Genomic DNA, 144,179 nt, shown 5'->3' with positions numbered 1-144,179 from the left:
TAAAGCTGCATTTACAGTTCTATTTACCCGTTCGCTCGCATTGGCTTGAGGGTTGTGAACAGCTGTATATTGATGTTTTATTCCAAATTCCAAAAGTAGGTCCTCAAATTCTTTACTCCTAAATTGAGTACCATTATCAGAGACTATTACCTCTGGCACTCCATAGCAAGGAAAAATTTCATCTCGCAAGTATAAAACAATCGGCTTGGTCACTAATTTCCGCAATGGCTTAAGAAATGAAAATTTTGAAAAATGGTCTAAAACAATTAATATGCCAATATGGCCACTTTTAGTCCGGGGAAAAGGTCCAAGGATATCCACGTACAACCGTTGGAATGGCCTCTCAGTTTGCACAAACTGACCCATAGGTGGCCTTAAAACGGTTGTTGGCACTTTGCTTGTCCGGCAAATATCGCATCTCCCAATAAAGTTTCTCACATCTACGACTAGACCTGGCCAATAGAAATTCCTTCTTAATAGCTCGATAGTTTAGCAATACCGCAGTGAGATGAAAACGGTATATTATGTGCTGCATAAATGACCTGCTCACGAATTTCCGTAGGAATCAATAGCCTCCATGCTTCAGTGTCGTCGACATCACCTGACGCAAATCTGGTCCTCTTGAAAATATATTTTCCCTCCACCTTGAAATCAGGGAATGGAGATTTGAGAAGTGCATCTCGCCAGCGGCTATACTCCTCACCAAGAAAAGCGTCCGAATCCAGATCCACGGATGGCATCCTTTCAATGTTTATAGCACTAATCTCATTTTCAAATGCACGTGACAAAGCGTCCGGCACGACATTGTCCTTTCCACGTTTGTGCTCAATTGTAAAATTAAAGCCTTGCAGCCGCAAAGACCACCTCGCCAAACGTCCTGACAAATCAGTCTGTCGCATCAACCATTTAAGGCTGGCGTGGTCCGTCACCACCTTAAACTCGTGCCCCTCAATGTACGACCGGAATTTCTTCACAGCCAACACAACGGCTAAGCATTCCAACTCGGTAACTGTATAATTGCGTTGTGCCTTATTCAGTTTCTGCGACATGTAGGCTATTGGTCTCTCAACTCCATCCTTATCTTCCTGTGCCAACACAGCTCCTACACCAACACTACTGGCGTCGCATTGTAATACGAACGGCTTGGAAAAATCAGCATGAGTCAAAACTGGAGCGCTGCACAACCTTGATTTCATAAGATCAAACGATTTTTGAGCTTCTTCCGTCCACCTAAAATTCTTCTTCTTAGACAGAAGTTCTGTCAACGGAAAGGTACAAGTCGAAAAGTCGCCAATGAAACGTCGGTACCAGCCGATCATTCCCAAGAACTGGCGAAGGGTCCGAATGTTAGTTGGAGTAGGAAGTTCTGCTATTGCCTTTACCTTATCGGGATCAACCCTTAAAGCTCCATCTCCAACTATATACCCCAGGTATCGAACGTTTGCAATTGCGAAGCAGCTCTTCTTCACATTAATAGTGAGTCCTGCCTTCCTAAGCTGGGAAGCAACCTGTTGAAGATGCTGCAAATGTTCATCAAAGCTCTCTGACATAATCAAGAGATCGTCCAAATAGACGAAAACATGAGTTTTCATGTCGTAAGGTATGACAATGTCCATTAGGCGGCACATTGTTGGGGTGCATTGCACAACCCAAATGGCATTCTCTTGAATTGATAGAGTGGTCTGTTGGGAATTGTGAAAGCAGTCTTAGGTTTCGAAGCATCATCCAATCTTATCTGCCAAAAGGCATCTTTAAGATCCACTTTGGAGATAAAATGTACAGAAGGCAAACGCGATAGAATACCCTCAATGTTGGGGATTGGGTATGAATCCTTAACTGTGACAGAGTTAAGTTTCCGGCTATCAACGCAAAATCTAACCTTGTCGGGCTTGACGATCAAAACGCCTGGAGATGACCAAGGAGACTGCGGACATTCCTCTATAATTCCCAGGGAGAGCATCCGATCGATCTCAGTACACAAAATCTTCTCCCTTGCCGGTGATATCGGATAATACCTTTGCTTAATGGGTTTCGAGTCTCCCGTATCAATATGGTGCTCTACTAATTGTGTACAACCAAGACCGTCCTTCTCCGAATTCGGAAATAACCCAATGATTGCATCTAATTTCCGCCTCTGTTCCTGCGACAGATCAATATGAACTGACTCCTTCATCTCACAGCAAACCTCATTTACTTCATTACCCATAGATATGGTAATGTCAAACCTCCTCCAAAAATCTATGCCACATATTAAGTCCTGTTTTATCGTGCTGATGACTAAGAATTCAAATCTACAATCACGACCATCCATTGAAAATTCGAGATCCAAAACTCCCGACACTGGCTGTGACTGACCGTCAGCCATGCTAACCTGACCACGAGATTTTCTGAAATTCTTAGAATTTTGCACTCGTCTTGCTAAATCTCCTCCGATAACGCTCTTGTTTGCGCCGCTATCTAGTAAAGCCATGTATAATTGACCTTCAATATTTAGAGGTATAAAAGGTCTAGAGTCTGAAGTCTTGGTTACTATAGAGGCAATCTTGTATTTCCTAAATTTTCTTAGCTCTCTCCAATATTTCCGCATCCTAATTGCACTGCGTGTAACTTTGGCTGTAATAATATTTGTCTCTCCGAGTGAATTAGTTTGTCCTATTTTAGTAAAAGGAACAAATTTAGTATTATCCTGGTAAATTGTCTCATCTGGTAAGTTGTCTAAATTTCCCATTAATGATGCGGATGTCCTCTCTGCTGACGGGGGACATCCTTCCGCAAGTTTCCCGAACCATGGCACCTTGAACAAGTGGGTTTATAAGCATCCTTCAGTCCACACCCATAACAAAAGACTGTCTTATCTTTTAAACAGTCCTTGTAGATGTGCCCATTCATCCCACAATTCCAACAAACTACACTTTTATGTAGTTCCATGACATCACCATCAATGGTTCCTCTGTTCTCTTCAAATTCTCCGTCAATCTCAGCCAAATTGTCCTTCTGGCGTACCAATCTACCACTGTGTGAAACTTGAGTATCTCTAACAAATTTTTCATGCCTTCGAACTGCCTTCCGTAATTCTGATATGCGATAAATATCCAGATGTAATAGCTCGTGTCTAATCTCAGTCCGAAGATTACGTACAAGAGTCTCACAAAGCTCACTATCTGATAAAGGTGTCTGCAATTTGTCAGCCAAAGAAATTATTGTCTCATAATATTCGTCAAAGGACTCATTGGACTTTTGTTTTCTACGACGTATGTCATCCTTTATGTCGAAATCATTGTAAAAGTCTTTAAACTGTGTCTTTAGCGATTCAGATAAACCTGTCCAGGTAAAATTATTGTTTTGTCGATGGTATCTCCAATACCACTCCAAAGCTCTATTTTCAAACAATATGTGTACATTCCTACACAAAACTCCAAAATCTCCATCAAGTGTGTTGTAGGTTATCTGCACTCGATATATAAATTCGTCAATTGGCATATCCCGGTTACTGCCAGTGAACGACAGTTTCCAATTTCGAATAATATTCAAAGCCTTCTCTGGGTTATCCAAACGTACAGGAGGTCTTTCATTGCGCTCTGCCGTCTGCGCCACATAGGGTTGTGAACCTCTGCCACCGATCCCTGTTTCTAAAGTCATATTCCGAAGCATATCGCCTACTTCATTGACTATCGCAGAAGTAAGATCTCTTCGCACTTCCGAAATAGACTCGGATATCATCCGACGAACACTACTTTCATCTAACCCTATCGGGTGTCCTAACCCACCAACTGCTCCACCTTCCTGTGAGAGAGGTGCCCTATTACCATCTGCATCAGTGAAAGTACCATCGTCTTGGATGGCCACATTCTGTACATTACCAAATCTTAAATCTGGAGATGCGGAAGCCCCATTACGATCACCTTCATCTCTTCGAGTCCTAGAACTTGTTCTTTGTCCAACTGGGGAACTATGTCCGTCACCTCCCGCTCCAACAGTAGAGTTACGTCTCATCGTCCTGTCCAGACTTCGTGTAACAGGCATAACAAAAATTTACTATATAGACGTTGCAATTGAAATAACAACAAAAAAAAATCAAAAACCGAACAAAATATCTTAATATTTAATGTGAAGGAAAAATAAAAGTATATAAACAATATCTGAATTTTAACTACTCAGTGAAATAACCCAATAAGTAGAGGATGGGAAAAAAAACATCATTGTGCAATCCAAAAATACCAAAGAAACTAAACTTAACCCCTTTTATGGTATACAATCCAGACATATACGGTCCGAATAGTACAATTCCAATAAAAGCTGGAAACTTTACGAAACAAAACTTTACACTCCCACAAGTATCCGAGTAACCATTCGATATAACACCAAAAGTTAAGTCTCAATGATACCAGTCTCAATGAAATAAGGAAAGAAAAGTAGAGTAGATTTGATGTGAATTTTCAGAAAAGTATTCCAAAAAACAAAATTCATCAGAAAAGTATATGAAAATAGACAAGTTTATATAGGTCAAGATGGTATGAAAACTGCATCTGCAATAAACAAAACTCCGATGATAACCTATAGAACTTTTAGAAGAAAGAAGAAAGGAGTCTATAGATAAATAAGAGGGACCAGCGTATGATGACAATATATTGGATTTTCGAATTCTTTACAATAATCAGAAAACGTCCAGTTGCTGGGCCCCACGTTGGGCGCCATTTAATATATGTAACGTTCCACCTTCGCGGGCCCTGCTTCTTCCGAGTGTGGCTACCTCCTTGCCGCCGGCCGTGCTCAGTCATGGGGCAGTTCTTACTCATTAGAAGCAGGCACGGAATCGTTTTCATATAAGTAAAATAAGGTAGCTCTGTGATTAGGGGATAGATGAGAAAAGGGAGATATTCAAATAGGATAGAAACAGAAAATTTTGAATGATGTCTGCAGCATTAGATGTTAATTCGCCGCATCTTCTTAAATTTCTCGCCCAACCTTATCTAAATTACAATGTTGAGCCACGTAACCATCCTCTACTTGGTGTACTTCACTTTTCGTAAGGAAAACTAAAACTTAATAGTTCATATTGTAGGTTTGTATTTTACATTAAAACTAATAACAAAGTAACTGGATAAGTTTGGAAACAAAAAAAAAAGTCCTGACCGTAAGTAAAATTCAAATTCTTATTTAAATTACAAAAATTATCAAAAAAATTATAGAATTAAAAACTTAATAAATGTGATGTAAAAGTTAAAACAAAATGTGTGAAAGAGCGTATACAAAAATGAAATATATAACTTGACTCACCAAATTAATCCTTAGTTGTCTCCAGGCCTGATGACTTCGGATATGCAGCCACTTGCTGAGGGTTTGAAATTACGTTATAAAAGATATTTCAAAATTGCCTAGCTCAATGAGAATTCAAGTGTTTAAAAATGTATGTAACAAAAAGAGTAAATCTAATGAAAAATGTTTGATGTGTCTAAACTAAGTTCGTATTAAGTAAAAATAGCGCAAAAAGAAGACTTAAGACGATTAAATCAGACGGTTATATTAAATAATAAAGGTATGTCTCAGGATGTTTTAAATGACGAAAAATGACGTCATAAAAAGATTATTTAAGGATGTGTGATATTAAAATTAATGAGAGAAATCTCTACAATAATGTTTCGTGTCCTTGATTAGTTTTCCATGTTTTGAAATATCTTTATATTCAATTAAAGTTTCTATATGGGTCTTCCGAACCCAGGTGGTTCGGAGGAACTTCTGACCTCCAGTCAAATTCCAAATGTCTGCTTCCTGTCGAATATCCTTTTAAGCGTCTCGAAGATATCGTAATCAAGAGGAACAAAAATATTGATTCTGGCTTCAAGATATTCCCTTCTTGCCAATCGGTCCACAAAACAATTGGACAATCGAAAATGCAGGTTTTTCACAACCTCTTCCAGATGGGAAGTCTCTACACAATTGGGAAAAGCGGGGTCACTACATGGTCTATAGTTACATTTTCCAATTCACCCACCAAAAAGACTCCGAAAAGATGAATTGAAGATTCCTTGAGCGATATTCTTTAAAATTTTCCACTAATAAAAAGCTCGCGGAACACTAAACTAACGGGTTTTAAGTAATACTAATATTTCCGGGTTCACGGTCAACACACAAATTATCAGACCAAATGAAAATTCCTGCTGCGACCAAAGCGACTGTCTTTTAGAAGTTTGAAAATTTAAATAAAAATTTCTCTATTCTCATAAAGCAAAAGAAACAGAATATGAAGAAACAAAACCCAATGTTTGCTATGCTTACAAAACCAATTGAAGAAGCAAGTGAAAAATATAAAGAAATTAAGTTCGTTAAAGAAAGTCATAGCCTAGTTAGAAAAACATTTATTTTCCTTAATCAGAATCCAGAGGTTGGGAACCAACAAAAAAAACGTAGCAATGCCATAGTCTTGACTTCTTGAGCCTCTAGAGTGCGCAATTCTTATCCGATTGGGATGAAATTTTGCATGACGTGTTTTGTTATGATATCCAACAACTGTGCCAAGTATGGTTTAAATCGGTCCATAGCCTGATATAGCTGCCATATAAACCGATCTTGGGTCTTGACTTCTTCAGCCTCTAGAGGGCGCAATTCTAACCCGATTGGAATAAAATTTTTCACGACGTGTTTTGTAATTATATCCAACAACTGTGCTAAGTATGGTTCAAATCGGTTCATAACCTGATATAGCTGCCATATAAACCGATCTTGGGTCTTGACTTCTTGAGCCTGTAGAGTGCGCAATTTTTATCCGATTGCAATGAAATTTTGCATGACGTGTTTTGCTATGATATCCAACAACTGTGCCAAGTATGGTTCACATCGGTTTATAACCTGATATAGCTGCCATATAAACCGATCTTGGGTCTTGACTTCTTGAGCCTCTAGCGTGCGCAATTCTTATCCGATCAGAATGAAATTTTGCACGACGTGTTTCGTTATGATATCCAACAACTATGCCAAGTATGGTTCAAATCGGTTTATAACCTGATATAGCTGCCATATAAACCGATCTTGAGTCTTGACTTCTTGAGCCTCTAGAGTGCGCAATTCTTATCCGATTGAAATGAAATTTAGCACGACGTGTTTTGTTATGATATCCAACAACAGTGCCAAGTATGGTTCAAATCGGTCCATAACCTGATATAGCTACCATATAAACCGATCTTGGGTCTTGACTTCTTGACCCTCTAGAGGTCGCAATTCTTATCCGATTGGAATGGAATTTCGCACGACGTGTTTTGTTATGATATCCAACAACTGTGCCAAGTATGGTTCAAATCGGTTCATAACCTGACATAGCTGTCATAAAACAGATCTGGGGATTTGATTTCTTGAGCTTCTAGAGGGCGCAATTCCTATCCGATTTGGCTGAAATTTTGCATGACGTATTTTATTTTTACTTTCAACAACTGTGTCAAATAAGGTTCAAATCGGTTCATAACCTGATATAGCTGCCATATAAACCGCCGAACCGACTTCTTGACCCCCATGCCGAACCGACTTCTTGCCCCTAGAGGTCGCTACTATTATCCGATATGCCTGAAATTTTGTACGATGGATCCTCTCATGACCATCAACAAACGTTGTTTATTATGGTCTGAATCGGTCTATAGCCCGATACAGATCCCATATAAATCGTTCTCTCTATTTTACTTCGTGAGCCCCAATGGGCGCAATTCTTATACGAATTGGCTGAAATTTTACACAGGTCTCCAACATACAATTTAATTGTGGTCCGAACCGGACCATATCTTGATATCGTTTTAATAGCAGAGCAACTCTTTTCTTATATCCTTTTTTGCCTAAGAAGAGATGCCGGGAAAAGAACTCGACAAATGCGATCCATGGTGGAGGGTATATAAGATTCGGCCCGGCCGAACTTAGCACGCTTTTACTTGTTTTTTTTTTTTTTTGAAAAACTTTCTTAGAGATTCTAAAATCATTGCTTTAAACTTTAGTTTAAACTCAGTTATACTGGCAGGATAATATTACAATACATAACAAGTAAAAAGGCGTTAAGTTCGGCCGGGCCGAACTTTGGATACCCAACACCTCGGGTATATATATAAACCACCTTTCATCAAAATCCGGTGAATATTGCATACCTTATGTCCCACAGCAATGTATATCGAACAAGACGTAAAATAGAGATATCGATTTATATGGGAGCTGTATCGGGCTATAGACCGATTCAGATCATATAAAACACGTATGTTAATGGTCATGAGAGTATCCGTAGTACAAAATTTCAGGCAAATCGGATAATAATTGCGACCTCCAGAGGCTCAAGAAGTCAAGATCCCAGATCGGTTTATATGGCAGCTATATCAGGTTATGAACCGATTTGAACCTTTTTTGACACAGTTGTTGAAAGAAAGAATAAAATACTTCATGAACATTTTCAACCAAATCGGATAGGGATTGAGCCCTCTAGAAGCTCAAGAAGTCAAGTCCCCAGATCTGTTTATTTGACAGCTATATCAGGTTATAAACCGATTTGAACCACACTTGGCACAGTTATTGGATATCATAACAAAACACGTCATGCAAAATTTCATTCCAATCGGATAAGAATTGCGCACTCTAGAGGTTCAAGAAGACAAGACCCAAGATCTGTTTATATGGCAGCTATATCAGGTTATGGACCAATTTGAACCATACTTGGCACAGTTATTGGATATGGCCCATTTACAATACCAAATAACCTACACTAATAAGAATTATTTGTGAAAAATTTCAAGGGGCTAGCTTTACTCCTTGGGAAGTTAGCGTGCTTTTGACAGGCCGACGAACGGACGGATGGACGGACGGATGGACGGACAGACTGACGGACATGGCTAGATCGACATAAAATGTCGCGACGATCAAGAATATATATACTTTATGGAGTCTCAGACGAATATTTCAAGTAGTTACAAACAGAATGACGAAATTAGTATACCCCCCATTCTATGGTGGAGAGTATAAAAACAAGTAAAAAGGCATTAAGTTAGGCCGGGCCAAACTTTGGATACCACCACCAAATTGACGAATGATGTCGAAGAGCCTAACACAACTCACTGCCCCAAATTTCAGCAAAATCGGATAATATATGTGGCTTTTGTGGTCCTAAGACCCTAAATCGGAGGATCGGTCCATATGGCAGCTATATCCTAATCTGACCCGATCTGGGCCAAATTGACGAATGATGTCGAAGAGCTTAACACAACTCACTGTCCCAAATTTCAGCAAAATCGAATAATAAATGTGGCTTTTTTGGGCCTAAGACCCTAAATCGGCGGATCGGTCTATATGGGGGCTATATGAAGATATAGTCCGATATAGCCCAACTTCGAACTTAACCTGCTTATGGACAAAAAAAGATTCTGTGCACAGTTTCAACTCAACATCTCTATTTTTAAAGACTGTAGCGTGATTTCAACAGACAGACGGACGGACATGTCTATATCGTCTTAGATTTTTATGCTGATCAAGAATATATATATACTTTATAGGGTCGGAAATGGATATTTCGATGTGTTGCAAACGGAATGACAAAATGAATATACCCCCATCCTTCGGTGGTGGGTATAAAAAAGCAAGTAAAAAGGCGTTAAGTTCGGCGGTGCCGAACTTTGGATACCAAAATCAAAAAATTGAAAATTGCATGCCTTATGTCCCATAGCAGTTATGTCAAAATATGTTCCGATTTGGACCAAATACTAATAACTATAGTAGCTAAATCTAAATATAAACCGATCTGAACCATATACGACACGGATGTCGAAAAGAATAACATGAGTCATTCTGACAAATTTCAGTGAAATCGGATTAATAATACGCCTTTTATGGGGTCCAAGACTTTTAATCGAGATATCGGTCTACATGGCAGCTATATCCAATTCTGGACCGATTTGGGCCAAGGTGCAGAAAAATGGCGAAGAGCCTAATACAAAGCACTGTCCTAAATTCCGGCGAAATCCGACAATAAATGGCCCTTTTATGGGCCCAAAACCTTAAATCGAGAGATCGGTCTATATGGCAGCTATATTCAAATCTTGGCCGATCTGGGCCAAATTGAAGAAGAACATCGAAGAGTCTAACTAAACTCACTGTCTCAAATTTCAGCGACATCGGACAATAAATGACCTCGGATGTCGAAGAGCCTTAGACGATTCATTGTCCCAAACGTCAACAAAATCGGATAATAAATGTGGCTTTTATGGGCCTAAGACCCTTAATCGGAGGGTCGGTCTATATGGCAGCTATATCCAAAACTGCTCCGATCTGGGTCAAATTAACGAAGGATGTCGAAGGAACTAACACAACTAACTGTCCCAAATTTCAGCAAAATCGGATTGTAAATGTGGCTTTTATGGGCCTTAAACCCTTAATCGGAGGATCGGTCTTTATGGCAGCTATATCCAAATCAGGACCGATCTGAGCCTAATTGACGAAGAAGTCGAAATGCCTAGCACAACTCACTGTTCCAAAATTCAGCAAAATCGGATAAAAAATATGGCTTTTATGGGCCTAAGACCCTACATCGGCCGATCGGTCTATATGGGGGCTATATCAAGATATAGTCCATCTTTGAACTTAACCTGCTTATGGACAAAAAAAGAATCTGTGCAAAATTTCAGCTCAATATCTCTATTTTTAAAGACTGTAGCGGGATTTCAACAGACAGACGGACGGATATATCTAAATCGTCTTAGATGTTTACGCTGATCAAGAATATATATAGTTTATTGGGTTGGGAAATAAATATTTCAACATGTTGCAAACGGAATGAGAAAATGAATATACCCTCATCCTTCGGTGGTGGGTAAAAAACTATACATTTAAAGACGCCCCCATTTGTAATGTTATTTTGCGTTTTTAACTACGGTACACTTTTGTATTGTCCCGGATCACAAAAATAGTTTTATTTAAGTTAATACATGCCTGTCTTAATAAAAATACAAATATTTTGTCCAATTTCAGGTGCAAGATCGGCCAATTCGCCCATAGGGAAACCTAAATGGAATAAAATAGGATTCCGGAGATGACAAATGAAGTCGAGTGCGAGACACTGCTACCAGCGGCACAGTCTTGGAATATCATGCCGCCATTTGCGATATTATGCCACACAGATGAATCAAACCTTAATGATAGAGTCTTACCATAATAGGGTCCCGCAGGTGGAGACCCGGGCGATCACGGAATGAGTGAAATGATGCGGTGTTAACACGAAGACGTCGAGTGTGAACATCTTTACGGACAGTAAACTGGCCATCAGAGCTATAACAAACCAAGACGGTAAGGTCACGAACAGTCTTGGAGAGTAAGAAGGACATCTCTGGGGATGGCACGGTCGCATTGTTAGGGTGTTGGTCCACATCGGAGTAAGGGGGAATGAAAGAGCAGACGATTTGGCGGTGAAGGCCAGAGGGCTCTCGTCAATAAACTTGGTTAACCTGCAGCCTTTCGGGTCGACGCAGTTCGAGTTAAGGGCATGGTTAAAGAACTTTACACTGTGGACCAGCGAAACGGTCGGTAGGAGGACGAAATTCCTATGGGAAGATCCATATCATGAAAAGACGGGGCTATTACTGAAAGGAAGTAATAATGAGGTCAGTATAAATACGGTATCATAACGGAACACATAGGACTACGAGCTCACTGAGGTGCGGCAAGCGATAGCATGTGCAGGGCACGCGGGGAAGATAATGAGATGTTGGAGCATTTCCTGGCTTTCGCGGCTAACAGACACCGCCATTTAGGTGGGGACACAATACCAGACATTAACGAACTTAGGGCCGTGGTATGAAATACAATTTAGGATTTTGTTTGTATTACGGAATTCCTAATATAGATTTTCTTTTTCGAGGTTACTTTTTAATATTGAGAGCGCACAACAAGCCGTTTACTGAATTACGTGTAACCTATACACATTTTCAATAAAAACATTCTCTTAATGCCATTCATGGTATATGTGTTATTGTATGATTCAAACCAATCACTATAGATGATAGTTGCTTTCAGCCTGTGTGGTTACATTATTCAAACAAATCTTTCAATCATAAAAAACAATCGATTTACATTCTACTACCTCCTGTAGTTTGTTTTGATTGCTTTCGATTTATTTTAATCGTGATAATATTTATGCGATTGTTTGTGTGTGTGAAATGTAGGTATGTATGTGTTATGACAAAACATGATATTGTATGGACTGCATGTTATGGAAAAATTAATAAATTTATTATGTACGTGTTTAAATAATTACATGTACATTGGCCATTATTAAATTTAACACGCAAGAGTTCAGATTTATATTTTTCTGATTACTGTTCTTGTTTTTGTTTTCTTGTTCGCAATTATGTGAGTGTGTTTAACCACATTTCAGCGTTTGTACGTGTATACCATGTGTAAGCAGTCTGCTAAAAAATCAAATTAAATTTCTGACATAAGATATTATTTATTAAATTTAAGGTTTTGCATTTCCCGGATTTCCTAAGAATACCTGGGAATAGTTGTTTTTATATTTCGATACACATAAAAACTAAATGAGAGTAGTAAATAATACCGTCTACGTATGCGTCAAAGTATCACTAAATTTTGCAAATAACATTGTTTTAGATCGATTATTTTTCGTCTCTAATCGGGTATTAAACAATGTTAAAGTCTTTAAACAATGACTTCTTTTGCGTCATAAACATGTAACTTTAAACCTTGCATTGCTAAAAATGTTCTATTTGAACTGAAAGAGAACCTTTTTGGCGCTTTGGAAAGATTTCTAAGTTTGGAGGACCACATAATTCCACATAATATCGCAGCTATCTAGCTAGTTTTTAAGGGATGTGTATTTTCATAGGTACACTCATAGAAAAGGGGATGCACATTGTTAATAACCTCAAAACAGACAAGTGAAGGCGTGTTAAGTTCGGCCGGGCCGAATCTTATATACACCACACCATGGAACTCATTTTTCAAGTTCATTATGCGGTATATATTATTGTAGTAAGCAAACAAGTAAGAGCGTGCTAAGTTCGGACAAGCCGAATCTTATATACCCTCCACCATGCTTAGCATTTGTCGAGTTCTTTGCGCGGTATCTGTTTTTATTCAAACAAAGAATAATGAAAAAGAACTGTTATGGTATTGGAGCTATATTTCAGTTATGGTCTGATTCTGATAAATGAATTAAATGCTGAACATTGTAGAAGCCATTGTGTAATATTTCAGTCCATTCAGATAAGCTGTGCTGTATCAAACTATGGTTCGATTCAGACCATATTGGACACATATGTTGAGGTCATGGGACAAGTCGTTGTACAAAGTTTCTGCCAAATCGAATGAGGATTGTCCCCTCTAGAGACTCAAGAAGTTAAGATTCCAGATCGGTTTATATGGCAGCTATATCAGGTTATGAACCGATTTGAACCGTACTTAGAAAAATCATTGGAAGTAATGCCAAAACACCACGTGCAAAATTACAGCCAAATCGAATAAGAATTGCGCCCTCTAAAACTTTAAAAGATCAAGAAGCCAAGACCCATTATCGGTTTATATGGCAGCTATATCAGATTATATACCGATTAGCGCCAAATTAAGCACAGTTCTTGAAAGACATACCAAAACACAATTTAAAAAATTTCAGCCAAATCGGATGAGAATTGCGTCCTCTAGAGGCACAAGAAGTCAAGATCCCAGATCGGTTTATATGGCAGCTATATCAAGTTATGCACCGATTTTGACAATACTTAGTACAGCAGTTTGAAGTGACACCAAAACACCACGTGCAAAATTTCAATCAAATCGGATGATTGCGCGCTCTAGAGGCTCAAGAAGTCTAGACTTAAGATCGGTTCGTATAGCAGCTATATCAAAACATGGACCAATTTGGCCCTTTTAGAACCCCTACCGACTTACGCTAATAAAAAGTATTTGTGCAAAATTTCAAGTGCCCAGCTTTAGTCCATCAAAAGTTAGCGTGCTTTCGACAGACAGACGGACGAACGGACATGGCTAGATCGACTTTAAATGTCATGATGGCCAAGAATATATATACTTTATGGGGTCTTAGATGCATATTTCGAGGTGTTACAAACAGAATGACGAAATCCTATCCTATGGTCGAGGGTATAACAAAGGATAATAGATAAGAATTGTTATGCTATAGCAGCTATATAATGTAATGGACCAATTCGGGTAAAACTAAGTATGGATGTTGGAGACCATAGTAGAAAGTCATTGTGCAAAACTGCGGCCAAATCGGATAAGAATTGCGCCCTACAGGGTATCAAGAAAAATATCGGGAGATCGGTTTAAATGGGAGCTATATCAACCCTACGGGAAATGGGACATGTCCAAAACCTGTCACGGGATAGGTCCTATGATGAGGGTTTGTCGCTTGTGGTGACAATTTTTTTTATTTTTATAAGGGTTTGCCGCTTGTGGTGAAGAATCGCCACCATTCTAACACCGTAGGATAGGTCCTGGGGCAGTTCGGAAAGGATGCAAGTATTTTTAAGGGAGATAACATTAGTAAGCAAGTATATTTAACGGGTAAGCAACTTTTAACAATAATTAAGCGTCTTTGAAATAAAAATTAAGGATCATAAGTTATGACAATTGAAACTTTTCATTCCCTGTAGGATATGTGCGGTGACAGGTAACTAATTCTTCAGTTTAGTAAGGTATATTTGGTGCACATTTCCCGGAGGAAGGCTATGAGCTATATCATAACATGGGCCGATATGGCCGAAATATTTAAGCAAGATTTAAAGCACATAGCTTTACTCCATAGAAAGTAACTGTTCTTTCCACAGACAGACAGATGGATGGATAGGGCTGGATCGACTTACAATATCATAGCGATCAAAAATATTTATACTTGCTGGGACCTTAGACAAATATTTCGATAAATTACAAACGGCATTATATTAAGTTTGAACAATTGAGTGGAGCCGACGTTTTGTTATTTCGATCCGCAATTTCCTGTAACTCGTAATAGGTCTTTATTTTTGGAACAAAGCTGTAAGTCACTCAAGGATAGCTACGATAGTGGTATCCATTAGACGGTTGATGATCTACGTCTGTTTCCAGTGGAGCGCCAGATCTAGAGCCCGGGAGAAAGCTTAGAACGTACTCCAAAGACCCAACAGCTGAAACCTCGACTGGTGGAGCGGCAGCTCCAGGCTCCCCTAGCCGACTGGTCAGCAGCGACTTTTGACGTAGGCACTAGACTCTCACTAATAGGGAGAGAGACTCCATAAATTGGGCTCGAAGATTCGCTGCACAGGCTACCCCAAATACTACACGGCTAGATTCCGAAGCTCCACCGCCGTCAGCCAAAAGCTCGAAGATTCGCTACACCGGCTACCCAAACACGACACCGCTAGATTCGGAAGCTGCACTGCAGTCAGCCAAAAGGCTGCTGGCACCTGGAGGGCATTCCATGCCTAAAAGAATTTGGGCGAACAATAGTTAGATGCGTCCACGAATCTTTGCTAATGTCGGTAGGGAAAGTTTGGTAATGGCAGTTATCGACAAGGGAGAAAAACAGGCCTGCATACCTAGGAATCTTTAGAGTGGGATAGTCAATGGACTGCTATCAGTGTACTCCGATGTTCGTGCGGAATTTCCTGGGTCTCTTTCAGTTTGTGACGATGCAGGCTGGTATCGGGGTCGATACAGAATAATTGCCTTCGGGGATCAACTCTTAATTGAAATGTATCGTTGTGCGCTAAAAAAGATTGGTGATATCTGACCAGCTGCAGCACTAGATTGAGTCAAAAAGGAAGATATTCTTTATCGACGCTTGGATACCAAGGATTCCCTCAGATCCTGAATATATACTTGGAAGACTAAGGGGTTGTAATCCCACTCTTTCAACCACCGACTCGAAGATTGGTAGATTGGATGAGGTTGATGGTGACCAGAGACATGCAGTATTCGTACTAAACTACGGCTGTCCGAAGAAGTTGTATCCTACGGATTTAACAAGTTGGAACGGAAGGTCTAAAGAAGCGGTGCGGTTGGGGAATCAGAAGACTACTCAGCAGTTGTTGCTGAACACTTGCCCGAGGAATTATCGACCACATCGCATAAGTCTGCCGGATTACAGAAGACCGCACATCGCCCTGACACAATCGAGACAGGAGAGGAAGGAATCGAAACGGGCCCCGACAAGCCCTGTGTGGGTGGGTCATCCGGTTGGACTGGGCTGAAGGTGTGCGCAAGCGGGGAAGGACGGAACTTAAAAAAATACTTCGACAGCAGCAGTTAGTGAAGCCTCTAAGGAGGTATCGTCCACACTGTTCACACTCGACGTCTTCGTGTTAACACCATACAGTCCTTGTTTGCCCGGATCCCCGACTTTAAATGCAAATTTGCTTATGAATATTCCATTAAGGAACAGGAGCAAACTACTGTCCGATTCAAGTTGTATGCACAATGATAAGTGACTTCCTTTTTATAGCCGAGTCCGAACGGGGTGCCGAAGTGCGACAACTCTTTAGAAAAAACTTATTCCATGGTATAGTACCTAAAAAATGTCGCCAGCATTAGTAGGGTTTACCATGGTTGTAATTTTTATATGATGTTCTCGCCAGAATCCGAAACCCAGGCGTACAGCGTCATAGGCGGACATGCTAGCCTCTGAGCTACGGTGGTATCCGGGACCATATTATAGTCGGAAGCAGATCTCAGTTCCTGTGTTCTCTATATAGGCCCAGGCCTACACTGTCCTCTCTGATCCATTCGGATTGCTTAAAATTCCAAATGGCAATACCAGACTTCCGTCAAGCTAAGATTGTGCCGCTGGCAGAAGTGCCTTTCACTCGACTTCAAAAGTCGCCTCAGGTGTCCGATCGGAAACATATTTTATTCCTTCAAGGTTTCCAATCGTCGCCTGGACTATACCTCGATGGTGTGACCCGCACCTTTCCTCTAACATTCCCATCACTTTTAATATCAAAGCCACAGTGGCTGCCAAATATCTAGAATAGTCTCCAATGCCCTAGTGGGCGTGGTCCGCATCGCCCCGTCTAAGCCAAGACAATATGTTCTTTGAACCTACCGCAGTTTACCAAACTACTGAGGCGTACACAAGTATTGGTCTTCTGTAGAGCCTATCCTCAAATTCAGGCCCAAGATCTATGAGTCTTCTGGTTACGCTCCAGAATGTGGCACTTCCAATTCAGTTGCTCCGGTACAAGGGCTGCTTTTGGACGACCTTCACGTACTTCGCATTTGAGCGAGCGCCGGCCACGTTTCAATTCATTAACCAGTTTTTCACAATGCTATAGGATGATGCTTCATCTCCATACAAAGATTTAAGTTCATCAATGCACTCTAGTCGTGATAATCCACTTCAAAGTTGTCCGTTAGTAAATAGGAAATTAAATTTTAAGATAGCACCTTTATTTTAAAGTTTTGATTCGTTGGCTCTTATTCATTGCTAAATTTGAAAAAATCTTAAATTTCGGGATAACTGTTTTTCTGTGCAGGACAACAGATTAAGTATGATGCAGCCACTGCGTCTATGAGGCTTAAGGCGATGGGAGAGTGTTTATAAGGTCATACCATCGAATGATAATCGAAGTGACGATGAATTGGATACCTGAAACGTTGGTTGAAGACGAGTGGGAGACAATATTGACATCTTGAATTGAATCATGAATTGGCGGAACCAGGGTATTACTATCTGAAATTTATGCTGCACAGATGGATCAAAGCTGGTGGACAGAGTGGTTCAGGGGCCTACATTGTGGACTCATGGACTGAGATTTATTTCAGACGGTCCTGCAGGCGGAGATCCAGGCGATCACGGAATGCTTCAGGTGCTATGTTGTTAACTGCAAGACATCGACAGTTAACTGGCTATAAAGTGATAAGGTCACTGACAGTTGTAGAGTTTAAGCCTTTCATTACCGAATTAATAGCAGCAATGACTTTCTGCTCGCAAGCAGTTAATTGGAGTGCAATGAAATACAAAAATGCAGTTTACGAGGACATATGTTGGTGGAATTGTTTGTAGCAAAATGTCATTCTGAGAGGACATTGGTAGTGAATGGAGTCATTGCAACCAAAAATTAGTTATAAGATTAAATTGGCTTAAAATTTGAATGTATGTTATTGGGGTTTAATTGGCCATATTGGTTCATATTTGGAGATAGCTCACATATTAACAGATCAGTCCACATGACTTTTTGAGCCCCTAGAGGGGCCTCAATGTACGACCGTTAAGACCCTCAGATCTAAAAATTTCTGATCATACAAATAAAATTGAACACAAATAAATTTATATTGCTGATTTATTGTTATTTTATTTCACAGATGACTGAGTGTCCAGTTATTATATTTTGAATTTTTATACCCGCCAACGGAGAGTAGAGGTAAGCATGTCCGCATATGACGCCAAACGCCTGGGTTCGAATCCTGGCGAGACCATCAGAAAAAATTTTCAGCGGTGGTTTTTCCCTCCTAATGCTGGCGACATTTGTGAGGTACTATGCCATGTAAAACTTCTCTCCAAAGAGTTGTCGCACTGCGGCTCGCCGTTCGGACTCGGCTATAAAAAGGAGGCCCCTTATCATTGATCTTAAACTTGAATCGGACTGCACTCATTGATATGTGAGAAGTTTGCCCCTGTTCCTGAGTGGAATGTTCATGGGCAAAATTTGCATTTGCATACATGCCTCCAAAGGATGGGGTATATTAATTTTGTCATTCCGTTTGCAATACATTGAAATATTCATATCCGACTCTATAAAGTATATATATTCTTGAATATATTCTTCTATTCTTTTTACTTGTTTTTCTATCATCTTAACCTAATCAGGTAAAAAGGCGTTAAGTTCGGCCGGGCCGAACATTGGATACCCACCACCTCGTGTATATACGTTAAACACCTTTCGTCATAATCCGGTGAAAAATGCATAATTTATGACCCCATAGCAGCTATATCGAAATATTGTTCATTTTTGTGGAAACAAATACTGGTCTGGGCCCAAAACCTTAAATCGAGAGATTGTTTAATGTGGCAGCTATACCCAAATCAGGACCGATATGGGCCAAATTGAAAAAGGATGTCGAATGACCTAACACAATTCAATGTCCCAAATTTCAGCATAATCGGATAATAAATTTTGCTTGGGCCTAAGACCTTAAATCGGCGGATCGGTCTATATGGGGGCTATATCAAGATATAGTCCTAGTTAGCTCATCTTCACATGTGAACAGACAGACGGACGGACATGGCTAGATCGTCTTAGACTTTTACAACGTTCAAAAATTTATATACTTTACAAGGTCGGAAATGGATATTTCGATGTGTTGCAAACGGAGTGATAAAATAAATGTACCCCCATTCTTCGGTGGTGGGTATAACAAACTTAACATTTGAAGACGCTCCTACTTATGAGGCTATTTTACGCGTTTAAATCCGGTTTACTGTTGCATTACCCCTGGGTAGATTTTCTAACTTTCAACGATACTTCAACTTTCATTAAAGATTTATGACTCTAATAACAAGACGCAAAGTTAAGGATTTATTAAATTTAAATAAAAAAATAAAAATTCCTCTATGTGAAGTAAAATAATTTTTACGAAATGTCTCCTTAAACAGTTGGAAAATTTATCATCTTTGAATTAAGTATGCTAATCTTTGGCTCGAATTTTTAAATTTTGAAACTATTCTTTCTCGATATATGTCTCATATGTACCGACCAGCCGATAGGAGCAAGAGATATAGCCCCATTGATAAGCATACCGATCGACTCAGAATCACTTTCTGATTCGATTTAGCTATGTCCGTCCTTCTGTCTGTACATCTGTCTGTAGGTCTGTCTGTCCGTCTGTCTGTCTGTCCGTCCGTGTGTTAATTTTTAATTGTGTACAAAGTACAGGTCACAGTTTTCATACGGTCGTCTTGAAATTTGGTACAGGCATTTATCTCGCCTAAAGACAAAGCCAATTCAAATTGGAAAAAATCGGTTCAGATTTGGATATAGCTCCCATATATATGTGCATCCGATTTGCAGTAATACTACAATAAAATGGTCGTTTGTAAACTGATATTTGGCAGAAAGGATTTTCTCTTGACTCTCCACATTACTGATGAATTTCATGGAAATCGGTTCAGATTTAGAAATAGCTCTCATGTATATATATCGCCCGATTATAACTTCTAGAGTCACAGCAAGCGCATTTATTGACCAATCTTTTCAAAATTTCGCACTACGCTTTCCTCGCCAACTGCCACAATATCTAAGAAGTTTGCTCGAAACCGGTTTCGATTTAGATTTAACTTCCACATATATGCTCGTCCGATTTTGAGAAATAATTTAATAAAGTTCTCATTTGTTAACCGATTCTCTCGTAATTTGGAAGGAGGGATTTTCTTATAACTTTCAACGTTACTGATTAATTTCATAGAAATTGGCCCAGATTCAAATATAGCTGCCATATATGTATATCGTCCGATGTTCACTCCAAGAACCACTGCAAGGGCATTTATTGATCAATCTTGCCAAAATTTTGCACAACGCTTTCTTCGGCGACTTCGATAATACCTGAGAAGTTTGCTTGAAATCGATTCAGAATTAGATAAAGCTCCCATACATATGTTCGTCCAATTTTGGGTAATTTGCATTAATGTTGTCAATTGTCAACCGTAGTTATAACAGTTTGAGCATACTTGCTCGAAATTTGATACGAATTGTTTAATAACCCATCTGAAAACATTGTCTGAGGTCCATCAAAATTGTTTTTTTTATACCCTCCACCATAAGATGGGGGGTATACTAATTTCGTCATTCTGATTGTAACTACTCGAAATATTCGTCTGAGACCCCATAAAGTATATATATTTTTGATCGTCGTGAAATTTTATGTCGATCTAGCCATGTCCGTCCGTCTGTCTGTCCGTCCGTCCGTCCGTCCGTCTGTCTGTCGAAAGCACGCTAACTTCCGAAGGAGTAAAGCTAGCCGCTTGAAATTTTGCACAAATACTTCTTATTAGTGTAGGTCGGTTGGTATTGTAAATGGGCCATATCGGTCCATGTTTTGATATAGCTGCCATATAAACCGATCTTGGGTCTTGACTTCTTGAGCCTCTAGAGTGCGCAATTCTTATCCGATTGGAGTGAAATTTTGCACGACGTGTTTTGCTATGATATCCAACAACTGTGCTAAGTATGGTTCAAATCGGTCCATAACCTGATATAGCTGCCATATAAACCGATCTTGGGTCTTGACTTCTTGAGCCTCTAGAGTGCGCAATTCTTATCCGATTGGAATGAAATTTTGCACGACGTGTTTTGTTATGATATCCAACAACTGTGTCAAGTATGGTTCAAATCGGTCCATAACCTGATATAGCTGCCATATAAACCGATCTTGGGTCTTGACTTCTTGAGCCTCTAGGGTGCGCAATTCTTATCCGATTGGAATGAAATTTTGCACGATGTGTTTTGTTATTATATCCAACAATTGTGCCAAGTATGGTTCAAATCGGTCCATAACCTGATATAGCTGCCATATAAACCGATCTTGGGTCTTGACTTCTTGAGCCTCTAGAGTGCGCAATTCTTATCCGATTGGAATGAAATTTTGCATGACGTGTTTTGTTATGATATCCAACAACTGTGCCAAGTATGGTTCAAATCGGTCCATAACCTTATACAGCTGTCATATAAACAGATCTGGGGACTTGACTTCTTGAGTTTCTAGAGGGCTCAATTTCTATCCGATTTGGCTGAAATTTCGCAAGACGTTTTTTATACCCTCCACCATAAGATGGGGGGTATACTAATTTCGTCATTCTGATTGTAACTACTCGAAATATTCGTCTGAGACCCCATAAAGTATATATATTTTTGATCGTCGTGAAATTTTATGTCGATCTAGCCATGTCCGTCCGTCTGTCCGTCCGTCCGTCCGTCCGTCCGTCCGTCTGTCTGTCGAAAGCACGCTAACTTCCGAAGGAGTAAAGCTAGCCGCTTGAAATTTTGCACAAATACTTCTTATTAGTGTAGGTCGGTTGGTATTGTAAATGGGCCATATCGGTCCATGTTTTGATATAGCTGCCATATAAACCGATCTTGGGTCTTGACTTCTTGAGCCTCTAGAGTGCGCAATTCTTATCCGATTGGAGTGAAATTTTGCACGACGTGTTTTGCTATGATATCCAACAACTGTGCTAAGTATGGTTCAAATCGGTCCATAACCTGATATAGCTGCCATATAAACCGATCTTGGGTCTTGACTTCTTGAGCCTCTAGAGTGCGCAATTCTTATGCGATTGGAATGAAATTTTCCACGACGTGTTTTGTTATGATATCCAACAACTGTGTCAAGTATGGTTCAAATCCGTCAATAACCTGATATAGCTGCCATATAAACCGATCTTGGGTCTTGACTTCTTGAGCCTCTAGGGTGCGCAATTCTTATCCGATTGGAATGAAATTTTGCACGAAGTGTTTTGTTATTATATCCAACAATTGTGCCAAGTATGGTTCAAATCGGTCCATAACCTGATATAGCTGCCATATAAACCGATCTTGGGTCTTGACTTCTTGAGCCTCTAGAGTGCGCAATTCTTATCCGATTGGAATGAAATTTTGCATGACGTGTTTTGTTATGATATCCAACAACTGTGCCAAGTATGGTTCAAATCGGTCCATAACCTTATATAGCTGTCATATAAACAGATCTGGGGACTTGACTTCTTGAGTTTCTAGAGGGCTCAATTTCTGTCCGATTTGGCTGAAATTTCGCAAGACGTTTTTTATTGTTACTTTCAACAACTATGTCAAATATAGTACAAGTCGGTTCATAACCTGATATAGCTGCCATATAAACCGATCTGGGATCTTGACTTCTTGAGCCTCTAGAGGTCGCAATTATTATCCGATTTGCCTGAAATTTTGTACGACGGATTCTCTCATGACCATTAACATACGTGTTTATTATGGTCTGAATTGGTCTATAGGCCGATACAGCTCCCATATAAATCGATCTCTCTATTTTATTCTTGAGCCCACAAAGGGCGCAATTCTTATTCGAATTGGCTGACATTTTACACAGGTCTCCAACATATGATTTAATTGTGGTCCGAACCGGACCATATCTTTATATCGCTCTAATAGCAGAGCAACCCTTTTCTTATATCCTTTTTTGCCTAAGAAGAGATGCCGGGAAAATAACTCGACAAATGCGATCCATGGTGGAGGGTATATAAGATTCGGCCCGGCCGAACTTAGCACGCTTTTACTTGTTTAGAATGCATTTTACTTTACAATACTCTTTCAAGGAAAAAATCGCCTTTCATATATTCGCTATAGATCGCCATAATTACTCATGTTCAATTTAAGAAAAAAACGAAAAAGTGATTTGCATACGACAGCATCACACAAAATAAAAATTAAACTGCCAAGTATAAAGGCGTTAAGATTGGCCGGGCCGAACGTTGGATACGCACTACCTCGGAAATATATGTAAACTGCCTTTCGTCAAAATCCGGTGAAAATTGCATATCTTATGCACCATCGAAGCTATATCGAAGGGCCTAACCTAACTCGCTTTCCCAAATTTAGGCGACATCGGACAGTATATGCGATTTTTATGGCGCAAAACTTTAAATCGAGAGATCGGTCTTTATGGCAGCTATATTGAAATATGGACCGATCTAGACCGAATTGAAGAAAAATGTCGAAGGGCCTAACACAACTCACTGTCCCAAATTTCGACGACATCGGACAATAAATGGGCCTTTTATGGGCCTAAACTTTAAATCGAGAGATCGGTCTATACGACAGCTATATCCAAATCTGAACTGATTTGTGCCATATTGCAGAAGTATGTCGATGGGCATAATTTAACTCACTGACTCAAATTTCGGCGACATCGGACAATAAATGCGTCTTTTATGAGCGCAAGACTTTAAATCGAGAGATCGGTCTACATGACAGCTATATCCAAATCTGGACCTATCTTAGCCAAATTGAAGAAAGATGTCGAAGGGTCTAAGACAACTTACTATCTCAAAATCCGTTAATTAATGTGGTTTTTATGGGCCTAGGACCCTTAATCAGCGGATCAGTCTATATGACAGCTATATCCAAATCTGGACCGATCTGGGCCAAATTGGAGAGAGATATCGAAGGGTCTAACACAACTCACTGTCCCAAAATTCAGCAAAATTGGATAATAATTGTGGCTTTAATGGTCCTAGGATTCTTAATCGGCGGATCGGTCTATAAGGCAGCTATATCCAAATATGGACCGATCTGGGCCAAATTGAAGAAGGATGTCGAAGGGCTTAAGGCAACTCACTGTCCTAATTTTCAGCGAAATCGGATAAAAAATGTGGCTCTTATGGGCCTAAGACCCTAAATCGGCGGATCGGGCTATATCAAGATATAGTCGGAAATTGCCCATCTTCGAACTTAACCTGCTTATGGACAAAAAAGGGATCTGTGCAAAGTTTCATCTCAATATCTCTTTTTTTAAAGACTATAGCGTGATTTCAACACACAGATGGACGGACATGGCTAGATCGTTTTAGGTTTTTGAGCTGATCAAGAATATATACGAATACCAACTCTTTCGGCAAAGCAGCCTCAATTAAGGGCGTGGGCATAAAATTACCGTGTAGCATTGTAGAAGAGTTAAACTGTCGAAAGAACGATGAAAATCCTAAGGTGGACCGGATCGGGAGAGGAGGAGGCTATTATCCAGAGGATGTAATGAAGGAGGTCAGAATGGTTTTCGGTATCATGGCGGGTTATACAGGACCACGATGAGATGCCCGGTTTTCGTGGAATACAGTATCCGGCACTTAGTTATGGGTATGATGACAAGCCTGAACCAACTTAGGGTAAAACAAGTAAAAGCGTGCTAAGTTCGGCCGGGCCGAATCTTATATACCCTCCAGCATGGATCGCATTTGTCGAGCTCTTTTCCCGGCATCTCTTCTTAGGCAAAACAGAATATAAGAAAAGATTTGCTCTGCTATTAGAGCGATATCAAGATATGGTCCGGTTTGGACCACAATTAAATTATATGTTGGAGACTGTGTAAAATGTCAGCCAATTCGAATAAGAATTGCGGCCTTTGGGGGCTCAAGAAGTAAAATAGAGAGATCGATTTATATGGGAGCTGTATCGGGCTATAGACCGATTCGGACCATAACAAATACGTATGTTAATGGTCATGAGAGAATACGTCGTACAAAATTTCAGGCAAATCGGATAATAATTGCGACCTCTACAGGCACAAGAAGTCAAGATCCCAGATCGGTTTATATGGCAGCTATGTCAAAACATGGACTGATATGGCCCATTTACAATCCCAACCGACCTACACTTATAAGAAGTAATTGTGTAAAATATCAAGCGGCTAGCTTTACTCCTTCGAAAGTTAGCGTGCTTTCGACAGACAGACGGAGGGACGGACAGACGAACGGAGGGACGGACAGACGGACGGAGGGACGGACAGACGGACGAACATGGCTAGATCGACATAAAATGTCACGACGATCAAGAATATGTATACTTTTTAGGGTCTCAGACGCATATTTCGAGGTGTTACAAACAGAATGACGAAATTAGTATACTCCCTTCCTATGGTGGAAGGTATAACAAGTAAAATCGTGCTAAGTTCGGCCGGGCCGAATCTTATATACCCTCCACCATGGATCGCATTTGTCGAGTACTTTTTCCGGCATCTCGTCTTAGGCAAAAAAGGATATAAGAAAAGAGTTGCTCTGCTATTAAAACGATATCAAGATATGGTCCGGTTCGGACCACAATTAAAATATATTTTGGAGACCTGTGTAAAATTTCAGCCAATTCGTATAAGAATTGCGCCCATTGGGGCTCACGAAGTAAAATAGAGAGAACGATTTATATGTGACCTGTATCGGGCTATAGACCGATTCAGACCATAATAAACACGTTTGTTGATGGTCATAAAAGGATCCGTCGTACAAAATTTCAGGCATATCGGATAATAATTGCGACCTGTAGGGGTCAAGAAGTCAAGATCCTAGATCGGTTTATATGGCAGCTATATCAGGTTATGAACCGATTTGAACCTTATTTGACACAGTTGTTGAAAGTAAAAATAAAATACGTAATGCAAAATTTCAGCCAAATCGGATAGGAATTGGGCCCTCTAGAAGCTCAAGAAGTCAAATCTACAGATCTGCTTATATGACAGCTATATCAGGTTATGGACCGATTTGAACCATACTTGGCACAGTTGTTGGATATCATAACGAAATACTTCGTGCAAAAATTCATTCAAATCGGATAAGAATTGTGCCCTCTAGAGGCTCAAGAAGTCAAGACCCAACATCGGTTTATATGGCAGCTATATCAGGTTATGGACCGATTTGAACTATACTTGGCACAGTTATTGGATATTATAGCAAAACACGCTATATCAAAACATGGACCGATATAGCCCATTTACAATACCAATCGACCTACACTAATAAGAAGTATTTGTGCAAAATTTCAAGTGGCTAGCTTCACTCCTTCGGAAGTTAGCGTGCTTTCGACAGACAGACGGACGGACGGACAGACGGACGGACGGACATGGCTAGATCGACATAAAATGTCGCGACGATCAAGAATATATATACTTAATGGGGTCTCAGACGAATATTTCGAGTAGTTACAAACAGAATGACAAAATTAGTATACCCCCCATCTTATGGTGGAGGGTATAAAAATTGATTATCAATTATATATGTAACTTTTTCGATTAAAGCGAGCTCTTATTTCATCGAGTATACATGTAGAAACATGGCTAGAAAACAATACAAATCATGTGAGAATACCTATCGATTAGAGTGCGTTCTATTCGTATTTGACGTACATGAAGAAAGTCTTTTGGATGCAGGAAGTGACAACACATACGTAACGCACATATCGTGTGATAGGAGCTTAACACAATTTCTCCATATAATTGTATAAGTAGTTGAAACCTTGACGGATGAAAGCGAATTGCATCGAGTATTCAGGCTCCAACAATACAACATGTTTAATTGTCCCTAATGTGAAACGTAATGCGATGGCATATTTGCCATCCTTCTCATATTAAAGCACTCTGTTCTTTGTACGTACATCGTAATTTCTCATTTGTCCTTAGAATTATTTGAATTTTTTCGTTTCAACTAACAGCGAAATCCTTTACCGTTGTACACCGTGTCATCCTCTAACACATACGTATGTGATTTTAATTGCTTTTAACGACACTCGGAAAAAATGAAAAGGTGTTAAAAAATGCCAACAACAATTTGTGTAGCATTTTCCTGTTTGTGTCAAGTCCTTGCGTTCGTTAAGCACAGTTGTCCCCGCCAACGTCTCTATTCCCAACACTGGGAAATGGCTGGTTCCTTTGTGTGTTTGTGTTGGTATGACTGTCTATCTGTTCCGACGTTTGGAATCTCATGTGGTTGTCTGTTTGTATGACAAAGTACTTTTCGTGTCCGATTACAGCTGCTATGTATCTGCATGTGTCGGCGTGGACAGGACGAGCGTACAACTACAGCATTACCAACGGAGGCAGCGTCAACAAAAAAGGACAAACAAATAAACAATCTGTACTAACACCTTCAAATGAAAACAAAAGCTTTTAAAAATACATTCGCATACCAACATGTCCACGGTTGTTAGATATACATATGTAGATCGAAGGCAGTTTTAAAATTATGGACATTGGTAGAAAAATTAAAAATTAATTATTAAAAATTAAATACAAGAAATCCTTGAGTTCTGTAAATCGAATAATTCAGTGTATTAACAATTTCGTGACGTTTACAATTATTTCTGTAACTTTATTATGAAAAGTTCAATATATACAATGTTGAAAGCATGGTAGATCATATGTAGCTGATCCAACCACTGATAAGTCACAGCAACCTATAATAACACGATTAATCGATTCTTTATACCTGTTATTGTATGACGTCGATAAATTACCAGTGCAACTTGGCACTAATATTCTATTCTGACTTGCACCCGATGGGACTAAAATAAAACACAGAAAATATACCGCACCTAGATGTTTCCAACAAAACCGGAGCTTGATCTTCTAGCTAGCTAGTAGAATAGAACTAACTACAAATTTATATGCAAAAAAAAGAAAAACAAGTAAAAGCGTGCTAAGTTCGGCCGGGCCGAATATTATATACCCTCCACCGTGGATCGCATGTGTTGAGTTCTTTTCCGGCATCTCTTCTTAGGCAAAACAAGTAAAAGCGTGCTAAGTTCGGCCGGGCCGAATCTTATATACCCTCCACCATGGATCGCATTTGTCGAGTTCTTTTCCCGGCATCTCTTCTTAGCCAAAAAAGGATATAAGAAAAGGGTTGCTCTGCTATTAAAACGATATAAAGATATGGTCCGGTTCGGACCACAATTAAATCATATGTTGGAGACCTGTGTAAAATGTCAGCCAATTCGAATAAGAATTGCGCCCTTTGTGGGCTCAAGAATAAAATAGAGAGATCGATTTATATGGGAGCTGTATCGGCCTATAGACCAATTCAGACCATAATAAACACGTATGTTAATGGTCATGAGAGACTCCGTCGTAAAAAATTTAAGGCAAATCGGATAATAATTGCGACCTCTAGAGGCTCAAGAAGTCAAGATCCCAGATCGGTTTATATGGCAGCTATATCAGGTTATGAACCGACTTGTACTATATTTGACATAGTTGTTGAAAGTAACAATAACAAGTAAAAGCGTGCTAAGTTCGGCCGGGCCGAATCTTATATACCCTCCACCATGGATCGCATTTGTCGAGTTCTTTTCCCGGCATCTCTTCTTAGGCAAAAAAGGATATAAGAAAAGGGTTGCTCTGCTATTAAAACGATATAAAGATATGGTCCGGTTCGGACCACAATTAAATCATATGTTGGAGACCTGTGTAAAATGTCAGCCAATTCGAATAAGAATTGCGCCCTTTGTGGGCTCAAGAATAAAATAGAGAGATCGATTTATATGGGAGCTGTATCGGCCTATAGACCAATTCAGACCATAATAAACACGTATGTTAATGGTCATGAGAGAATCCGTCGTACAAAATTTCAGGCAAATCGGATAATAATTGCGACCTCTAGAGGCTCAAGAAGTCAAGATCCCAGATCGGTTTATATGGCAGCTATATCAGGTTATGAACCGACTTGTACTATATTTGACATAGTTGTTGAAAGTAACAATAACAAGTAAAAGCGTGCTAAGTTCGGCCGGGCCGAATCTTATATACCCTCCACCATGGATCGCATTTGTCGAGTTCTTTTCCCGGCATCTCTTCTTAGGCAAAAAAGGATATAAGAAAAGGGTTGCTCTGCTATTAAAACGATATAAAGATATGGTCCGGTTCGGACCACAATTAAATCATATGTTGGAGACCTGTGTAAAATGTCAGCCAATTCGAATAAGAATTGCGCCCTTTGTGGGCTCAAGAATAAAATAGAGAGATCGATTTATATGGGAGCTGTATCGGCCTATAGACCAATTCAGACCATAATAAACACGTATGTTAATGGTCATGAGAGAATCCGTCGTACAAAATTTCAGGCAAATCGGATAATAATTGCGACCTCTAGAGGCTCAAGAAGTCAAGATCCCAGATCGGTTTATATGGCAGCTATATCAGGTTATGAACCGACTTGTACTATATTTGACATAGTTGTTGAAAGTAACAATAAAAAACGTCTTGCGAAATTTCAGCCAAATCGGATAGAAATTGAGCCCTCTAGAAACTCAAGAAGTCAAGTCCCCAGATCTGTTTATATGACAGCTATATAAGGTTATGGACCGATTTCAACCATACTTGGCACAGTTGTTGGATATCATAACAAAACACGTCATGCAAAATTTCATTCCAATCGGATAAGAATTGCGCACTCTAGAGGCTTAAGAAGTCAAGACCCAAGACCGGTTTATATGGCAGCTATATCAGGTTATGGACCGATTTGAACCATACTTGGCACAATTGTTGGATATAATAACAAAACACATCGTGCAAAATTTCATTCCAATCGGATAAGAATTGCGCACCCTAGAGGCTCAAGAAGTCAAGACCCAAGATCGGTTTATATGGCAGCTATATCAGGTTATGGACCGATTTGAACCATACTTGACACAGTTGTTGGATATCATAACAAAACACGTCGTGCAAAATTTCATTCCAATCGGATAAGAATTGCGCACTCTAGAGGCTCAAGAAGTCAAGACCCAAGATCGGTTTATATGGCAGCTATATCAGGTTATGGACCGATTTGAACCATACTTAGCACAGTTGTTGGATATCATAGCAAAACACGTCGTGCAAAATTTCACTCCAATCGGATAAGAATTGCGCACTCTAGAGGCTCAAGAAGTCAAGACCCAAGATCGGTTTATATGGCAGCTATATCAAAACATGGACCGATATGGCCCATTTACAATACCAACCGACCTACACTAATAAGAAGTATTTGTGCAAAATTTCAAGCGGCTAGCTTTACTCCTTCGGAAGTTAGCGTGCTTTCGACAGACAGACGGACGGACGGACGGACATGGCTAGATCGACATAAAATTTCACGACGATCAAAAATATATATACTTTATGGGGTCTCAGACGAATATTTCGAGTAGTTACAATCAGAATGACGAAATTAGTATACCCCCCATCTTATGGTGGAGGGTATAAAAATGATAAAAGAAAAGATTTGCTCTGCTATTAGAGCGATATCAAGTTATGGTCCGGTTTGAACAACAATTAAATTATATATATGCGCCCTTTGGGGACCAAGAAGTAAAATAGAGCGATCGGTTTATATGGCAGCTTTATCAGGTTATGGACCGATTTGAACCATACTTGGCACAGTTGTTGGATGTCATAACAAAATACTACGTGCCAAAATTCATTCAAATCGGATAAGAATTGCGCCCTCTAGAGGCTCAAGAAGTCAAGACCCAAGATCGGTTTATATGACAGCTATATCAGGTTATGCACCGATTTGAACCATACTTGGCACAGTTGTTGGATATCATAACAAAACACGTCGTGCAAAATTTCATCCCAATCGGATAAGAATTGCGCACTCTAGAGGCTCAAGAAGTCAAGACCCAAGATCGGTTTATATGGCAGCTTTATTAAAACATGGACCGATTTGGCCCATTTACAATACCAAACGACCTACACTAATAGGATGTATTTGTGCAAAATTTCAAGCGGCTAGCATTACTCCTTCGAAAGTTAGCGTGCTTTCGACAGACAGACGGACATGGCTAGATCGACTTAAAATGGCATGACGATCAAGAATATATATACTTTATGGGCACAATTCTCATCCGATTTGGCAGAATTTTTGTATAACGGCTTCTCTCATGACCTTCAACATACTTGTCTAATATGGTCTGAATCGATAAAAAGCTTGATACAGCTCCCATATAAACCTATCTCCCGATTTTGTTTCTTGAGCCCCTAGGCGCAATTCTTATCCGAATTCTTATCATTTATGTTCCGAATTGGAATATAATTCGATATTGCTCCAATAGCATAACAGTTCTTATTCAATATTATTTGTTTGCCTAAAAAGAGATACCGCGCATAGAACACGACAAATGCGAGCCATGGTGGAGGGTATATAAGATTCGGCCCGGCCGAACTTAGCACGCTCTTACTTGTTACATATCGGTTGGAGGCGGACCCTCCCCTTCACCCCAAAAACGCCACTCATATCCGAGAGTGGTCCGATGGGCACAATAAGGGTATCAAATGAACACAAATATGGTAATAAAATTTGAGTTCAAGTACCCAACGGAAGAACGAATTTGATATCTATTTTCAGGGCAAAGTGCCGGTGGCCGCCCCAGCCCCAGCCCCAAAACACCCTGCAAACTGTTCATATACCGGTCATGGCAATATGGGGCTCAAATTAAAGGGATTTGAATGTGCAGCACGAACTTGATATCCATATTTGAGTCGAGATGTCTGAGGTGCCATTCCTGCCCTAATGAAAACATTACCCTATGGAAGAACAATACCACCAAGAACCGAAAAGGTTTAAATTAAAAAAATTTAAACTCAATGATAAGGGAATTTTTTTTATAGCCGACGTCATAGGATATATTAACACGAATTCGATATCTGCATTCAGGACGAAGTGTCCCCACCTTAAAAAGATATTAGAGAGTTAAAGAAGGCGCGGCGGAGCGGGCCCGGTTCGGCTAGTACTGAATAAAAAGCAACTGAAAATTCCTTATTGACCTAATAGGAACATTTAGACATATACGATGTGATGTGATGTTATGTGCAATATCTTTCTGCGACTACTCAATGTCGGATACTTAATCAAATTAAGCCTATCTTTATAAGAAGGTAATGTGCGATAATTCCAGCCATTACGTCGTAAACAGAAAAGAAGAAAAATAATTTAACAGAGTGTATAGGGTTCCATAATATATGTTTAGGGTTCCATAACATGGAACAGTATTCCAGTGTACTTCATACTAAAGAAATATATAAATCTTTTGTGACAGAGGTAACATCAATTTATTTACTTCATCTCTTCAAAAACCCAAGTGAGCCATAAGTTTTGTTAACTATACTAGATTCTGTTAAAACTCAATCTGTTATCCAAGAGAATGCCGAGGTCCAAGAACGTTTCCACTCGTTGAAGTCCTCGTCCAAAAAGGGAATAATTTGTATCCAAAGGTCTAGCTCGATAAAAAGACATTTGTTAACATTTCTTAATATTGAACTGGATATGATTCATATCACACCAATTGGTATAATTATCAAGGTCAGCCCGTAAAAAGCTTGGGTTAAAGGTATCGCCAATTGAACAAAAAATTTTGATATCATTTGCGTACATTAGGACATGAGAATGGTTTATAACTTGTGGTTAGTCATTTATAAATAAAATTAGTAGAATTGGTTTAAGATGACTACCTTGTGGAACACCAGACGTTACAGAAATTTTTTTAGAAAGCACTTCCCCGAATTTCACTTTCTGATTCCGATCTGACATATAAGAACCAAACCGTTTCAGTGACCTTGAACAAAATCGTACTTTCTTAAGTTTAAGCAACAGCAAATCGTGATCGACCTTATAATAGGCTTTGCTGAAATCGGTATATATCGATCGAGTCCGTCGGTTTCCCATTTTTAAAACCGTCATTAACCAGTTAAGTTAGTACTAAAATGTTAGTAATAGTCGATCTAGACTTCCGAAAACCGTGGTGACAATCATATAAGCTGGACGAAATCTGATGCGATATCACACATCAGTCAACTTTCAAGCAGTTTACTAATAGCACACAACTTAGCAATCCCTCTATAATTAACAAGTAAAAGCGTGCTAAGTTCGGCCGGGCCGAATCTTATATACCCTCCACCATGGATCGCATTTGTCGAGTTCTTTTCCCGGCATCTCTTCTTAGCCAAAAAAGGATATAAGAAAAGGGTTGCTCTGCTATTAAAACGATATAAAGATATGGTCCGGTTCGGACCACAATTAAATCATATGTTGGAGACCTGTGTAAAATGTCAGCCAATTCGAATAAGAATTGCGCCCTTTGTGGGCTCAAGAATAAAATAGAGAGATCGATTTATATGGGAGCTGTATCGGCCTATAGACCAATTCAGACCATAATAAACACGTATGTTAATGGTCATGAGAGAATCCGTCGTACAAAATTTCAGGCAAATCGGATAATAATTGCTACCTCTAGAGGCTCAAGAAGTCAAGATCCCAGATCGGTTTATATGGCAGCTATATCAGGTTATGAACCGACTTGTACTATATTTGACATAGTTGTTGAAAGTAACAATAAAAAACGTCTTGCGAAATTTCAGCCAAATCGGATAGAAATTGAGCCCTCTAGAAACTCAAGAAGTCAAGTCCCCAGATCTGTTTATATGACAGCTATATAAGGTTATGGACCGATTTGAACCATACTTGGCACAGTTGTTGGATATCATAACAAAACACGTCATGCAAAATTTCATTCCAATCGGATAAGAATTGCGCACTCTAGAGGCTCAAGAAGTCAAGACCCAAGATCGGTTTATATGGCAGCTATATCAGGTTATGGACCGATTTGAACCATACTTGGCACAATTGTTGGATATAATAACAAAACACATCGTGCAAAATTTCATTCCAATCGGATAAGAATTGCGCACCCTAGAGGCTCAAGAAGTCAAGACCCAAGATCGGTTTATATGGCAGCTATATCAGGTTATGGACCGATTTGAACCATACTTAGCACAGTTGTTGGATATCATAGCAAAACACGTCGTGCAAAATTTCACTCCAATCGGATAAGAATTGCGCACTCTAGAGGCTCAAGAAGTCAAGACCCAAGATCGGTTTATATGGCAGCTATATCAAAACATGGACCGATATGGCCCATTTACAATACCAACCGACCTACACTAATAAGAAGTATTTGTGCAAAATTTCAAGCGGCTAGCTTTACTCCTTCGGAAGTTAGCGTGCTTTCGACAGACAGACGGACGGACGGACAGACGGACGGACAGACGGACGGACATGGCTAGATCGACATAAAATTTCACGACGATCAAAAATATATATACTTTATGGGGTCTCAGACGAATATTTCGAGTACTTACAATCAGAATGACGAAATTAGTATACCCCCCATCTTATGGTGGAGGGTATAAAAACATCGTTCTTATTGCCAGTTTTAAATAACGGTATAATATAAGACGCATTCCACATTCTTGGCACGTATCCCTGTGATATTGATTTGTTAAACGTTTTCGTCAACCGGAATCTAAGAGAGGTGGCACAATGCTTTCGTATGCTGGAAGGTATTCCATCTAGCCCAGGATTAAAACAATATTTAAGTGACTTCAGACTTTCAGAAATACTCTCTGTCGATAAAGGTGTGACATTGACAATTGATGACTCTTTGATTTTAAATGGATACTTTTTATTAAGGTAGTAGTACTCATTCGAATAAGTTGAGTCAAACCTGACCTTAGGGAGTTAGATAATGTGTTAGTCCTCCGCTTAAAAATTACAAATTTTTAAAAGATTCTGGTATTGTTTGCCAGTTTATGTCCCATGCTAGATAAGTAATTGTTGTAATTATTCGCGATATTGTATTTAGATCTAGCAAAAGCATATAATGTGAAATCAGCTGATAAACACGATTTCTTGTATTTCGTGAGAAGTATATAATTCCTATTTTTGAGTTTGGAAAGCTTGGGGGTATTCTAAGGGGGACCAGTATGATCGGGATTCAAGGTTTTGGAAACAGATTTAGAAAATCACAAAAATAAAACACTGTAAAATTCAATCAAAACATCAAGATTATCAGAATTTTGAACATTATCCCACTGTTAGGACATCAAAAGATTGTTGCATTTTATGTAATCTGTTTTAGAAAAAAAATAAACTTTTCTAATCCCATCAGATACATTGTTAGTAGGTGTAGTCGAAGGAACAAGAACATTCATGTGGCATGATGGATAAAATTTGTCTTCAGAAGATACCAAAGGGTCGAAGGAACTAGTCCAAATATCAGAAAGGTAGGAAACAAATACTAGATCCAAAAGTTTATGGCGGTAATGAAAGAGATAATTAACTTGGGACAAACCTTGATTAAACAAAAGTCTGAAATTGGAGATAGTACGTTACTATCGCTTAAACGGTTCCATAAAATGATGGTAGATCACCGAAAACAGAAAGTAAATCGGTTGGTTTCGACGAGTTAAAGACATTGAATATTACCGAAATGTGATTACCATACACTGTTGATAAAGAGTTAGGCGGAATAGAAGAGCATAAAATTATGAAATGAAAGTTCCTTACACGGATTTTCATTGCAACGAATTCAATATTATTCAAGTTTTGTAATTTGACTTGTTCTGAAGCAAACTCGACAGAGACGGCAATCACAACGCCAACTCACTGTTTATGATTCATCAATGCGATCACATCTGAATATATGATATTTCGAATAAAGAATCTCGGAATTATAAATATTTTTTTTTAACCAAAGTTATAATATCAATGTCTATGTCTATGTTGGCCAATTAAATTTTTATACCCTCCACCATAAGATGGGGGGTATACTAATTTCGTCATTCTGTTTGTAACTACTCGAAATATTCGTCTGAGACCCCATAAAGTATATATATTCTTGACCGTCGTGACATTTTATGTCGATCTAGCCATGTCCGTCCGTCTGTCCGTCCGTCCGTCAGTCCGTCCGTCCGTCTGTCTGTCGAAAGCACGCTAACTTCCGAGGGAGTAAAGCTAGCCGCTTGAAATTTTGCACAAATACTTCTTATTGGTGTAGGTCGGTTGGTATTGTAAATGGGCCATATCGGTCCATGTTTTAATATAGCTGCCATATATACCGATCTTGGGTCTTGAATTCTTGAGCCTCTAGAGTGCGCAATTCTTATCCGATTGGAATGAAATTTTGCACGACGTATTCTGTTATGATATCCAACAACTGTGCCAAGTATAGTTCAAATCGGTCCATAACCTGATATAGCTGCCATATAAACCGATCTTGGGTCTTGACTTCTTGAGACTCTAGAGTGCGCAATTCTTATCCGATTGGATTGAAATTTTGCACGACGTGTTTTGTTATTATATCCAACAACTGTGCCAAGTATGGTTCCAATCGGTTCATAACCTGATATAGCTGCCATGTAAACCGATCTTGGGTCTTGACTTCTTGAGCCTCTAGAGTGCGCAATTCTTATCCGATTGAAATGAAATTTTGCACGACGTGTTTTGTTATTATATCCAACAACTGTGCCAAGTATGGTTCAAATCGGTCCATAACCGGATATAGCTGCCATATAAACCGATCTTGGGTCTTGACTTCTTGAGCCTCTAGAGGGCGCAATTCTTATCCGAATGGAATGGAATTTCGCACGACGTGTTTTGTTATGATATCCAACAACTGTGCCAAGTATGGTTCAAATCGGTCCATAACCTGATATAGCTGCCATATAAACCGATCTTGGGTCTTGACTTCTTGAGACTCTAGCGTGCGCAATTCTTATCCGATTGAAATAAAATTTTGCACGACGTGTTTTGTTATTATATCCAACAACTGTGCCAAGTATGGTTGAAATCGGTCCATAACCTGATATAGCTGTCATATAAACAGATCTGGGGATTTAACTTCTTGAGCATTTGGAGGGCGCAATTCCTATCCGATTTGGCTGAAATTTTGCATGACGTATTTTATTTTTACTTTCAACAACTGTGTCAAATTAGGTTCAAATCGGTTCATAACCTGATATAGCTGCCATATAAACCGATCTGGGATCTTGACTTCTTGACCCCTAGAGGTCGCAATTATTATCCGATATGCCTGAAATTTTGTACGACGGATCATCTCATGACCATCAACAAACGTGTTTATTATGGTCTGAATCGGTCTATAGCCCGATACAGATCCCATATAAATCGTTCTCTCTACTTTACTTCGTGAGCCCCAATGGGCCCAATTCTTATACGAATTGGCTGAAAATTTACACAGGTCTCCAACATATAATTTAATTGTGGTCCGAACCGGACCATATCTTGATATCGTTTTAATAGCAGAGCAACTCTTTTATTATATCCTTATTTGCCTAAGAAGAGATGCCGGGAAAAGAACTCGACAAATGCGATCCATGGTGGAGGGTATATAAGATTCGGCCCGGCCGAACTTAGCACGCTTTTACTTGTTAATCTTCTAACACTTTGGTATAAAATCGATAAGTCATTTTCGAAATTGTTAGATATGAGGATTTTGGCATTTCATTTAATGTTAAATGAAATATCCTCGGGCGAAGGATCATCAGAAAAACGTTAGGCAAAAATAGCTTTCTTAAAAACAACGACTTCTAGTTGTCGTGATTCATTTGTGGTATCAGGAGAGTTAGATGACGAAAAAATTCCAAATACCCCATTTGGGCAAAACTCATGGAATTTGTTGTATTTGTAGGTGAAAATTAAAAATGTCTAGTGGAAGCCGGACTGGTTGTTTATTTAATTCATCTACCTTAATAGAAGGCATTGAATTACGTGTTGTATCCTTAGAAATTGTTTGCATACTATCCGAGCTTGAATTCTGTACGCCTTGTCGTAGGAGTTTTATTTTTTAAATTTTTCTTCCGACACATCTGAACGATTCTGGACTGCCAACAGTTCTGAAAGAATTCTAAACGATGTCTAAATGCCCTGTCGTATGTTTTTTTTTTTTTTAATTTTTCTTCCGAAAGATCGGTAAGAATTCTGAACGGTGATCAGAAAAAATTTCAGTCGTGGTTGTTCCGTGCTGGTGACAATTGTGAAGTACTATGCTATATAAAAATTCTACAGTTCGGACTCGTCTATAAAAAGCAGACTTTTAAGGGAATGTTCTTAAGCACATTTGTAATTTAAACCGTCGGAAAGCACAAGAATACTGCAAGAATTCTTTCAGAATTCGATACGACAACTTGGAAAGTACATACATACATCCGAAATCTACCATCTTGTATTCCAGAATTCGGCCAGAAATTAGTAAGACGAGCTGGAAACAAGTAAGAGCGTGCTAAGTTCGGCCGTACCCTCCATCATGAATCGCCTTTGTCGAATTCTTTGCCCGGTAGCTCTTTTTAGGCAAACAAAGAATAATGGATAAGAATTGTTATGCTATTGGAAGTAAATGGGTAATATTACAGTCCATTCGCACAAAAATTGCGCCATGTTGGAACTCAAGAATCATAATCCGGAGATCGGTATATACGGTAGCTGTACCAACGTATAGATCGATTCGGACCATACTCGACACGTATGTTGAAGGTCATGGGAGAAACCGTTGTACAAAATTTCTGCCAAATCTGATGAGGCACAAGAAGTCAAGATCCCAGATCGGTTTATATGTCCGCTGTACCAGGTTATGAACCGATTTGAACCATACATAGCACAGTTATTGGAAGTCATAGCAAAACCCCACGTGCAAAATTACAGCCAAATCGAATAAAAACTGGGCCCTCTAAAATCTGAAGAAGTCAAGACCCATGATCGGTTTGCATGGCAGCTATATCAGGTTATGAACCGATTTAAACCATACTTAGTTCATTTGTTTGAAGTGATACCAAAACACCAGGTGCAAAATTCCAGTCAAATCAGAAAAGAATTTCGCCCTCTATAGGCTCAAAAATCAAGACGCATGATCGGTTTATATGGCAGCTACATCAAAACATGGACCGATTTGGCCCAACTGATCCCAGCTGACCTACACTAATAAAAAGAATTTATGCAAAATTTTAAATGGCTAGCTTTACTCCTTCGAATGTTAGTGACGATCAATATATCAATATATATATATATATTATAGGGTGTAGGACGCATATTTCGAGGTGTTACAAACAGAAGGACGAAATTAGTATACCCCCATCCTATGGTGGAGGGTAGAAAAAAAATTCGGATTCATAAGAAATTCTTATATACTTTCGGTCTGAAATCGATATGACAAATCGCACATTCGTATTCATAAGAATTCAACATCAGAATTCGGTCAGAAGTCTTAACGGCAACTCGAAATTTTCTTCCAAATTTCCCACAATTCTCCATATATTTTTCGTTAAGAATCCGGAAAGACTTCGGAGGCGAATTCGGAAGATTTTGCCGAATTTTCGTACAGACTTCTGAAGGAATTCTGAACGTTTGGTTCACTAGGTATATACTTTATGGGGTCTTAGACGAATATTTCGAGGTGTTACAAACGGAATGACAAAATTGGTATTCTCCCCATCCTTTGTGGTGGAGTTAATTTAAATAATTTATATTAAACATTCCATTTTTATACCCACCCAGGATGGAGTATATATATAAAAAAAGTAAAAGCGTGCGGGTCGAGCCGAATCTTGGGAACCCACCGCCATGGATTCTGCTAAAAATTTATACAAAATAAATTTGGTTGTAGGGCATAATTTTATTCTATATAACAATAATATTCGTCTAAGACCACATAAAGTATATATATTCCTGATCATCATGGCATTTTAAGTCGAGCTAGCCATATCCGTCCGTCTGATTGTCTGTCAAAAGCACTCTAACTTTCGAAGGCGTAAAGCTAGCCACTTGAAATTTTGCACAAATACTTCTTAATAGCGTAGATCGGTTAAGATTGTAAATGGTTAAGGATCGGTTAAGATTGTAATGGGTTAAGATTGTAAAGCTGTATCCATGTTTTGATACAGCTGCCATATAAACCGGTCTTGGATCAGTATTTCTTGATTTGTTATAATTTCCAACAACTGTGCTAAGTATGGCTGAAATCGGTCTATAAACTGATATAGCTGCCATACAAACCGATCTGGGTCTTGATTTGCTGAGCCTCTAGAGGGCGAAATTCCTATCCGATTTGCCTGAAATTTTGCACGAAGTGTTTCGTTATAACTTCCAACAACTATGCTAAGTACTCTTCAAATTGGTCCATAACCTGATATAACTGTCATATAAATTGATCTTGAATCTTGATTCTTGAGCAACTAGAGGGCTCAATTCCTATCCAATTTGGATGAAATTTTGCATGAGGTTTTTTGTTATGACATCCAACTGTGCTAAGTATGGTTGAAATAAATCTATAACTTGATATAACTGTCATTTAAAGCAATCTGGGATCTTGACTTCTTGAACCTCTAGATGGCGCAACTAACATCCGATTTGGCAGAAATTTTGTACATCAGCTTCTCCCATGACCGGGAAAGAACTCGACAAATGCGATCTATAGTGGAGAGTAAATAAGAATCGGCCAGCCGACCTTGGCACGCTGCTACTTGTCAATTTTAAAATAGATTGTGCATATTGAAGAGGCCACCTAGTTCAATTTATTGTTTTAATACAATTCTAACTTAAACTTTTACCTATTATAAGCAGATCTAAGTTGGTAATTCAAACTCTTCCTGAATATATTTGGATTTATTTTGATGTTATGATACAAAATTGTATTAGGAACTTTCAATGCTCTAATGATTTCTGCCATTGAATGTACCTAAGGCGAAACTTTACAAATTGTCCGAGTTTTTATACCCACCACCATAGGATAGGGGGCATATTTATTTAGTCATTCCGTTTGCAACACATCGAAATATCAATTTCCGACCCTACAAAGAATATATGTATTTCAGATCGTCGTTAAATTCTAAGACGATTTAACGATGCCCGTGTGTCTGCCTGTCAGTGTGCTATAATCACTCTGCAGCCTTCAAAAATTGAGATATTGAGCTGAAATTTGGCACAGATACGTCTTTTTGCTACACGCAGGTGAAATCCTTGAACGGGCCAGATCGGATCATATTTGTATATAGCAGCCATATAGACCGATCTGCCGATAAGAGGTCTGATGCCCATAAAAGTTTTTTTTATTTCTCGATTTCGCTGAAATATAAGGCAGTGATTTTTTAAGCCTACCGACATTCTACCCAAATATGGTTCAGATCTGACTATTTTTAGATATAGCTATCATATAGACCGATCTGGCGATGAAGGGTCTGAAGCCCAAAATAGCTTTATTTATTACCTGATTTTGGTGAAATGTGAAACAGTGATTTGTTTTAAGCCTCTCGATATCCGATTTGAATATGGTTCAGATCGGACTATGTTTAAATATAGCTGCCATATAGACCGATCTGCCGATAAAGGGTCTATAACCAAAAACAAGTAAAAAGGCGTTAAGTTCGGCCGGGCCGAACTTTGGATACCCACCACCTCGGGTACGTATGTAAACCACCTTTCATAAATATTCAGTGAAAATTTCATACCTTATACTCATATACCTCATACCGATCTGAACTATATACGACACGGATGTCGAAAAGCCGAACATAAGTCACTGTGTCAAATTTCAGTGAATTCGGATTACAAATGCGCCTTTTATGGGGCCAAGACTTTAAATCGAGATATCGGTCTACATGGCAGCTATATCCAATATCTGGACCGATTTCGGCCAAGTTGCATTAACATGTCGAAGAGCCTAACATTAAGCACTGTCCCAAATTTCGGCGAAATCGGACAATAAATGCCTCTTTTATGGGCCCTAAACCTTAAATCCAGAGATCGGTGTATATGGCAGCTATATTCAAATCTGGACTGATCTGGGCAAAATTGAAGAAGGACGTCGAAGAGCCTAACCAAACTCACTGTCTCAAATTTCAGCGACATCGGACAATAAATGCATCTTTTATGGCCACAAAACCTAAAACCTAGATATCGGTCTATATGGCAGCTATATCCAAATCTGGACCGATCTGTGCGATATTGCAGAAGTATGTCAAGGGGCTTAACTTAACTCACTGTTCCAAATTTCGGGGACATCGGGCAATAAATGAGCATTTTATGGGCCCAAAATCATAAATCAAGAAATCGGTCTATATGGCAGCTATATCCAAATTTGAACCGATCTGAACCAAATTGAAGAAATATGTCAAAGGGCCTAACACATCTCACTGTCCCAAATTTCAGCAAAATCGGATAATGAATGTGGCTATTATGGGCCTTACACCATAAATCGGAGGATCGATCAATATGGCAGCTATATCCAAATCTGGACTGATCTGAGCCAAATTAACGAAGGATGTCGATTGGCCTTACACAATTCACTGCCCCAAATTTCATCAAAATCGGATAATAAATGTGGCTTTTGTGGGTCTAAGACCCTAAACCGGAGGATCGGTCTATATGGCAGCTATATCCAAATCTGAACCGATCTGGACTAAATTAAAAAAACATGTCAAAGGGCCTAAGACAACTCACTGTCCCAAATTTCAGCGAAATCGGACCATAAATGTGGCTTTTATGGGCCTTAGACCCTAAATCGGAGGATCGGTCTATATGGCAGCTATATCCAAATCTGGACCGATCTGGACCAAATTGACAAAGGACGTCGAAGGGCCTAACACAACTCACTGTCCCAAATTTCAGCGAAATCGGACCATAAATGTGGCTTTTATGGGCCTTAGACCCTAAATCGGAGGATCGGTCTATATGGCAGCTATATCCAAATCTGCACCGATCTGAGCCAAATTGACAAAGGATGTCGAAGGGCCTAACAGAACTCACTGCCCAAATTTCAACAAAATCGGATAATAAATGTGGCTTTTATGGGCCTAAGACCCTAAATCGGTGGATCGGTATATATGGGGGCTATATCAAGATATAGTCCGATATAACCCATCTTCGAACTTAACCTGCTTATGGACAAAAAAAGAATCTGTGCAAAATTTCAGCTCAATATCTCTATTTTTAAAGACTGTAGCGTGATTTCAACAGACAGACGGACAGACGGACGGACATGGCTAGATCGTCTTAGATTTTTACGCTGATCAAGAATATATATACTTTATAGGGTCGGAAATGGATATTTCGATGTGTTGCAAACGGAATGACAAAATGAATATACCCCCATCCTTCGGTGGTGGGTATAAAAATGCATTTATTACCCGACTTCGCTGAAAATTTAAACAGTGAGTTGTTTTAGGCCTCCCGACATCCGACGCAAATATGTTCGGATCGGACTATATTTAGATATAACTGCCACATTTACCGATCTGTCGATTAAGGGTCTGAGCCAATAAAAGCTGCATTTATTACCCGATTTCGCTAACATTTGAAACAGTGAGTTATTTTAAACCTTCCGATCCGATTTGCTGACGTAGGGTCTGAAGCCCATTAAAGCTTCATTAATTACGCGGATTCGCTGAAATTTGAATTAGTTAGTTGTTTTAACCCTCCCGATATCAGACCCAAATATGGTTAAAGTCGGACTATATTTAGATATAGCCGCCATATGGACCAATCTACCAATAAATGGTGTGAAGCCCGAAAAAGCTTTATATATTACCCGATTTTGTCGAAATGTGAAACAATGAGTTGTTTTTAGCCTCCCGGCATCCGATCTTAATAGCTGCCATATAGACCGATCTGCCGATTTGTGGTCTGGAACTTATAAAAGCTGCTATTATTACCCAATTTCGTTGAAATATGAATCAGTGAGTTGATTTAAGCCTCCCGTCATCTGACCTAAATATGGTAAAGATCGAACGATATTTAGATATAGCTGTGACATAGACCAATATTCCTATCAAAGGTTTGAAGCTCACAAAAGCTTAATTTATTACCCAATTTCGTTGAAATTTTGAAAAGTGAGTTGTTTTAAACCTTCCGTCATCTAATCCAAATATGAATCAGATCAGACTATATAGAGATAGCTGTCATATAGATCGATCTTCGAATTTAGGTTTCTAATCAGATTAGGTTAGGTTAGGTTAGGTTGAAAAGAGGGTGCAAATATTAATCCGACCCATGGCATACATAGGCATACACCTAAGCCAGTAATCGGGTTGTTGTGTGCTCAAAAAACTATATAATAACCTCTAAAAAAAATTTAAGTTAGGAATTCCATGCTACTTACAAAAACCTTAATTGTTTTCAATACCACTCTCCTGAGTTGGTTCATGTCTGGTATTGTGTATCCACCGAAGTGCTGATATCTGTTAGAGGCGAAAGCCGCTTGACCTTCTTGACCCCTTAAAAGCCGCAATTTTTGTTCAATTTGGCTGCCATTTTGCTGTAGTCTTTTGCTATGACTTCCAACAACTGTGCCAAGTACTGCCAAAATCAGTCTATAACCTGATATAGCTCCCATGTTAACCGGTCTCTCTTTCATCCTTGTTCGGTTTCTAGAAGCTTTATTTTTTGCTGGTTTGACAGAAGTTTAATATGTAGAATAAAATTATGCCCTACAACTTTATTTATTTTGTATACATTTTTAGCAGAATCCATGGTGGTGGGTTTCCAAGATTCGGCCCGGACGAACTTAGCACGCTTTTACTTGTTTATCTTCTAATCTTGGAGTTAGAGGCAAGGATAATACAATAATTTATAGTGTAGAGCAGCGTTCATATGTTCTCTGTACGCGTTCTTAAAATATATCCTTTGTCTGTTTGTCCTTGTCTTCTGTCGCGTCATTGGCGCAGTTAAGGCTGATAGAAAGATGATGGTGGCTAGTCTCTCATCCACCAGGGTGTTTTAGGAAAATGTGTTTTAGTCTTCGACCAAAAACAAATACACAGCCAAACTCATTTGCTCATTTAATGGCAGCTGTATCATAATGCGTCACATTTCGGTATTATTACACCTCCTCCAATTCATTAAACTTCCTATATGGCGATGACATCGGCTTTGTACTTATCTCAATATAGTTTGTACAATTTAAGTATGTATAATAGTTTTGATTTACCTCTCTTTCATTTAAGTGACAATTTGTTATATCCAAAAATCAGAGAACAAGTGAATTTCTTTCCAATTTTCTATAAAATTTTTTTCCAGCCACAAAATATAAAAACCAAAAATTTTTCTTGCCACAGTTGTCAATCTTTTTGAGTGCAATGGAAGAAATTGGGTTTCGTACTCATTTTTAAATAAAAAGTGATAAAGTTGTTACCAAAATTTATGCGTAAGAGCTAATTCTGTCATTTTTAGGCCTACAAACACATTAAAGATAAGAGCGAAAATCGTTTTCAAGCCACAAAATTTGTGGAAAATTTTTAATGTAACTTAACTCTCTACTACCGTATTCGCAAATAATAGGCCTCAAGTAGTACAAACGCTCTTCTGCAAAGGGAACTATGAAATTTTGATAACCTTCCTCGTATGATAATGGAGACTGTTTTCTACACAAACGTGGGAAAATTGTATACTTTTTACAAATTAGAAGTCACACACTTTTGCGTGCAATAGAAACCTGTAGAAGTGTATGGGAAAAAGAACAAATATCTAAAGGCCATGAAAAAAGTCGAATAAAAAAGGATTACACAAACAAACAGAGCAAAGATTGTTCAAGGAGAAAAAAGTGGAATCACGCAGCAATGGTACAACAATTCATACATACTAACAAATGGACGTTGCTTTAGCTGTAAATGCATAAAGTTCTGTCTGTCCATGTATTAAGTTAAACGCAGCAAAACCAAACAAAACCGGATGCAAAATCGACCAAGGACGAGGAAATGGTAGGAAACAAGACATTTCATACATAAGCAAACAAACTAAACGGATTTTATTTTCTGTAATAGAGTGGTTCATTTTTGTGACGGTTTCGATATACTTTAGAATTGTGTACCCCGATAAATATTTATATGTTTAAAAAAAATTTCTGTTTTCCATCTTCTACCATTAATTGAACAACAATTGAAGGACAAAATGTTAACTACCTTGAACACTTTCCCATTACATAAGCAATTTTCTGTTTCAACTTCATCCAAAAGTACCGTTATTCTTAATTTCAGTGGAAGTTTAAAATTTCTATAGAAAAAATTAATATCTACGTAGAAAAATTTCAGTTTATGGGTGACCACCATAAATGACCTATTACGGATGCTGACTGAGGAGGGATTTGAGCCCGTCTGCTACGCAGAGGATGTTAAAATATTTTTAAGGGTCAAGGATCCGAACCAGCAATGCAGAAGGGCCAAAAGGATCTTGCATATGACTGTGCTAGACCAAGGGGTCTCAATGTTTGCCTAGAGAAGACTGAAATATGGACCAATTTAACGCACCACGTTTCTTCAATAAGACGATTTCGATATCTGACAAGGTCAACTACTTAGGTGTGATTTTGGACAGGAAACTGAATTGGAAGTGTCACATTCAAGAACGTACTGAGAAGGCTCACAGATGTTGGGCACTATGTAGACGGGCCGTAGGCTCGAAATGGGGCCTGAATCTGCACTACAGGAGCGCGATTAGACCAATACTTACTTACGCCTAAGTAGTTTGGAGGACTGCTATGGAGGAAAACCATACAACAGGTTCAGAGGACAAGATGTCTTGGCATAGGCGGAGCGTTAAGGACCACGCCCAATTGGGCGCTGGAGACTATTCTAGATATACGACCCATTGACATACACATTAAGTGTGAGGAAGCCACTGTGGCTATGAGACTTAAGGCGATGGGAGAATGGATTGAGGATGAGAGCAGCTCATACCATCGGAAGAAGGGAAGAGGTTTCCGATCGGATATCTGAGATGAACCTTGAAGTCGACTGCAGGACACAGCTGCCAGTCGCACAGTCTTGGATTGACGGATCCCTAGTTTTGCCATCTGGAAGATCATGTTAAGCTGCAAAAGTGCATGTTCGACAACTAGCAGCTAACGAAAATCTGTGGAAACATATATAATACAAATTCGATCTATTTGTTTCCAGACAACACACCCAACAAATTTTGAAGCAATATGTTGGCCTTTTGTAGCAATTGAAAATTCAAAATCTTCCATAACTCAGCTATAAAGACACGAATTTTGATTGCTGAAAAATACAAATTTTTAAGGGAAAAATTCGATTTGTATAATTTTGTGACGAAAAAAACTTTAATATTGATGGATCCGGTGGTCATTTGGAACACTTTAACAAAAACATAATTGAATTGCTGGCGAATTGTGTGGACCTTCCCCTGAAACAATGATGCCTCCATGTTGAACGATTGAAAAAGGCATTTTTTAGATCAAGAAACGTACCCTTACAATAGCTGGGCCAAATCTTATAAACCGTCCACCATGGATCGCATCTGTCGAGTTCTTTGCGCAGTATATCTTTTTAGGCAAACAAAGAATAATGAATAAGGAAGGAGGAGGAGAATGAGCTATATCAAGTTATTGTCCGATTCGGAGCTCAAAATGCAAAATCGGGAGATCGGTTTATATGGGAGCTGTATCAAACTATAGATCGATTCAGACCAAATAGCTCACGTATGTTGAAGTCTATGGGAGAAGCCGTTGTACAAAGTTTGTCAATATCCCAGATCGTTATGGGCCGATTTGGACCATACTTCATCACGTGCAAAATTACAGCCTAATCGGATAAGAATTGCGCGTTCTACAAGCTCAGGAAGTCCAGACCCAAGAACGGTTTATACGGCAGCTATATCAAGCTATGAACCGATTTGAACCATACTTAGCACAGTTATTGAAATTGATACCAAAACACTATGTGACAAATTTCAGTCAAATCGGACGAGAGGCTCAAGAAGTCAAGACCCAAGATCGGTTTATATGGCAGCTATATCAAACCATGGACCGATTTGGCCCATGTACGGCCCCAACCGTCCTAACCTCAAGCGGCTAGCTTTACTTCTTCAGAAGTTAGCGTGCTTTCGACAGACAGACGGACGGACGGACATGGCTAGTTCGACTTAAAATGTCGTGACGATCAAGAATATGTATTCTTTATGGGGTCCTAGACGCATATTTCGAGGTGTTACAAACAGAATGACGAAATTAGTATACTTTTGGTGGAGGGTATAAAGTTTTACACAATGCACATATAATTATTTGTCTGGGTATGTGTGTATGGATTAAACTACACAACTTTAGATATGTCTACCAGACATGTTCCATGATATTCTGAGTATTTTCGGATATATTTAAATTTAGAAAATAATCAGAAAATCTCAAAAATTTCCTGATTAAGTATTATAACTTAGTGAATTAATTTGTAACACCCAAAAGGATGAGAGATAGACCTTTTGATAAATATACCGATTGACTCAGAATCGCTTTCCGATTCGATTTAGCAGTTTTCATCCGATCGTCTTAAAATTTGGTTCAGATTTGGATATAGCTTCCATATATATGTTTGTCCGATTTTCAGTAATAATGCAATAAAATTGTCTTTTGTTAACCGACTTTCTCGAAATTTGACAGGCGGGATTTTTGCTTGACTCTCAGTATTGCTGGTGAATTTCATGGAAATCGGATCGGATTTAGATATAGCGCTCATATATATATCGCCCGATTTTAAATTCTAGAGTCACAGCAAGCGCATTTATTGGCCTATCTTGCCAAAATTTTGCAAAACGCTTTCCTCGACGACTGCGACAGTATCTGAGGAGTTTGCTCGAAATCGGTTCAGATTTAGGTATCGCTGTCATATATATATCCATCCGATTTTGAGTAATATTGTAAACAAGTGATCATTTGTTAACCAATTCTGTCGAAAATTTGCGAAATATATGACTCTCAATATAAATTTTGAATTTCATAGAAATCGACCCAGATTTAGATATAGCTGTCATATATGTATATGGCCAGATTTTCACCCCAAGAGCCACTGCAAGCGCATTTAGTAACCAATCTTGCCAAAATTTTTCACAACGCTTTCCTCGACGACTTTTAAATTATCTGAGAAGTTTGCTCGAAATGGGTTCAGAAGTAGATATATTTTGCATGGAGTGTTCTGTTATGACTTCCAACATCCGTGTATGGATGTAGGATGTTGCAGTCCATACCCTGATATACAATAGCTGCGGTATTAACCGATCTCCTGATTTAACTTCTTAAGTCCAAGTCGGCGTAATTCTTATGCAATTTGGTTGAAATTTTGCAAATGTCGTTTTGGAATGACTTCCAACAACTGTTTCAAGTATGATCTAAATCGGTCCATAATCTGATATATCTGCCATATGAACCGATCTCTCAATTTGACTTCTTGAGCCCTTAAAAGCAATTGTTTTTGTCCGATTTGGCTGAAACTTTGCATGCGGTTTTCTGTTATGACTCCCAACATCTGTGTCAAGTACTGTACAAATCAGTCCATAAACTGATATAGCTCCCATATAAACTGGTGTCAGTTCCTAAAAGTTATAATTTTTACTGGTTTGACAGAAGTTTGGTATGTAGAATAAAATTATGCCCTTTAACCAAATTTATGGCGATAGGTTCCCAAGATTCGGGAATTAGCAAACGACAACATTATCCTATATTTTTGGATAATTTCTATTTCAAACTTTCCCAAAAAATAAAATTTTTTAGATTGTTTTAAACACCAAATAAGTTGGTTACGTAGCAAGAATTAGGCCCCAGTATTTCAGGCAATTGATATGGAACTCATACGATTAAGAGTCAAAATCTATTGGTCAATAACAAGCAGCGTTGCTTGTCGTAGAAATTTATAAGTTCTATAGGCTTTGGTCCTAGATTTGGGCACAGTGAAATATTTTTTAAGAATGTTCCAAATTTTCTATAAGAATTTTTGATGTACTTGCAAAAAAATTCAATTGCAATGAATAGATTTTACGAATAATAATTTTTTCAAACGTTATGTACGCAAAACTTAAATGAAATTTGAAGTGTCTAATTCCATGCTTACAAAAACATCAAACTTTAGGCAAAGAAATGTTTTAAAATTGAAAAAATTTTTGTAAAATCCTAATAGTCAGCAGACTTTTTCTATGAGAACAATTTTAATATTGCACTTACGTTCACCGCTATGACATTTAACATCAATTAGTGGTCATCTTAGGCTAGTTGAATCAAAGAGAGAATTTCTAGAGAATTTGCTTTTCGAAAATATGTATTTGAAAATAATTTTCTTTTTCAAAATAACCATTTTTGAGGAGGCTATGAAAAATATATGCGTTGACGAAAACAAATCAAATAAAATTTAACATGTAAAAACGTGCTAAGGTCGGCCGGACCGAATCTTATATACCCTCCACAACGGATCGCATTTGTCGAGCTCTTGCCACGGTATCTCTTTTTAAGCAAACAAAGGATCAAAGAAAAGTACTGCTATGTTATTGTAACAATATCATGTTATGGTTCAGTTTTGACCATAATTGAACTGAATATTCGAGACCATAGTAGTCATTGTGTAAAATTTCAGCTAAATCTAGTAAGAATAGCGCACTTTAGGGGCTGAAGATGTAAAATAGGGAGATCGGTTTATAGGGTAGCTGAATTAGGCTATAAACCTATTCATGCCATATTCTACACGTATGTTAAAGGTCATGAGAGAAACCATTGTAAAAAATTTCAGCCAAATCGGATAATACTTGCGCCCCCTAAGAGGCCTAAGAAATCAAGATCCCAGATCGGCTTATATGGCAGCTATATCAGGTTATGGATCGATTTGAACTATTCTAAACACAGTTGTTGGAAGTTAAAACAAAACATGTAATGCAAAATTCCTGCTCAGTCGGATAATAATTGCGCCCTTTAGTGGATCAAGAAGTCATGACCTCAGATCGGTTTTTTATGCCAGCTATACCAGGTTATGAACCGATTTGAACCATTCTTGATACAGTTGTTGGAAGTCATAACAAAACAGTTATATCAAAATATGTTCCGATTTAGACCAAATACATATAAGTACAAGTCATTGTTTAATTGTGTATAACAAAATGTTGGTCTTTTAAGTTGCTTTATATAAAAATAAACCGATCTGAGCTACATACGACACGGATTTTGAATAGCCTAACATAAGTCACTGTGTCAAATTTCAGTGAAATCGGATTATAAATGTACCTTTTATGGACCCAAAACCTTATATCGAGAGATCGGTTCATATGGCAGCTATATTCAAATCTGGACTGATCTGGGCCGTATTGCAGAAGAAAGTCGAAGGGCTTAACCTTACTCACTGTCCTGAATTTCGGCGATATCGGACAATAAATTCACTTTTTATGGGCCCAAAACCTGTAATAGAGAGATCGGTCTATATGGCAGCTATATCCAAATCTTAACCGATCTGTAGCATATTGCAGGATAATGTCGAGGGGCTTAACTTAACTCACTGTCCCAAATTTCGGCGACATCGGACAATAAATGAGCATTTTATGGGCCTAAAACCTGAAATCGAGAGATCGGTCTATATGGCAGCTATATCGAAAACTGGACCGATCTGTACCAAATTGATGAGGGATATCAGAGGGCTTCACACAATTTACTGTCCCAAATTTTAGCAAATTCTGATAATAATTGTGGCTTTTATAGGCCTAAGACCCTAAATCGGAGGATCGGTCTATATGACAACTATATCCAAATCTGGATCGATCTGAGCCGAATTGACGAAGGATGTCGAAGAGCCTAACACAACTCACTGTCCCAAATTTCAGCAAAATCGGATAATAAATGTGGCTTTTATGGGCCTAAGACCCTAAATGGGAGGATCGGTCTATATGACAACTATATCCAAATCTGGATCGATCTGAGCCGAATTGACGAAGGATGTCGAAGAGCCTAACACAACTCATTGTCCCAAATTTCAGCAAAATCGGATAATAAATGTGGCTTTTATGGGCCTAAGACCCTAAATCGGAGGATCGGTCTATATGGCAGCTATATCCAAGTCTGGACCGATCTGAACCAAATTAACGAAGGATGTTGAGGGGCCGAACACAACTCACTGTCCCGAATTTCAGCAAAATCGGATAATAAATGTGGCTTTTATGGGCCTAAGACCCTAAATCGGAGGATCGGTCTATATGGCAGCTATATGCCAATCTGAACCGATCTGAGCCAAATTGACGAAGGATGTCGAAGGGCCTTACACAACTCACTGTCCCAAATTTCAGCAAAATCGGATAACAAATGTGGCTTTTATGGGCCCAAAACCCTAAATAGGAGGATCGGTCTATATGGCAGCTATATCCAAATCTGGACCGATCAAAATCGGATAATAAATGTGGCTTTTATGGGCCTAAGACCCTAAATCGGCGGATCGGTCTATATAGGGGCTATGTGAAGATATAGTCCGATATTACCCATCTTCGAACTTAACCTGCTTATGGACAAAAAAAGAACCTGTGCAAAATTTCAGCTCAGTATCTCTATTTTTAAAGACTGTAGCGTGATTTAAACAGACAGACGGACGGACATGTCTAGATCGTCTTAGATTTTTACGCTGATCAAGAATATATATACTTTATAGGGTCGGAAATGAATATTTCGATGTGTTGCAAACGGAATGACAAAATGAATATACCCCCATCCTTCGGTGATGGGTACAAACATAAGCCCAAATGGGAGATCCGAGCTTTGCGTTTTGAAAACAAAAGTTCATCCAATTCGGATAATAATTAGAGGCTCAAGAAGTTAAGATCACAGGTCGGTTTATATGGCAGCTGTATCAATTAATGAATCTATGGTCGGTTTATATGGCAGCTATATCCAAACATGGACCGATAAAGCCCAGCCCAATCCCAACCGACCTACACTTATAAGAAGTATTTGTACATAACTTTAAGCTCCCAGCTTGACTCCTTCAAAAGTTAGCGTGTTTTCGACATACAGAACGATAGGCGGACGGTCATGGCTAGACCGACTTAAGGTTGCCCAAAAAGTAATTGCGGATTTTTTAAAAGAAAGTAAATGCATTTTTAATAAAACTTAGAATGAACTTTAATCAAATATACTTTTTTACACTTTTTTCTAAAGCAAGCTAATAGTAACAGCTGATAACTGACAGAAGAAAGAATGCAATTACAGAGTCACAAGCTGTGAAAAAATTTGTCAACGCCGACTATATGAAAAATCTGAAATTACTTTTTGGGCTACCCAATATATACTTTATGGGGTCTCAGACTAATATTTCGGGTAGTTACAAAAACAATGACGAAATTAGTATAACCCCATCCTATGGTGGAGGGTATAATAATATGTTTAAAATTGGTATAACGTCAATGGAAAACGATATAAAATTTCATTCGATCCGAAATCGCACTCTATCATGTACGCGATATTTCCGCCCCTGATCTGACTTTATGAAATCTTATTAAAGTAAAGAAAGTTTCATTAATTAAGATATAATAGACAATCTATTGTTAGCCAACACATATAAGTCATTACATTTACACAATGTTAGGCAGGCAAAATGCTAGTAATATACATAGATCTAAAGCAAGCCATAAATGTTAAAGACAATCTTTCCAATCCATGTCAGCTAGGAATAAAGTAGAATAAACGAATGAGGCATAAACACAATGCATAGACTTCACTATAGAACATTGGTCATTTTGCTTACATGCAATAGCTTTTACTCCCACTCTCACATGTATTTGCCAACAAATGCCTTTCCAGGGATTTGGCTTTGATTTCGTATCCTTTGCCATGTAGAACTTCTGCTTGCAAGCGTAATACAAACATGTTAGCCGCAATCGATGAAATGCCAAAGGATGGTCATAATAGTTCCTTTCACAATTCAAATTTAAAAATTTGAAATGCTTTTCCGTTTCCTATTTGGCTTACCGCTGCCAGTGTTTCTTCTGTCCTCCTAGCAGACGGATGGTTATAGTTGCCCCTTATAAATCTTTTGTTTTATTTATTTGACGTTTTTATTATAGCCTGCCTTCTTTGCTTTTTTATACCCACCACTATACGATGAGGGTATACAAATCTAGTCATTGCGTTTGTAACACCTCAAAACATTTGTCTAAGACCCCATAATGTATATATATTCTTGATTGTCTCGACGTTCTGAGTCGATCTAGCCATGGCCGTCAGTCTGTCGAAATCACGATAGCGGTCGAACACGTAAAGCTAGCTACTTAAAATTTTGGAAAATGCAAATTTGCGCATGAATATTCCATTGAGGAACTGGGGCAAATTCTCACAAATAAATGAGTGCTGTCCGATTCAATTTTAAGCACAATTATCCTCCTCCTACCTACCTCCTTCTGTCCTTCCGTCCGTCTGTCTGTCGAAAGCACGCTAACTTCCGGAGAAGAACAGCTAGCCGCTTGAAATTTTGCAGAAATACTTCTTATAAGTGTAGGTCGGTTGGTATTTTAAATGGGCCATATTGGTCCATGTTTTGATATAGCTGACATAAAAACCGATCTTGGGTCTTGACTTCTAGAGCCTCTAGAGTGCGCACTTCTTATCCGATTGGAATGACATTTTGCACGATTTGTTTTGTTATTATATCCACCAATTGTGCCAAGTATGGCTCAAATCGGTCCATAAGCTGATATAGCTGCCATATAAACTCATCTTGGGTCTTGACTTCTTGAGCCTCTAGAGTGTGCAATTCTTCTCGGATTTGAATGAAATTTTGCACGACTTGTTTTGTTATGATATCCAACAACTGTGCCGAGTATGGTTCAAATCGGACCATAACCTGATATAGCTGCCATATAAACTCATCTTGGATGTTGACTTCTTGAGCCTCTAGAGTGCGCAATTCTTATCCGATTGGAATGAACTTTTCACGACGTGCTTTGTTATGATATCCCACAACTGTGCTAAGTATGGTTCAAATCGGTCTATAACGTGATATAGCTGTCATATAAACCGATCTTGGGTCTTGACTTCTTGAGCTTCTAGAGGGCGCAATTCCTATCCGATTTGGCTGAAATTTTGCATGACGTATTTTATTCTTTTTTCCAACAACTGTGTCAAATATGGTTCTAATCGGTTCAGAACCTGATATAGCTGCCATATAAACCGATCTGGGATCTTGACTTCTTGAGCCTCTAGAGGTCGCAATTATTATCCGATTTGCCAGAAATTTTGTATGACGGATCCTCTTATGACCATCAACATTCGTGTTTATTATGGTCTGCATCGGTCTATAGTCTGATACAGCTCCCATATAAATCGCTCTCTCTAGTTTACTTCTTGAGCCCCTAAAGGGCTCAATTGTTATTCGAATTGGCTGACATTTTACACATATAATTTAATTGTGGTCTAAACCGGACCATATCTTGATACCGCTCTAACATCAGAGCAAATCTTTTCTTATATCCTTTTTTGCCTAAGAAGAAATGCCGGGAAAAAAACTCGACAATTGCGACCCATGGTGGAGGGTATATAAGATTCGGCCTGGCCGAATTTAGCACGCTTTTACTTGTTGTTATATTAATTTTTAGCAGAATCCATGCTAGTGGGTTCTGAAGATTCGGCGCGGCCAAACTTAGCACGCTTTTATTTGTTTTATATTTTCTTTGCCATAAGCGACGAAGTTAGCAGAACAAGTTTTGTAGCTGTTAAGGAATGCTTTGAATCCATACTCGTTGCATCATTGCAATTGATTGTGGAGTGGATTCAACATGTGAGTGCGACTATTCTATCTCCGGGTTATTGCTGTGGAAATTGCGTCTGCGGTTTACCATAAATTCATTTCTGTTACTTACATATACTTGCATACATATATTTACTTTCTTGGAGATTTATGTCATACGTTCTGATAAATTATGAGAACCACTACAGCAGAACACGTGAATCATTCGTAAGCAGAACATTTATAGGGAATATTCTATGATTATGTTTCTGTGTGCTGAATGATGTTATGCGGTTTCTATATTAAAATTTTCTTAATGTAAAGACTTACATATGTGATTTAAAATATCTTGCGAATAAAATCAAAAGTAAAATTTCAATTCAAATGATTTCAAATAGAAATGGACATGGCTTATGATGATGAGTTTCGATTGGCAAGACGATCATGAATATATATTACCACAGATCTCTGATATGTAATGTTGTTGCTTTCAAATGCATAAATTTTACTGATGAGTTCTTTTTTAAGCTCTTCTTATTTTGCATTTACACCGCAATAGACAACATGAAAGCTGTCACACTAAAAATTAGAGATAGTACAGAGCGAATGGTCCACTCTGTATTCGTTGACATTTTGTTGTGGTGCGAAGCATGGAATTAGAAATTTTAGAAAAAATTTAAACCCCAACCTCACCGCCAAAAATCGTACGCTTGATCCTGAAAAAATATCATTTTATACTTTTAAATGTCTTTTATTTGATCGGTCTGTGTACCTGTTTTTAAATGATCGGTCTGTGTACCTGTTTTTAAAGGGTTTTTGGGGAATACTGGCCCCCACGTCTAAGACACAACTTTAAATACCATATTCGTATTCTACTCACCAATAACGTCCATTTGAGTCCCATATTGCCATTATAGGCCAAAACGGCTGTTTAAAGGGGAGTTTATGGTATATATAAAATACTTCATTTCAGTCCGATATTCTCATGATGTCTGATTTAGTGGTGTTTTCGGGGGAGAGGTGGTCCCCCAGATACTTGGCCCTGAAAAAATATCGGCATCGTGCTCTTCTCTCAAATACCAATTATATTACCATTGGCTTAAGAGGAGTTTACAGGTTGAGGCGATCCCCAAACACATGGCCCCAAAATAGGTTATCAAATTCGTTTTCTAATCTAAAATACCTTTCATTTGAGCCACATATTGGCATGGTCGAACAATTTTTTCCCTTTGGAGGTGTTTTGGGAAAGGGATAATGCCCTTATTACATGGTCCTACATTTGGATATCAAATTCATATTCTACTCCCAAATACCTTCATTTGAGCCCCATATTGCGGTGGTCACTAAAAAATTGCTGCTTGTGGGGTATTTTGGAAAAGGGGTAAATTGGTCCCGAAAATGAGTATCAATTCTTGTCCTTTCCCCCCAATACCCTTCATTTAAGTTCATTTTTCATGGTCGGTAAATATGCCCGATATAGGGGTGTTTTGGGGAGTGGGGTGGTCCCCCTAAGCCTTGAAAATATATCAGCACCGTGCTTTATTCTTATATATATATATACATATCATTTATTTGAACCCCATATTGCCATTGCCCTCAAAATTGGATATCAAATTCGTTTTCTAAACTCATTTAAACTCCTTATTGCAAAAGTCAGCATATATATCCGGTTTGGGGTATTGGCCCTAAAAACTATGAATATTTAGTTCCACTCTCTTTAAGACCCAAATTCTCTTGGTGAGCAAATACGTCCTATTTGGGGGTTGTTATGCTGGTGGGACATCCTCTAGACAGTTGGTTCCTAATGTTGATATCAGATACGTGGTCTACTCCCACTTACCTTTAATTTGAGCCCCATATTTTCGTAGTCGGCAAACATGACCTGCTTGGGGGGTGTTTTGGGGGATGGGCGGTCACTCAGTGAGTTGGCCTAAAAAATATATATCAGATTCGTGTTCCACTTTAAAAACCCTCTTATTTGAGCCCCATATTGCAATAGTCAGAAAATACTTACTATTTGGGTGGTGTTGTGAGGGTGGGGTGGCACATTTCCCGAATATTGATATCAAAGTAGTGCTTTACTCCCAAAGACCTTTCATTTGAGCCCCATATTGCTGTGGTCGTAAATTTGTATCCTTTGGGGGATGTTTTGGTTCCATATTTGGATATCAGATTCGTATTCTACATTCAAATACCTTTAATTTAAGCCCCATATTCCCATGGTCAGTAAATAAGTCCTGTTTGGGGAGTGTTTTGGGGGTGGATCCCCAGATATGTGGTCCCACATTTGGAAATCAGATTCGTATTCTACTCGCAAACACCTTTCATTTGAGTCCCATATTGCCATGGTCGGTAAATATGTCCGATTTAAGGGTGTTTTGGGGCTTGGGGTGGTCCCCCAAGCACTTGGTCCGACAATTGGATATCAGATACGTTTTCTTATACTAAATAACTTTTATTTGAGTCCCATATTGTCGTGATTGGTCTAAATATATGTTTGGTAGGTTTTAGGGAGGGGCAGCCCCCTAGGTATCGCATCCGAAATGTGGATACCAAATTTTTATTTGTAGGTTACTATATAAGAGCACACAAAATTTCGCTTAAATCGCACCACCCATCTCCGAGATCTGGCGTTTCTTAAAATTAGGGTAGGGGGAGGGTCCGCCCCCCTCCAGATATCATAAAATGTAGTACCCTATTTTAACCATTGGATCATTATGCGCCATCAGTAAAAATATCAAGAAAATCTGTTCAGCCGTTTGTGAGTCTATAAGGAGCACACAAACAAACAAATACAAATTGATTTTTATACCTTCCACCATAGGATGGGGGTACACTAATTTCGTCATTCTGTTTGTAACTATTCGAAAGAAAAGAAAATTTTGTTTTGAAGGAAAATTTTGCTTTGAAGGAAAATTTTGTTTTGTAAAAGAAGGCGCAGCGGAGCGGGCCCGGTCCAGCTAATTAATAATAATAATAATCAACTCAGAATGAAGATTACTTTATTTCGGCTCTCCAATAGGTGTGCGCACTCGTTGACAAACGAAAATTTTACTTGTCTCTGCCACTGAACCACTAGATTAGAAAAAATGTAACGAGTGGTGAGACAATAACAAAAGAAACGTTCGAGCAGGAAAGGGATGAGTTAGTGGACCTCTAGTACTATATATGTGCCAATAGTGATGAGCATATACCCAAATTAATAATAGGTCAAAGTTTTTTTTAAAAACAAAATTTCAATAAAATTTGGGATACTAACAAAATTTCAATGGCATTTTTTTTAAACAAAATTTCAATACCATATTTTTATGAAAATTTCTCGAAAGACAAGCATTTAACAAAATTTTCTCTTAAGTCTTAAATTAAAAAATTGATACCTAATATTGATATAGGTCATTGGGGATTGGAAAAGGGTCATATCTGTTCAGATTTAGATATAGCTCCCATACTAAGCGATATCCCGATTTGTCTTCCTAATGACTATGCCAGTACGGTTCAAATCTGTCAATAACCTGATATAGCACCCATCTCCCGATTTGATTTTTTGAGACGTGGTGTTCGGTTAAGACTTCTAACAACTGCGTCAAGTACGTTTAGAATCATGACCTGATATAGCTCCCATGTAAACCGATCTCCCAATTTGATTTCTTGAGCCTTACAAGCCGCAATTTTTATATAGCTCACATAAAAACCGATCTCCCTATTTGAAATCTTGATCCCTTACAAGCCGCATTTACTGTCCGATTTGGTTGAAATTGAGCATGCAGTGCTTTGTTATAACTTTCAACAACTGTGCCTAGTAGGGTCCAGATAAGTCTGTAACTTGATACAGCTCCTATATAAGCCGGTGTATCGATCATCCTTGTTCGGTTCCTAGAAGCTTTAATTTTTGTTGATTTGACAGAAGTTTGGTATGTAGAATGAAATTATGCCTTCAAATAAATTTATTTTCATTTTTCAGATTTTTATACAGCGAGAGCCGTTGCCGCTGTCTAGCGTCCGAAGCCATCAATACTACTTCCTACAGATGCACCGAATCATGTGATTCATGGCAGTAGTGTAATTGTCGCAGACAAAAAATATGTCATTACACGAAAACACATGCATTGGGAAAAATACAGCTAATAAATAGGGTTGTCGAGCGTGGTTAATGTGGTATTTGTATCAGAGAAGCGTTTTTGCAATAAATACGATACAAATGCAACGTAGAAACGTACGGCCCTTGAAGCTACCACACCTAATATGGTTGAAAAGTCTACCAACCAAAGAAGAAACGCGTCCCATATTATTGTAAAGGGTGATTTTTTTGAGGTTAGGATTTTCATGCATTAGTATTTGACAGATCACGTGGGATTTCAGACATGGTGTCAAAGAGAAAGATGCTCAGTATGCTTTGACATTTCATCATGAATAGACTTACTAACGAGCAACGCTTGCAAATCATTGAATTTTATTACCAAAATCAGTGTTCGGTTCGAAATGTGTTCATTCACCGTAATGTTGCGTCCAACAGCATCTTTGAAAAAATACGGTCCAATGATTCCACCAGCGTACAAACCACACCAAACAGTGCATTTTTCGGGATGCATGGGCAGTTCTTGAACGGCTTCTGGTTGCTCTTCACTCCAAATGCGGCAATTTTGCTTATTTACGTAGCCATTCAACCAGAAATGAGCCTCATCGCTGAACAAAATTTGTCGATAAAAAAGCGGATTTTCTGCCAACTTTTCTAGGGCCCATTCACTGAAAATGATTTGCAAGCGTTGCTCGTTAGTAAGTCTATTCATGATGAAATGTCAAAGCATACTGAGCATCTTTCTCTTTGACACCATGTCCCAAATCCCACGTGATCTGTCAAATACTAATGCATGAAAATCCTAACCTCAAAAAAATCACCCTTTAGTTAGTATGTTGCGATCTCTGAATTTACTTTTCCATTTGCATAGAAAATCTCCGATCATTGAGCTCGCATAGAAAGACAAATATACATAAATTTATTTTGTACAAATTTTTAGCACAATCCCAAGATTCGGCCGGCACAACTTACCACGCTTTTACTTGTTCATTTTTATGCATAAAATAAATACACATGATGGCTCCTTAAATTTGCTAAAATTTTCGCAGAGAAATGCTTTTGTAATATAACAATTTCACGAATAAAGATTTTCTTAGGGGTTGTAGTGGCGCATGTCGATGTACCCAATATGAATATATTTCTTGGAATTGGCCCGCCTGATAATAGATATGGACATTCCTGTTTTTTTTCCAACCCCAACGCGAGTTAACATACAATGTGGATGCTAGAGTATTTTTGTTGTTGTGATTGCTTGTCTCATGTTGTTCCCTTATTGGAACATGTTTGGAGCTTTGCCTATGCTGTTTTTCTTCTTCTTCTTCCTTGTAGCACTGTTACAGTTGGATTCACTTACATTGACCGCTGTTGATGATTCAAAGCTTAGTGTGATCATGTGTTATAATCACTTAGCTAACAGAGACGCATCATAGGCGGTAGCCTAGGGGAAGCGTTACAGCCTACGAACCGGTGAGCGTGAGTTCGAATACCGGCAGCAGTGTTTCTTTATACATTTATATTTTTTATTTATTTATTTTTTTTTTTTGTTTGTTTCATTTCATTTGTTTTCTTTTTTTTTGATCATTTGATCACATCAAAGTTCAAATGAGTTGTTTAATTTTTTTTCCTTTTGGTTTTCTTTTTTTTGACAACTATTGGATAAGGTGGAAAATGGTTTTGGTTGTTAACATCCACACATATAAGTCCGACCAAATCATAGGTTTAGAGCACTTTGTCTCCATATTGAAAAGTTGCTATAATTTCCCCTTAGCCATAGTGGTGAATGTTAACTTCTTTTCTATGTTCTTTGTAGCTTTTCTTTCGCATTGGAGTTCCCATACACTCACAAATGGATTATTATTGTATTTGTGGCATGTATGTAAAAGAAGACATTTTTGGTTTTGAGAATTTTAATTTGTGGTAGTAATTCAGCAATTTGCCCCATTGTTTAGGTCAAGGCTACAAAAGGTGGTAGCAGACTGATTTGAGATCCATTTTGCTCCAACCTTGCAACCGTGTGCACCCAAAAGTTTAAGTTTTTGTGTCGTAAAGGACTTGAGATTCTTTAAAAGTGTAAAAGCGTTGTCCTTGCTTTAGTAAAAAAGGGATTAAAAATTTTTTTTTGTTGGTGGCAGTTCTCCTCAATTTTTATTTTTTTTATTGTCCTGCAGAATCGATGTTTATTTATAAAATCGCGGGTAAATAATTGTTGCAAGTGTTGGTTTCCTGCATTTTCTTTTTGCTGAGGGTTTTATCCCCAAAGCTGGAGTGTTGGTCCCCTGTGATCAGTTAACTCCTGGATTAATACATTTGGTAAGGTTGCATTTTTTCTAAACAATTTCTCAATTTCTTTTGAGAACTCATTGTTCTGTGGGCCTTGTTTCTCTGATTCTAGGATTCCCCCTTTCCCTGTGCTCATATGGATTTCTCTGTTTCTGCTGTGCAGATTTGGCTGCCTGAGAGAGTCTAACAAAAGTCTTTTCATTTTTTTTGATCAGTGGATTCTGGTGTTTTAAATGGATTGTTCGTCTTGGTTTCAAGTACAAGGAAAAAAAAAGAGCCGTCGGGATTGGTGCAACTCATTTAGTTTTTGTTTTTCGGGAATCGAAACAAACGCGTTTTGGTTGAAAAATCACTCTCGAAAAGGAAAAAAAACTCTTGCGTGCTAATTCTTAGGTTTTGTAACTTGCTAAAAAAAAGACCTTAAAAAAATAATTATTTTTCCGTATTTTTTGCCCATGTAATTGGCCTCAAGTGTTATATAGTTTAATTTTTGCTCATTGGTAAGGCAGAGATGGAGAACCGAATCGGAAGTGAAACAAAAAGTTAATGCCTAATTGAGAGTTTTTTTTTGTAAAAGTAGTTTGGCAATCCAATGTTTTAGAAAAAGGCGAATATAAAAAAAAAAAACCGATAGAGTGAATCGTATCAAATGTTAAAGACTATATTGAAAAAAGTGATTTTTTGTGTATGCCGCGTATTTTGTTAAAAACTTGCAATTGGCTGGAGTTTGCTGGTTTGTTTTAATAACCCCTCACCCCTCGAAAGGCCTTTCAACGTGGGAGCTCCAACAAAAACCAAGTAAGTGCAATCTGTTATACTACCACTGAGCAAAGCCAAACAGATTTATTTTTTTTCGGAGAGTGAGAGAGATGCCGTTACCTCTCTCAGGTAATTTTTGTCAAATTAAATAATTTTTTTCTTTTAAATTAATTTAAAAATGTTTTAAATCTTCCCCCATAATTTTTAAATTGGAATTTTTGCAAGTTGGCAACTTTCAGATGATCTGTTTGTGTTTGTTCAGTTAAATATCCTGCATATACATATATATCTGATTCTGTGCTGGTGGATATGTCAATGCTAAAGTGTTAACATGCTATTGGAACCTCTGTTAACTATGTTGATTCGCTGTTAACAAGACTCTCAGAAAATGTTCTTGGGTCTGAAAAGCACTGCTTCGATTGAAATAGCTTTGATACATTTTTTTTTGGCAATATTTTTTATATGAATGTACGTTTTGTGCCTTTTGATCATTGACATATCTAGCCCAGTATGCTTATAAAATATTGTTTTTACATTTGATACCATTTTTATTGAAATTTGGCTGCATATTAGTCAAAACTTCGCGATTTAAAATTAGTTTTTCGTTTTATACAACCGAGTGGGTTGTGTTGATGTATGTGTGATTAGAGGAAAAAAATGAAGTAAGGGAAAAAAGGGGTCAATGCACTCACAGCTGTTTTACTTTAACAGAAGTACAAATGGAAATACACTCACACAGCTACATATCATTTTTTTCATAATGAGCCTTTTAAATGAAGTTTGTTTCACAGCCGATTTAGTTTTTTTTCTGCCGTGCTATGAATTCAAATAAACTCGCCTATTGATTCTTATTTGATATATTATATAAATATTTTTTTTCATGCCGTGTTTTTTTTTACCCTTCTTGTTAAGTTTTGAGATTTAATTTAAATGATTAGTTTTTTTAAGAGTTATGAAAATAATTTTAGTAAATTAAAGGATCAATTTAGATATACAAAAAAATTGGTTGCTAGCCTTGACTTTAATATTTCTTTTATTATATTTTTTTTTGTCTGTTTTTAAAGTATGATGTGATTCATCTCTATAGTGAGCGACCGGATTTGATAATGAACTTTTTCTTAATAAATTTAATGAATTTGTTAAATATGGAGTAAGCCCAAACCTTTGAGTTTGATTTGTAGGGTCGGTAAAGGAAGGTAGGGTAAATATTATGGGTTTACCAACCAAGAAGCGATTTCTTTGGATGCTTTTGGTAAACAGGAAGGGAGGGCATGCTGTGCAGCTTACACCTTAGCACAGCCGATCGAATGATGTCGGAAATAGATCCTCTGGTGTTGTGACCCCCTTATACTTTGTGTATTTGTCTATTCTATCTGACTTTCTTTTGTTTTGGTTTTGCTATCATTCGTGCACGCATTAACATTAAAGCTGGTAGTTGGTAAAATTAAACGATGAACATTGGCAAGATCCCCCCCATCCGACGAGCAATAAGGCCGGTGAAATATGCGTGCCATGCCGTTTTGTTTCATCTATAGACATTTATGTGGAGTTTTGCTCAGACTAGACCCTTGCACACTACAGGGTACGTATGAAAAAATGTCGTCAAAATTGACCAGTCAAATTCCCAAAATAATGACGAAAAATTCGAGAACTTCCTGAATTGTGTTACACCCAACTAGTCGGTATTAATCAAAAAACGATTTTCGGTCGATTTAAACGAAGTTCGAGGAAGAATTTTAAAAATATTATTTTTTGTGTGCGTAGTATTTTTTGGGAATTAATAAATGGTGATTTTTAAGAGCTAAAGAAAAGTTTTAAAAAAAACAAGTGCTAAGTTCAGCCGGGCATTTGTCGATTTCTATGCGCGGTATCTCTTTTAAGGCAAACAGAGAATATTGAATAAGAACTGTTATGCTATTGGAGTTATATCAAGTTATAGTCCAATTCGGATCATAAATGAATATTGAGCATTGTAGAAGACATTGTGTAATATTTCAGTTCATTCGGATAAGAATTGCGCCTTGTAGGGGCCCCAGAAGAAAAATTGGGAGATAGGAGAGGATAGGATAGGATATTTGAATGCTGAACATTATAGAAGTCATTGTGTAATATTTCAGTTCATTCGGATAAGAATTGCGCATTGTAGAGCTCAAGAAGCAAAATCGGGAAATAGGTTTATATGGGAGCTAAATCAAGCTATTTATCGATTCAGACCATATTACACACGTATGTTAAAAGATCATGAGAAAAGCCGTTGTACAAAATTTCTCAAGAAGTTAAGATACCAGAGCGGCTTATATGGCAGCTATATCAGATTACGATCCGATTTATATCATAATCAACACAGTTATTGAAAGTGGTACTAGAACAAGAAGAAGACACAAGAAGTCAAGACACAAGATCGGTTTATATGGCGGCTATATCAAAATATGGTCCGATTTAAACCATACTTAGCACAGTTGCTGGAAATCATACCAAAACACCACGTGCAAAATTTCAATCAAATCCGACGAGAATTGCGCCCTCTAGAGGCTCAAGAAATCAAGACCCAAGATCGGTTTATGTGGCAGCTATATCCAAACATGGACCGATTTGGCTAATAAAAAGTATTTGTGCGAAATTTTAAGTGGCTAGCTTTACTCCATTGCTGTTTGTGACCATTGGATCCGAAAATGGGTATCAATTCTTGCTCTACCCCCAATACCTTTCATTTAAGCTCCACATTGACATGGTCGGTAAATATGCCCGATTTAGGGGTGGTTCCCCAAACACTAAGCCCGGAAGATATATCAGCAACGTGCTCTATGCTCATATATCTATATATCATTTATTTGAACCCCATATTGCCATTGCCCTCAAAATTGGATATCAAATTCGTTTTCAAATCTCATTTAAACTCAGCAAATATGTCCGGTTTGGGGTATTGACCCTAAAAACTATGAATATTTAGTTCCACTCTCTTTAAGACCCAAATTGTCTTGGTGAGCAAATACGTCGTATTTGGGGGTTGTTATGGTAGTGGGACGTCCGCTAGGCAGTTGACCCCTAATGTTGATATCAGATACGTGGTCTACTCCCACATACCTTCCATAGTCGGCAAACATAACCGGCTTGGAGGGTGTTTTGTGGGATGGGCGGCCACTTAATGAGTTGGCCTTGAAAATATATATCGGATTCGTGTTCCACTTTAAAAACCCTCTTATTTAAGCCTCATATTGCAATAGTCAGCAAATACTTACTATTTGGGTGGTGTTGGGGGAGTGGGGTTGCCCCATAGACCCTTTTCCCGAATATTGATATCAAATACGTGCTTTACTCTCGAAGACCTTTCATTTGAGCCCCATATTGCTATGATCGTAAATTTGTCCACTTTGGGAGATGCTTTTTTGAGACGCGGCCCCCCAAACACTTGGTCCCATATTTGGATATCAGATTCGTATTCTACATTCAGATACCTTTTATTTGAGCCCCATATTCCCATGGTCACTAAATAAGTCTGGTTTGTGAGGTGTTTTGGGAAAGGGGTGAACCCCCAGAATCGTGATCCCACATTTGGATATCAGATTCGTATTCTACTCGCAAATACCTTTCATTTGAGTCCCATATTGCCATGATTGGTAGATATGTCCGATTTAGGGGTGTTTTGGGGGTTGGGTGGTGTTGTGGGGGTGGGGTGACCCCATAGACACTTTTCCCGAATATTGATATCAGATTTGTTATTTACTCCCAAAGACCTTTCATTTGAACCCCATGTGGCAATGGTCGTAAATGTGTCCCCTTTGGGCAGGTTTTTGGGGAGAGGCGGCCCCCAAACACTTGGTCTCATAGTTGGATGTCAGATTCTAATTCTACACTCAAATATCTTTTATTTAAGCCCCATATTGCCATGGTCAGTAAATAAGTCCTGTTTGAGGGGTGTTTTGGGGAAGGGGTCGACCCCCAGAAACGTGGTCCCACATTTGGATATAACATTCGTATTCTACTCGCAAAAACCTTTCATTTGAGTCCCATATTGCCATGGTCGGTAAATATGTCCGATTTAGTTGTGTTTTGGGGGTTGGCGTGGTCCCCCTTTGACTAGTTTTTATTTAAAATTATATAAAATCATACATTTAAGGTGATTCGATAAAAAACAAGTAAAAGCGTGCTAAGTTCGGCCGGGCCGAATCTTCCTCCACCATGGATCGCATTTAACGAGTTCTTCTCCCGAAGAGATTTAGGCAAAAAAGGATATAAGAAAAGATTTGCTCTGCTATTAGAGCGATATCAAGATATGGTCCGGTTTGGACCACAGTTAAATTACATGTTGGAGACCTGCGTAAAATGTCAGCCAATTCGAATAAGAATTGCGCCCTTTGGGGGCTCAAGAAGTATTGTAAAATACAGAGATCGATTTATATGGGAGTTGTATCGAGCTATAGACCGATTCAGATCATAATTAACACATATGTTGATGGCCATGAGAGGATGAGAGAGTACAAAATTTCAGGCAAATCGGATAATATTTGCGACCTCTAGCGGCTCAATAAGTCAAGATCCAAGATCGGTTTATATGGCAACTATATCAGGTTATGAACCGATTTGAACCTTATTTGACACAGTTGTTGAAAGTAAGAATTAAATACTTCAACCAAATCGGATAGGAATTGCGCCCTCTAGAAGCTAAAGAAGTCACGATCCCAGATCGGTTTATATGGCAGCTATATCAGGTTATGAACCGATTTGAAACTTATTTGACATAGTTGTTGGAAGTAAGAATAAAATACGTCATGCAAAATTTCAGCCAAATCGGATAGGACCAATATTTCGAGTAGTTACAAACAGAATGACGAATTTATTGTACCCCCGTCGTATGGTGGAGGGTATAAAAATATCGAATATCTATTGTATAACAAAAATACTTAAAGCAATAAACACCTTGTTTGAGAAGATTTTTATAAGTATACTCTGTTTAATCGGTCAAATATAGATCTACATTTTTTCTGTAATCCTTCATCCGAGCAGCTTCCTTGTATATAACGCTGTGGATTCTTGACCGACATGGGGTTGGGATTTCAATACCCTCAGCGGTAAGCAGGTGGTAGACCGTTGCTGCTCCGTGCAACGACAGCTTGCAACAAGTCGTTTTGCAATGCCAGGTGGTTTATACTTCCTTTTCTCGTCGATGTCGCACTGAATCCTCCCAAGGATTATCTATACTGTTGTCGAATGAATCCATGCTGTCAACTTGTTGTTTGTAGCAGTCTTCATCTTACTTGCATATCCATTCCCCTTTTACAATACCTTGGTCATTACTTCAATAAATCAAGGTTTTGTTTTTTTCCGCAGCGCCCGTTGTATTTAAGATGTTTTGTTAGCTTTGCATAAATGGCTTGATACGATATATGCGGAAAGTTAAATATTTAGCTTCGTAGGGACTTAAGCTCTATAGCAATTAGATCGGTCCTCCATCCGTTCTTTGGAAGTGAACTTAAGAAATGAAGTGTCCAATGACGAGGTTTTTCAGGGGCATGCTGCTCCGTTTACTTAATGGTCCATCAACAATTGGGCTAGGTTCGTTGTCCAGTTTTAATTGTTCTTCTCCGTGCTAAAAGAGCTCTATTTTTGAATGACATGATGCGTTTTTTATACCCTCCACCATAAGATGGGGGGTTTACTAATTTCGTCATTCTGATTGTAACTACTCGAAATATTCGTCTGAGACCCCATAAAGTATATATATTCTTGATCGTCGCGACCTTTTATTTCGATCTAGCCATGTCCGTCCGTCTGTCCGTCTGTCTGTCGAAAGCACGCTAACTTCCAAAGGAGTAAAGCTAGCCGCTTGAAATTTTGCACAAATACTTCTTATTAGTGTAGGTCGGTTGGTATTGTAAATGGGCCATATCGGTCCATGTTTTGATATAGCTGCTATATAAACCGATCTTGGGTCTTGACTTCTTGAGCGTCTAGGGTGCGCAATTCTTATCCGATTGGGATGAAATTTTGCACGACGTATTTTGTTATGATATCCAACAACTGTGCCAAGTATGGTTCAAATCGGTCCATAACCTGATATAGCTGCCATATAAACCGATCTTGGGTCTTGACTTCTTGAGCCTCTATAGAGCGCAATTCTTATCCGATTGTAATGAAATTTTGCACGACGTGTTTTGATACAATATCCAACAACTGTGGCAAGTATGGTTGAAATCGGTTTATAACCTTATATAGCTGTCAAATAAACCGATCTTGGGTCTTGACTTTTTGAGCCTCTAGAGGGCCCAATTCTTATCCAATTTGGATGAATTTTGGCACGTAGTATTTTGTTATGATATCCAACAACTGTGCCAAATATGGTTTAAATCGGTCCATAACCTGATATAGCTGTCATATAAACAGATCTGGGAACTTGACTTCTTGAGCTTCTAGAGGGCGCAATTCCTATCCGATTTGGCTGAAATTTCGCAAGACGTTTTTTATTGTTACTTTCAACAACTGTGTCAAATAAAGTACAAGTCGGTTCATAACCTGATATAGCTGCCATATAAACCTATCTTGGGTCTTGACTTCTTGAGCCTCTAGAGGTCACAATTATTATCCGATTTGCCAGAAATTTTGTACGACGGATTCTTTCATGACCATCAACATTCGTGTTTATTATGGTCTGAATCGGTCCATAGCCCGATACAGCTCCCATATAAATCGATCTCTCTATTTTACTTTTTGAGCTCACAAAGAGCGCAATTCTTATTCGAATTGGCTGACATTTTACACAGGTCTCCAGGTCTCGCTCTAATAGCAGAGCAAATCTTTTCGTATATCCTTTTTTTGCCTAAGAAGAGATGCCGGGAAAAGAACTCGACAAATGCGATCCCTGGTGGAGGGTATATAAGATTCGGCCCGGCCGAACTTAGCACGCTTTTACTTGTTTTTCAATAACTTGGATGGAAAATGCCTTGCCGTAATTCAGGTTTGTCTGACCTTGTTGAATGACACAAATTGATCAATGAACACCTTTTTATACTTCGTATTTTTCAATATTTTACTAATAAATATTAAAGAATGGATGCGTCTTATTTAACGGTAGTTATTTACCTGAGTTAGTACGAATGCGTTACAAATTGTTCAAAACTTCCAAATTAATGACAATGTGATATCTGTAACAAAAACATCCACAACTGGAAAACGCACATCAATATCAAATGCACTTTCCTTTTTCTTCTTACATTGAATGTTAACGGAGTGGCTACAATAAAAACCCCCCAAAGGGCAATTCAACATAAACTGATTGCAAATGAGGTACATTTACTTAATTGTTTACAAGAGCGAAGTATGTAAACCGAGTATTCATGACTCGATTTTCCTTTACAATTTATACAGGCAAAACGACTCGTTTGCCACAAAAATAAGTCATTCAAAGCATGTTGCCCAAATAAATGCCTAAATTGTGCTAAATAAAAACACACCGGAATAATATAAAAAAACAAAAATCCAATAAATAAAAAAAGTTGTAAAATAAACGAAATTTTACAAATAAAGCAAGAAAAAATAAATTTTAACATTAGTGCATTATAATATTTAAGTTAGAGTATGAACAAATGCATTTCAACTAGTGTGAATGGTTGAGATATTTTTCAATACGACATAAGCAAAACGAGTCAATATAGACATTGCATTACGATCAACTCATTTTGTTCATAGGTTACGTGGCTTTTCGCAAAATTTGTAAGACTTGAAACAAATTTCCGTTTTGGACTTGTATGATTTTTATACCCTCCACCATAGGATGAGGGTATACTAATTTCGTCATTCTGTTTGTAACTACCCAAAATATTCGTCTGAGATCCAATAAAGTATATATATTCTTGATCGTCACGACATTTTATATCGATCTAGCCATGTCCGTCAGTCCGTCAGTCCGTCCGTCCGTCAGTCTGTCGATAGCACGCTAACTTCCGAAGGAGTAAAGCTAGCCGCTTCACAATTCTTACACGATTGAAATTAAATTTTGCACGACGTGCTTTGTTATGATATCCAACATCTGTGCCAAGTATGGTTCAAATCGGTCCATGAACTGATATAACTGTCATATAAACTGGTCTTGGGTCTTAACTTTTTGATCCTCTAGAGGGCGCAATTCTTATCCGATTTGAATGAATTTTCGCACGACGTCTTCTGTTATGATATCCAACAACTGTGCCAAGATATAGCTGTCATATCAACAGATCTGGGGACTTGACTTCTTGAGCCTCTAGAGGGCACAATTCCTATCCGATTGGGCTGAAATTTTGCATCACGTATTTTATTCTTACTTTCAACAACTGGGTCAAATAAGGTTCAAAATCGGTTCATAACCTGATATAGCTGCCATATAAACCGATCTGGAATCTTGACTTCTTGAGCCTCTAAAGGTCGCAATTATTATCCGATTTGCCTGAAATTTTGTACGACGGATCCCCTCATCACCATCAACATACGTGATTATTATGGTCTGAATCGATCTATAGCCCGATACAACTCCCATATAAATCGTTATCTCTATTTTACTTCTTGAGCCCCCAGAGGGCGCATTTCTTATTCGAATTGACTGACAACATATAATTTAATTGTGGTCCAAACCGGACCATATCTTGATATCGCTCTAATAGGAGAGCAAACCTTTTCTTATTGCCTAAGAAGAGATGCCGGGAAAAGAACTCGACAAATGCGATCCATGGTAGAGGGTATATAAGATTCGGCCCGGCCGAGCTTAGCACGCTTTACTCGTTTAAATTTCAAAGTGGTTTTTGCGTGATCTTTTCAATGTTTTAATGGAATAAACGTTATTTTAGTTATTAATAGGCATGAATTCATTCATTCGTGCAACCGGAAATAATTTTAAAGAAAACTAGTAAAAGCGTGCCAAGTTCGGACGGGCCGAAACTTATATGCCCTTCACGATAGATCGCATTTGTCGATTTCTTTTCCCGGCGTCTCTTCTTATGCAAAAAAAGGATATAAGAAAAGATTTGCTCTGCTATTAGGGCGATATCAGGATATGGTCTGGTTTGGACCACATTTAAATTATATGTTAGAGACTTGTGTAAAATGTCACCCAATTCGAATAGGAATTGCGCCCTTTGGGGCTCAATAATTAAAATAGAGAGATCGTTTTATTTGGGAGCTGTATCAGGCTATACACCGATTCATACCATAATAAACTCGTATATTGATGGTCATAAGAGGATCCGTCGTTCAAAATTTCAGGCAAATCGGATAAGAATTGCGCACTCCTATGACATTCATGGTTTTGTTCTGCACTCTTAACGAATACATAAAAACGAATTCTGAGTTACATGTTGGAAAAACCCACCAAAAATTGCGATCAGCTTACCAAACTATCAAGAGAATAAAAACCTTCCAATTTTGTTAGGAAACTACGAAAAACGGCAACACTGGTCATGACGACAAATCTTGGACATAATTCTGGAACTTTTGAACGGGAAATGTGTACGCGAAAATTAATAGTCAATGTTTAGGTATTTTCCAATAAGGTTGGAAAATAGTTGATACAGAGGATGACCCAAGGGGCTTAAAAACTGGTTACCAAGAGCATTTCAAATTTTAAATTGCTTACCAAACAGTCATTAGTGGGCTTATCGGCTTGATTCTTCATTTAAAAGAGCTCGTAAATACCTAAAAAATATCTAGAATATCTCCAACAATTTATAAGTAATGGGGCTTATTTTATGTAAAATATCTTCGGTGTTTTTGAAATTATGGGATCATTTGTGAACCAATTGACTTTTTTCACACCGTTGGAAAGGTAACAACATTTTTCAAGCACTAGAAAAATGTTAAGCAGATTGTCCATTCATACCCAGATTTATTCGCTTCATAACGTAAACCTTCCGAAAAAATCGAAAATTTGAATATTTTGTACAAAATGGCAAATCATTATTTCCTGTTTGTGTGTTCCTTATAGACTCTGAAACGGCTAATCCGATTTTTTTGAAATTTTCACAGAGGGTGCATAATGACCCCGTGTTGAAAATAGGGTACTACGTTTTTGATATCTGAAGGGGGGCGGACCCTTCCCCTTACCATAATTATCAGAAACGCCAGATCTCGGAGATGGGTGGTGCGATTTAAGCGAAATTTTCTGTGCTCTCATATAGTACCCAAAAAACAAAAATTTGGTATTCAAATTTCGGAAGGGGTACCTAGGGGGGCAGCCCCACCTTAAAATATACCAAACATATATTTAGACCAATCACGACAATATGGGACTCAAAAGAAAGGTATTTAGGATAAAAAAACGTATATGATATCCAATGTCGGACCAAGTGCTAGGGTGGTCCCACCCTAAGCCCCAAAACACCCATAAATCGGACATATTTACCGACTATGGCAATATGGGACTCAAATGAAAGGTATTTGCGAGTAGAATACGAATCTAATATCCAAATGTGGGACCACATTTCTGGGGGTCCACCCCTTTCCCAAAACACATGCCAAACAGGACTTATTTACTGACCATAGGAATATGGGGCTTAAATAAAAGGTATTTAAATGCAGAATACGAATCTGATATCCAAGTGTTTGGGGGCCGCCTCTCACCAAAAACATCCCCCAAAGGGGACAAATTTACGACCATATCAATATGGGGCTCAAATGATAGGTCTTTGGGAGTAAAGCACGAATTTGATATCAATATTCGTATTATTGCAATATGAGGCTCAAATAAGAAGGTTTTTTAAGTGGAACACGAATCCGATATATATTTTCAAGGCCAACTCACTGAGTGGCCGCCCATCCCCCAAAACACCCCCCAAGCTGGTCATGTTTGCCGACTATGTAAATATGGGGATCAAATTAAAGGTATGTGGGAGTAGACCACGTATCTGATATCAACATTAGGGGCCAACTGTCTAGCGGACGTCCCACCACCATAACAACGTACTTGCTCACCAAGACAATGTGGATCTTAAAGAGAGGGGACCTAGATATTCATAGTTTTTAGGTCCAATACCCCAAACCGGACCTATTTGCTGACTGTTGCAATAAGGGGTTTAATTGAGATTAGAAATCGAATTTGATATCCAATTTTGAGGCCAATGGCAATATGGGGTTCAAATAAATTATATATAGATATATGAGAATAGAGCACGTTGCTGATATATTTTTCGGGCTTAGTGTTTGGGAAACCACCCCAATCCCCAAAACACCCCTAATTCGGCGTGGAGGTTAAATAAAAGGTATTGGGCGATGGAACAAGAATTGATACCCACTTTCGGGTCCGATTTTCTGGGAACTACCCCTTTCCCAAAATACTCCACAAACAGCAATTGTTTAGTGACCATCGCAATATGGGGCTCAAATAAAGGTATTTGGGAGTAGAATATGAATTTGATATCCAAATGTAGAACCATGTATTTAGGGCATCACCCCCTCCCCAAAACACCCCCAAAGGTTAAAAATTTTTCAACCATACCAATATGTGGCTCAAATGAAAGGTATTTGAGATTAGAAAACGAATTTGATAACCTATTTTGGGGCCATGTGTTTGGGGAACGCCTCAACCTGTTAACTTCTCTTAAGCCAATGGCAATATGGGGTTTAAATAAATGGTATTTGAGAGAAGAGCACGATGCTGATATTTTTTCAGGGCCAAGTATCTCGGGGACCACCTCTCCCCCGAAAATACCACTAAATCAGACATCTTGAGAATATTTGGGTGAAATAAAGTATTTTAAGATTGGAGTACACCTTACATCCAAACTTAAATTCGTAGACCAATAAAGATCATATGGGATTCAGGTAATGGCACTTTTAATGTTAAACTGTTAGTCAAGCGATATACTATTTTCTTATCATGGTATTTCACTAAAAGATCTTTAATTGTCGAAAATAAATATTCCAAGGAAACCTTTGTCCCACATAAGGTAAAAGAAGGCGCAGCGGAGCGGGCCCAAGTCAGCTAGTAAAGTACAGCGGTCAAAAAAAGTATTCATCATTAGCAAAATTGATAATAAATTCACTTATTTTGGGTAATTGAAGAAAATTTAAAGTAAACAAATAATGCAGTTTTATGCAATAGTTTATTTTTCGTAATATGTTTTAAAATAAATTCAAAAAATAAATTTAATTAGCGCAAAAAATGCAATTTTATATAATAACACCAAAAACAGAACAAAAAAAGTATTCATCATTGATGTGCTATCATCAAAGTCAAATTCAAATATTATTTGGGAATCCCCCTTTTCTGTTTTATTTAGTAAAGGAGGCTTTGCCCTTGACAGCAAATATTTAATTTCATTGAAAATATAGTTTTTGTCAAAATGGGTCGTAAGCAAAACGAGGTTTCTGATGAGGTAAAAGTTTTGATAATAAAACACCACAGGAATGGTTTAACTCAAAAAACTATCAGTGAAATATTAAATAGACCACGATCTACTATACAATCCATCATCAGAAAGTGGACAGAAACGAAAACTGTTGACAATAAACCAAGATCTGGTCGACCAAAAGCACTTTCAGTTGGAGATGTGCGTTGGCTAGTGCGGCAAGTTCAGAAAACTCCGAAGACAAATGCGACCATTCTTCGTAAAAACACTATGGAATATTTAGGGAAGGAAGTTACTACACAAACAATTCGAAATACACTCAAAAGGCATAGTTACAGAGGAAGAACTGCACGTAAGAAGCCCTTTATAAATAAAATAAACCGAGTGAAAAGGCTAAACTTCGCAAAAATGTATGTAAAACAGCCCGAATCATTTTGGAAAACAGTCATTTTTGCAGACGAGAGCAAGTTTAATCTTTTTGGGTGCGATGGAAAGGTCATAGTGTACAGAAAACCAAATACAGAGCTTGAAGAACGAAACACAGTTGCTACTGTAAAACATGGTGGAGGTGGTTTAATGGTTTGGGGGTGTATGGCGGCTTCAGGAGCGGGAAATCTTGAAATTATTAATGGAGTAATGGATCATAAGTATTACATTGACATTTTAAAGAGGAATTTAAAAGATAGTGCTGTAAAACTTGGGCTTGGTAATAACTTTCAATATTATCAAGATAATGACCCCAAACATTCTGCTTTAAATACCAAGATGTGGATGCTGTATAACTGCCCCAAAGTCATTAAAACTCCTCCTCAAAGTCCCGACTTGAACCCAATTGAACATCTTTGGGAACATCTCGAACGCAAATTGAGAACGCTTAATTTTTCGAGCAAGAGTAAAAAGCAACAGGTGATAATGGAGGAATGGACTAATATAGACCAAAATATAACCGCTAAATTAGTCCAATCGATGTCAAACCGTTTGAAAGAAGTTATAAGACGCGGTGGTCGAATAACAAAGTATTAATTTTTTTAAATTATGTTATTTATTTTTTTGTTTTTTTGCAATGATGAATACTTTTTTTGTTTAATTTTTTGTGTTCGGCTGTAAAATGGCCCTTTTTGTTCCAATAAATACTATTTTTTTCTTTAAAAACAATGAAATTGTGTACATATATATCACACAAGCACTACTGCATCATTAGTTTAATATGTTTTTATTCCAATTGTCTTTTGTAGACTTATTAAAAAAAAACATTGAATGATGAATACTTTTTTTGACCGCTGTATATATATTCTTGATCGTCGTTAAAATCGAAGACGATCTGGTCATATTCGTCCCCTCTGCGTTGAAATCACACTACAGTCTATAAAATAGAGATATTGAGTTAAAAATCCATATATATCCTATTATATATTGATATAGCCCCCTGCTGTATCAAGAGTTTTAGGTCCATTATTATTATCCGATTTTGCTGAAATTTGGGACAGTAAGTTGTGTTTCCTGTGCCCTTTTACATCTTTTTTCAATTTGGATCAGATTTGGATATAGCTGTCATTTAGACCGATCTTTCTGTTTTAGGTTTTGGGGGCATAACAAGCGCATTTATTGTCCGATGTCGCCGAAAATTGGGACAGTGAGTTGTGTTAGGCCCTTCGACATCCTTCTTCAATTTGACTCGGATCGGTCCAGATTTGGATATAGTTGCCATATAGAACAATCTCTCGATTTAATGTTTTGGGCCCATAAAAGGCGTACTTATTGTCCGATGTTGCCGCTTCTAAAAAGACTAATATTTTGTTATACGCAATTGAACAACGACTTGTACTTATAAGTATTTGGTCCAAATCGGAACAAATTTCGATATAGCTGCTATGGGGCGTAAGGTATACATTTTTCACCCGATTTTTAAGAAAGGTGGTTCACATATATACCCGAGGTGGTGGGTATCCAAAGTTCGGCCCGGCCGGTCCTTTTACGTGTTTTATATTATTTTATTTTCAGGCAGCACGCTGGTCTGAATTTACAAACATTGTGCTATGACAACAGCACTTTTGCTTTAATAGCAGCAAAATTTTTTCTATGAGTGTAGGACGTAAATCAAATTATGGACCGATATGGATAGTACTTATAGCAATAACACAAAAATACAATATTTATGATTTCAGCCAAATCGTATTGATTTCCACCCTCTAGAGGCTTTAGAAGTCAGAACGGACTATTGTTTTGCATGGGAGCCATATCAGGTCGTGGATAGATTTCATCGAGTCTTGGCACGACTGTAAGTAGTCATAGCAAAACTTTACGTACACAATTTTAGCCAAATCAAGTAATAATTACGCACTCTAGAGGATCAGGAATTCAAATCAAGTTATCGGTTTATATGGCAGCTATATCAGGTCATGGATCGATTTGGACTATACCGGTACAATTGTTGGAAGTCATAACAAAACGCTATTTGCAAAATTTCAAACATGTCGGATAGTAATCCTCTAGAGGCTCAAGAATTCAAACTTACTGATGTGTTTATATTGCAGATAATCTATCAAATTATGAACTGATTTAGACCACAGTTGTTAGAAGTCGAAACTGCGACCTCTAGGGGGACAAGAAGTCAGCATTCGAGATCGGTTTATATGGCAACTATATCAAAACATGAGCTGAAATGGCAATCCCAACTGTCCTACACGTTATTTATGCAAAATTGTACCTAAAAAGTACCTAGCTTTATTACTTCGAAAAACGTCTCTTAATCTACCTAAAATGTCAAGACGGTTAAGAATATTTATATTTTGTTGGGTCTCAAATCAATATTTCGAGGTGTTACAATCGGAAGGACTAGATTAGTATACCCCTAAACTATGGTGGTGAGTTAGAAAGATTAAAATTGTCCAAAAAGCAAAGTATCATTATTAGATATAAGCAAGAACAAAGACCAGATTACGTCATTTAATCTTTAAAGGTCAAAACAGAATGAGCGCGTTGAGCGTCGCCTTGCAAAAATGCAACTCTGCACACAAATTCCACAAATGCAACGCGGAAACGTTAAACAATTTTCAACATTGACGCTTGAAACTGAGCGTCATTCGGTGTTGCCCCACTTGAAGTAGTGTGTTTGGTCGTCAAACTTAAAAATTGTTAAACTTTTGCGAGTTGCTTTCTTACATTTGTTTTCAGAGTTGCATTTTTCAACGCGAAGCTCCATAACGCGCTTTACTGTTTAGGCCCCAACACCTTTTAATACAGTCGTTAAAAAATACCTTACAGGTAATTTAGGAAATAACACGACACAGACACTAATTAAATTTGCACCATCACCGGCAACATATACTAAACATTAATCTGAAATTTAAACATATGCATCCACCATTAACAGTGATGAACAAATAATACACGAATAACTAACAAAAGATTTCAGTGGATTTCCTTGAAAATGTATGTGCCTTCAAGGTGTGTGTTTGTGTACATTTGAATGGCTTTATATCCTTACGAACTTTGCGAATATTATACTTGCCTCAATGATGCTTGGGTATTTGTGTAAAAGTTCATATTGTTTTGTGTTTTGTCATGGTTCAGTGAACTTTTATTACAAATGAATAACATTTAACTCATTTGGTGTTGTTGATTTAGCCAAGGCTTCAATGTCTGCTAGCTCCACTGGCTGCAAAAGGCCAGTTACACCACAAGGCAAACAACAGACAAATGAACAACATGAGATTTATTGTAGCACTTGTTGGGCGTATGAATTCATTATAAAGCTAAAACTCGTAAAACTTTTGCTATGTTGAGCAACAGCAAAAATATAAATAAATTCAAAAGCTTGAAGACTTACATCACTTTAACAGGATAAAATGAATGAGGAGATGGAAACATTCGAATCGGCCTTATAAGTTAAAGTTTTTATTAAAGAAGGAAGTCGAATTGAATGAAGTAAAACATTTAATTTGTTAACATCTTAACAGTTCTATTAACAATATTCAATTGAAAATTTGTAAAAAAAAAGTTTTAACAATTTTAAAGTAACAATCAATATAGTTAAACAAGAGGTAGCAGTGAACATAATTTATGGAAACAACAACTCAGTTTGGTACGCCAAACTGAAAGCAAACAACCTATGCAATTTTTATTTAAATCTGTAAAAATGGAAGTGTGGATGGAATCAACCCTAAACTTTCACTTATTTACCGCAAAAGGGTTTAATATTAGCACGGCATCTTCGAAAAATGACCGAAATGAAAATTGCATTGTTTCAAATTCAGTGAATTGGGCTTAATTTTTATACCCTCCAGAATAGGATGGGGGGTATACTTATTTCGTCATTCTGTTTGTAACTACTCGAAATATTCGTCTAAGACCCCATAAAGTATATATATTCTTGATCGTCGCGACATTTTAAATATGTCGATCTAGCCATGTTCGTCCGTCTGTCCGTCCATCCGTCCGTCTGTCTGTCGAAAGCAGGCTAACTTCTGAAGGAGTAAAGCTAGCCGCTTGAACAAATACTTCTTATTAGTGTAGGTCGGTTGGTATTGTAAATGGGCCAAATCGGTCCATGTTTTGATATAGCTGCCATATAAACCGATCTTGGGTCTTGACTTCTTGAGCCTTTAGAGTGTGCAATTCTCATCCGATTGGGATGAAAATTTGCGCGACGTGTTTTGTTATGATATCCAATAACTGTGCCAAGTATGGTTCAAATCGATCGAATTCATTGCGTTTAAGGTGCATATCACAAGCGTTGATTCGGTTTGTTAAATGAATTTCTTTCAATACATGTACAATGTAAACAAAATTTCGCGCACTTTTTTTCTAAAGCAAGCTAAAAGTAACAGCTGATAACTGACAGAAGAAAGAATGCAATTACAGAGTCAAAAGCCGTTGAAAAAATTTGTCAACGCCGACTTTATTACTACTATATTACCGGCAATTACTTTTTGGGCAACCCAATACTTAATTATTATACCCTCCACCATAAGATGGGGGGTATACTAATTTCGTCATTCTGTTTGTAACTACTCGAAATATTCGTCTGAGACCCCATAAAGTATATATATTCTTGATCGTCGCGAAATTTTGCACAAATACTTCTTATTAGTGTAGGACGGTTGGTATAGTAAATGGACCATATCGGTCCATGTTTTGATATAGCTGCCATATAAACCGATCTTGGGTCTCGACTTCTTGTGCCTCTAGAGTGCGCAATTCTTATCCGATTGGAATGAAATTTTGCACGACGTATTTTGTTATAATATCCAATAACTGTGCCAAGTATGGTTGAAATCGGTCCATAACCTGATATAGCTGTCATATAAACAGATCTGGGGATTTGACTTCTTGAGCCTCTAGAGGGCGCAATTTTTATCCGATTGAAATAGAATTTTGCGCGACGCGTTTTGTTATGATAGCCAATAACTGTGCCAAGTATAGTTTAAATCGGTCCATAACCTGATATAGCTGCCATATAAACCGATCTTGGGTCTTGACTTCTTGAGCCTCTAGAGGGCACAATTCTTATCCGATTTGAATGAAATTTTGCACGAAGTATTTCGTTATGATATCCAACAACTGTGCCAAGTATGGTTGAAATCGGTCCATAACCTGATATAGCTGTCATATAAACAGATCTGGGGATTTGACGTCTTGAGCTTCCAGAGAGCGCAATTCCTATCCGATTTGGCTGAAATTTTGCATAACGTATTTTATTTTTACTTTCAACAACTGTTTCAAATAAGGTTCAAATCAGTTCATAATCTGATATAGCTGCCATATAAACCGATCTGGGATCTTGACTTCTTGACCCCTAGAGGTCGCAATTATTATCCGATATGCCTGAAATTTTGTACGACGGATCCTCTCATGACCCGATGCAGATTCCATATAAATCGTTCTCTCTATTTTACTTCGTGAGCCCCAATGGGCGCAATTCTTATACGAATTGGCTAAAATTTTACACAGGTCTCCAACATATAATTTAATTGTGGTCCGAACCGGACCATATCTTGATATCGTTTTAATAGCAGAGCAACTCTTTTCTTATATCCTTTTTTACCTAAGAAGAGATACCGGGAAAGAACTCGACAAATGCGAACCATGGTGGAGGGTATACAAGATTCGGACCGGCCGAACTTAGCACGCTTTTACTTGTTATACCCACCACCGAAGGATGGGGGTATATTCATTTTGTCATTCCGTTTGCAACACATCGAAATATCCATTTCCGACCCTATAAAGTATATATATTCTTGATCAGCGTGAAAATCTAAGACGATCTAGACATGTTCGTCCGTCTGTCTGTTGAAATCACGCTACAGCCTTTAAAAATTGAGATATTGAGCTAAAATTTTGCACAGATTCTTTTTTTGTCCATAAGCAAATTAAGTTCGAAGATGGGCTATATCGGACTATATCTTGATATAGCCCCCATATAGACCGATCCTCCGATTTAGGGTCTTAGGCCCATAAAAGCCACATTTATTATCCGATTTTGCTGAAATTTGGGACAGTGAGTTTTGTTAGGCCTTTCGACTTCCTCTGTTAATTTGGCCCAGATCGGTTCAGATTTGGATATAGCTGCCATATAGACCGATCCTCAGATTTAGGGTCTAAGGCCCATAAAAGCCTCATTTATTATTCGATTTTGCTGAAATTTGGGACAGTGAGTTGTGTTAGACCTTTCGACTTCCTCTGTTAATTTGGCCCAGATCGGTTCAGATTTGGATATAGCTGCCATATAGACCGATCCTCCGATTTAGGGTCTAAGACCCATAAAAGCCTCATTTATTACTCGATTTTGCTGAAATTTGGGACAGTGAGTTGTGTTAGGCCCCTCAATATTCTTTGTCAATTTGGTTCAGATCGGTTCAGATTTGGATATAGCTGCCATATAGACCGATCCTCGAATTTAAGGTCATAGTCCCATAAAAGCCACATTTATTATCCGATTTTGCTGAAATTTGGGACAGTGAGTTGCGTTAGACCCTTCGACACCCTTCGTCAATTTGGCTCTGATCAGTTCAGATTTGGATATAGCTGCCATATAGACCGATCCTACGATTTTGGGTCTTAGGCCCATAAAAGCCACATTTATTATCCGATTTTGCTGAAATTTGGGACAGGGAGTTGTGTTAGGCCCTTTGACATTATTCGCCAATTTGGCCCAGATCGGTCTAGATTTGGATATAGCTGCCATATAGACCGATCCTCGAATTTAAGGTCATAGTCCCATAAAAGCCACATTTATTATCCGATTTTGCTGAAATTTGGGACAGTGAGTTGTGTTAGTCCCTTCGACACCCTTCGTCAATTTGGCTCTGATCAGTTCAGATTTGGATATAGCTGCCATATAGACCGATCCTCAGATTTAGGGTCTTAGGCCCATGAAAGCCACGTTTACTATCCGATTTTGCTGAAATTTGGGACAGTAAATTGTGTTAGGCCCTTTGATATCCCTCATCAATTTGGTGCAGATCGGACCAATTTTGGATATAGCTGCCATATAGACCGATCTCTCGATTTCAGGTTTTGGGCCCATAAAATGCTCATTTATTGTCGGATGTCGCCGAAATTTGGAACAGTGAGTTGCCTTCGGCCCTTCGACATCTTTCTTCTATGTGGCACAGATCGGTTAAGATTTGGATATAGCTGTCATATAGACCGATCTCTCTTTTTAAGGTTTTAGGCCCATAAAAGGTGCATTTATTATCCGATGTCGCCGAAATTCAGGTATACAATTTTCACCGGATTTTGATGAAAGGTGGTTTACGTATATTCCCGAGGTGGTGGGTATCCAAAGTTCGGCCCGGCCGAACTTAACGCCTTTTTACTTGTTTTTCTTTCATTTTATTTAATTGTTTTTATACCCACCGAAAGATGGGAGTATATTTATTTTGTCACTTCGTTTGCAACACATTGAAATACCCATTTCAGACCCTATAAAGTATTTATATTCTTGATCGGCTTAAAAATCGACGACAATCTAGCCATCTCTGTTTGTCTGTTGAAATCACGCTTCAGTCTTTAAAAATAGAGATATTGAGCTTAAACTTTGCACAGATTCTGTTTTTTTCCATAAGCAGGTTCAGTTCAAAGATGGGCTATATTGGACTATATCTTGATATAGGCCCCATATAGACCGATCCGACGATTTAGGGTCATGGGCAAATATAAGCCACATTTATTATCCGATTTTGCTGAAATTTGGGTTATGCCCTTCGACATCCCACTTCAATTTGGCTCAGATTATTTCAGATTTAGATATAGCTGCCATATAGAACGATCTCCGATTTAAGGTCTTCTGCCCATAAAAGGCTCATTTATTATCCGATTATGCCAAAATTTAGAACAGTGGGTTGTGCTACACCCTTTGACATCCCTTCTTCAAATTGGCTCATATCGGTCTAGATTTGGATATAGCTGCCATATAGACTGATATCTCTATTTAAGGTTTTGTGCCCATACAGGGCGCATTTATTATCCGATGTCGCCGAAATTTGGGACAGTGAGTTAATATAAGCCCCTTTACATACTTCTGCAATATGGCACAGATTAGTCCTGATTTGAATATAGCTGCTATAGACCGATCTCTCGATTTAAGGTTTTGTGCCCATAAAAGGTGCATTTATTGTCCGATGTCGCCGAAATTTAGGACAGTGAGTTGTATTATACCCTTCCACATCCTTCTTCAATTCGGCCCAGATCGGTCCAGATTTGAATATAGCTGCCATATAGACCGATCTCTCGTTTTAAGGTTTTGTTATACACAATTGAACAATCACATGTACGTATTAGTATTTGGTCCAAATCGGAACATATTTCCATATAGCTGCTATGGGACATAAGGTATGCATTTGCACCGGAATTTGACGAAAAGTGGTTTACATATGTGCCCGAGATGGTGGGTGTCCAAAGTTCGGCCCGGCCGAACTTAACGCCTTTATACTTGTTATACCCACCACCGAAGGCAACACATCGAAATATCCATTTCCGACCCTATAAATTATATATATTCTTGATCAGCGTAAAAATCTAAGACGATCTAGAAATTTCCGTCCGTCTATCTGTCTGTCTGTTGAAATCACGCTACAGTCTTTAAAAAAAGAGATATGGAGCTGAAATTTTGCACAGATTTTTTTTTTGTCCATAAGCAGGTTAAGTTCGAAGATGGGCTATATCGGACTATATCTTGATATAGCCCCCATATAGACCGATCCGCCATTTATTATCCGATTTTGCTGAAATTTGAGGCAGTGAGTTGTGTTAGGCCCTTCGACATCCTTTGTCAATTTGGCTCAGATCGGTCTAGATTTGGTTATAGCTGCCATATAGACCGATCCTCCGATTTAGGGTCTAAGGCCCATAAAAGCCACATTTATCATCCGATTTCGCTGAAATTTCGACTTCCTTCCTTCGTTAATTTCGACCAGATCGGTTCAGATTTGGATATAGCTGCCTTATAGACCGATCCTCCGGTTTAGGGTCTTAGGCCCACAAAAGCCACATTTATTATCCGATTTGGACGAAATTCGGGACAGTGAGTTGTGTTAGGCCCTTCGACATCTTTCTTCAATTTGGTCCAGATCGGTTCAGATTTGGATATAGCTGCCATATAGACCGATTTCTTTATTTATGGTTTTGGGCCCATAAAATGCTTATTTATTATTGTCCGATGTCGCCGAAATTTGGGAGAGTGAGATATGTTAAGCCCCTTGACATACTTCTGCAATATCGCACAGATCGGTCCAGATTTCGATATAGCTGCCATATAGACCGATATCTAGGTTTTAGGTTTTGGGGCCATAAAAGACGCATTTATTGTCCGATGTCGCTGAAATCTGAGACAGTGAGTTTGGTTAGGCTCTTCGACGTCCTTCTTCAATTTTGCCCAGATCGGTCCAGATTTGAATATAGCTGCTATATAAACCGATCTCTCGATTTATGGTTTTGGGCCCATAAAAGAGTCATTTATTGTCCGATTTCGCCGAAATTTGGGACATTTCGTGCAACATTTCGACATTTTCATGCAACTTGGGCCAAATCGGTCCAGATTTGGATATAGCTGCCATGTAGACCGATATCTTGATTTTAAGTCTTGGCCCCATAAACTGACTGAAATTGTACACAGTGACTTATGTTAGGTTTTTCGACATCCGTGTCGTATATAGTTCAGATCGGTTTATTTTTAGATATAGCTAGTGTACTTTTTAGTATTTGGTCCAAATCGGAACATATTTTGATATAACTGCTATGGGACATAAAGTATGAAATTTTCACCGAATTTTGATGAAAGGTGTTTTACATATATACCCGAGGTGGTGGGCATCCTACACCTTTTTACTTGTTCTATTTTACTTTGTTGCATGAACTTTTTAAATCGAAATGCGAACTTCATTTTGTGCATCTAGAGAATATATATTAACGCAGATGATTTCACAAAGAATTTACACTAATAAATATAGCCTGACGCCCACCTGCTTTGGCAAGTATTAGACTAAAAATGAAACCATGTATCTATACTTAACACTTAAATTTCTTTTCAACAGTTTTTCTCTAAATCAATAAAATATTGTTGATAAGGCGTAACGAAACTTCTATGAAAATTTATATGGCGGTTTCCTCTTTGCTGATTTTTACAATTGGGGACTTCTCCAAAGCCACTGAGAACTTAACAACATTTTATTCCATTTATTATGTTGAGTTCGGTTAAAAATGTAATACACAATGGTTCATCATATGTACCGAATAAAGAATAGTTTATTTCCATTTAGTTAACGTTGAACCATCACAAATTTCATATGAAGTAATTATTTTTTTGAGAAAAAAAAATTAATTGAAATCAAATTTGTATTTTTAGCTTGACAAAAGCTTAACAATTAATGGTCATTATTCAAAGTTCATATTTATGATTAAATGAAAATTGTACAAGTAAAATGACTAGATATATGCAAATAAAATAATTAATTTTTAAAAAAAGAGAATATTTTTTAAGAAATACTTCATTATTTCCCAATTTAAATGTTATAAATTAAGTGTTATCATTCGAAAAATTTTTATGAAATTGGTATCAAAACGCAAAAGAATTTTCCTTATACACGTAATTTTGTACAAAACATACTAAAATTGAGTTCAACTATCCAAACTTTTTTACATATATACCAAATATTGTATAAAGAATTGTGTATGCCAAACGGGACAAAAAAAAATTTAAGCGCCAAATCATGGTCAGTTTCTACCATTTGTTTCAATGTTCATTCATTCGGGATTCACTTTTTTTTTTTGAATGTACGCCCTGCTCCATCCTATGGTGGAGGGTATAAAAACAAACCACATACCGAAACCACTTGAGGTAGCGATTTTTCACAATAGACTTTTCAAATGCCATGTTAATGCGGCGAGTTGAGTACTTTCCACAATCAATCCACAACTACAGATATGTACATCTATTCAGATACTTCACCATATTAGTGTCCCGTGGAGTCATCAACAATTATTGTTTTGTAAGTACACCCAGTACTGAGCACGTAAATGCTTTAAAGCCTTGGATGCGCTTAAATCGCAAATGCGAATGTGTTTGCTTTTTTGGAGGTTGAACCTATATTTGCAATTCGCTTTTAGACCAATTGCCTACATTGGAACACAATATGTTCTTAGCGCATTCAAATCCATTTGTGTTGAGAATTTCAATTACCCCCACCTCTTTAGTCTGGATGGCTTTGTTTCTCATTTGCCAAAAGGACTTCCAACAAAGCGACATTTATATGTCATAGCTGTAACATTAGCATTTTCATTTAACGTGTTAACACTTTGCTCAACAGATCTCATGCTGTTCTCATGAATGGGTTACTTTCGTGTCAAGTGACACCTAGGGCTGGCTGGTGACAAGAAGAAACAAATATGAATGACTGGAAATATGACAATGTTGCCAGCTTTCTTTTTTCAATATTAGAATACATCGATTGTATTATTCTTACTTTTGTCTTTGAATACACCAAACAGAATGAGGATAGCTATATCTCAAACAATTTGTTAGCTATATCTGAATCTCATCCTATTTTAAAGAAGTCAAGTCGACGAGTCTTCTAAATTTCAACTAAATAGGACGAAATAAGCAAAAGTGTTTGGCGGGATCTGAATTGCATTTACCAAGTTTTATTTTTGTTGAAAATTTCAATTTATACGGAGGCTCTATCAAGTTTAGGAGCGATTCGGGTCATACTTGGCATGCATATTGTAAGTAATGTCGGCAATAAAAATAAAGACGAAATAGAAAACGGGTTTCGATGTCCACTAACACAGTAGTTGGAAATCACTTTGAACAACAGCCAAAAATAACTTCAAGGTCAATGAATTAAAAACATTGACAATTGAAGAGATGTTTTAGTTGTTGGCTTGTGGTGGTAATCGTAGATTTCACAGGCTGTAAGCTCTAAGCATATGAACCAAAAATTTCAAGCTATGAACTGTGGGTTCCAACCCTGACGAGAACATTTGTGAGGTACTAGTCGTGTAAAATCTTCTCCCTAATGAGCTGTCGCACTGCAGTACGACTTTCGGACACGACTATAAGAAGTGGGTCACTTATTATTAAGATTAAGTTTGCCCCTATTTTATAATGTAATGTTCATGGGCAAATTTGCTAAATACTAAATAATTTAATTATACTTACAAATAAAAGTTTGTTTCTTTTTCAATAGTTTTGTATTTCATTATTTATAAATTTCGAAGGGGTGGATTTTGGTTGAAATTACAACAACATATATGAACTTGAGAACGCTGCACACACTCTCATTTGTGTGTACACATGCACGTTAGCAGCTGATAAATTGATTGGTGCCATATAAATTTTTATATGTAAATGGCAACATTTTGTACTGTTGTGCTATTGGAGCTATATCAAGTTATAGTCCAATTCGGACCATAAATTAATGCAGAGCATTGTAGAATTCATTGTGTAATATTTCAGTTCATTCGGCTAAGAATTGCGCCTTGTAGGGGCTCAAGAAGCAAAATCGGATGATAGGTTTATATGGGAGCTGTATCAAGCTATTGATCGATTCAGACCATATAAGACACGTATGTTGCAAGTCATGAGAGAAGTCATTGTACAAAATTTCTGCCAAATCGGATAAGAATTGCGCCCTCTAGATACTCAAGAAGTCAAGGTCCCAGATCTATTTATATGACAGCAATATCAGGTTATATACCGATTTGCGCCATACTTAGCACAGTTATTGAAAATCATAACAAAACACGTCGTGCAAAATTTCAGTCAAATCGGATGAGAATTGCGCCCTCTAGAGGCTCAAGAAGTCAAGACCCAAGATCGGTTTATATGGCAGCTATATCAAAACATGGACCGATTTGGCCCATTTACAATACCAACCGACCTATGCTAATAAGATGCATTTGTGCAAAATTTCAAGCGGCTAGCTTTACTCCTTCGAAATTTAGCGTGCTTTCGACAGACAGACGGACGGACATGGCTATATCGGCTCAAAATGACATGACGATCAAGGATATATATAATTTATGGGGTCTGAGAAGCATATTTCGAGTAGTTACAAACAAAATGACGAAATTAGTATACCCCTATCCTATGGTGGAGAGTATAAAAATCAAATGTGGTATCCTTGTCAAACCACTGAAATAACGATTTAAGGACATTTTCCCCCCCAAAAAATATGTACGTAATACGCCTTAAGAGAAAAAAACGGAAAGACAAATTCAAATGTTTTGTCTAAAAAAAAAAAAATTAAAAGCATTTTTGGGAGTTCATGCTTTTTCTATATTTGGGGTAATTCTGTTAATTGAAATGGAGTTTAAAGATTTTTTAAAACTAATTTTTTTTGTTCATTGCCCCAAGAGGTTGATCCATTTGAGGAAGAACTGTTCCATTTGCCATTTTTGGCCTTATGCATTTTTTTAGAGTTTAAAGTTTGTGAAATAGTATACCGATCTATACAAAATCACTTTCTGATTAAGTTTAGCCATGTCGGTCTTGCTGTCTGTCCGTCCGTCTATTTGTCTGTCTGTCCATGGAGATTTGTGTACCAAGTACAGATCGCATTTTTTATACCCTCCACCATAAGATGGGGGGTATACTAATTTCGTCATTCTGTTTGTAACTACTCGAAATATTCGTCTGAGACCCCATAAAGTATATATATTCTTGATCGTCGTGACATTTTATGTCGATCTAGCCATGTCCGTCCGTCTGTCCGTCCGTCCGTCTGTCCGTCCGTCCGTCCGTCCGTCCGTCTGTCTGTCGAAAGCACGCTAACTTCCGAAGGAGTAAAGCTAGCCGCTTGAAATTTTGCACAAATACTTCTTATTAGTGTAGGTCGGTTGGTATTGTAAATGGGCCATATCGGTCCATGTTTTGATATAGCTGCCATATAAACCGATCTTGGGTCTTGAATTCTTGAGCCTGAAGAGTGCGCAATTCTTATCCGATTGGAACGAAATTTTGCACGACGTGTTTTGCTATGATATCCAACAACTGTGCCAAGTATGGTTCAAATCGGACCATAACCTGATATAGCTGCCATATAAACCGATCTTGGGTCTTGACTTCTTGAGCCTCTAGCGTGCGCAGTTCTTATCCGATCAGAATGAAATTTTGCACAACGTGTTTTGTTATGATATCCAACAACTGTGCCAAGTATGGTTGAAATCGGTTCATAACCTGATATAGCTGCCATATAAACCGATCTTGGGTCTTGACTTCTTGAGCCTCTAAAGTGCGCAATTCCTAACCGATTTGGCTGAAATTTTGCAAGACGTATTTTATTCTTACTTTCAACAACTGTGTCATATAAGGTTCAAATCGGTTCATAACCTGATATAGCTACCATATAAACCGATCTTGGGTCTTTATTTCTTGAGCCTCTAGAGGGCACAATTCTTATCCGATCAGAATGAAATTTTGCACAACGTGTTTTGTTATGATATCCAACAACTGTGCCAAGTATGGTTGAAATCGGTTCATAACCTGATATAGCTGCCATATAAACCGATCTTGGGTCTTGACTTCTTGAGCCTCTAGAGTGCGCAATTCCTAACCGATTTGGCTGAAATTTTGCAAGACGTATTTTATTCTTACTTTCAACAACTGTGTCATATAAGGTTCAAATCGGTTCATAACCTGATATAGCTACCATATAAACCGAACTTGGGTCTTTATTTCTTGAGCCTCTAGAGTGCGCAATTCTTATCCGATTGGAATGGAATTTCGCACGACGTGTTTTGTTATGATACCCAACAACTGTGCCAAGTATGGTTCAAATCGGTCCATAACCTGATATAGCTGCCATATAAACCGATCTTGGGTCTTGACTTCTTGAGCCTCTAGAGGGCACAATTCTTATCCGATTTGAATGAATTTTTGCACGAAGTATTTCGTTATGATATCCAACAACTGTGCCAAGTATGGTTCAAATCGGTTCATAAACTGATATAGCTGTCATGTAAACAGATCTGGGGATTTGATTTCTTGAGCTTCTTGAGGGCGCAATTCCTATCCGATTTGGCTGAAATTTTGCATGACGTATTTTATTTTTACTTTCAACAACTGGGTCAAATAAGGTTCAAATCGGTTCATAACCTGATATAGCTGCCATATAAACCGATCTGGGATCTTGACTTCTTGACCCCTAGAGGTCGCAATTATTATCCGATATGCCTGAAATTTTGTACGATGGATCCTCTCATGACCATCAACAAACGTGTTTATTATGGTCTGAATCGGTCTATAGCCCGATACAGATCCCATATAAATCGTTCTCTCTATTTTACTTCGCCCCAATGGGCGCAATTCTTAAACGAATTGGCTGAAATTTTACACAGGCCTCCAATAATAATTTAATTGTGGTCCGAACCGGACCATATCTTGATATCGTTTTAATAGCAGAGTAACTCTTTTCTTATATACTTTTTTGCCTAAGAAGAGATGCCGGGAAAAGAACTTGACAAATGCGATCCATGGTGGAGGGTATATAAGATTCGGCCCGGCCGAACTTAGCACGCTTTTACTTGTTATCCAATTTTTTTTTTTTTTTTGATATTGGACACAGGTGACTTCTTCAGCTTGAAGACGAGCACTTAAGAAATTGGAAGAAATCTGTTCTAATTTAGACATAGCTCCTATATACAATATTTACTCGATTACTACCAATATTGTAAAAATCGGTTCAGATTTGATTATATCTCCTATATGTGTATATCCCACGCTATAAAACACTTTTTAATTCTTAAAAGCCGGTACTATATTCGGTTTTCGCGTTGAAACTTCATATAAAAAAAAAAAACACAAAAATTTGCGAAATGTGTTCGTTTCGTCATAACTTGTTTTTTCATCTAGGTAAAATTTATATTTCGGGACGCCCATTGAGAGCACAACCACAGCCGCTGTTCAACAAGTCATTTTCTTATGCAAAATAAACGCGATCGTCAAACTTCTCATTGTAACTGGGTGTTTGTTGGTGTTAGTGATGTTGCTCACATGTACTCTGGTTGGAAAAAAATAAAGTATTTGTGGATGCATAAATAAGAAAGTATTTTTTAAATATAAATAAATATATGAAAGAAAATAAATATTTCTTTCACAACAAGCAACTCGATCAACTAGTACGAACAAAATAAGGTTTGTTGAAGAATATGTTGTGCTTTTGGTCTTCCAATTACAACAACAATATTTCGATAGAAGTGGAAGATGCTGACAAAAGCTTCTGGAAAGATGGGCTTATTTTACTTATAACAGTGGAAATAGTAGAAAATCTTACAAACAAATGCTGCATTTGTTTGTAAGAAGGCGTGGGTTTTGATTATAAATGCAACATCATACATGAATTTTAATACGACCCACACACTCACATATGTGTGTTCACATGAACGTAAGCAGCTGATAAATAGTTTGATGCCATATTAAGTTTTACTTGTAAATGGCAACATTTTGGCCAATGAAACCCCAAAAAATCAACCTTGTCAAACCACCGAAAGAACGATTTTCGAAAATTGTTCGTTTTTGTTATTTTCCTTCGCATGCATTAATAAAATTTAAACCAAACCAACCAAACCCAAATGTTAAGCAAAAGGTTAAATGTCCATTCGTTCGTTTCTTGATTCAAATGCATTTAGTGGTCGCGAAATCGATTTTTGGAGTAAAATAAAATTTGTGGTCTAGGCCGTAAATTTAGAGATGCTCAGTTATATGCATATTTTATAGCGATATCAAGAAATCCACTACAAACTTACTGCAGTAGAATTGGCCGAAAAATTCTCCATTCACTAACTTGATTCAATAAGGTTTGAACCGTTGAGTGGAGCGGACGCTTTGTTATTTCACTCCGCAAGAATTTACCTCGTATTAGGTCATTATTTTTGAAAGAAAACTTAAAGTCACTCAGGGATAGCTGAGATAGAGGTATCCATTAGGCGGTTGATGATCTGCGTCTGTTTCGAGTGAAGCGGCAGATTTAGAGGAGTAGGCTTAGATGGACTCTAAAGACCCAACAGCTGCCGTGGAGGTATCAAACCGTAGCATGTTGTCTGCTGCTGAAACCTCGACTGGTGGAGCGGCTGATGGTAACGATGCAGGCTGGTATCGGGGCCGATACAGATTTATTGCCTTCGGGGATCAACGCCCCATTGAAATGTATCATTGTGCGCTAAAAAAGATTAGTGAGATCTTGCCAGCTGCAGCACTAGATTTAGGCAAGAAGGAAAATATTCCTTCTCGACCAATGGCGTATGCTTGGATATCAAGGATTCCCTCAGATCCTCAATCGATATTTGGAAGACTAAGGGAATGTAATTCCAATCTTTCAACCACCGACTGGAAGATTGGTAGATTGGATGAGGTTGATAGTGGCCGAAGACATGCAGTATTCGTATTAAACTCCGGTTGTTTCGCAGACCACAACGATACTGAAGGGGTTGTATCCTACGGATTCAACAAGTTGAAACTGAAGATCTATAGAAGCGGTGGGGTTGGGGAATCAGGAAACGACTCAGCAGTTGTTGCTGAACACATGCCGGAGGAACTATCGACCACATCGCCAAAGTCTGGTCGCCAACACTTTGACAGGAGGGGATGGCATCAAAACGGGACCCGAAAAGACCTGTGTGGGTGGGTCACACAGTTGGACTGGGCTCAGATGTGCGCCAGCGGGGAAGCAAGGAACAAAAAAAGAACTTCGGCAGCAGCAGCTAGTGAAACATCTAAGGAGAAATCGTCCGCACCGCAAGTGTCCAGTGTCCTAAAGAAGAGTGGTTCCACAGCTTTCTCACCCGCTCCTGGATGCGTACGGAAGCTCATGATGACAAGTTACAACGAATCTTGTTAGGATGAACTCCTGGTGGAATCAGAAGACGAGGCAAACACAACAGTGGTGGAAGTTATAAATCCTGACTATGGTCCTATTTGTACAGATAAATCTCTACCATTGTATGGCCGCTTCGGTGACACTACAGGTCCTCCTGATGGCAGGGGGATTTGACGTGGTTCTTATCCAGGAACCATGGGTGTGGGGAGGAATGGTTTGTGGACTAAGAATTCCGGTATTTAAACTTCTCAAGGGTATGGGGAGTGAGAGACCCAGTGCCTCTATTCTTCCAAAGAGTAGTCTAAATTTCGTTTTCTTCCATCGCTAAGCACTGAAGATTTAGTAGTAGCCAGCCTTGAAATAAACAAGTCTCATTACTGGCTGGCTTCCCTATACATGGCACACAATTCAGAGATGCCCCCTCAAACTTTAAGTTGCTGGTTAATGCAGGTCACCAGATATGGTGAAGTTCGGATGTCAATGAAAGGGGTTAGCTGCTTATTAAATATATAATGCAATCTGGCGATTTGTAATAAATGGGATAAACCGATCTTTATTACCATGAGCAGCCAGGAGGTACTAGATATTACATTTGTATCGGAAGATATAAGTGGAAGAATATGCGACTGGGAAGTGTTGGATGACTACAGCTTCTCTGATCAACGTTATATTAGTTTCAGCCTTGGAAAAAATACTGCAGTAAACAGAAGAAAGGCGGATTAAGATAAATTTCAGCACAAATTCTGCACGTCTATCCTCTATAGACCAGAAAAGGAAGTGGAAACTACGGAGGATATAGACATAGTGGTCAAGCGGATCACGAAGGCCCTGAATGACTCGCTTGTGTCAGCATGCCCTAGTCCCAAGCCAAGAGGCAAACAGTGACCGCCTTGGTGGACCCCAGAGCTGGTTGTTCTTTTTTAAGGAAGAACTGCAGAAAACTCTTCAATAGAGCAAAAGCCACAAGAGCACCACACGATTGCGACATCTATAAGGCTGAGCTAAGAAAATATAAGGGGAGCTGAGAAAGGCTCAGAACAAATCGTGGGTAGAATCCTGCAGCTCCGTAGAGGATACATCTGAGGCCTCTTGGCTAAGGAAGATTCTGTCCTCGAGACCTATTACAGTGGGGTATATTCAGAAGTCAGAGAATGTATTTACAATGTCTAGTGAAGAAACACTAGAACTACTCCTTGATACACATTTCCCGGGAAATTCTCCAACGGACAATGTGGCGGATGTTATTGGTCTGAGCCGAAGAACTTTGGGTGATAAGAAGTTTCGACTACTTTAAGTTGCCAGGCCCTGATAATATTTTGAACTAAAAGCTTTATCTGATAGACTGGTTCCCTGGCTAAGGGAGATAAACTCTGCTTGTCATATGTCATATATACCTGCGGGATGGAGGGACACGAAGGTCATTTTCATTCCGAAAGCAGGAAAACCCTACCACAGGAAGGAGAAAGATTTTCGTCCTATTAGTCTATAGGTCTAATAAAATCTATTGATATAAATTTGGTCGAAATCGGATTAAACCAGCAAGGAAAAGCCAAAGTCGGGAGGAGCCGACTATATAATACCCTACACCTACCCTACAATTATAAATTTGGACAATATATAAATATATATGTATATGGGAACTATATCTAAATCTGAACCCACTTTCAAACAAATCGTTTGAAAATTGCTGTTACTACGGCCATATAAGTGCAAATCAGGCGATACATATATATTGGAGTTATACCCAAATCTGAACCGATTTTGATGAAATCTCGCACATATGTTAAGATCAGTAACAAAAAAAAATCCCTACCAATTTTTGTGCAGATGTTTGTCCTTACTACGGCTATTTAAGTGCAAATCGGCCAATACATATATATGGGAGCTATATCTAAATCTGAACCGATCTATATCAAAATCAATAGCGTTCGTCCTTGGACCAAAAAAGTGATATGTGAAAAATTTCGTGATGATTGGACAACAAATAAAAAGACCTGCACTTTGATTACAAGGCGGGACATGGTTAAATAGAATCAGAAAATGATTCTGAGTCTATCGGTATACTTACCAATGGGTCTAGCTCCTCTCCTTCTTAGCGTTGGAAACAAATGCACAAATCTATAATACCCTGTACCACAGTGGTGGTGTAGGGTATAAAAAGCTAGTTTTATGAGCCACGAACTTAAATCGATTGATCGGCCTATAAACAAATATGGATTATTGAAATAGACTATTTCAATGCGTATTAGGGTTTCAATACAATTGTTCCAAATAGTAAAAAAGTTCGGCCGGGACGAATCTTATATACCCTCCACCATGGATCGCATTTGTCGAGTTCTATGCGCGGTAACTCTTTTTAGGCAAATAAAGAATATTGAATAAGAACTGTTATGCTATTGAAGCTATATCAAGTTATACTCCTATTCGGAACATAAATGATGGCTGAACATTGTAGAAGTCATTGTGTAATATTTCAGTTCGTTCGGATAAGAATTGCGCCTTGTAGAGACTCAAGAAGCAAAATTGGGAGATAGGTTTATATGGGAGCTGAATCAAGCTATTGATCGATTCAGACCATATTAGACACGTATGTTGAAGGTCATTAGAGAAGATGTTGTACAAAATTTCTGCCAAGATATGTTCATATGGCAGTTTTGTACCCATTTGCGTCATACTTAGCACAGTTATTGGAAGTCATAACAGAACACCTCATCCAAAATTTCACCCACATCGGATGAGAATTGCGCGCTCTATTGGCTCGAGAAGTCAAGACCCAAGATCGGTTTATATGGCAGTTATATCAAAACATGAACGATTTGATCCTTACTTAGTTGTAGTTGGAAATGATACCAAAACACCACGTGCAAAATTTCAGTCAAATCGGACAAGAATTGCGCCCTCTAGAATCTCAAAAAGACAAACCAGGAGATTGGATTATATGGCAGCTATATCAGGTTATATACCGCTTAAGATCATGTTTGAAACAGTTTTTGGAAGTCATAACAAAATATTGGCTCTTTAGAAGCCCAAGAAGTCTAATCGGGAGACCGGTTTATATAGCGGCTATATCAGGATATGGACTGATTTAGATCATACTTGACACAGTTAATAGGAGTCATACCAGAACATTTCATGCAAAATTTCAACCAAATCGAATAATAATTGCGACATCTAGGAGCTCAAGAAGTCAAGACCCAAGATCGGTATATATGGCAGCTATATCAAAACATGAACTTGAAGCATGAAGTCAAGACCCAAGATGGATTTATATGGCAGCTATATTAAAACTATTTTGGCCCATTTACAATCTCAACCGAACTACACTAATAAAAGGTATTTGAGAAAAGTTTTAAGCGGCTAGCTTTACTCCATCGAAAGTTAGCGTGCTTCTGACAGACAGACGAACGGCCGGACGGACGGTCATGGCTAGATCGACTTAAAATGATATGACGATCAAGAATATATATACTTTGTGGGGTCTCAGACGCATATTTCGAGGTGTTACAAACAAAATGACGAAATTAGTATACCCACATCCTACGGTGGAGGGTATAACAATTAACAGGCAACCATAAAATGTAGCATGCAATTTTTTTATACCCTCCACCATAAGATGGGGGGTATACTAATTTCGTCATTCTGTTTGTAACTACTCGAAATATTCGTCTGAGACCCCATAAAGTATATATATTCTTGATCGTCGCGAAATTTTATGTCGATCTAGCCATGTCCGTCCGTCTGTCCGTCCGTCTGTCTGTCGAAAGCACGCTAACTTCCGAAGGAGTAAAGCTAGCCGCTTGAAATTTTGCACAAATACTTCTTATTAGTGTAGGTCGGTTGGTATTGTAAATCGACCATATCGGTCTATGTTTTGATATAGCTGCCATATAAACCGATCTTGGGTCTTGACTTCTTGAGCCTCTAGAGGGCGCAATTCTTATCCGATTGAAATAGAATTTCGCACGACGCGTTTTGTTATGATATCCAACAACTGTGCCAAGTATAGTTTAAATCGGTCCATAACCTGATGTAGCTGCCATATAAACCGATCTTGGGTCTTGACTTCTTGAGCCTCTAGAGGGCACAATTCTTATCCAATTTGAATGAATTTTTGCACGAAGTATTTCGTTATGATATCCAACAACTGTGCCAAGTATGGTTGAAATCGGCCCATAACCTGATATAGCTGTCATATAAACAGATCTGGGGATTTGACTTCTTGAGCTTCCAGAGGGCGCAATTCCTATCCGATTTGGCTGAAATTTTGCATAACGTATTTTATTTTTACTTTCAACAACTGTGTCAAATAAGGTTCAAATCAGTTCATAACCTGATATAGCTGCCATATAAACCGATCTGGGATCTTGACTTCTTGACCCCTAGAGGTCGCAATTATTATCCGATATGCCTGAAATTTTGTACGACGGATCCTCTCATGACCCGATACAGATCCTATATAAATCGTTCTCTCTATTTTACTTCGTGAGCCCCAATGGGCGCAATTCTTTTACGAATTGGCTGAAATTTTACACAGGTCTCCACATATAATTTAATTGTGGTCCGAACCGGACCATATCTTGATATCGTTTTAATAGCAGAGCAACTCTTTTCTTATATCCTTTTTTACCTAAGAAGAGATGCCGGGAAAAGAACTCGACAAATGCGAACCATGGTGGAGGGTATATAAGATTCGGCCCGGCCGAACTTAGCACGCTTTTATTTGTTTTAAATTCAAAACAGCAGATTGGGTTTAAATAGCAGTAAGAAATGTTTGGTAATACAGCAGCCCTATGACTGCTGAAACAGCTGTAATGTCTGCTTTCCCATTTTCAGCAGAGAAAAACTGCTGTTTTAGCAATCATTTTTGTATAACAAATTTGGTTGAGTATATAATTTAATTTTGCTCTTATTTATTGCTGGATATCAGATGAGCTAACCTCTTCGGTCGCCCAAAATTCCTCGTCTTTAGCTCATATCGCCTAACATAAATTCTCTTCAATATTGCAATTCTGCGTGTACACTCCTTGGAGCTAGCAGCACGCCCCTCCACTCCACAATTAACACATTTAACTGGACGAATTTCCTCTCGTCCTACATCAGCCGCATCAACCACAGCCTCAGTACCTTCGGGAGGAATGGTGCATTACCCCGGGCCATTTCACACATCTATACGGCATGCCGCAGTTGGATGAAACATGCCCGAACCGTTGGCAATTGAAGCACTGCGCCATTCCCTGAACTAAATCCTTCCGCTTGTACTCTACAATCCATTTCCCTATTCAGCCTATGCAAACGCTCAATGTTCGTAGACCGAGCACACCTAATTATTCACTTAGCGCCTGGCGCTAATGACCCCTCCAAAGAGTGCATGCGAATAGCAGTCAGGACTTCATGGCATTCTCCCCTAGGTAACGACCAGCGTCTGGAAAATGGGCAGAGGGATCCCGCTACTCAAGCCTGGAGAGGACCCGAATTTAGGGGGAATCGTACAGACCGATCTCCCTTCAGCAACGACGCTTGAGGCACTACCTTCTCGAGCCTCGCAGAAGAATTTCACAACAACTGCTTTGCATGCCATCACCGCACACATTTGCCGTGGTTTTAATCAGCCCAGGCCATATGATAGGACGGTCCTTGTGGCACTGACCTATGAAAGGCAATAATTATTAAGTCGCAAATTACCTGTGTGCTCGCCAGTCATTTGTGGAATTTAGAGAAAGGAAGTCGAAGCAGCGTAGAGTGAAAGAGGGAGTTCCACAAGGCAGAAAGATGTCTTCGGCTCTGTTTAACCTTTTCCTATTCTCCATTCCACATCCTCCAGACTGCATAGAGATCGTATCATATGCTGACAATTGTACGATTGGCTCAAGCCCTCCACCCATTGTTGATATATGCGATAGGTTGAACGTCTACCTCAACGAACTTGACTCATATTTCGCTGCAAGAAATCTGAAGAATCTGCCAACAAATCTTCAGCCACATTGTTCACTACTAATAGTAATGCCGAGCTGACTGTGATAGTCGATGGAGAAATGATTCCGACTATCAAGTGTTCCAAAATACTTAGCGCCACATTTGACAGCTCTCACACATTCTCCCCACATGTCACAGCAATTTGCGATAAGGTCAAAAGTAGAAACAAGGTCCTCAAGTCACTTGCCGGCAGCACTTGGCAGCACAAAGAAACCTTGTTGACCACTTACAAAGCAATTGGCGGATCTGTAGTAAGTTATGCAGAGCCTATGTGGTCTCGTCAGCTCTGTGACACGCAGTGGTATAATATTCAGATCTGTCAAAATGCCGCCCTCCGAACTGCGATGAGTTGTCTCCTCAATTCTCATGTGGACCACCTCCATCAGGAGACAATTCTACCATGCTGTCTAAGCAATACCTTTTGGGCTGTTATCGCAGAGATCATCCAAATCATCATCTTGTTAATATATATCCACCGCCCAGAAGCCTTAAGACCAAAACCTCTAGATCCAGCGGGTATAGACAACATTCATGATGACACGGTAGCAGAAGCGGTAAATAGCTGCCTGGTAAATGTAGTCCTTGGAGAACGACCACCTACTATTGTACCTGAAAAAATTGACGTCCCCCGGCAAACCAGAGTAGTTCCAGCAGATGCAGCAGCCTCAGCTCCTACAGAGCAAGCATTGATGCCGGCGTGAAAGATATATGTCCCGACTGTGACTGTTAACTGACCAGCCATATTCACTCGACTCAGACCCAGATCAATCTGGACGCACCCCATTTTAGTCGCAAAGTTCCTGAATCTTGACACTCAAGAGAATCAAACAGACGAAAGATAGAACAAACAAACTGCTACAACAACAACTCACTCCTAGAAGTATGTGTATGGAATATGTACTTCCATTCTGACAAAAAGCCTTTTGCCCTGTCGAAATTGACCCGCCCCTTCATTTGAAGAGAGATCACTACCCTTCTTTCCAATCTCAACCCAAACAAGTAAAAGCGTGCTAAGTTCGGCCGGGCCAAATTTGGGATGATCGAGAGACAGGTTTAAATGGGAGCTATATCAGGTTATAGACTGATTTGGAATACGGTCAAAACCGGTCCAATCAGCTATATCGGGTTATGGACCGATTTGAACCATTCTTGATACAGTTGTTGGAAGTCATAACAAAACACGTCATGAAATATTTCTGCCAAATCGAATAGAAATTGCTCCCTGTAGAGGTTCAAGAATTCAATTCCCCAGATCGGTTTATATGACAGCTATTTCAGGTTATGGACCGATTTGAACTACTCTTAGCACAGTTGTTGAAAGTTAAAACAAAATATGTCATACAAAACTTCAGCCAAATCGGATAATAATTGCGTCCTCTAGTGGCTCAAGAAGTCAAGACCCCAGATCGGGTTGTATGGCAGCTATATCGAAACGTTGACCGATATATCCCATTTACAATCCAAATCGACCTACACAAATAACAAGTATTTGTGCAAAATTTCAAGCGGCTAGCTCTACTCCTTCGAAAGTTAGGGTGCTTTCGACAGACAGACGGACGAACGGACAGACGGATGGACAGACGGACGGACGGACGAGGAGTTACAAACAGAATGACGAAATTAGTATACCCCCAACCTATGGTGGAGCGAAAGAAATTTAGAAAATTAGAAGACGAAGAGATTTCTACGTTATTGCAGCTGTAAATTTCTTTCTTTCTTTGCCCTCTTATTGATGTCAAATGACCTAGCGGCAATCGAAGTTGTAATATGAAACTTACTCTCATAGATAAAAGTCTGCTGATTAATATTATTTTAACACATTTCCTCACTTATGGTGGGTACTAAGTTCCTGTTTCACAGTGAAATATAATAATTTTTCGATTACTTCTTGTAGATAATTGATTTTGTAGCAAAAAGAATTTAAATAAAAGTGTTATGTTATCAGCAATATTTTTGTAGTTTTTCAAAAAAGTTATGGTGTTATATGACTCGTCGAATTTCATTAAAGATTTTCGTACTTAATACTAAGAAATCTTTATACGCAAAATCTTTTCATTGTAAATATTTTCATTGTAATAATTGCTCTGCTATTATTATATTATTACATGTTGGAGACCTATGTAAAATATCAGCCAATTCGAATAAGAATTGCGCCCTTTGGGGGCTCAAGAAGTGACATAGAGAGATCGATTTATATGGGAGCTATATCGGGCTATAGACCGATTCAGATCATAATAAACACGTATGTTGATGGTCATGAGAGGATCCGTAGTACATAATTTCAGGCAAATCGGATAATAATTGTGACCTCTAGAGGCTCAAGAAGTCAAGATCCCAGATCGGTTTACATGACAGCTATATCAGATTATGGACCGATTTGAACCATACTTGGCACATTTATTGGATATCATAACAAAACACGTCGTGCAAAATTTCATTCCAATCGGATAAGAATTGCGTACTCTAGAGGCTTAAGAAATCAAGACCCAAGATCGGTTTATATGGCAGCTATATCAAAACATCAAAACCGATATGGTCCATTTACAATACCAACCGACCTACACTAATAAAAAGTATTTGTGCAAAATTTCAAGTGGCTAGCTTTACTCCTTCGGAAGTTAGCGTGCTTTCGACAGACAGACGGACGGACGGACGGACGGACGGACGGACGGACGGACGGACGGACGGACGGACGGTCGGACGGACGGACGGACAGACGGACGGCCGGACGGACGGACAGACGGACGGACATTGCTAGATCGACAAAAAATGTCGCGACGATCAAGAATATATATACTTTATAGGGTCTCAGACAAATATTTAGAGTAGTTACAAACAGAATGACGAAATTAGTATACCCCCCATCTTATGGTGGAGGGTATAAAAACAAGTAAAAGCGAGCTAAGATCGGCCGGGCCAAATCTTACATACACTCCACCATGGATCGCATTTGCCGAGTTCTTCTCCCGGCATCTCTTCTTAGGCAAAAAAGGATATAAGAAAAGATTTGCTCTGCTATTATTATGTTATTACATGTTGGAGACCTATGTAAAATGTCAGCCAATTCGAATAAGAATTGCGCCCTTTGGGGGCTCAAGAAGTGAAATAGAGAGATCGATTTATATGGGAGCTATATCGGGCTATAGACCGATTCAGATCATAATAAACACGTATGTTGATGGTCATGAGAGGATCCGTAGTACATAATTTCAGGCAAATCGGATAATAATTGCGACCTCTAGAGGCTCAAGAAGTCAAGATCCCAGATCGGTTTACATGACAGCTATATCAGGTTATGGATCGATTTGAACCATACTTGGCACATTTATTGGATATCATAACAAAACACGTCGTGCAAAATTTCATTCCAATCGGATAAGAATTGCGCACTCTAGAGGCTCAAGAAGTCAAGTCCCAAGATCGGTTTATATGGCAGCTATATCAGGTTATGAACCGATTTGAACTATACTTGGAACAGTTGTAGGATATCATAACAAAACACGTCGTGCAAAATTTCATTCCAATCGGATAAGAAGTGCGCACTCTAGAGGCTCAAGAAGTCAAGACCCAAGTTCAGTTTATATGGCAGCTATATCAGGTTATGAACCGATATGGCCCATTTACAATACCAACCGACCTACACTAATAAGAAGTATTTGTGCAAAATTTTAAGCGGCTTTCTTTACTCCTTCGGAAGTTAGCGTGCTTTCGACAGACAAACGGACGGACGGACATGGCTAGATCGACATAAAATGTCGCGACGATCAAGAATATATATACTTTATGGGGTCTCAGACGAATATTTCGAGTAGTTACAAACAGAATGACGAAATTAGTATACCCCCCATCTTATGGTGGAGGGTATAAAAAGTTTTTGGCAGTTTTCGGGCCCGGCTTGCCCGCCTGGCTCCCATAAGTATGTTTGTTCGATTTTTAGAAATATTGCAATAAAGTACTCATTTGTTAACCGATTCTCTCGAAATTTGGCAGGAAGGACTTTCTTTTAACCCTTAATACTACTGGTGAATTTTTTATAAATCGTTCCAGAGTTAGATATAGCTGCCATGTATGTATTTCGCCCGATTTTCACTCCACTGCAAGCAAGCGCATTTTTTGACCACTCTTGCTAAAATTTTCACAACGCTTTCCTCGACGACTACCACAATATCTAGAAGTTTTGTTGAAATCGGTTCAGATTCAGATATAGCTCCCATATATAGATTCGACAGATTTTCGGTAATTTGCAATTATGTTGACATTTGTTAGCCGTAGTTTGAACCTATTTGCTCGAAATTTGATAAGGATTTTTTAACAAGCTATCTGAAAACATCCTCCGAGGTCCGTCAAAATTGGTTCAAAGTTAGAAAATGCTCCCACTTTGTACTTATAGGGCAAGTGTAGGGTATTATACAACATGCAACGCCCATCTTTGCCTTTCCCCTACTGCTTTTCATTTAACCACGTAATTCCAGAAGAATTATATGAGTGGTATATGCGTACATATATTTGTCTTTTCATAATATAGTTTAAACGTTGTAAATCAATAAATCAATCCCTTAAATAGCATCAGCATAAGATTCCCAAGAAATTCTTGGTGTTTGGTACTAGGGCGACCTTGCCAGTTTAAATATAGTTTTTACTTCTTATAATATTATTTTCAATAACTGCATAAATTTACTTAGAACTCTATATATTGGGTTGCCCAAAAAGTAATTGCGGATTTTTCATATAGTCGGCGTTGACAAATTTTTTCACAGCTTGTGACTCTGTAATTGCATTCTTTCTTCTGTCAGTTATCAGCGGTTAACTTTAGCTTGCTTTAGAAAACAAGTGTAAAAAAGTATATTTGATTAAATTTCATTCTAAGTTTTATTAAAAATGCATTTACTTTCTTTTAAAAAATCCGCAATTACTTTTTGGGCAACCCAATACATACCAACAAATTTTTTTTAAGTGCGAAAATCTGTTCAAATCTTCTACATTTCTCAAATAACTAGGGGACGATTAATTACGCCTTAAGTTAAAACTTAAACAATTAAAATTGTACTGAAGACTAACCATTTATGTGTCTAATTAAAAATTAATTAATTGACACCTTTAAGTGTAGTCGACTTATAAAGAGACAATTAAATGTTGTGCAATTAATTGTAGGTGACATACATAATCACAGTCGCAGCGGCTTCCAGGTTTAGGAAATTCTAATGGAATGCAAGTTTATATCAGAATGCAGTTTCAGTTGAGTTTACATAAATGCCCCCAATCTATAATTTGTCATAACATAATACAACAGCAAATCTAGGGGATGTGAAATTTCAAGTAAATATGAAAGAACAAAAATTTTTTCCCTTCTGAGCTTACAAATTTTGTAGACAATAATCTGTATAACTTCCATCGTAAATTCAAAAGAGCGAAATATAAAATGGATATTTTAATACACTCTACAATAGAAAGGGGGTAAAATAATTTTGTCATTCCGTTGATAACACCTCAAAATATTTATCTAAGGCCCCATAAAATGAATATATTATTGATCGTCATGACATTTTAAGTCGATCTAGTCATGTTCATCCGTCTGTGGAAAGCACGTTAACTTTCGAAGGAGTTTAGTTATGTGACAGAAATTTTGCATAATTACTTCCTATAATTGTAATTCATTCGGTTGAGATTGTAAGTGGGTCAGATCATTCCAACATTGGATTTAGCTCTCATATAAGCCGGTCTCCAGATAATACTACTTTAGCTTCTAGAGGGCGCAATTCCCATCGAAAATGCAAATTTGCTGGTACACATTCCATTAAGGAACAGGGGAAATTTCTCAGATATTAATGAGTGCTGTGGGATTCAAGTTTAAGCTCAATGATAAGGGGCCTCCTGTTTATAGCCGACTATGAACAGAGTACTGCACCTTTTTGAGGAGAATATTTTTCATGTCATAGTACCTTAAAAATGCCGCCTACACAGAAAAAATATTGACTTGATTGAAATTTAACTAATTAATCGTGGTATTGACTTATTAAAATATTTTTAGCAAAGTAAGTAAATGCTTTTATAATTGTTGGCATTGAAATTCCATTTGTCACTGAATCATGACATATGATATATTAAAAGGATAGTGATTAAAAAATTTTTAATTGCACGATATAAAAATAAATTTACGAGAAAAAAAAGAAAACAAGTAAAAAGGCGTTAAGTTCGGCCGGGCTGAACTTTGGATACCCACCACCTCGGGTATAAATGTAAACCACCTTTCGTCAAAATCCAGTGAAAAATTCATACCCATAGCAGCTATATAGACATATAATCCGATTTAGACTAAATGCTTATAAGTACAAATCATTGTTCAACCGAGAGATCGGTCTATATGGCAGCTATATCCAAATCTGGACCGATCTGAGACCAACTGAAGACAAATATCGAAGGGCCCAACACAACTCACTGTCCCAAATGCGCTTTTTATGGGCCCAAAACCTTAAAGCGAGAGATCGCTCTATATGGCAGCTATATCCAAATCTAGACCGATCTAAACCAAACTGACGCAGGATGTCGAAGGGCTCAATGCAACTCACTGTCTAAAATTTCAGCAAAATCGGATAATAAATGTGGCTTTTATGGGTCTAAGACCATAAATCGGAGGATCGGTCTATAAGACAGCTATATCCAAATCGGGACCGATATGGGCCAAATTGACGAAGGATGTCGAAGGGCTCACCGCAACTCATTGTCCCAAATTTCAGCAAAATCGGATAATAAATGTGGCTTTTATGGGCCTAAGACCCTAAATCGGAGGATCGGTCTATATGGCAGCTATATCCAAATCTGGACCTATCGGGGCCAAATTGACGAAGGCTCTCTAAGGGCCGAACGCAACTCACTGTCCAAAATTTTATCAAAATCGGATAATAAATGTGGCTTTTATGGGCCTAAGACCCTAAATCGGCGGATCGGTCTATACGGGGGCTATATCAAGATATAGTCCCATATAGCTTATCTTCGAACTTAACCTGCAAAAAAACACTCTGTGCAAAATTTCAGCTCAATATCTCTATTTTGGAAGCCTGTAGCGTGATTTCAACAGACAGACGGACGGACATGTCTAGATCGTCTTAGATTTTTACGCTGATCAAGAATATATATATACTTTATAGGGTCGGAAATGGATATTTCGATGTGTTGCAAACGGAATGACAAAATGAATATACCCCCATCCTTCGGTGGTGGGTATAATAAAACTAGTAACTTACTTACTTTAGTTGGCTATGACAAAACATTCGTTCCAATAGCCGAACGTAGAACAGCGTTCCAAGCGCCTCGGCCTTCTGCTCTCATTCTAAAATCTCTGACACCGAGTTTCAAGGTAACTCCCACCACTTGATATTTCCATCGGGCTTTTGGTCTTCCTGGTTTGTGTGTACCACCGTGTTTGCTTTCAAAAGGCTTCTTTGTTGGAGCTTCTTCATTCATTCTGACAACATGACCTAGCCAACGCAGCCGTTGTATTTTGATACGTGTAACTATGCTAACGTCGTCATGCAGCTCGTGGTTCATACATCGCCTATATTCTCTATTAACGCAAACTGGTCCATATAGTTTACGAAGAATCTTTCACTCAAATGCTCCAAGCACTGCCTCATCTGCTTTCAAAAGTACAAGTAACAATACGGGTAGTATCAGAGGGTTGTATGGTGTAATCTTCGTCTGTCGAGAGGTGGTCTTGTTTCTAAGCCGCTTACTTAATCCAAGGTGTCATCGGTTTGCCAGTATTATTCTTTGCTTTAACTCAAAACTGGTATCATCCGATTCGGTTACGGCGGTGCCGAGGTAAATAAAGTTGCTGACTATCTCAAAGTGTGGATCCCAACTTTCGCCATATTCTTTATTTGCTCGGTTGTACAAGGCATTAGAAAACCAAGGAGTTGAAACCATCCATTTCGTCTTATCTCCATTTACTGCCATACCCATTTTCACTGACTCTCTTTCGATTGTTTCAAAGGCTGCAGTTACTACTGTGTGACCGCCATATGATGTCGATGTCGTCGGCGTTGTCGAGTAGCATGTGGTCTCTTGTGAATAGTGTGTAAATCTATTCACATCAGCATTTCGTGTAATCTCTCCAGCAGGTATTATAGAGATCACACGATAGGCTGTGTCCTTGTCTGAAACCTCGTTTGGTAATAAATGGTTCCGAGAGATTCTTCCCTATTCTTACTGAGGAATGCGTATCAGCAAGTGTCCTCCTGCAGTCTTATTAATTTTGCAGGGATACCAAACTAAGACATTGCTTGAAATTCCCTAGAATGTAAAGGGGTATCGAAAGCGGTGGTAGGTGTTGATTTGCCCTCCTCGGGTCTTTTCCAGGATTTGGCTCAGTTAAAATATCTGGTCTAGAGTGGATTTACCAGGTCTAAAGCCGCATTCATAGGGCCCAATTATCTCATTGACTTTTGGTTTTAATCTTTCACACAGTACGCTCGAAAGTATCTTGTATGTGATGGGGAGGAGACTTATTCCTCTGCAGATTGCGTAGATAAGCTATTATACACGCCTTATCAGCGTGTCGCCTCCGGTCTTAAATAGTTCAGCAGGTAACCCGTCGGCTCCTGCTGCCTGGTGGCTCTTCAGCCAGGTCACTGCTACTTGGACCTCATTCTGACTAGGAGGTAAACTTTCTGTACAATTATCATTGTTTTATTCTGCGGTATCGTCTTCGCCGCCAACATCGGACATTAGCAGTTGGGTAAAATGTTCTTTCCTATCTGTGTCAGTTACCAGATTTCCTTCTTTATCTCTGCAGGAGGATGTGCCTGCACCAAAGTCATAGAAAGTTTGGCGTTAAGTTCTTTGGTAGAATTTCCGGACTTCATTCTGAATTTTGTACATCTCAATTCGTTCACACTCACGTCTTTCCATTTCCTTTTTCTTTCTTTCTTTCCGCATTCTTGGCTTCAGAAGCATTTCGACACTCTTGTTTCCTGGTTTGCTGGGGGAGGCTTCCGGTACCCAAGTACGGATTTCGTGCCATTTTCCATGAAGTGGGCAATGGTCAGTGAAAATGGGTCTGGCAGTAAATGGAGATAAAACGAAATAGATGGCTTCAACAACCAAAACACCTTGTACAGCCGAGCAGATAAAGAAAATGGAGAATGTTGGGAACCACAACTTTGTAATAGTCTGTAACTTTATCTACCTCGGCACCTCCGTAAGCGAATCGAACGACTCCAGTTTTGAGATAAAGCGAATAATAATACTGGCAAACGGATGCTGCTTTGGACTAAGTAAGCAGTTTAGAAACAAGGCCCCCTCTCGACAGACGAAGACTACACTATACAAGTATTTGAGAGAAAGATTCTTCGTAAAATATATGGACCAGTTTGCGTTAATGGAGAATATAGGCGACGTATGAACCACGAGCTGTATGTCGACGATAGCATAGTTACACGCATCAAAATTCAACGGCTGCGTTGGCTAGCTAGGACATATTGTCAGAATTGATAAAGAAGCTCCTGCAAAGAAGTCTTTTGAAGGCAAACACGGTGGTACACGCAAACCGGAAAGGCCATAAGCCCATTGGAAAGATCAAGTCGTGGGAGACTCCTCGAAACGCTATTTTTCTTTCGGCTAATGGAACAAATATTCTGTCGTAGCCAATTAAAGTAATAAAGGCAATGGTTTGCCATTACGCCATTATATAATCGGAACAGGGGGGCTTTCGTCAAGTAAAGGGTGATTTTTTTGAGGTTAAGATTTTCATGCATTAGTATTTGACAGATCACGTGGGATTTCAGACATGGTGTCAAAGAGAAAGATGCTCAGTATGCTTTGACATTTCATCATGAATAGACTTACTAACGAGCAACGCTTGCAAATCATTGAATTTTATTACCAAAATCAGTGTTCAGTTCGAAATGTGTTCATTCACCGTAACGTTGCGTCCAACAGCATCTTTGAAAAAATACGGTCCAATGATTCCACCAGCGTACAAACCACACCAAACAGTGCATTTTTCGGGATGCATGGGCAGTTCTTGAACGGCTTCTGGTTGCTCTTCACTCCAAATGCGGCAATTTTGCTTATTTACGTAGCCATTCAACCAGAAATGAGCCTCATCGCTGAACAAAATTTGTCAAAATTTGAACACATTTCGAACCGAACACTGATTTTGGTAACAAAATTCAATGATTTGCAAGCGTTGCTCGTTTGTAAGTCTATTCATGATGAAATGTCAAAGCATACTGAGCATCTTTCTCTTTGACACCATGTCTGAAATCCCACGTGATCTGTCAAATACTAATACATGAAAATCCTAACCTCAAAAAAATCACCCTTTATATAAAAATCAAATTGTGTTTGTTTGTAGGTTTGTTTGTTTGTTCGCTTGTATGTTTGTTTATTTGTTTGTGTGTTCTTATCGACTCAGAAACGGATGAACCGATATTCTTGAAATTTTCACAGATCGTGCATAATGATCCCGTGGTGGAAATAGGGCAGTACATTTTTTCATAGCTGAAGGGGAAGCGGATCCTCCCCCTTACCCCAATTTTCAGAAACGCCAGATCTCCGAAATGGGGGTGCGATTTAAGCGAAATTTTTTGTGCTCTCTTATAGTACCCTAAAAATAAAAATTTGGTATCCAAATTTCGGATGGGGTTCTTAGGGGGCCACCCCACCCCCAAAACTTACTAAATATATATATATATATACAAATCACGACAATATTGGACTCAAATGAAAGGTACCTAAGATTAGAAAACGTATCTGTGTTTGGGGGACCACCCCAGCCCCCAAAACACCCCTAAATCGGACATATTAACCGACCACGGCAATATGGGACTCAAATGAAAGGTATTTGCGAGTAAAATACGAATCTGGTATCCAAATGTGGGACCAAGTTTCTGGGGGTACACACCTTCCCCAAAACACCCCCAAACACTCCCCATTTTGACCATGGCAAAATGGGGCTTAAATAAAAGGTATTTGAGTGTAGATACGAATCTGATGACCAGATGTGGGATCAAGCGTTTGGAGGCCGCCCATCGCAGACAACTTCCCCCAAAGTGGACAGATTTACGACCATAGCAATATGGGGCTCAAATGAATGACACGAATCTGTATCAATATTCCGGAAAAGTGTCTATGCCTCCCCACCCCCATAACACCACCCAAATAAGAAGTATTTGCTGATATTGCAACATGACGCTCAAATAAAACGTATTTTAGAGTAGAACACGAATCTGATATATATTTTCAAAGCCAAGTCACTGGAGGCCACCGTTGCGCAGAGGTTAGCATGTCCGCCTATGACGCTGAACGCCTGGGTTCGAATACTGGCGAGTCCATCAAAAAAAATTTTCAAAGGTGGTTTTCCCCTCCTAATGCTGGCAACATTTGTGAGGTACTATGCCATGTAAAACTTCTCTGCAAAGAGGTGTCGCACTGCGGCACGCCGTGCGGACTCGGCTATAAAAGGGAGGCCCCTCATCATCATGAGCTTAAACTTGAATCGGACTGCACTCATTGATATGTGACAAGTTTGCCCCTGTTCCTTAGTGGAATGTTCATGGGCAAAATTTGCATTTTTGCCAAGTCACTGAGTGGCCGCTCCGTTCCCCAAACCGGACATGTTTGCCGACTATGGAAAAATGGAGCTCAAATTAAGGGTATTAGGGAGTAGACCATGAATCTGACATCAACATTCGGGACCAACTGTCTAGGGGACGTCCCACCACCATAACAACCCCCAAGTAGGATGTATTTGCTCACCAAGACAATTTGGGTCTTCAAGACAGTGGAGCTCGATATACATAGTTTTTAGGGCCCATACCCAAACCGGACATATTTGCTGGCTTTTGCAATAAGGGATTTAAATGATTGGCATTTGAGATTAGAAAACGAATTTGATATCCAATTTTGACGCCAATGGGAATATGAGGTTCAAATAAATGATAAATGGATATATGAGAATAGAGCACGTTGCTGATATATTTTCAGGGCTTAGTATATGGGGGATCACCCCACTACCCACAACAACTAAAATGAAAAGTATTGGGGTAGAGAAAGAATTGACATCCACCCTAAACTACCTTTTCCCAAAATACCCCACAAGCAGCAATTTTTTACTGACCATCGCAATATGGGGCTCAAATAAGGTATTTGGGAGTAGAATACGAATTTGATATCCAATTTTTGGGGCGTGTGTTTAGGGGACGCCTCATCCTGTTTGTTTGTTTGTGTGTCGGTTTGTTTGTTTGTTCTGTATAGACTCAAAAATGGCTGAATCGATTACCTTGAAATTTTCACAGATTGTGTAGGTTGGTCTGGAAGGAAACATAGGTTATATAATTTTTTAATATCGGGAGGGGCAGACCCTCAAAGCAAGACTTCTGCCTTTTCTTACTGATTTTATGTTGAAATCTGGTGCTGCTAACTACCATGTTTTTGCCGCGGCGAAATTTATCAGCCTCAACCCATTACTGGACGTTATCTCGTGGGGGCTAAACTTTCCGACTTTTGGACCAAAGGTGTCTTCCTTCCCTATTATTCGCATTAAAATCTCCCAGAACGATTTTAATATCATGGGCGGGGCAGCGATCATATTCTCTCTATAGGCGCTCATAGAAAATATGCTTGTTTTGCTCGTCCTTGTCTTCCGTCGGGGCGTGGGCACAAATAAGGCTGATGTTGAGGAATGAGGATTTTATGCGGATTGTGGCTAGCCTCTCATCCACCGTAGTAAAGCTGGAATAAAGGTGTTTTAGTCTCCGACTAACCACAAATCTACAGGCAAATTCATACTACAGCTGTTATGGCAGCTATAGTATAGTTCATCACCGTTTGGTGTTGTAGTGACGCAATTCCCAGTGCATTGCACTTACTGTAAGGCGGTAATATCTGCCTTGTAATTATACCCTACAGAAGAAGAATTTTTTTATGGCTCCCGACATTACAGGTGAATTTCATAGAAAACGGTTCAGATTCGGATATAGCTCCCATTTGCAGTAATAATGCGATAAAATGGTCATTTGTCACCCAATTTTCTCGAAATTTGGCAAGAAGGATTTTCTAAGGACTCTCGACATTACTGGCGAATTTCATGGAAATCGGTTCAATATTAGTTATAGCTCCCATATATATGTTCATCAGATTTTGGGTAATTTGCAATAATGTTGTTATTTTTCTAGCGCAGTTATTAAAGTTTGAACATAGTTTTGCTCGCCGAGGTCCATCAAAAATGGTTCATAGCTCCCACATTTTACTTATAGGGTAGGTGTAGGGTATTATACAGTCGGCACCGCCCGACTTTTGCCCTTCCTTACTGGTTCTCCAATACATCCGTCAGCGCGTATACTGTGGTTTTGTGGAATTGCACATGTATCCTTCGTTGTTGCGAGCCGCTTGTTCCAAGATCCAAAGATGATAAAGATGGACACCACACAAGTTGGAGCTCAAAGTTCCAGCCTGTGTGGTGCTCATAGTTATCCAGTGTAGGCCGGGAAACCAGAAAGAAAAAGCAAAAGTCGGGCGGTGCCTACTTTAGAATTCCCTACAACTTCACTTTAGGTACAAGGTATATGTAATTCTGAACCAATTTTGATGGACCTCGTCAGCTATTTTCAGATGGGTTATTAAACAATTCGTATTAAATTTCGAACTGTAAAACATACAATTGACAAATGACAACACCATTGCAACTTATCCTAAATCTGAGGAACATATATATGTGAGCTATATCTAAATGTGAACCGATTTCGAGCAAACTTCTTAGATATTGTGGTAGTCGTCGAAAAAAGCGTTGCGCAAAATTCTGGCAAAATTGGTCGATAAATTCGCTTGCCGTAGCTCTGGAAGTGAAAATACGGCGATATGCATATATAGCAGCTATATCTAAATCTGAACCGATTTCTATGAAATTTACTAGTAATGTCGAAAGTCATAACAAGATCCTTTCTACCATATTTCGAGAGAATCGGTTGACAAATGAGTACTGACGAACATATTTATGGGAGCTATATCTAAATGTGAATCGATTTCTGGCAGAATTCTTAGATATTGTGACAGTCTTCGGGCGCTTGCACTGGCTCTAGGAGTGAAAATTGGACGATATGTATATGTGAGCTATGTCTTAATCTGAACCGATTTATATAAAATTCACCAGTAATGTCGAGAGTCAAAAGAAAATCATTCCTTCTAAATTTCGATAGAATCAGATAACAAATAACCTCATTATTGTAATATTAGTCCAAATCAGACGAACTTATATATGGGAGCTATATCCAAATCTGAACCGATTTTTTCTAATTTCGGATAGAATTTCGGTCACAATCCGTACATATTGTAAGAGCCATAGAGTAAATCGTTGGGCAAAATTTTGAAAAGATCAATTGATAAATGCGTTAGCAAAGGTCTCAAAAGAGAAAATCGGGAGATGCATATATGGAAGCTATTTTTACATCTGAGGAGGCCACCGTAGCTCAAAGGTTAGCATGTCCGCCTTTGACGCTAAACGCCTGGGTTCAAATCCTGGCAACATTTTTGAGGTACTATGCCATGTAAAACTTCTCTCCAAAGAGGTGTCGCACTGTGGCACACCGTTCAGATTCGGCTATAAAAAGGAAGCCTTGTCAATGAGCTTAAACTTGAATCAGACTGCACTCATTGATTTGTGAGAAATTTGCCCCTGTGCCTTAGTGGAATGTTTATGGGCAAAATGTGGAAATTTGCAATATCTACATCTGAATCGATTTCTACGAAATTCACCAATAATGTCGAGACTTATAAAAATTTCTCTCGTGCAATTTCAGTCCAAATCGGACTAACATATGTATGATAGATATATCTGAATTTGAACTGATTTCTACGAAATTCACCAATAATGGCGAGACTTATAAGAGAATCTCTCTTGCAAAATTCTCTCTTCCTTTTAGGTGTTACAAACAAATTCACTAAGTTATAATACCCTGTGCCACTGTAGTGGTGTAGGGTATAAGAAATTAATAGTGTGAATATATACATTAACAAATTATACATGCGAAACGCACTTGCAAATTGAGAACGTGGTTGAAATTACCAAGTAAAAGCGTGCTTAGTTCGGCTGGGCCGAATCTTATATACCCTCCACCATGGATCGCATTTGTCTAGTTCTTTTCCCGGCATCTCTTCTTAGGCAAAAAATTATATAAGAAAAGACTTGCTCTGCTATTAGTGCGATATCAAGATATGGTCCGGTTTGGACCACAATTAAATTATATGTTGGAGACCTGTGTAAAATGTCAGCCAATTCGAATAAGAATTGCGCTCTTTGGGAGATCAAGAAGTAAAATAGAGAGATAGATTTATATGGAAGCTGTATCGGGCTATAGACCGACTCAGACCACAATAACCACATATGTTGGTGGTCATGAGAGGATTCGTCGTACAAAATTTCAGGATCGGATAATAATTGCGACCTCTAGAGGCTCAAGAAGTCAAGATCTCAGATCTGTTTATATGACAGCTATATCAGGTTATGAACCGATTTGATACTTGGCACTGTTGTTGGGTATCATAACAAATTACTTCGTGCAAAATTTCATTCAAATCGGATAAGAATTGCGCCCTCTAGAGGCTCAAGAAGTCAAGACCCACCGGGAGTCTTGGAGGGGATAACCACCGCAGTAAATTTTTTCTTATGTTCTCGCCATTTTTTAGCCGTTTCTCACAAAATTTGTTACGAAAAATTTTGTTATGACTCTCGACATTGCAACTTCATTTCACAGAAATCAATTCAGATTTAGATAAATCTACTATTATACGATATTTATCTCCCGATTTTCACTTATAGAGCCTTTTGGAACCGCATTTTGCAAATTATCTTCTCAAAATATTACCACATTATTTCTGGATTTTGGTCCAAATAGGTTCGGATGTAAATATAGCTTCTATATATATTCGTCCGATTTGTACTACTATTTCATTAATTTGGTTATTTGTTAACCGATTGTTACAAAATTTGGCACAGATAATTCTCTTATGACTCCTGGTATAACTTTCGAATTTCATAAAATTAGGCTCGGATTTAGTTATAGCTCTGACTTATGTATCAGAGAACAGCATAAGACCCAATATTTGGCACTCATTAGACACTTGTGAAAAACACTCAATAGACACGTTTTGTTTCGCATGCCACCTAAAAAATTAGTTACAAATTAATTTTTTAGTTACAACTTAAAATAGTATGCCAACTAAAAACAAGTAAAAGCGAGCTAAGTTCGGACGGGCCGAATCTTATACACCCTCCACAATAGATCGCATTTGTGGAGTTCTTTTCCCGATATCACTTTTTAGGCAGTACTCAGCACAGTTGTTGGAAGTCATAATAAAACACATCATGTAAAATTTTGAGCGAAATCGTATAAGAATTGTGCCCTCAGAGGCTCAAGAAATAAAGATCGATTTATATGGCATCTATATTAAAACATGGATCATTTACAATCCCAACCGAGCTTCACTAATAAGAAGTATTTGTGCAAAATTTCAAGCGACTATCTTTACTCCTTCGAAAGGTAGCGTGCTCTCGAGAGACAGACAGACGGATAGTACTGTACTTTTCCCAAAGAAAAACAAACGAAAATTGAGAAATTATTTGTATACCCACCACCATAAGATGGAGGTATACTAATCTGGTCATTCCGTCCGTCTGTCGAAATAACGATAGCGGTCGAACGCGTAAAGCTAGCCTCTTGAAATTTTGCAGAGGTACTTAATATTGATGTAGGTTGTTGGGGATTGCGAATGGGCCACATTGGTTCAGATTTAGATATAGCTCCCATATAATCCGATCTCCCGATTTGATTTCTTAAGCCCCTGGAGGCCCCAATTTTTGTCAGATTCGTCTGAAATTTTGCATGTAGTGTTCTGTTATGATATTCAACAACTGTGCTGAGTACGGTCGCCCGATTTGACTTCTTGAGCCCCAGGAAGCCAAAAATTTTGTCCGATTCGCTTGAAATTTTCATGTCGTCTTGCCAACAACTGTGGCAAGAAAGGTTCAAATCGGCCTATAACCTGATATAGCTCCCATATAAACCGATCTCCCGATTTGACTTCTTGAGTCCTTACAAACCGCATTTTTTGTCCGATTTGGCTGAAATTTTGCATGCGACTTCCAATGACTGTGCCAAATACGGATATAGCTCCCATGTAAACTGATCTGGTGATCATAGTTGTTCGGTTCCTAGAAGCTTTAATTTTTGCTAGTCTGACTGAAGTTTGGTAGGTAGAATAAAATTATGCCAAATAACAAAATATAGGTCTCTTTGGCATATAAATCCAATTATCAACCGATCTGAACCATAATAAGGTCGGATATCGTGAGGCTCAGAAAAACTCACTGTTTTAAATTTTAGCGAAATCGGGTTATAAATAAAACTTTTATGGCCTTCAGACCCTCTATTGGGAGATCGGTCTATATGGCTGCTATATCTAAAAATAGTCCGATCTGAACCATATTTAGGTCGGGTGGCAGGAGGCTAAAAATAACTTACTGTTTCAAATTTTAGCGAAATCCTTTGAAAAATAAAGCTTTTATTGCCTTCAGACCCTTTATCAGCAGATCGGTCTGTGTCAAAATATAGTCACATATGGTACAGACAAGTATGTCTGTACCATATTTGGGTCAGATGTTGGGATTCTTAAAACTGCGCACTATTCCAAATTTCTGCGCAATCGGATGAAAACAAAAGCTTTTATGGCCTTCAGACCCTCTATCGGCAGATCGGTCTATATGGCAGCTATATCTAAATATAGTCCGATCTGAACCATATTTAGATCAGACGTCGAAAGGCTTAAACAAATTTACTGTTTCAAATTTCAGCGAAATCAGGTAATAAATAAAGCTTTTATGGCCTTCAGACCCTTTATCGGGAGATCGGTCTATGTAACAGTTATATCTAAATATAGTCCGATCTGAACCATATTTATGTCAGATGTAGGGAGGCTTAAAATAATCCACTGTTTTAAATTTCAGCGAAATCGGGTAATATATAAAGCTTTTATTGTCTACAAACTCCTTATCTGCAGATCGGTCTATATGGCAGCTATATCTAAATATGGACCGATCTAATCCATATTTAGGTCAGATGTCAGGAGGCTTAAAATAACCCACTGTTGCAAATTTCAGCGAAATCGGGTAATAAATAAAGCTTTTATGGTCTTCAGACCCTTTATCGGGAGATCGGTCTATATGGTAGCTATATCTAAATATAGTCCAATCTGAACCATATTTGGGTCAGTTGTCGGGAAACCTTAAACTACTCACTGTTTAAAATTTCAGGAAAATCGTACGAAAGTAAAGTTTTTATGGGCATTATACCCTTTATCGGAAAATCGGTCTATATAGCAGCTATATCCAAATATGATCCGATTTGGCCCGTTCAATAAAAAACGTATAAGCTAAAAACATGTGAAATAAATAAAAGAGTGAATGTAAGATTCAGTTGGCAAAAAACAAAAAATCATGTAATTATGTTTACAAAATTCCACAAGCCAAATCGAATAATCTGCTTAAGTCATGGATATCTCGTGAATGTCTCTTGAGTCGTGTTTGTTTTGTAAGTCGTTATTTTCTCGCGAGCCGTGATATTCTTGTGAGTCGGGCTTTTTCTCGTAAATCTTGAATTTCTCGTGAGTGGTGATAAGTGTCGTGAGAATTTTAATTCAATAACGGTCATGTACGTTCACGTGAATGGATTTGGATCTCGTGACTCCCACCCACGAGACACGATAACTCACGTGCACACCTATAGTATATGACCTTTGCCTATACGGATATTTCCAGAGACTTTAATAGGAAATTGTTGCTGGTTTCCGATGAGGGCTGTCGGCACCCAGAAAGAAGTGTATCCTAAGTTTGGTATAGCCTAAAAATATGTGGACGAATTCCCAGTCAGATTGGCTGACAAAATTGGTTCATGTCCACATTTGAGATGAAGGAAGACCGATATAAGCCAGGACTTTGCCAAGTCTTCGTTGCTTGGTTTCCAACATCCCCCAAAAAACACAGAGTTTTCTATTTTGGTTGGTGCAGTAAAAACCAACGATTCTCATACAATAACTTCATTATGCCGACCACCATAGGATGCGAGTTTACTAGTCATTCCGTTTGTAACACCTCGAAATATTCGTTTAAGACCGTATAAAGTATATATATTCTTGATCGTCTCGACGTTCTAATTCTATCAAGTCCATCCGCCCGTCTGTCGAAATCACGATTGCTGTGGTACTAATTACGTCTAATTACGTCTTGAGTTCTTCACAGTTTCGATTTAATTGGAAAAGAATGTATGTAAACTTGTTACTTTTGTGCAGGTTAGCATTACTGAACTGTTGTATCTCCGTTGTTGTAGTATACATCATACGATACACATACTACACTCAGAAATATGGTGAGCATAAAATGAAGTTAAACATATGGTTTATCAAAATTTAAACTTATTTGGTTAAATTTTGATTTAATGAACGAAAAATTGCAAATTTTTAATAAGTTTCATTCATCTGAACTTTGTGACAAATAGTACACAATCTTTGGGTTTGGGAAGAAAAGCATGTTGTTATGTTTAATTCGACGCTTGCTACAAACCTATATTCTTCAAATTGAATAAACATTCATTCGAAATAGTTTAAGAATTTCCCAGATTTGAGTATTATTGAATAAATTTGATTTGAATACTAGTTTTAACTTAAAATTTTGTAAAAAAAAACTTAGGTTGACAGATTTTGTAGCAGAGATGATTAAATCTATTACTTCTCACCAATACCAAGCGTAGCCTTAATTATATTATACAGGTGCTTTTTATACAAGTTGTTTATCAGTCATGCAATCATCACTCGATTAAAATCTTGGAGTAGAATACAATACATTTGATTTCCGACTGCACGTTGTATAGGACGATAGATCCATATTTGAAACGCAAAATAAAATGTCTTAGAAACCATTTAAGCTTTATTATAGATAGAAATTCTTATTTAAAAAACAAAATCAGTCTTTTACATTTTTCTCTGTCTATGGAAAATTCTACATGTTTACCTGTGACCCTTTTATGTTTGTAAAACATAACCCTTTTATGTTGTTATTGGTAACTGTCTGTGCTCATGCAATAGGCAGTTGAGAGTCATGCACAGGGCCATAAACCATTCAGAGCAATACGCAACATTTGCCGCCGACGAAACGGCGTCAGCAACACACACAGGTAACAGCTGAAAACCATGCAAACCATTCCCGAATCGCACAATCAGTATTACAACGCTCAGTCAGATGTTCGCATTCCCCAAGAAAGATCGTTTACGATATAAATAAATTGATATGAAATAAATTCACCAAAGTAAATTTGGCGTGTCACAATATGCATCTCTTCTCTTTGTTAAAATAATGTTTTCCTTTCTTGTCTCGAAATACAATTACAGGAAGAAATTTAATATGCTGCAGAGGTATAGCAGATATTTGATTTCATGGCTACTGTTCAGAATATACCGAACATACAGCGTGAAGCGGCCTGAAATTTTAGTATGGATTAGAAAATTTAAAACCATTAATTAAGATGTTGTTTTACTGGTCTTTATTTTATTGGGTTGCCAAAAAAGTAATTGCGGATTTTTTAAATAAATTTTTAATAAAACTTAGAATGAACTTTAATCAAATCTACTTTTTTACACTTTTTTTCTAAAGCAAGCTAAAAGAAACAGCTGATAACTGACAGAAGAAAGAATGCAATTACAGAGTCACAAACTGTTAAAAAATTTGTCAATTCCGACTATATGAAAAATCCGCAATTACTTTTTGGGCAACCCAGTACTTTGTTTGCAGGAAATAATTTCGCAAAGAATTTATACTACTAACTACAGACGGACGTTAACCTTGCATGGTAAGTATTACATTGAAAATGAAAAAATTTATCTATATTGAACACTTTTATTTCTTTTCCAACAGTCTATAAAATATTGTGGATAAGGCGTAACGGAACTTCTGGGAAAATACCCCTTTGTGCCTTATTTGCAGTTGGAAATTTTTCGAAAATCATTGAAAACTTAAATAGTTAATATATATGAAATATATTATAAGCAAAGTGTAAATTCGATACATTAATAAAATAAAGCAAATGACTAATATGAGAATAATTGATATATCTACAATTAAATGAATTAATGCATGCGCATTAGTTAAAACTGAATGGAATAGAAGCAAAGATTTTACAAAATGTTTGTACAAATGTACTAACACACAGTAAATATTTCGAAAATTGTTTTTCTTCAATTGTGTTGCGTTCAGTTCAAAATATCTGTCATGATTGCTCATCTATGCACTGAATAAAGGCTTATTTAGTTCCATCTAGTTAACGTTAAACCATAACGTAGTTCATTATATTAATGCAGATCTAATTATATTTTAGATCTGCATTAACTATAAACCAATTCAAATATCTTTAGCAATATATAGAGTTAAATTTCATTCAAAAGTAGTTTATATTAACTCAACCATTGGGTCACTTTTTTTTGAGTGTATGGAGACATAATTCAATTTCCTAAATTTTTTGTTTGATGTTCTGCATTTTCACTTTGGTTTGTTTCGTCCATATTTTATCATGACCTTACCATATCATGTTTGATAAGAATCTTTTAATCACTCATATTGCTCAACAAAAGCAAAACCAAAATAAAATTAAGCCAACACTGACACTAATTCAGTAGATTCATGGATGTGTATTATTGGGTATTATCAGTGATAAATAATTTAAATCTAATGAGAGTTATGCATAAATTATGCAAACGAATTTAGCACTTTGCGTTTTAATATAAATTCATATATGTGAATACTGGAGGCAATTTAGTATTTACATAAATTGATAATTAAAGGAGATATTTGAAAATTTTAATTTAGTCAATATAGACATCAAAAGTGTTATGTATTAAGGTATAATAGCGTGACGAAACTGCAAACTAAAATGATGCTTTGGTGAATAAATAAATGGTGACAGTGGTCACAAGAAATTAGAAAATTGAAAATCCCACTCTTGGAAGGTTTAAGCTTGAAATGTCCAATACTCATGGATTATTTGGTAATACTCATAATAAGGCGATGCACAGTGACCTAAACCGCGAAAAAATTGGAAATAAGTCCACAACATTTTACCTGTTGATCTGAGTAGTAAACAAGTAAGATCGTGCTAAGTTCGGCCGGGCCGAATCTTATATACCCTCCACCATGGATCGCATTTCTCTAGTTCTTTTCCCGGCATCTCTTCTTAGGTAAAAATGGTATAAGAAAAGATTTGCTCTGCTATTAGAACGATATCAAGATATGGTACGGTTTGGACCACAATTAAATTATTGGGCTCCCAAAAAGTAATTGCGGATTTTTTTAAAAGAAAGTAAATGCATTTTTAATAAAACTTAGAATGAACTTTAATCAAATATACTTTTTTACACTTTTTTTTCTAAAGCAAGCTAAAAGTAACAGCTGATAACTCACAGAAGAAAGAATGCAATTACAGAGTCACAAGCTGTGAAAAAATTCGTCAACGCAGACTATATGAAAAATCCGCAATTACTTTTTGGGCAACCCAAAATATGTTGGATGATATGGACCAATTTGAACCATACTTGGCACAGTTGTTGAATATTATAACACAACACGTGGTGCAAAATTTCATTCTAATCGGATAAGACTTGCGCACCCAAGATCGGTTTATATGGCAGCTATACCAGGTTATGGGCCGATTTGAACCATACTAAGCACAGTTGTTGGATATCATAACAAAACACGTCGTGCCCAATTTCATCCCAATCGGATAAGAATTGCGCAATCTAGAGGCTCAAGAAGTCAAGACCCAAGATCGGTTTATATGGCAGCTATATAAAAACATCTACCGATATAGCCCATTTACAATACCAACCGGCCTACGCTAATAAGAAGTATTTGTGCAAAATTTCAAGCGGCTAGCTTTAGTCCTTCGGAAGTTAGCGTGCTTTCGACAGATAGACGGACGGACAGACGGACGGACATGGCTAGATCGACATATAATGTCACGACGATCAAGAACATATATACTCTATGGGGACTCAGACGAATATTTCGAGTAGTTACAAACAGAATGACGTAATTAGTATACCCCCCATCCTATGGTGGAGGGTATAAAAATATGGAAAAATTCGTATCATCAGTTAAATTTACAAAAACATATTTTAACATCTCTCTAATAATTATATCTGACTTTTAAAGAGGTCTACTGATCATTGCTCTTTTTATACCCTCCACCATAAGATGGGGGTATACTTATATCGTCATTCTGTTTGTAACTACTCGAAATATTCGTCTGAGACCCCATAAAGTATATATATTCTTGATCGTCGCGACATTTTATGTCGATCTAGCCATGTCCGTCCGTCTGTCCGTCCGTCTTTCCGTCCGTCAGTCCGTCTGATCGTCCGTCCGTCTGTCTGTCGAAAGCACGCTTACTTCCGAAGGAGTAAAGCTAGCCGCTTGAAATTTTGCACAAATACTTCTTATTAGTGTAGGTCGGTTGGTATTGTAAATGGGCCATATCGGTCCAAGTTTTGATATAGCTGCCATATAAACCGATCTTGGGTCTTGACTTCTTGAGCCTCTAGAGTGCGCAATTCTTATCCGATTGGAATGAAATTTTGCACGACGTGTTTTGTTGTTATATCCAATAACTGTGCCAAGTATGGTTCAAATCGGTTCATAACCTGATATAGCTGCCATATCAACCGATCTTGGGTCTTGACTTCTTGAGCCTCTAGAGTGCGCAATTCTTATCCGATTTGCCTGAAATGATGTACTACGGATCCTCTTATGACCATCAACATACGTGTTTATTATGATCTGAATCGGTCTATAGCCCGATAAAGCTCCCATATAAATCGATCTCTCTATTTTACTTCTTAAGCCCCCAATGGGCGCAATTCTTATTCGAATTGACTGACATTTTACACAGGTCTCCAACATGTAAAAATATAATAATAGCAGAGCAAATCTTTTCTTATATCCTTTTTTGCCTAAGAAGAGATGCCGGGAGAAGAACTCGGCAAATGCGATCCGTGGTGGAGGGTATGTAAGATTCGGCCCGGCCGAACTTAGCACGCTTTTACTTGTTTTAACTCAAGTTATTTCACACATAAATAGGACTGTGGTTTGAGAATCCATTTCACTTATGCTTTTAAATATCGCTTAACTGGAAATGAATTTCACTTATCCGAACTACGCTAAACTGAAAACAAGTAAAAGCGTGCCAAGTTCGGCCGGGCCGAATCTTATATACCCTCCACCATGGATCGCATATGTCGAGTTCTTTTCCCGGCATCTCTTCTTAGGCAAAAAAAGGATATAAGAAAAGATTTGCTCTGCTATTAGAGCGATATTAAGATATGATCCGGTTTAGACCACAATTAAATTATATGTTGGAGACCTGTGTAAAATGTCAGCCAATTCGAATAAGAATTGCGCCCTTTGGGGTCTCAAGAAGTAAAATAGAGGGATCGATTTATATGGGAGCTGTATCGGGCTATAGACCGATTCAGAATATAATAAACACGTATGTTAATGGTCATGAGAGAATCCGTCGTTGGATATCATAACAAAATACTACGTGCCAAAATTCATACAAATTGGATAACAATTGCGCCCTCTAGAGGCTCAAGAAGTCAAGACCCAAGATCGGTTTATATGACAGCTATATAAGGTTATGGACCGATTTGAACCATACTTGGCACAATTGTTGGATGTCATAACAAAACACGTCGTGCAAAATTTCATCCCAATCGGATAAGAATTGCGCACTATAGAGGCTCAAGAAGTCAAAACCCCATATCGGTGTATATGGCAGCTATATCAGGTTATGGACCGATTTGTACCATACTTAGCACAGTTGTGGGATATAATAACAAAACACGTCGTGCAAAATTTCATTCCAATCGGATAAGAATTGCGCACTTTAGAGGCTCAAGAAGTCAAGACCCAAGATCGGTTTATATGGCAGCTATATCAGGTTATAAACCGATTTGAACCATACTTATCACAGTTGTTGAATGTCATAACAAAACACGTCGTGCAAAATTTCATCCCAATCGGATAAGAATTGCGCACTCTAGAAGCTCAAGAAGTCAAGACCCAAGATCGGTTTATATGGCAGCTATATCAAAACATGGACCGATATGGCCCATTTACAATACCAACCGACCTACACTAATAAGAAGTATTTGTGCAAAATTTCAAGCGGCAAGCTTTACTCCTTCGGAAGTTAGCGTGCTTTCGACAGACAAACGGACGGACGGACGGACTGACGGACGGACAGACGGACGGACATGGCTAGATCGACATAAAATTTCACGACGATCAAGAATATATATACTTTATGGGGTCTCAGACGAATATATCGAGGAGTTACAATCAGAATGACGAAATTAGTATACCCCCCATCTTATGGTGGAGGGTATAATTACAGATAAGTGATACCCCTTTGATGAATTTTTAGCTTTTACTATTCCAGTTGCAACTCTGCTCAATTTTTCTCTCACGCTCTTGTAGTTTAAACTGTAACGACATTCAACAACCGTGCAAGTAGGGTCAAAATTGGTCATTAACCTGATATAGCTCGCATATAAAGCTATCTTCTAATTTGAATTCTTGAACTCCTAAAAGCCGCAATTTTAGTCGTTGTTGGCTAACATTTTTTTCGTTGTTGTTGTTGTTGTAGCAGTGTGTTGCACACTGAGGCGGCAGCCCTTGCCGATGGAGAACTCCATGGGGTCGATCCGGTACGTACAACCGGCTGTCATGGGATTGCATTGACTTCTGTTTTTTACGTAGCCTTTTGTTATGACTTGTAGCATCCGCGGTAAGTACTGGCTAAATCAATCTTTAATCTTATAATTTACCGATCTGCCGATTAACCTTTTACGGCTTCTAGAAGCTTCAATTTGGTACTTACAATAAAAATATGCCCTTAGTTCATGTTGTGTAACTTTTTAGATTGAGCCCGACCGTGTTTTTGATTAAAGCAAGGCTAATTTTCAAGGACATACATGTATCAAATACGAGTATGTAAAAAGAAAGTGCAAGACATCCGATAAAATTCATGCTGATTAGAGCACGCTCTTTCCGTTTCTGGCATACATAAGAAAATTCACATAGAAACAGAAAGTGACACACCATTTAATAATAAGTAAAAGTGTTCTAAGTTCGGCCGGGTATCTCTTTCTAGATAAACAAAGGATAAAAGATAAGAATTGCTTTGATAGTTTAATTGAATGTTGGAGACCGCAGTAGAGTAAAATTTCAGCCAAATCGAATAAGAATTGTGACTTTTAGGTGTTCAAGAAATAAAACAAGTAAAAAGGCTTTAAGTTCGGCCGGGCCGAACTATGGTATATATGTAAACCACCTTTCATCAAAATTCGGTGAAAATTTCATACCTTATACTCATATACCTCATACCGATCTAAACTATATACGACACGGATGTCGAATGCAGCTATATCCAAATCTGAACCGATCTGGGCCAATTTAACGAAGGAAGTCGAAGGGCTTAAGACAACTCACTGTCCCAAATTTCAGAAAAATCGAATAATAAATGTGGCTTTTATGGGCCTTAGACCCTAAATCGGAGGATCGGTCTATATGGCAGCTATATCCAAATCTGGACCGATCTGAGCCAAATTGACGAAGAATGTCGAAGGGCCTAATACAACTCACTGTCCCAAATTTCAACAAAATCGGATAATAAATGTGGCTTTTATGGGCCTAAGACCCTAAATAGGCGGATCGGTGTATATGGGGGCTATATCAAGATATTGTCCGATATAGCCCATCTTCGAACTTAACCTGCTTATGGACAAAAAAGAATCTGTGCAAAATTTCAGCGCAATATCTCTATTTTTAAAAACTGTAGCGTGATTTCAACAGACAGACGGACGGACATGTCTAGATCGTCTTAGATTTTTACGATGATCAAGAATATATATACTTTATAGGGTCGGAAATGGATATTTCGATGTGTTGTTAACGGAATGAAAAAATGAATATACCCCCATCCTTCGGTGGTGGGTATATTCATTCATTATAGTATATTCATATATAAGGCGAAATCGGATAATAAATAGGCCTTCTTGAGGCTCAAGAAGTCTAGATCCCATATCGTTTTATATAGCAGCTAAATCAGGTTATAGACCGACTTGAACCATATTTGGCACAGTCTCTGGAAGTTATAACAAAACAACTCAGGCAAAATTGCATCCAAATCGGATAGAAATTGCGCCCTCTAGTGGGTAAAGAAGTCCAGATCACAGATCGGTTTATGTGGCAGTTTTATCAAAACATGGACCCATATGGCCCAATCCCAACCGACCTACACTAATAAGAAGAATTTGTGCAAAATTTCAAGCGGATAGCTTTACTCTTTCGAAAGTTAGCGTGCTTTCGACAGATAGACGGGCGGGCATGGCTAGATGACTTAAAATGTCATGACGATCAAGAATATATATACTCTATGGTGTCTTAGACGAATATATCGAGGAGTTACAAACAGAATGACGAAATTAGTATACCCCCATCCAATGGTGGAGGGTATAAAAATAGATTGTCTGATAGCACCTTAAGTTTGTATCCTTAATATTAAAGGCTATGAGGGATTTGTAGTATACATATCTGAGAGCAAGGATTCCAAAGGATCGGCAGTCTCGTTAAAGGCATTCCTTTAGATAGGACAAGTCTACTTAAAAAAACCTTTTATGGCGAAGTTGGCTACAAAGAAGTGTCTCTTGCTGCTAAAGAACTGAACTACTGCTAAAATCTTATTGGACCAAAAACAACGATTTTACCAAGAAAAGTAAATAAATCATTATCGCAACAGCACCTTAAATTTTTCATTCCATTAGAGTAGAACAAAAGTTTTACATTGATTTTTCAACATGTTATTATAACTCAATTTAATGTACTTTATTTATTTATTTATGTTTGTGGCTTAACCAGTTTTCATTATAAATTAAATGGGTTAAATTAATTAAATGTTTTTTATTTCCTATTGTCTCTTTACCATTTGCATACAAAATGTTATTAAATCTATTGCATTTAACACCATTGCATTCTTTGTTTTTAATATAACCAAAGTTAAAATGCTCTACTGAGTATTTAAACAACAGCAGTGTAGAATTCAGAAAATCTCATTTGGATTTTTATTAAGTTTAACATTTTATATTGTTGTGGTTTTTAATTGGTTTGCAAAGCGGCATCGGCAGCAACACTCAAATGAAAAAAAAAGAGGAAAAACCAAAAAAAAAAAACAGAAAATTACAAAACAATATTATTGCACAAAACCCAGCAATGATAACAATTACAGAAACAAAACAAAATAACACAAGTGGGAGCAGCAAAACCAAACAAAACCTGGTCAATAATGGCAATGGCCAAGCAAATAAAGGGTGATAACAACAACCTCAAATATGATTATGCGGCTAAAATGTACAAAATGCCAGTCAGTCTGTGGCACATAACATATACCGACAATTGAACTCGCTCCACAATAACAAAGCAAATACATTCATACACACACACACACACATGTATATACTGCAATACATGCAAAGCTCTAGAAGCGAATTTAATTTCATTATGGCCTTTAAGGGCGGACAACCAGTGCAGCAAATTGATTTTGTCTCACGAGCGTTTAAGAACAAACGATTTTAATTGAATGAACGCTTTTGTGATTTTGTTTGATTTATTTTAAGCACAACAAATTAAAGACGACATTTGTTTTGGGTAAAAACAAAAATAAGACAAAATTATTATAAAAGCACTCAGATCTAATATTACGCTTACATCTTTCAATGTGCATATTGTACTCTACACCCTTTTTGTGCACTCTAAATACAAAATAGCAACCTCGACAAAAATTTAAGTCAGAAATTCTGCGATACTCACAAAATCCTTAATCGATCTTCAATCCACGCCCTTAAGTCGACAAAAGTCTGGCATTGTGTCCCCACCTAAGTACCGATGTCTTTTAGCCATGGATGTAGGGCAATAACATAGGAAATGCTCTAACGTCTCTTCAACTTCTTCACATGCTATCACTTGCCGCACCTTTTTTGCGCAAGTGCACCCGTAGTCCTGTGTGTGCCGTTATGACACCGAAAGTTATTCGTCGTCTTTTTGACCAGTACACTATTTCACAGTTCTACAAGAACGTTCGCCGTTCTTGTAGAACCGTGCTACTCTCATTTACAAACCTTAACTAATGCAACTTTCTGGTCACTACAGTCATGTTATCTCCTCTCCCGTTATCCCTTTCTAAACAATGCGGGACATGTATAAGGGTCAGCCAGCCAGAAAAAGATCTCAATCTATGAGTTCCCAGACAGGTTGTGTCCTCTGTGCCAATGACCTTCAATCAATTTATGTAGCATAAAGTATCAGTTGGACTTTTTCAAAAGCTTCTGGTATTCGACATCAAATGAAGGGGACACAGTAGGGCAAACGGCGACGAAATTGGAAATAAATAATGCAAATCGGTGCAATAGATCAAAAGTTATAGCCCATAAAAGGTTGGAGAAAGGGAAAGTTTTAGACCTAGACACCCTGTATCTCACCCCGTATTAAAAATACAGATGTAGACCATATTGTAAACTTATTCTAATTTTTTTTGGTATTTGGCCCACTGTGCAGGAGGGCCACCGTAACAGGAGGCCACCGTAACGAATAGGTTACATTATCCGCCTATGTTGCTGAACGCCTGGGTATGAATCCTGGCGAGAACATCAAACAAAATATTCAGCAGTGGTTATCGCTTCCTAGTGCTGGCAACATTTGTCAGGTACTGTACCATTTCGTAAGACAGCCATTAAAAAATTTCACAGAGTGGCAAGCCGGTGAAATCATTGATCTTAAAAGTGAACCGGACAGAACTTATTAATATGTGAGAAGTTTGCACCTGTTCCTAAATAGAATGTCCATGGCTAAATTTGCAATTCCATATCCATCAATAGAAAAATAAAAACAAGTAAAAAGGTGTTAAGTTCGGCCGGGCCGAACTTTGGATACCCACCACCTCGGGTATATATGTAAACCACCTTTCATAAATATTCAGTGAAAATTTCATACCTTATACTCATATACCTCATACCGATCTGAACTATATACGACACGGATGTCGAAAAGCCGAACATAAGTCACTGTGTCAAATTTCAGTGAAATCGGATTACAAATGCGCCTTTTATGGGGCCAAGACTTTAAATTGAGATATCGGTCTACATGGCAGCTATATCCAATATCTGGACCGATTTCGGCCAAATTGCATTAACATGTCGAAGAGCCTAACATTAAGCACTGTCCCAAATTTCGGCGACATCGGACAATAAATGCCTCTTTTATGGGCCCTAAACCTTAAATCCAGAGATCGGTGTATATGGCAGCTATATTCAAATCTGGACTGATCTGGGCAAAATTGAAGAAGGACGTCGAAGAGCCTAACCAAACTCACTGTCTCAAATTTCAGCGATATCGGACAATAAATGCGTCTTTTATGGCCACAAAACCTAAAACCTAGATATCGGTCTATATGGCAGCTATATCCAAATCTGGATCGATCTGTGCGATATTGCAGAAGTATGTCAAGGGGCTTAACTTAACTCACTGTTCCAAATTTCGGGGACATCGGGCAATAAATGAGCATTTTATGGGCCGATCTGGACCAAATTGAAGAAATATGTCAAAGGGCCTAACACATCTCACTGTCCCAAATTTCAGCAAAATCGGATAATTTATGTGGCTATTATGGGCCTTACACATAAATCGGAGGATCGATCTATATGGCGGCTATATCCAAATCTGGACTGATCTGAGCCAAATTAACGAAGGATGTCGATTGGCCTTACACAATTCACTGCCCCGAATTTCATCAAAATCGGATAATAAATGTGGCTTTTGTGGGTCTAAGACCCTAAACCGGAGGATCGGTCTATATGGCAGCTATATCCAAATCTGGACCGATCTAAACCAAATTGACAAAGGATGTCGAAGGGCCTAACACAACTCACTGTCCCAAATTTCAGCGAAATCGGACCATAAATGTGGCTTTTATGGGCTTTAGACCCTAAATCGGAGGATCGGTCTATATGGCAGCTATATCCAAATCTGCACCGATCTGAGCCAAATTGACAAAGGATGTCGAAGGGCCTAACACAACTCACTGTCCCAAATTTCAACAAAATCGGATAATAAATGTGGCTTTTATGGGCCTAAGACCCTAAATCGGTGGATCGGTCTATATGGGGGCTATATCAAGATATACTCCGATATAACCCATCTTCGAACTTAACCTGCTTATGGACAAAAAAAGAATCTGTGCAAAATTTCAGCTCAATATCTCTATTTTTAAAGACTGTAGCGTGATTTCAACAGACAGACGGACAGACGGACGGACATGGCTAGATCGTCTTAGATTTTTACGCTGATCAAGAACATATATACTTTATAGGGTCGGAAATGGATATTTCGATGTGTTGCAAACGGAATGACAAAATGAATATACCCCCATCCTTCGGTGGTGGGTATAAAAAAAATAGCCAAATCTAGACCGCTCAGTGCTAAGTTCCGCCGGGCCGAACCTTATATACCCTCCACCATGGATCGCATTTGTCGAGTTCTTTGCGCGGTATCTCTTTTAAGGCAAACAAAGAATAGTAAATGAGAACTGTTATGTTGGTGGAGCTATATCAATTTATAGTCTGATTCGGACGATAAATGAATTGAATGCTGAACATTGCAGAAGTCATTGTGCAATATTTCAGTCCATACGGATAAGAATTGCGCTTTGTAGGGACTCAAGATCGGTTATATGGCAGCTATATGAAGTAATTAACCGATTTAGACCATGCTTATTATTATTACTGTTGGAAGTAATACTAAGTATTACTGTAGGAAGTAATAAATACTAAAACACCGCTTGCAAAATTTCGGTCAAATCGGACGAGGATTGCGCCCTCTAAAGGCTCAAGAAGTCAAGACCCAATATCGGTTTATATGGCAGCTATATCAAAACGTGGATTGATTTGGCCCATTTTCAATCCCAACCGACTTAAACTAATAGAAAGAATTTGAGCAAAATTTCAAGTGCCTAGTTTTACTCCTTCGAAAGTTAGCGTGATTTCGACAGACAGACGGACGGACGGACATGGCTAGATCGATTTAGAATGTCATGACGATCAAGAATATATATACTTTATTCGGTCTTTGACGCATTTTCGAGGTGTTACAAACAGAAAGGCGAAATTAATATACCCCCATCCTATGGTGGAGGGTATAAAAAGAAAGGAAGCAAGTAAAAACGTGTTAAGTTCGGCATGGGCGATACCCACCACTAATTAGTGAGTAGGTGGAAGCATGTAATCTTTTGGTGGCATAGCAGTCTGGCGAGGCCCCTGGCAAAGGGCGCAATCGCGATTATTGCAGCATTCCCCTTGATACATTTAACACACCACAAAAGGTTGCCATATAAACCGATCATGGATCATGACTTCTTGTGCCGCTGGAGGGCGCAATTCTCATCCGATTCGGCAGAAATTTTGCATGAGATGTTTTGTCATGATTTCCAACATGATTTCGACATCTGCGCCGATCGGTAAGTAACCTTGTATAAATCCTATATAAACCGATCTGGGATTTTGAATTCTTGAGCCTCTAAAGGGCGCAATTCTCATCCGATTTGGCACAAATTTTGTACAACGGCTTCTCTCATGACCTTCAACATTCGTGTCTAATATGGTCTGAATCGACCCATAGCTTGAAACAGCTCCCATATAAACCTATCTCCCGATTTTGATTCTAGAGCCCCTACAAGGCGCATTTCTTTTCCGAATGGAATGAAATATTACACAGTGACTTCTGCTGTTCAGCATTCAATTCATTTATCGTCCGAATCAGACTATAACTTGATATAGCTCCACTTACATAACAGTTTTTATTCATTATTCTTTGTTTGCCTTAAAAGAGATACCGCGCAAAGAACTCGACAAATGCGATCCATGGCGGAGGGTATATAAGGTTCGGCCCGGCCGAACTTAGCACGCTCTTACTTGTTTTGTTTTGAAATATTGTAGAAGCAAGAAATAAAAACACATTGGTCTAAGCTGGTTAAACCAACAACGAAATATAATAATTTTGTGACCAAACTAAAGAAGGGCAAAGGAATGAATCTGTGTAAAATTTCAAGCGGCTAGGTTAAAGCCGCTATAGTGATTTCGATAAGCGGAAGGACCGAACGGACATGGCTAGTTTGACTCAGAATGTCGAGACGATCAAGAATAAATATAGTTTATGGGGTCCTAGATCAATATTTCGAGGTGTTACAAACGGAATGGCAACATTAGTACACTCCATTCCCATGGTGGTAGGTTTAGAAATATCCGTTTAGCTATATATTCAAAATAAGCTTTTTGATTGCCCCTTAATATAATTTAAAAAGTTTAACTGCCCGAACTTGCCCCATTTTCGTTTAAAGGCGAAACATTTAAAAAAGTCATGGTCCGAGAATTGCATAGGGGATACGTCCCACAGTCGAAAAATCCTTAGAATAATTCTATAACATTAGAGTGGATAAGGATATCTGGACGAAACTTGACATAGTGAAAGTGATGATGGTTTCCAATAAGTATGCAAAATTTGGAGACCCTAGGAGGTCCAGGGGCTGACATGGGTCGTGAATGTCACCTCTAGTATTTTAAATTTAGAAGTGCTTCCAAATAGGCATTTAACGACCGATCCTCATGTTTCTTTTTGCATAGTGCTACATTAACCACGCTCCACAACACAGTCTATTATTTGCGAGGAAAATCTCCGATCATTGAGCTCGTATCGGAAGAGAAACAAACGAAAAATGTGAAATTTAATTATCTTCGCCCTAACAGGCAAAAACTTAAAAATTAATAAATTCGGCAGAGCCCGGCCGGTATTCGAACCCTAGCATACGAAGCAACAGCGAGAACTGTTGCCGTTGTCTAGCGTTCGAAGCCATGAGTACAACTTCTAACAGATGCACAGAATCATGTGCACCATGGAAATAGTGTAATTGTCGCAGACAAAACAATCTGTCATTACACGAACACACGTGCATTGGGAAAAGTACAGCTAATATACAGGGTTGTCGATCGTGGTAAGTGTACCATAGAGGCGTTTTGCAATTAATACGATTCAAATACAACAAACCAACGTACGACCCTTGAAGCCATTACATCTAATATTCCTGAAAAGTCTTCTAGTAAAAAATATATCGTGTGAGAACGGGTAGCTCTTTGGCCCAGGTTGTCCACGCGCCTTTTGGCAAGTCCCTTAAGTTGGTAACCTCGTTATTTCGAAAATTTGCTGGGACTGCAAATTTTCGTTTGTGGTCCGATTTCCAATTTTTTTCTGGATAGCGCTCTAAAATCCTAACAAAAACGTCCGCTTGAGGTCTACAATATCTGGTCTTATATGGGGATATTCTACTTTTAACTTGTTTTTGCAATTTCGACCGAGACCTTCTTTTGCAATTTACGAAAGCAATTTTATTAAATTGTGGCCTCACAGCTTAAAATGCACATATGGGATGAAAGATATATTTGGGAACTATACTTAAACTTCGACCGATTTTTATACCCACCATCGAAGGATGGGGGTATATTCGTTTTGTCATTCCGTTTGCATTTGCATTCAGTTTGCACTCGAAATATCCATTTCCGACCCTATAAAGTATATATATTCTTGATCAGCGTAAAAATCTAAGACGATCTAGCCACGTCCCTCGGTCTGTCTGTTGAAATAATGCTACAAACTTTAAAAATAGAGATATTGAGCTGAAAGTGCACAGATAATTTTTTGGTCCATAAGGAGGTTAAATTCGAAGATGGGCTATGTCGGACTATATCTTGATATAGCCCCCATATAGAACAATCCGCCGATTTAGGGGCCCATATAAGCCATATTTATTATCCGATTTTGCTGAAATTTGGGACAGTGAGTTGCGAAAGGCCACTCGACATCATTATTTAATTTGGTACAGATCGGTCCAGATTTGGATATAGGTGGTATCTCTCGGTTTAAGGTCTTGGGCCCATTAAAGGCGCATTTATTTTCCGATTTCGCCGAAATCGAAATTTGGGAAAGTGAGCTGTGTTAGGCCCTTCGACATACTTCTTCAATTTAGCCAAATCGGTCCAGATATGAATATAGCTGTCATATAGACCGATCTCTCGATTTAAGGTCTTGCGCTCATAAAAAGCGCAAGTATTGTCCGATTTTGCCAAAGTTTGGGGCAGTGAGTTGTGTTAGGCTTTTCGACATCCGTGTCGTATATGGTTCAGATCGGTTTATTTTTAGATTTAGCTACTAAAAAGACCAATATTTTGTTATACACAATTGGACAATAACTTGTACTTATAAGTATTTGGTCCAAATCGGAACCTATTTCGATATAGCTGCTATGGGGCATAAGGTATGCATATTTCACCGAATTTTGACGAAAGGTGGTTTATGTGTATACCCGAAGTGGTGGGTGTTTAAAGTTCGGCCCGGCCGAACTTAACGCCTTTTTACTTGTTTTTCAAAATCAATAGCCTTGGGCCAAAAAAGTGATTTGTGCAAAGTTTCATGACTATTTGACAACATATGCGACCTGTAACTTGATTACAATTATATATGGACATACAGACAGACGAACATAGCTAAATCGAATCAGGAAGTGACTCTGAGTCGACCGGTATACTTATCGATGGGTCTCTTCTCCTTTTTAGCGTTGCAAACAAATGCACAAATATATAATACCGCGTACCACAGTGGTGGTGAAGGTTATAAAAATAGTAACCGTTGAGTGGAGCGGACGTTTCTCAATTTCGCTCCTCGAAGAAAACTATTCGTAGCTTGAAATAGGTACCTACGGGAGTTGCCTTTATATTTCGGGATTGGATAACCTTTGTGTTGCAATCTGTCAACTGACAGCTCTATTGTAAAGCGAGACATTTTTGGGGCTATACGTACTTAGAATATTTTAACATATGATCGCTATTTGTATTATTTGCAGTAACTTAAAAGATTCATTTCGCCAAAAAAATGGAATTAAATTAAACAATTTCGTGCGATTATTTTTTACAACTTTCGACGTGGGTTAACTTAACAATAGTGCATCGATTACCATAATTCATTTTGGGTTTATCGACGCTATGATGATCGATGGTATGATGTGTTTATCGATGGCATGATGTATGATGAATTCAACCGAGGCCGTAGTTTACTCCAAGACGAATTTCGGGAAGGTCGTCCAAAATCAGTTGTTGTTCCAAAAACCATTAACGCTGCGCGCCAACTGATATTGCAAGATCCTCACGTGACATATCGTGAGATTGAGACAACCTTAAATATTAGTGGGACCAATAATACATGAACATTTGGCCATCAAAAAGTTTGTTTGCGTTGGATCCCACACAATTTGTCAATCACCCAAAAAAAAAAAATCGCTCGAAAGGCTCCAAAAATATGATCGCTGTGCTTCGAAACACGTCTATGACATCGTGACAGGTGATGAATCGGGGATTTACGCTTATGGTCCCAAAAGTAAACTGCAGTCGACTGTATGGGTGATTCAAGATGAGCCAAATTCAACAAAAGTTGCTCGCGTACGAAGCACCACCAAGCAAATGAAAAACTGGATATATCGCAATCGTACCATTAGAACAACGCAGAACAGTTAATTCTGAATGGTATACAACCATTTGTTTGACAGTTGCCTTCCAAGAAACCGGGAAAACCAAACTCCGAAGACGGATCACTCTTCAACACGGCGAGCTCTCACACATCGGCTTAAATAACTGCGCTATTCTCGTACGTAAGAAATAAAATGAGAGGTCAACGTTTTTCGACACCAGAAGAAGCGGTTGATGCGTTCAGAATGCATTTTTTTGGAAATACCTCAATCAGAGGCAAAAGTGCCTCGACAATTGGTTCAAACGCATGCAAAAGTGTATAGATCTTAATTGGGAGCTAAAAGTCAAATCGGGAGATCGGTTTATATGGGAGCTATATCAGGTTATAGAATGTATTTGGTACAGTTGTTTGAAGTCATAAAAAATACTATGTGCAAAGTTTCAGCCAAATCGGATGAAAGTTGAGGCTTCCATGGGCTCAAGAAGTAAAATCGGGAGTTGGTTTATATGGGAGCTATATCACGTTCTTAAGCGATTTAGATCGTACTTGGCACAGTCATGACAAGTCATAGCGGAACACTTTGTGCAAAATTTGAGCCAAGTCGGACAAAAATTTCAGCTTCCAGGATCTCGAGAAATCAAATCGGGAGATAGGTTTATATGGTAGCTACATCAGGTTCTTGACCGATTTAAACCGTACTTAGCATAGTAGTTGGAAGTCATAACAGAACAGTACATGAAAAATTTCTGCCAAATCGGATAAAAATTGCGGCTTCTAAATGCTCAAGAAGTCAAATCGGAAGACCGGTTTATATGGGAGCTATATCAGGGAATAGACCGTTTTATACGGTACTTTTCACAGTTGTAGAAAATCATTACAGAATACTATCTGCTAAATGTGAGGTAAATCGGACCAAAATTGTGGCTTGCACGGGCTCAAGAAGTGAAATCGGGAGACCTGTTTATATGGGAGCTATATACAAATCTTAACCAATATGACCCATTTCCAATCCCCAACTACCTACATAAATTTTAAGTATCTGTGCAAAATTTCAAGCGGCTGGCTGTACGCGTTCGACCGTTTTCGTGATTTCGACAGATGAACGGACGGACATAGCTAGATCGACTCAGAATGTCGAGACGATCATGAATATATATACTTTATGGGGTCTTAGATCGATTTTTCGAGGTGTTACAAACGGAATGACTAGATTGGTATACCCCCATCTCTTTGTGGTGGGTATAAAAAAAATTAATAGAATCCAATATCCCCGAAACCAGTGGGAACATTTTGTAGATGCGTTTTAAGTGAAATTTGTATCTTTGGAACCCACAACCATGAATTCTGCTCAAAATTTATACAAACAAAAATTTTTTTAGGGCATAATTTTATTCTTCATACCAAACTTCTGTCAAACCAGCAAAAATTTAAGCTTCTAGGAACCGAACAAGGATGATCGAGTGACCGGTTTACATGGGAGTTATATCAGGTTATAGACTGATTTGGACCGTATTTAGCACAGATGTTGAAAGTCGTAATAGAACACTACATGCAAAATTTTAGTTAATAGGGAGGCCGTTACAGACCGATTTGGACCGTACTTAGCATAGTCATAGTCATAACGGAACATTACAGGCAAAATTTCAACCAAATCGGACAAAAATTGCGGCTTGTAATGGCTTTTTGAGCCCCTGAAAGCCGCAATTTTTGCCCGATTTGGGTGAATTTTTAAACGTAATATTCTACTATGACTCCCAACAACGGTCCAAATATAAAACGATCTCCCGATTTGACTTCTTGAGCCACTGGAAGCCCCAACTTTTCTGTGATTTGGCTGAAAATTTGCATGTAGTGTTCTGATAGAAGTTCCAATGACTGTGTTATGTACGATCAAACTCGGTCTATAACCTGACATAGCTTCCATATAAATCGATCTACCGATTTGACTTCTTGAGCCCCTGAAAGCCTAAATTTTTGTCCGATTTGGTTGAAATTTTGCACCTAGTGTTCCGTTATGACTTCCAGCAACTGTGCTAGGTACAGTTAAAATCGGTCAAGAACCTGAAATAGGTAACATAAAAACCGATCTCCCGATTTGACTTCTTGAGCCGTTGGAAGCCGCCTTTTTTTCCAATTTAGCAGAAATTTTGCACATAGTGTTCTGGTATGACTTTCAACTACTGTGGAAGGTACAGTACAAATCGGTCTATATGGCATAGCTTCCATATAAACCGATCTACAGATTTGAATTCTTGAGCCCCTGGAAGCTGCAACTTTTGTCCGATTTGGTTAAAATTTTGCATGCAGAGTTGTCTTGGTCTATAACCTAATATAGCGCACATATTAACCGATTTCCCGATTTGATTTCTTGAGCCCCTGGAAGCAGCAATTTTTGCCCGATTTGGCTGAAATTTAGCATGTAGTGTTTCATTAAGACTTTTAACAACTGTTTCAAGTACAGTTAAAATCGTCCTATAACCTGATAGAGCTCATATAAACCGATCTCCGGATTTGACTTCTTGAGCCCCTCGAAGCAGCAACTTTTGTCCAAATTTGCTGAAATTTTGCATGTAGTGTTCCCATATAAACCGATCTCCCGATTTGACTTCTTGAGTCCTTAAAAGCGGCAATTTTCGTCCGATTTGGCTAAGATTGAGCATGTGGTGTTCTGGTATGACTTCGAACAACTGTGTCAAATATAGTCAAAATCGGTCTTTGACTTGATATAGCTCCGTTATAAACCGATATTCCGATTTAACTTCTTGTATCCTTACAAACCGCAATTTCTGTCCGATTTGGCAGAAATTTTGCATGCGGTGTTCTATTACGACTTCCAACAACTGTGCCAAATACGGTCTAAATCATTCCATAACCTGATATAGCGCCCATGTAAACCGGTCTCTCGATCATCTTGTTCGGTTCCTAGAAGCTTTAATTTTGGTGGTTTAAGAGAAGTTTGGTATGTAGAATAAAATTATGCCCTTAACTAACTTAACCCTTAACTTAACTAAACTTTTTGCAGAATCCATGGTAGTGGGTTCCCAGGACTCGGCCCTGCCGAACATAGCTCGCTTTTACTTGATTTTATTTAAATTTATTTATCAATATTTTGCATTTTAATGAAATACGTTTTTAAGAATGATTTATCTAAATGAAAAACCACAACACGATTTTCATGTTTGAAATATCGATTTATAATAAATATATGTAAGAAGAAATAGATCTCGACCTGGAATTGAAAAACAGCAACATTGAATAAAACGATCTAGTATAAAAATATTAACATTTTTTTTTTTGTTTTTTTCTAAAAACATTAGAAATTTTAATTTTTTTGTTGAACTATTGGGTTGCCCAAAAAGTAGTTGCGGATTTTTCATATGGTCGGCGTTGACAAATTTTTTCACAATTTGCCCATGAACAGGGGCAGACTTCTCACATATGAATGTGTACAGTCCGATTCGAGTTTCAGCTTCCTTTTATAGCCGAGTCCGAATGGCGTGCAGCAATATGACCTTTTTGTGGAAAGTTTTTACATGGCTATCATACCAATTCAGTTCAATAAATCAATCACGTTGGATGATGGGAGCCCCAAAGCAGCTCACTGTTTCATATTTCAGCGAAATCGGGTAATAAATGTGGTTTTAATCGGTTTATATTAGATTTTATATTTAAATTCAATATAAGTTCTGGAACAATTCGACAAATGAAGAAGACACAAAAGTGAAAATGAAAATTATGTATGTATCTTATTTCTTTTCTTTCTTTAACTTGTCACTTCGAAGATTTCATCAAGGGTAGTTTGATAATTTCAAATTAGTTTGACACAAAGTATATATACGTTTCGAAATATTTTTGAACAGTAAATTTGAATTTACATGTTTCCAACAGCTTAAAACCCCAAATCGGCAGATCGGTCTATGTGACAGTTAAATCTAAATATGGTCCCATCTGGGCTAAATGAATATATCTCCCCTATGCTATGGTGGTGGATATAATAAACTGCAGGTCATTTATGTTTCCAAAGCCTTCTGGTGAATGTTGCGGTTTTGCAATGTAGAAAGGTTTGCTTCACTTAGTAAATCCGTCCGTAACAATTCAAGAGATCACTACACAAATGCAGAAATTGACTCCTAATTACGGTTGTTTTGTTTAAACAAAAATTAAATATGAGTACATTTTCTGATATATGTACATATCTCAGAATTGTCATCATATATCGAAGAATTGGCGATTGAACTTTTTCATTTCTGGCCAGATAGGTTAGTCAGACCATAGAAACAATGATTGGAAGCCGATCTTAATTTTTTCATGAAATAGGGCGATCGCCCGATTTTAACTTTAAAGGCCATGGCCACCAAAATTTTGCACGGATTTGCATGCATTTGATTCTGATTTTTTATTACCCATCGGATCATCCCGTCGAAAATCCACCCACATTGGTTCCGATTATAGCGCCAATGCAGTTATATCGCAACACAAAGTTTTGGTGTAGGTTGTTGTATAGTCGGCATCTCCTGACTGTTTGCCTTCCCTTATCTCTTTTATAAATTGGTTAAAACATTACTCCAACATTAACAAGAGGTATATTTCTTCCATTGATCAAATTTATTTGTGAAAAACATACAATGGTAATCCTGATCTAATATCATTTCTTCCATCTTCAATAGGCTTTGTCTCCATACCAACAAATTTGGATGTATACCAAATTTAATTTTACATTGTTAAACAGTCTAACTAATAAGCGGCATGTCTAAGCAAAGCCTGCCTTTCTGAAAAGATAGTAATTCTGTGGGTAAGTGTTAGAGCTCAAATGTTTGTTTAGCGTACATACTGCATACGATTGGAATTGATGTGTTTGTGTGGCTTTGATAGCCATTTCAAGTGCTAAGAGCCTCGCATACAGTGTTGCCAGAGCAGAAAAAAATCCTATCAAAAATTTACAAAAATCCCCAACTAATCGATCAACGTTTTAAATTTTTGAAGTTAAATTTTCTCTAAAGAAAAAATGTTGATAAAACTTCCCAAAAAAATAAAATTTTCGCGAAAAAAACAAATTTTGGATAAAACATTTTCTAAAGATAAATCAAGTCGTCGAAAAGAGCTCTGTTCAAATTCAGATGTGTGCTTTATAAACTACTCTAGTTGGGATGGTTGTAAAGCACCATGATCCATTTCACGCTAACGATTTTTCTCAGTCGGAAATGAAATCGCGATACGGGAAATCAATCAAATGCTTCGAACAATAAGATGGGGGGTATACTGATTTCGTCATTCTGTTTGTAACTACTCGAAATATTCGTCTGAGACCCCATAAATTATATATATTCTTGATCTTCGCGACATTTTATTTCGATCTAGCCATGTCCGTCCGTCTGTCCGTCTGTCTGTCGAAAGCACGCTAACTTCCGAAGGAGTAAAGCTAGCCGCTTGAAATTTTGCACAAATACTTCTTATTAGTGTAGGTCGGTTGGTATTATAAATGGGCCATATCGGTCCATGTTTCGATATAGCTGCCATATAAACCGATCTTGGGTCTTGACTTCTTGAGCCTCTAGAGTGCGTAATTCTTATCCGATTGGAATGAAATTTTGCACGACGTGTTTTGTTATGATATCCAACAACTGTGCTAAGTATGGTTTAAATCGGTCCATAACCTGATGTAGCTGCCATATAAACCGATCTTGGGTCTTGAGTTCTTGAGCCTCTAGAGTGCGTAATTCGTATCCGATTGGAATGAAATTTTGCACGACGTGTTTTGTTATGATATCCAACAACTGTACCAAGTATGGATTAAATCGGTCCATAACCTGATATAGCTGCCATATAAACCGATCTTGGGTCTTGACTTCTTGAGCCTCTAGAGTGCGCAATTCTTATCCGATTGGAATGAAATTTTGCACGACGTGTTTTGTTATGATATCCAACAACTGTGCCAAGTATGGTTCAAATCGGTCCATAACCTGATATAGGTGCCATATAAACCGATCTGGTGTCTTGACTTCTTGAGCCTCTATAGTGCGCATTTCTTATCCGATTGGAATGAAATTTGAAAGACTTTTTTTATTGTTACTTTCAAAAACTACGTCAAATAAAGTACTAGTCAGTTCATTACCTGATATAGCTGCTATATAAAACGATCTGGGATCTTGACTTCTTGAGCCTCTAGAGGTCGCAATTATTATCCGATTTGGCTGAAATTTTGTACGACGGATTCTCTCATGACCATCAACATACGTGTTTATTATGCTCTGAATCGGTCTATAGCCGGATACAGCTCCCATATAAATCGATCTCTCTATTTTACTTCATGAGACCTCAAAGGGCGCAATTCTTATTCGAATTGGCTGACATTTTACACAGGTCTCCAACATATAATTTAATTGTGGTCCAAACCGGACCATATCTTGATATCGCTCTAATAGCAGAGCAAATCTTTTCTTATATCCTGTTTTGCCTAAGAAGAGATGGCGGGAAAAGAACTCGACAAATGCGATCCATGGTGGAGGGTATATAAGATTCGGCCCGGCCGAACTTAGCACGCTTTTACTTGTTTTTTTTTTCGCCGCGGCGAAGTCTATTTGCCTCGACCCACTATCGGACATTCTATCGTGGAGGATAAATATCCACTATATGACCAAAGACTTCCCTTTCTTCGCATTAAAGTTTCCCAGAACACTTTTAATATTATGGGTGCGGCAGCGGTAGTATTCTTTCTGTGGGCGCTCGTAGAAAATATCCTTGGTCAGCTCGTCCTTGTCTTCCATTAGGTCATGGGCTCAAATATAGCTGATATTGAATGCGGATTCTTTGCTGGCCTATCATCCACCGCCGTAAATCTCGAGACACGGGTTTCAGTCTCCGACTAAACACAAATCAAAAGCTGTTTGGTGTCGATGCGACACCTATCCCCATCCGTCAGCACCTGGAATTTCCGGTCTCTTTATAAAGAAGGTGCAGTATACGAACTGGCGGTGTATTGGAAAATTACAAGGTAGATATAACCGCCTAAGGAGTCTGGACATTCCAGGTGCAGATCCGCAGATCGTAGTCCTTTAATCGTTTGCGATTCTCAGAGTAATCATTCTACTTTTCTGGGTGCGGATCCGCTTGCTTCAAGATCCGACGCTCGTCTCCAGCCGCCCCTAATCTTGGAACAAACTCTGATATTGTTTTTGGAACAGTGTGCTGTGTTCTGCTTGATTTTGTTGAATATCCATATCCAGGAATTCTCCATCATCCAGAACAACCTCCATTAGCAGACAACGATCCTACCCTTGCGAACACATAACTACATTCGGTCTAGGCAATACCTTCTGGGCTGCTATCGCATCCAACCATCCATATCATCATCTTGTGGATAGGTAACCATCGGCCAGAAGTGGATTTGTATGATCTAGAGCGACAGGTTCAGCACTACAATAGAAAACCACTAGATCAGCGGCATATCAAGCTGGTCTAGACAACATTCATGCAGACACGGTACCAGATGCGATGAGTAGCTACCGGGTGAATGTGGTCCTTAGAGAACAACCGCCATCCATTGCACTGTCAAACCAAAATAGTTTTGGCTCAATCAGGATCCAACAGATGCAGCCTGCTCAACTCCTACAGGGAAGGATTGATGCCAACGTGCAGGATGTGTTTCCCGAACAGACGCAGATGTTGGGCATTGGTTATTTGAACTCTCGCCTTGCGATTTCAAGTATCATTGGCGCTTAGAATTTTAGTACAAAGTTCTCTACTAACCCCAAGCTGTGGACGCTTTCAGCTTCCCGTGATAACGATGAACACCACACAGGTCGGAGCTTAAAATTTCAGCCTATGTGGTGTTGACATATCTGAAATATACAAACTATGCTACGATATATTCAAATATGCTACAATTAGAAACATATTGAGGTTCACATACTAAAATCCATATGGGCTGACCAAATCCTAAAATGTATAATTCTATCCGAACAAAT

General features: G+C 38.4%; 1 long non-coding RNA gene across 1 annotated transcript; it reads right to left on the bottom strand.

The window, feature by feature from the left end:
* Positions 1-53,595: 53,595 nt before the first annotated feature.
* Positions 53,596-54,089, bottom strand: LOC106092752 (uncharacterized). Its single transcript, XR_001222219.2, has 2 exons — positions 53,821-54,089; positions 53,596-53,739 (listed from the first exon to the last, which is right to left on the bottom strand). It is a non-coding gene; the product is annotated as an uncharacterized LOC106092752 (long non-coding RNA).
* Between the last annotated feature and the right edge of the window lie 90,090 nt (positions 54,090-144,179).

This window comes from Stomoxys calcitrans, chromosome 3, assembly GCF_963082655.1.
Source record: "Stomoxys calcitrans chromosome 3, idStoCalc2.1, whole genome shotgun sequence".
NCBI lineage: Eukaryota > Metazoa > Arthropoda > Insecta > Diptera > Muscidae > Stomoxys > Stomoxys calcitrans.
The sequence above is the reverse complement of the archived record's forward strand: the minus strand, read 5'-3'. Positions and strand labels throughout refer to the sequence as shown.